At 42.4% G+C, this 144,179-nt stretch overlaps 6 protein-coding genes, 1 long non-coding RNA gene and 1 pseudogene across 10 annotated transcripts; all 8 read right to left on the reverse strand.

The window, feature by feature from the left end:
* Window positions 1-422: 422 nt before the first annotated feature.
* zc3h10 (zinc finger CCCH-type containing 10) lies at window positions 423-5,281 on the reverse strand. The gene is made up of 3 exons (XM_036531335.1): window positions 5,085-5,281; window positions 2,639-3,938; window positions 423-2,246 (listed from the first exon to the last, which is right to left on the reverse strand). The coding sequence occupies exons 2-3, from the start codon at window positions 3,794-3,796 to the stop codon at window positions 1,734-1,736; spliced, it is 1,671 nt and encodes a 556-aa protein (XP_036387228.1). The 5' UTR covers window positions 3,797-3,938; window positions 5,085-5,281; the 3' UTR covers window positions 423-1,733.
* Window positions 5,282-7,799: 2,518 nt separating this feature from the next.
* On the reverse strand, window positions 7,800-9,100 carry LOC118779703. The gene is made up of 4 exons (XR_005005039.1): window positions 9,053-9,100; window positions 8,922-8,948; window positions 8,051-8,073; window positions 7,800-7,816 (listed from the first exon to the last, which is right to left on the reverse strand). It is a non-coding gene; the product is annotated as an uncharacterized LOC118779703 (long non-coding RNA).
* A 3,923-nt stretch (window positions 9,101-13,023) lies between these two features.
* On the reverse strand, window positions 13,024-18,771 carry LOC118778870 (dual specificity tyrosine-phosphorylation-regulated kinase 4-like). The gene is made up of 11 exons (XM_036530650.1): window positions 18,679-18,771; window positions 18,345-18,465; window positions 17,710-17,885; window positions 17,083-17,219; window positions 16,304-16,444; window positions 15,232-15,370; window positions 14,972-15,053; window positions 14,623-14,795; window positions 14,249-14,309; window positions 13,234-13,348; window positions 13,024-13,102 (listed from the first exon to the last, which is right to left on the reverse strand). The coding sequence occupies exons 1-11, from the start codon at window positions 18,769-18,771 to the stop codon at window positions 13,024-13,026; spliced, it is 1,317 nt and encodes a 438-aa protein (XP_036386543.1).
* A 4,431-nt stretch (window positions 18,772-23,202) lies between these two features.
* Window positions 23,203-35,359, reverse strand: LOC118779294 (proliferation-associated protein 2G4-like). Its single transcript, XM_036531334.1, has 13 exons — window positions 35,197-35,359; window positions 30,933-31,061; window positions 30,717-30,822; window positions 29,509-29,578; window positions 29,272-29,364; window positions 29,063-29,126; window positions 28,729-28,807; window positions 28,564-28,642; window positions 28,330-28,463; window positions 27,289-27,383; window positions 26,732-26,859; window positions 26,230-26,283; window positions 23,203-25,205 (listed from the first exon to the last, which is right to left on the reverse strand). The coding sequence occupies exons 1-13, from the start codon at window positions 35,279-35,281 to the stop codon at window positions 25,143-25,145; spliced, it is 1,179 nt and encodes a 392-aa protein (XP_036387227.1). The 5' UTR covers window positions 35,282-35,359; the 3' UTR covers window positions 23,203-25,142.
* Window positions 35,360-37,605: 2,246 nt separating this feature from the next.
* Window positions 37,606-72,674, reverse strand: LOC118778826 (receptor tyrosine-protein kinase erbB-3-like). Of its 2 annotated transcripts, none has more exons than XM_036530573.1 (29): window positions 72,067-72,674; window positions 64,872-65,029; window positions 64,333-64,519; window positions 63,030-63,155; window positions 62,358-62,420; window positions 62,134-62,252; window positions 61,660-61,801; window positions 59,876-59,989; window positions 59,567-59,684; window positions 56,259-56,332; window positions 56,067-56,157; window positions 55,833-55,850; window positions 53,062-53,276; window positions 52,832-52,964; window positions 52,638-52,731; window positions 49,355-49,509; window positions 48,814-48,867; window positions 48,419-48,560; window positions 47,872-47,991; window positions 47,513-47,611; window positions 46,899-47,084; window positions 45,363-45,518; window positions 45,131-45,206; window positions 43,558-43,704; window positions 42,355-42,452; window positions 41,442-41,609; window positions 40,967-41,038; window positions 40,416-40,665; window positions 37,606-38,999 (listed from the first exon to the last, which is right to left on the reverse strand). In XM_036530573.1, the coding sequence occupies exons 1-29, from the start codon at window positions 72,185-72,187 to the stop codon at window positions 38,038-38,040; spliced, it is 4,458 nt and encodes a 1,485-aa protein (XP_036386466.1). In that variant the 5' UTR covers window positions 72,188-72,674; the 3' UTR covers window positions 37,606-38,037. The 2 variants fall into 2 exon arrangements, with proteins under 2 accessions (XP_036386466.1, XP_036386465.1); XM_036530572.1 differs by having other exon boundaries at window positions 41,442-41,612.
* An 8,265-nt stretch (window positions 72,675-80,939) lies between these two features.
* LOC118778828 (ADP-ribosylation factor 3) lies at window positions 80,940-89,436 on the reverse strand. Of its 3 annotated transcripts, none has more exons than XM_036530576.1 (5): window positions 89,398-89,436; window positions 85,433-85,706; window positions 84,967-85,077; window positions 83,705-83,829; window positions 82,969-83,130 (listed from the first exon to the last, which is right to left on the reverse strand). In XM_036530576.1, the coding sequence occupies exons 2-5, from the start codon at window positions 85,578-85,580 to the stop codon at window positions 82,969-82,971; spliced, it is 546 nt and encodes a 181-aa protein (XP_036386469.1). In that variant the 5' UTR covers window positions 85,581-85,706; window positions 89,398-89,436. The 3 variants fall into 3 exon arrangements, with proteins under 3 accessions (XP_036386471.1, XP_036386469.1, XP_036386470.1); XM_036530577.1 differs by lacking the exon at window positions 89,398-89,436 and adding an exon at window positions 89,181-89,387; XM_036530578.1 differs by lacking the exon at window positions 89,398-89,436 and having other exon boundaries at window positions 80,940-83,130; window positions 85,433-85,580.
* Window positions 89,437-91,406: 1,970 nt separating this feature from the next.
* LOC118778871 lies at window positions 91,407-99,941 on the reverse strand (annotated as a pseudogene).
* A 17,549-nt stretch (window positions 99,942-117,490) lies between these two features.
* On the reverse strand, window positions 117,491-130,344 carry ccdc65 (coiled-coil domain containing 65). Its single transcript, XM_036531398.1, has 9 exons — window positions 130,180-130,344; window positions 129,597-129,828; window positions 128,678-128,845; window positions 125,701-125,870; window positions 125,321-125,459; window positions 124,641-124,838; window positions 124,075-124,293; window positions 122,565-122,717; window positions 117,491-119,390 (listed from the first exon to the last, which is right to left on the reverse strand). The coding sequence occupies exons 2-9, from the start codon at window positions 129,738-129,740 to the stop codon at window positions 119,121-119,123; spliced, it is 1,461 nt and encodes a 486-aa protein (XP_036387291.1). The 5' UTR covers window positions 129,741-129,828; window positions 130,180-130,344; the 3' UTR covers window positions 117,491-119,120.
* Window positions 130,345-144,179: the final 13,835 nt, after the last annotated feature.

The raw sequence follows: 144,179 nt of genomic DNA on the forward strand, positions 1-144,179 counted from the left end.
TGTGAGCAACTGCAGCTATGGGATCTGATAAGGCTACAGTTGATTTTTTGGCCTTTGTCTCAGTCTGTGTTCATGCTCAATCTCTGTTCTCTTCTGTCCTTTCTACTTCACTCCATACAACACTGCCCATTCCACACTGCTCAGCATTAGTGAGCATGTATCAAACAGGGAAACCGGACATGGATTCTATATAATGTCTCATTTGGACAATGTCTGTACATACAGCACAACAGACATCGAAAATGAACCAGCTGCAAATTACAGACAAGAGGAAGGCATTCCCATCACAACAAAAATGGAAATGACCTTGAGTTAAATACTGGTTTCAAAATGCAAGTTCTACCAGGATTCCTCTTGTTTATATAGATGAAGATATGTAGGTCTGATTGTATGAAAATGTTTAATAGACTTTCAATGGGTGGAGTCACTCCAAAAGATCATTAATGCAACCTTTTCTGACCAAAGTAAAAGTGAAGTAAAAACATTTTCTCAGACTAAGTTTCCAGGCTGTGATGCAGACTCCCTCTCAGGTAAGACCTAATGATCATGAGAGGTACATGACTCCCCAACCTGTGGTCTGTTCTGGAACATCTGTAACCTCAATGGTCAAGTTTAGTCCTTTCTGAAGTTAAACCTACACTGAAATAATCATACTCTATTAAGGTTCAGGTCTTATTTAGTGAGTACACCAGACATGAGATCAGTCATTTCAAATGAACAAACAAAAGTGTTTCCTATAGACATCAAATGACTGATTTACTGCTAATTCAATTAATGTGAGTAGAAAACTGACACCTTAAAAGTTTTCCAGTGAAGCTGCAAATGTAAAAATATGACCGCTCTCTGACTCTCATACAGCTTGCTTATGTTCCTAATTTGTTTGTTGCCCTAGATAAAAGCAAGAGAAAAGCAATAAAAACACATCCTTCGGTGTCTTACCTCTAAATTAATGCCCAACATGAGGGGTCTCTCAGATGCAAAAACAATTACATGAATTTAAATTTTTCCAACTGGTTCAATAAATTAGGACAAGAGGTCACAAGCCGGAGTGGTACATGGTTCTTGACCAAGTAAGTTATATGCAGCCAGCAGCATGAACATGCTCAGGCTCCAGTTCATCACAGCTACGGTCAAGCCACGTGTCCCACCTTTCTTCAGACCACGTCATTGTTACTAACTCAATACGGGCCAACATGAGGACCCAAGACCCCTGCTTTTTGAAGATCCATTTTCTGATCTACTAACATCAAGGAATATTCAGTTTGCTTTGTTGTCACTTGGAGTGTGTTTGTGCAAAAGTATAATTACACAGATGGATTCTATAAAAAATATTAATAAAATTCTGAAGTCATGAAATTTCCTGGCAAGCCTCCATTTTTGAGTCCTTCTACATTCTGAGGTTTTAGAGCAGGAGAGTGTTCTGTACAAATATGTATTTCAATCTATTTGGTGCCAGTGGAAAAAGGCGCTTGTAGCATTGAATCCTTCAAATTTACACAGAGTGAAGAGGCTCCTACTCCCACATCACATGGGGTACAGTTTCAACTTCAGCCACTCTGCTCTGGTGTGTGTGTAGGGTCTGTACGTGCGTGCGGGTCTACAAGATTTCCCCTTGTCTTTGCACCAGTCAGTCTCCCAGTCTGTGCATCAGAGTGAGGAGTAAATGAATATGAACAGGATGCGCAGGGCTTTTCAGACTGCTTGCTGTAGGGGACACTGTGGAACCCAGCATGTCAGTGAGGCAGGGTAGTGATCCGCATGCTCTGGCTGGCAATGGGGTAGGATACCATGGGGGTTGTGGCGTGGCTCATGGTGATGCCAGGAAGGGGCTGGGCCATGGACACAGCCACGGGAGCCACGGAGACAGCCACTGGCGCCATGGAGACGGGCGGTGCCATGCCCTGGGCAATGGTCTGGGCCAGCGCTGCGGAGAGGGGGGTGATCTCGGGGTTGAGGTGGGGTGGAGGCGCTGTGGGCGGCGCAGTGTTGGAAGGAGGGGCAGTGGGGGCTCCCGCAGGGGCCACCAAGTCCTGCTGGGTGACGGGGCGGGGCTGCAAGCCGGCGCTGCTCAAAGTGGTGTGAGTCTGGGCAATGCTGTGGTTGTAAGAACTGACGGAGCCGACAGGAGGCGCCAGGCTCTGCTCAGAGGGCGCTGGTGTGGAGGACAGCGTCATCACCTTGGCCTGGCTGCGGAACTGGGCGTTCTGCTCCAGCAGGACCTCGTTGGTGGCAATAAGGTTGGAGACCTTACAGGAGGAGAGGAGGGAGTAAATAAAGAAATGAAGAACACCAAAGAAGAGCATCAGTGTGCACAATTAGAAAGTCAAATCAAAAACAGATCAGTGTTTTTGATCAGAACAGACTAACACCCTGGGAGATCCAGCAGAGCAAATCTGAAAGAGCTGAAATCATAAAAAGCAGAGAGAGGGCCTTGTATCTGGTAATGCACAGCTAGACTACATGCAGTACTCCAGCTCCTGAGAATGAAATAACCTTTTTAATGGAACCTTCTAGCACTTCGCTAAAATAGCATTTTAAAATAGCTGAAATGTACCATCTTCACCGTCACTTATTGCATTTAAGCATCCACCTTCTGTCCACATTTACTTTATGTTCTACCTTCTGTGCATTTACTTGCCTGTTTTTTCAGTTCCTCCACCCTCTTCCTCAGCAGGGTGTTCTCCTCCTCCAGAAACCTGTACTCCAGTGGGCGGGGTGGGAGGGCAGCCTGCACTCCTAGCTCGTAGTGGCCCCCTCCCCCTCCGTCTGCTAGCCGCAGCCCCTCCAGCCGCCGTCTCTTCAGCTGCAGTGCCGCATGGTCCACAGGGGCCTCCAGGGGCCCCGCCTCGAACAGTCCGCTCTCAAATAGAGGGTCGTACACTGAGCAGGGGCCCCTGTCAAAGCGCCTGGGCCCTGGGGGACCCATGGAGAGACAGCCCCCTAGCCCCACACCGCCTCCTCCACCCCCACCTAAAATGCCCTGCTCCCTGCAGCCCCCCAAGCTCGGGCATCCCATCCCCAACATGTTGGGCCCGCCACCTCCCCCAACCAGTCCCGACATGCTCCCCCCCACCCCTCCACAGCCACCTCCTCCTCCCGTCATGCTCACCATCCCACTGACCCCAGCGCCCATGACCCCGCCTCCCCCGACCCGGGCCGGCTCGTATTCATAGTCCTTCTTCACGTGACGGAACTTGCACTTGTTTCCCCGCTGACACTCCCCCTTCAGGAAGTCCCTGCAGATGGGTACCTCACCGCGGCTCAGGGGCAGGTCGGTTGGGGACAGTCCCAGGCCAGCCGCCACTTTGCCTCGGAGCCTGAGGGGCAGCTCGCCCGTCTTTTTGTAGTAATCCTCGTCCTCCTTGGATCCGTGCACAAAACGGCAGTTGGCGCGCACACACTCCTTGTTCTGGTGGTCATGGCAGAAGATGAACTCGTTCTTCTGCACGCCCAGGTCGGGCACCTCATTGAAGTCCGGGTGGCGGAAGCGGCAGCGCTTCCCCCTCTTGCATACGTTGCGCAGGAAGTCCCGGCAGACACCATCCAGGGCCAGCCCTGAGCCCAGCCCCCCACAGCTGCTCCCGTTCCCCAGCGCCCCTCCTCCCCCCATCGCGGCCGACCCAGCGCCACCCCCTCCTCCGCAAGTTCCGCCTCCCGCCGTTCCCCCTCTGCCTTCCCCTGCTCCACCCACTAGCCCTGCACCGGCTCCTCCCTCTTCACCGACGCTGACGCCCACTACAGCCCCACTGCCTCCCCCACTGCCACCTGACAGGTAGGCACTGTCACGATCAGGCATGGCGCTTGGCCCAGCGAAGGGGGCACACAGCGCACATGTGGGTGTTTGTCTGCCTGTCTGTCTGTCTCTACACACTTATGATTGGTTGTTTCAGCTCTTGAATGCTTCAGATCAGTGAAGTCCCCAGCCCCAACACCTGCAGCTGAAACATATCACAGTATATTAATAGATCTTTCCAGTATCAACCAAGGCAAAAGACATACCACTTGCTAACAACACACGTTATGTTACAACACAAGGCTAAGCAGTTAAATGACATCCACTTTACAGTGCCCTATGAGACATTTGCTCAAATTATCTAGATTAGGCTGGTAACTGACTACACTGGCAACAGATGTGACTACTACAGTTTAACTACAATTCTATGTTCTAAGCTCTACAACTCACCCTAGCTAACGGTGTCTGTCAGACAAATCGGCAATAATAAATTAAATTAAATTTGTCTGACCATCTGGAGCAGATATTCAGTGAGTTATTCAGATGTATTACTAGTAGTATATTACTAGCAGATGCATTACTTGTAGTTCTTGACGAGTACAGGCAATAATTACATGTAACGTATCTATTCTTGGATTCTTAAAGGACTCTCTCAACTGCTTTTTACAAGATGTCAATGAATATTACATACAAATAGTCTCGAATTCAGTCTTACTGTGGACTTTTAGTTTGACATTAACCCTGGAAATACCGCTCTGCAAATTGCTATCTGGCAATTGTAATGGTTATGTATACTAAACAGTAGCCGACAGATCGAAGTCTGCTTGTCGTAGTACGTAAACTGCTGCTGTCAGCGTTACTACAGATACTGTCTGATGTAGGACAGTTAGGTATTTATATAAACTGTAAATTAGTAAAAATCGATTTCCCTCCGTATTTTCGCCATGTACCCAGCACGGCCCACAACCCATCTTTTTGTACGGCTAAGGCGTCGTTAGTTCGTTGGTTCACTAGCTAACTAGTTACTTACTAGGGTACATTTTCCTAGTCAGCCAGCGAGCTAAAGAGGTAACCCTGAAAATCACCTTGTTTTGCACTAGCTTAACTTTAGCCAGATAGGATCGTTTATAAGTCCGATCTAAACTAGTTGTAAAACAAACAACAAGCCTCCTAGCGATCATTACCGCCAAGCAACTAGTTAACCATGTAATTTATTTTCATAAACTCAGTAATTATTTCGCTGTTTGCTGAAGACCGTAACATATCAATTCACAACATCTCGGCCTGTACACGTTGTATCCTTTGTAGCTGACTAGCTAATGTAACTAACGTTATCCATGAACCAACTTACCCGCTAGTAACTGAATACTTTAACTAGCCGAAATCCGTAGTCATTTATTTGATATGCAGATGCGGCCGACAGCCACCATTCTTGGCTATGGACTGGTACTGTTATTTTTTCATAAGATTAAAATATTTGTTGAAATATCTGTTATCCAACACATGGCTAGCATGCTAGCTAACCCAGTACAAGGCTATTGACAAAGATAGTTCAGTATGCACGTCAAAGCTCAACGACTCTCGTCACACAGAAAAGAACAACGCCCGAACGCATCAAACGTGCATGTAGCAAGTGATCAGTATATCCCCCTCCTCCGCCAGGCTCCGGTACTTTACCGGAACCAGCCATACCTTCAAACTTCCGGATTATTCATACAGATCTGGATTTGTATACTTTTTACATTCTTGTGTTATTTGGATATTCATGTTTGACAGCCAGTCCTTGAGGCCTTAGGATAAGTTAACACATAGCATAATTATGAGCTCAAGATGACACTGCCAACCTTAAGAAATAATAAACACTGTTGATGAATTATTCTAGGATGTCTGTGGGCTTATATAAGAGATATAAGAGATGATGCAGGATGAACATGTTATATCCTCTGTGTGAACGTCTGTGTTTAAGTAGACAGAGGATATACGGTAACTGAAAGCCCTGTTTCTTCTGAGTGCAGTGCATAGTTACTAAGGTTTGGGTATGAATACTTCTCCACAACCTTGGTTAAATTACAGAATTAATAGTTGTGAACATTTGTGGGGTATTTCATAATTCACAGAATTCATGGAACTTTTTGTTTGATTTTTGACATCTCAAAATCATTTCAAAATGCGCTTGTAATATTGTTAACTCCTTATAATGACTTTTTGCTTGTGTTGTACTCTGCCTCACAAGTTGCTTTTGATAAAAATGTCTGATAAATGAATAAATTTAAATGTAAATGTAAAACCTGATAGTTAATTTAACCAATCAGGTAGAACTGACTATTGGCTAGCCAAACAACATAAAGGAATTACTTTTATGAAGGAATTACTTTTCTTGCACTTCCTGGTTTCAGTGACTAATTGGAGCTTGCAGACTTCTGTTTCTATTTCCATGGGAATTACAAGAGAAAGCAGCTGGCCTGGAGTGGTGAAACTGGAAGGAAAACCAGAACTTACCTTCACCAGGTCGCCTCTTAAGTTCACCGGGCCAGCCCAAGCTGCCACTCCGCCGGTGAAGAGCTCCGCGTCTTTTGTTTTCAAGTTTAGTTTAGTTTATATAGTTTTCTAAAAGCACGGCAGTCGCACACGGACACAAAAACAGCCTGGACGAAGAAATGGAGGTAGGTAAGCTTTTCCTAACAGGCACGCAGGTCCCAGGTGCATTCCAACACACCCTGGTTCCCTCCATTTTGGCTTTTTAAAAAGAAAAACCCTGCACATGACCGACTGGTGCCCAATCAGGAAACAAGGCGTCATCCCAAATTCCCGTACCAGCCACCATTCCTAGAGCACAGCTGCCATGCCACTAAATGAGTGTTAATAAAATATTTAAATATATAAACTAAGAGGCATTAGAAGTTCTTATGCCCCGCTCACTAACACGTGGGCATAATAGTACTGATTCTACATAAGAACATATTATGAGAACATGCCATTCAGCCCAACTAAGCTCACCATTACAATTAAAGAGAATCTAAAACTGCATCAACAGCACATATCTTTGCTTGAACATTTTCATTATACATATTACATTTTCCCATAGCTTCTGCAAATCTTTTAGTCATGGTGGAACTACACATCTTAAAGTACAGAATTTAATTGAGGGTTAAAAGATTTCCCCCAAATCCACTTTCAGAAATACATTGTCAGTTCAATCCCAGAATTTGCAGTTTATTTGATCTTTAAATTAATCCATTTAATACTGATGAACCAAGCCAAAGCCAAGCATCTTTGACATTCACTTCAACTTTGTTTAGCATGACCAACTGATAACCATCCATTGTACTCTCCACTGCTAAATGTTTAAGAGATGAAATTTCAAACTCTCACTAAGGCACAGAGATTGACACAGAGACGACACACCAATGTACTAAAAATTAGTTCACTTTTTGCCTTCAGACCATGCAAATATGCAAGGTGAAAGGTGGTGGGCCAACTCATTTCTCCACCTGAAATACCCACTATAGACTGCATATGGAAAGTTGGTTCTCAACTATTGACACATCCACTTCCTCATTGTGCAGAATGTGAATGTTATCTCCAAATTCCTCAAAGCACCTTATACAAGGATAATACGTTGTCAATTTAGACAAGTTCTTAAGTTCTTGGGTACAAGATTCTCCCTACTTATTCCATGAAACTTCCACTGAACTCAAAACTGCTTGTTTTTTTGTGCATCAGTGTATCTAGAGATTAAAGGCAGAGAAATGCAAGAATGGTTTGTAACCAAAAATATTTATTTGAGATGTTCCATACAAAGCAGCTGTGCTGGTCAGGTGTTTTAAGTCCAGAATGCCAGAGGAACAGGCACCAGATCCTTGATCTTCATCACCAGCCTCAAGCTGCTGGGGACAGCTGGCAAAAGGACGAGGGGCCAGGCTATGGCCTCTCCTCTTGAATGCCGAGGTGGATTGCAGATGACCAGCTCCAGGATGATGACTGGACACAGGCAACCGGGAAAGGAGGCGGGGCAGCACAGCCACAGGGGAGGGCCCAGTTTACTTGGACCTCTGCCTCATCTTTCTTCTCTTCCGTTTAAGCCTGAGAAGGAAAGTGCACTGGGTTATAGACGAGCACAGAGCCCTCCACTGAGGCAATTTTTTCAGCCAAAACATAGGCTGCACATCCCACTCCGCAATCAAATGCTATGGAAGTTAACGTACAGAAGTACAATATCTAACAGTTCATGCCAAATTTGCCACAATGAAGAACCACTGGCATTATCTGAACAGACTGCATGCAAATAGTCAGGAGAAGAGGGGAAAAACTGCTTACCTACGCATGCGCTTCTTTCTCCACTGAAACAGGAAAACAACATTTAAACCACAACTCAACTGGTGAACATGCTCGTACAGTAGTCAGTAGGAACACAGCTCCAAAAAAAAAATAAAAAACACCCTACCAGCACTGATGCCTACATAATCGCTCTGCCCCTTCCTACGAGGGCCGCAAATGCAGCTTTGGCTATTGAATAAACTAGCACTAACACTACGTCACAGAAAATCTCTATGCAGGTGCACAGACACCGGCGCCCATACGTACAGACGGTACGTTTAGGCCATAATGGGTAGGGTAGGCCACAACCGGAACACAAACAATTGAATTAGCCGTGCGAGAAGCAACTCGTCAGCCAGCAAGTGATATTCTCATCATGCAGCAGCAATTCGAGTGTTATAACAATGCTACCGACTTAATACACATTTACATGTTGATATGCTCACAGCTAGCTTTATTAGCTACGGACGGGGCATGTATCGACCTTGCTTTAGACACAAAGTACGTTCCTCCTCCGTAATATGAAAACGGTAGATACATAGCCAAGTACGTGCACTCTGTCACGAAAATGAAAAGAATTGAAGGAGCTGTGATCATTTTAGAGACGTTCAACCATACTTTCAGGGAAAACTACAAAATGGATGCCATCCAGCACTGCTGCCATGGAAGCTAACAACCTTTACAACCCGTGTCAGATAACTGATGTTGTTGACCATCGCCGTTTACATGTGAGCATACACATTTGTAAAATCGATCCATTTTCTGTTTTTATTATACTAGTGAATGTTATTTGGCAGTGTCATATGGCCCGCTGTGAGCGACGCGTGAAAAGCATCGCATCCCATAAGTAAAAGAATCTGTTGGACCTTACCTTTGCCCTCATGTTGTGGAGGTGGGTCTACAAATAAGAACAAACTGCGTTAACAACTATGAAGGATGATTTTTATATGTAGTCGGATTGATTTGGATACGTTTGAGAGCGACGCAGCTGAAATTCATTACCTCTGTAAGATGGCTCCAACTCCAAGAGGACGTGACGACGACAGAGGAGGGCATTTAATAACTCGCATTGCGTCATAAGAAAGAACCCTCACGTCTGTACTGTGGGGATTGTAGTTCTAAGGTTGAGGCGCCATACCAAAGAAAATTGTCCTTCGAGCTTTAAAGACTATGACTTTAAAGACTTTAAAGCTATGTCACGTTTAGAGCAAAGATAAGAGCCTACCATAATGAATACTACTAATTAATTATGCAAGTTGATACATCTATTATCTTATATTCTGGTTAAATTAACACATATGCATCTTTGGCTCATTAACCCAAAAAAGTAGGAGTATGAGATTCATGCACTAAGCACAATTACTCTATCTGATTCTATCTGGAGAATCAAACCTGCAACCTCTGGATTATGTGCAATGTTCCACACTGCTGCATATACAGCTTCACTGCACAAGTGAACATGAAAAAAATGAAAATAAATATATGAAGAAATATATAAACAAATAGTCATAACCATGGAAAATATAAACATTAACAGAAAACAAGACAAGACATTTAAGATCCCTGTATTGGAAATTAAGGTAACAAATATCATCCAAAAAACAAATAATTTCAGGATCACTTTTCCAAAATTGAGAAACAAGCAGATTGTGAGTGAACACTTCTCTGTAGCAAGGAATGAAAAGAGAGCAAAAAAAAAAAAAAAAAACTATCCTCTGACCCCCTGCAAAGAGCAACTGAGATAAACTCCCGGAAATATTTAAGAAAGGATGTTACATATACTGTACCTGTCTTGTGTCAGTGACAGTCCACCATAGAGAGATAAAAGAGACTGCATAGACTCTATTGGTGTTCAGAGAGTCTGAGTGGGTGGTCCAGAGAAAGCCAAAACCAGGAGGTCTAAATTCAGGTCCTTTCACTGGTCATGATCTTTTACCAGGTCTGTCCTTGGTGATCTGCACAGCATCTCTCCATAGGGAGGAACACACTCTCAGCTGGGCATCAGGAGTGCAGATGAGAGGGAAAAGTAAGGAAGCCATCAGAGACATTCACAGTGTCAAGTTTTAAGCACAACTCATCTGTGAATTACAGCTTGAAGTGCAGTGTTTCTTGTAAAGGCAATTTCTCACTATATTTTAAGAGCAGTAAATTAATGGAAAGTGTCTGAAATGTTGTGGTTTCCATATACTCTGGAGGATAAAGGCAAAAAAGGCCTATATTTGAAGAATGCTAGCTTTAGCAGATAAGGTTTGGTGCTCTGTTAGAAATTCAGTTATGCATTTGGGTGCATTACCATTTTGTGCTTTACAAATACATAAAGTAATTTAGCTACAATTCGAAAACACATGCAAAAGACAGGGTGATGTCAGCTTTCATCTTGGTTAATATCAATAGTCTTAGCGCACTATTTTGAACAAGTTAAAATGGTTTTTAATCTCTATGAAATGAATGCATACATTAGTCTTCCATTATCAGACAGAGCTGGTGTTTGCTAAAGTTCCTCAGATGAAGAAAGGTTATGTTTGTTATACTTTTAATATGGGACTGGAAGTTCAAGCTCAGCAATTAGAACCTGTTTTTTTGGTGTAGATGGAGGAAATAACAAGACACCAGTTTTTATATCTGCCAGACATAATACTGAAAGATTGATAACACTATTATCATCAGGTAATACAGATTTAAACACTTGTATGTCATCAATGCAGCCATGGAAGATGACACTGGCCTTGCAAATGATTCTGGCTAATAGAAAAAGATACAGAGAAGAAAAAGGGGCCAAGAACCCTTCATGTAATATCATGTAAAGAAATCCTGATTTCATTCTCCAAAAGTTTTCAAAAATTATACTTCTGCCGAGAAAATCATTAAGCAGTTTAAATGCCACTTTTTCAAGAATTTTATTCCTTAAACCAGACATTTGCTCCAGGTCTAAGACTGCACAAAAACCTTCAAAGTTATTTTTCATCAGCAAATGTTTCACAATGACAATCAAGGAAATTTCCCCGGTGAGAGAACAACAGGTGAAATTAGAGCAGCTGGTTATGGCCATGATGTGAATGGGACCAAATAAGCAGGTAGAAGTACTTAATGTTTGTACATTAATCTGGGAAATTCATGAGAATTCATGACAGACTTACACAGCAGATTCGCATCTATGTTCAAATTTTGGTTCAGTTTGGCATAAATTTATCTTCTTATATCTTGAAAGTATGTTAAAAGCTGTTTGCATTTGGATAAGAAAAAGACTACCAAAATTGCAACTGAAACTGTATTTATCAAGTAGTCAATAAAAAGCACTTTAGAATTTTTTATATTATTATTTTCAATAACACTTAAAAATTAAACATGTCCTGCAGGCTTTCTGGCTCAGCTGTAGTTTTCCAGTTGTTCCTTCAGGAAATCATAATGAATTTATTTGGCCCCCGTTCACAGTTTTGTGACAGTTTTCCTCAGCTTTGTATTTTTTCTAGGTGTACAATATCAAGGGGAGTTGTCATTTTTCAGGCTGATAAATCTATTGGCTACTTCATCTACACTACATTACTATATGTTGTTGGCAAGATGATCTTAAAGACTGCAAGAGTGATCTGAAACAGCAAGATCTTAAATAACATGTTTGACAGCCTAACCCAGTTCTAAAGTATGGCCTTTGTCATGTGTTGACCCCTGACTAAAGTCAAAAGCTTGTGATAGGTTTAAAAAATCCTTGGCCTTATATGAGTATCTGAGTTGTCCGCATGTCAGGTGAAATCATCTACCAAAATAACCTTGTCACAATTAGCTGAACCAACAAAAAACAGCAAATTCACAGAGAAATTCTGAACTTTGTTCAGATGGGCAGTAAATGGTCATGAATACAACAGGCAGATGACAACAGTTTGTTTACTGTTTACAAAAGCATGCTCAGGGAATTTATTCAAGATGGGAACACAGGTAACAGTGGAACAGATAAGAAAGAGAGCTGACATTTTGGTGTCACATGATATCTTCTTCGGAGCTGAAGTGTGTCCCGGCTTTTCAGTCCTGAAAATGAAAGGCAACACGTCAATGCAAGCACCCCTCGCTACTCTCTTGTAAGTCATATTATTCGCATGGAAGCCTTCTTGAACACAATTATGTGAGCACTTCACAGCTGCCCAGGCATGTTGTACGTGGGGGGGGGGGGGTTTGACTGAAAGTACTAGCAACTGTTACACCAGCCCTGTCAGAGCCATACACTGGCTGTTTGATTTGCACACAAAAACTCCAGTAGTAAGGTTAAACACAATACAACACGAGATGCCCTATAGAAGAGACACATACAAGTTTGACAAAAACCTGTAAAGGTGCATCTGGGAAGAATGGCAAGTTTGTAACATGGCCACTGGGTCATTTCTGACCTCACTGCTATATACACTATCCTGTTATAAGCTATATGCTCATGGTCTCAGATGGCCACCAGCTCCTTTGCTGTCCACCAGCCACCAGCTCCTTTGTTGGCTTACTGTACCTGCAGGTGAAAAGGGCAGCATTAGGCTCCTCCTCTCTGACTTGCTGGAAACAATCTCAGTTCTCAGAGGGGCCTAAAGGTGGGCTGTCCTTTGGCTGCTCTGTCAATTATTTCACTTCCTCCTCTGACTGTCACTGCCCAAGTAATGACTAGAGCTTGTTGCAAGGGCTATTAAGCATGTTCACATGGGTGGGACTGTATAAAATGTGTGTAAATAAAGTCAGCATTGGCCTGGAAAAAAAATTTCTTTCACCTGGTGCAGAAAGTGGCTGCTCTCCACCACATTCTCGTAAATGTTTGGCAGGACACCATGCTCTGGAGGTTGGATTTTGGATTGGAGAGTAGGACTGTCGCCTGCCCGGACAGTCTGACTCCTTCCCTGGTGGATCTCCCCGCACAAGCAACTATAACGATGATGGGCCTGGCACTGCAGCTGCTCCTGGGTCAGCATCTACGCCTGCTTCCTAATGTACCCCTCTCGCTATCACAGCGTTCCTAGTGGTTTCTGAATCCATTCATGCTGCATGGCCTCATCTGCAGTCATGCGCACTGCAGGGTCCCACCTGTACAGCACAGATACACAGTGTTTAGGCAGCAGCGGGCCATAGACAGCCACGTTGGTCTGGCAGTGGATTCCAGTGGAATGGCACAGTCTGTCTGCAGTGTGACCAGGGTCAATGGGTGGGACACGTACATGAGACAGCGCCTTACAAAGTCCAGAAACAGCATATCCCCGCTCCTCAGCACGCTGGCCAGGTCCCTGGAGTTGGACTGCCTCCTTGTGTTATTTCTAGGCTGGTCCTCAGTATCTGTCCCAAAATAATTGCCATCCATCAACTGACAAATTAAATTTCAATACTTATCACAAAGTGCCTGCATAACCACTGGTGTAGTGGGGATTTGTTTAGTGGATGAACACTATTTTAATGACGTCATCACATAGAATGCCGTGCGCACACACACACAAAAGTAGAACACGAAAATAAAAATCTATATTTTTCTGGCGACTTGCCATTTTTACCACACTTTCAGGTTAACGAGGAGCAAGGACGAGCTGCAGCAATAGCCTATTGTTGTTAGTTTTTGAATTTTTTTTTTCCCCACATACACGGGCTAGTAGTGTGTCACAGCGTGATGATGACGATCATCCTGTAACATCATTTTTTTGGGGGGGGGGGGGGGGGGGGGCTTTTTTATGTAAGATGACATTATCGGAGAGGTTTGCCATTGGCAATAACGCTGTTTTAATATTAAAATTGCAAAAAAATTTAAAAAATAAAAATTGTAAAAAAACAAAAAATTAAATCAAAATAAAATCATGCTCAAAGAAGTGGGGGAATGGTGTTCCCCCGTGTCCAATGCCCACTACACCCCTGTGCATAACAGTTTGTTGTGATGCATAACAGTGCGTGAAAGCATACATGAAGAGGCTCCATGGTAGGGGTGGTCAGCATGATGCAGATGAGAACGATCTTCCTTATCTAAATATGACACTTGTTACTGATATTTATTATACATTTAAGCCTTTTACTGTATGTCCATAAATGATGATACATATCACATAAAAAATGATCACAAAGGTTAGCTACAAAGTGTGAACCTTAGTGAGGATACTGTATATTTATATAGTGTTTACACTGTATATTAAATCTATCAAAGATGCACAGAAACCAACTGTCTGCTGTCTTTGTGCCTGTGTTTGTGCTTACCAAAAAAAATCTTCTTTCTCGGTGCTGCCTGGACAATCTCTTCCGGGGGCATTCCCAGGACCTTAAAAAGTAGGACACTGTGTAATTCTACAAGGCTAGGGCAACATAGCCCAGTGCTGTGAACAGCAACTTAGATGGGTCTATGACAAAATGAGAGGCAGCAAGTGGAGGCGTCAAACCACTTATGTATTGTTAGGGCCTTTGGCTATGTGTACTTGGTATGTTTAAACAAACACATTTGTTTCGGATTCATTTTCAAATGTTGGCTTTCACTAGAATACTTCAAATTCATTTTGCGCTAGAGTTTGATAACAACCATTGATAACAATTCAATAACGTTTCAATAACAGCCCCTGGTAATCTTTACATGGTACCTCCATGAAGCAAGCCAGCTGGTCTGCCTCACTGGTTCCAGAGAAGAGGGGGATACCGGTGTAGAGCTCAGCCAGGATGCAGCCCAGACTCCACATGTCAACAGCTGTGCCGAAGGGAAGACCCAGAATCACTTCTGGGGCGCGATAGAACCGTGTCTGGACATAAGAGTACCCTGCCAACAAGTACCAAAGTCAGAGAGAGTGAGAGAACAAGCAAGAGAGAAAGGGAGAGAGTGAGAGAGTATGTGACTGTGTGAGAAAAACAAACCTGAGGTTTCACCACTTCTCGTTCAGCCAGGATGGATTGCCCAAACCACGCCCCCTAACAGGAATGAAGGCGCTTACTTACCTTTCTGGTACTCATAGAAGCTGCATCCAAAGTCAGCTACCTTGATGTTCCTGTGTCCTTTCTTGGGCAGGAGGATATTCTCCTTTTAGGAAAAGGAAAATCTCATGTAAGGACATTATTGTATTCAACACTTTTTTAAATACAATGCATAATTAGTAATTTCATGAAGGCAGTGATTAATAAAACATTATGTATGTCTACCTAAAATTCTGTAAACTAAAGAGTTATCACTGCTCCACTCTATTTAACAAACAGTCTACCGGCTTGAGGTCGCAGTGAATGATCTTATGCCTGTGCAGCATCTGTAGAGTGGTGACCAGGGAAGTAGCATAGTGGTGGGTCTGGGACAAGCTGAAACCATGGAAGTTGTTCTTCTTGATGAGCTTGAACAGGTCCATTCTGTATAGAGGAGAAAATTTCTGTCTCGTTCTGGTACCCAACATGATTGACATGTAAGATTATTACACAACTGACAATGTTTCAGCTATCTTGTAGAGGGCAGCATCCACCAAAATGTTTGCCTCTTCATAAAAGCCCCCAGATGGGCTTTTATTGGCTACAAACAGACTGCCTTGAGTCAATGCTTAAAAGCATTTTGATTGTGCCTGACAGAAACTCTCTGTGAAGTTGTAGACTATCAGATACAACGTTCTTTCTGCTGGCACTTTAGAAACAGGCATTCAGGCATCATGCTACCTCCTAAAACTGCAGCAGCCAGGAGTCAATGGGGTAGTATAACCTAACACTGAGTATAACTGTAGCTTTCATCCCATTCCTCAGCATGGCCCTAATCAGTGCATTAATCAATTAATTTGTTTTTCAACCTCTTTGAACGAGATAGTGCCTTGCCTTATAGTTTGAAGACCTCCAGATTTAAAAGTTTTACATCAATTTGGCATAAATTCTATCTAGACCTGAAGAACTTTTAAATTTTCATGGTGTTTCAAAATCTCACAGTAATTTGGCAAATATACTGTGTATACAAAAGCTTCAGGTGTAAGACATGAACCTGATTACAGATGGTTTACTGTTAAAAGCCAAATTTTATCTTACATACAGGAGCCTTCTTTCACTCAAGACTGTGACACGAATGTACTATATGCTCAAAACATCTTTGAAAAGTTTGAAAAGCAGAACAGTGTGTTATGTGGGCTGCAGTTTTGAGGACCCTCTGAAAAAAAAGGCCATCACAAGAGCACTTCATAAAATTATGGACCACAAAGCTGATCTTATGTTGGTCACCGAGCTCTTCAGAGGATTATGGACCAGAGAGCTGATTTTATACTGGTCCAGGAACTTTTCACAGGATTATGGACCAGAGACATCACTCACCCCTGGAGCTCAAAGACAATGCAGATGTGGTTTCGGAAATACATGTGCTCCTTCATATGAATGACATTATATTGGTTCTCTTGGTCTTCCCTCCGGATCACATCCAGGATCTCCAGTTCCTTCAGAGCCATGTGTTTGGCACTGCAGTATCACACAAAAACAACAGGAAGCCTCACCTCACAAACACATCCTAATCAACGGCCTGACAGATCTACTAACAACTGAATAAAACCAGCAGTTCACAGTATTGTCTTTCATAACCATGAACTAATGTACTAGACAGAATCAACAACAGGTGTTACACATATGACTGAGACCAAAACGGGGTTTTTATCAATCTCCAGGCTTGAACCTAACAATTGACTTCATCACAAATTACATTGACAACTCATACATTTTAGGATTATATAACTCTGTTCCGTGACTTGCATGTTCATCTAATGCTTCAAAATCAGTTGAAAATATTTTTGCCACTATACACATAAACACTCTTTCTTGTTTTTGTTTCCCGTTTGTACTCAGCTCCAAGGCCCTTAGTTACTCTAAGCAAACATGGGCAATGCAAGTAGTCCCAGTAGAGTCTTCTACTACTTCCAGGAGAAACATTATAATTTCAGTTTCCTAGGTTCAGTCTTCCTGAGAACCTTGGTTCTTACATTCCACCACACCATACCTTTCTCCCCATTACATTCCTCCAGCCTTCTGACTCACTGTCTCCCTCAAGATTCCCACCTTCTTCTAGCCTGTCTGAGCTAAAGTGGAGAGGACACCCTCATTACCTCTTAATGTTGTGAATGACCTTCACGGCTACCAGCTCCTTGGTCTTGTGATCAAGACATTTGAGGACGAGGCCAAAGGATCCCTGCCCAAGCTTCTCCAGCACCTCATAGCGGTAGGCAATATGATCATGCAGGACCTGGTCAGGGGGAAGGGCATTGGTGCAGCATTATTACAACTATCTGATGATCAGCCCATGAACATGTTTATCCAGTGAAAGCTGATTTTTAACACAAACACACAGAAACATATGAAAGGTGTGCTGCATTTTCATAATACTGACGTCAACATGATGATATCTTCCTGCTTACCGTGGCCAACACCAGGCCATGTGACAATAGAAGCTGGCCAAAGGCAGTGATTAAAGGGTTAATCCATCCATCTTATTTACAGTGTCTCCATTGTATGCTAAGAATTTAAACTGTTTCACTACTGTTTAATGTGTGGGTTCAGTGTCACATCCACTACTTTAACAACAGCATGCGTGGTTTATGTTTATACATTTTACCCATTTACCGTTGTACATAAGATGAATATTTGCTGAAGTGAAACAGGTTAAGTTACAAAACTCAAACAAGTCAAATACAATGTCTGAGAGGAGTGGTTATGCTCCTCTTCATAGACATTACCATGGTGTACACGCCATTCACATCATAGTTGGAGTTGTTGTCCTCAGAGTTCTCAAATATCTCATGGGATCCCTTTATCTTCTCAGCACGCGGGCCCAGGAACCAGATCTCTGGGAAGTTCAGGATCTCTTTCTGCTCAAAGTTCGTCAGGTGGTCCTGGAAGTCCTTCAGAGCCTCTGCAGTGGGAGTGTGTGTGTGTGTGTGTGTGTGTGTGTGTGTGGTGGTGGTGGTGGGGGGGGGGGGCACAGGTAAAACACAATATCAGTGGAATTTCCTCAAATGAACACTCATTTCCATCACACCTGACTTTGACTGTAACCTTCATGTAACTAATGAGGTTTAGTCACAGCTCACACATGGGTCACATTAGAAAGGCACTGTGGTGTTGGACCCCACAGATGTGTACTGACAGTCAGAAAACCAAGTTCCTGTGGATATCTGCTACTCTTACTTCTGTACTTACTGTTCTCTTGTGACATACACACTAACACCCCACAAACAATGGAACTCTTCCTTCACTACACCTGCCCTTGACAAAGGCAGCTTCTTCGCCCACTATACCTGCAGGCGACATAGACAGCCTGTTCCCCCACTATACCTGCAGGCGACATAGACAACCTGTTCCCCCACTATACCTGCGGGTGACATGGGCAGTGTTAGGCTCTTACAGCCCATCTTCTTCATTGACTTGCTAAAGACAGTCTTCACATTGTCCTCTGAGGGCCTTAAGGGTGTGCTGCCCTTCAACTGCTCTTTCTGTCAATGTGGTTAAAGGGTTAAGAGGTAAGCCACCATACTACTTCCTCTGTCCTACTGACACTGTAATCAGAGTAAAGACCAGAGCTTGTTGCTATTGCCATTAGGTAGGTTTAAATGGGAGGTACTGTATAAGATGGGTGTAAACAGATTCACTACTGGCCTGAAACACCGACAGTATTGCAAACTGTGAAGTGAGACATTAACTCTCGCCTGGTTTGTCTGAAAGCTGCTGTCCACCACCTTCTTGACAATGCTGGGCAGTACACTGTACTTTGAGGGGTAGAGCTTTGGATTGCTTAACATGGCCAACACCTGCCTGACTGGTATATGCACATGAGTCATGGTGCCAACATCTTTTTTAGTCTTCTACAGGATGAAGAAGTAGAATCAGAAGAAGAAGAAGAACAAGAACAACAACAACAACAACAACAACAAAAAGGGTATAGAATTGAAGAATATTAGAATATTATTATTAATATTATAGAATATAATTTATCACATATACCCTATAGGACTTTTTTCCTGAATTATACAACCACATGTCCATTATGATGTTGGTACTCTATCTTATCGTACCCCTTCTATCTTACCTAACATACAATATCCCACATAACCTTTGGAATTCAAGCTAAGACAATCGAGTTAGGATCACTTGTTCAGTAATGGCAGATGCCCTAAATGCCTTTGTGAAATAGCAAAGGACTTCAAAGTCTGGATGTTTCTGCACTGTAGCCACAGTTCTCTACTGCAGTGCATCAAGACAGCTATGGAAGGACACCCAATGCAGTATGCAGAATTAACCAGCACACCGAGAGTGAAGCGGGAGGTATGGGCTAAATGGAGGCTTTAACATGCAGTTAAAAGATTAGACCAGCTCCAGCATGTCTCTGCCCTTTGAAAGAGTATTTTATGTAAAGAATCTTTCCTGCTGTCAATGGCTCTTATTAAAAATATATCCAATAGTAACTCAGAATAGACTCAATGGCAACATTGAAAAACTGCCTCTCCCACCTCCTGCTGCTGACTAGGGGGAGTTGCTGTGCAGGCCTATTTTCTAGTAGTCTACCAATAGCAAAAATAGAAATATTGAAAAATGGCAAAATATATATTAAAAAAACTGAACACACTACCATGAATTGATACCTTCAAAAACATTTTTTCAAAAACAAAACATTTTCCCAAATCCTTGAAAATAATCCTGTTATCATGCTTACTGTGAGGTTTCTATGAGCCTGGGTATGTTTAAAGGGCCTATATGACTGATACACTGGTCTTACCTGGTCTGTCTTGTCGCTGCTCTCTAAATCCTTCTTCTCAGTGTCGGGCGGGACAGTGTTCTCCAGAGGGTGGAGCTTAAAATTACCCGGTATTTCTGTTACCTGCCTGATTGACACCTGCATGCTACCCATGCCCGTGTCAAGCTGCTGCAGGGACAGAAGAGGGATAAGATGCAAGATAGATGAAAACACCAGATAGACGACAAGTATGACTATCTAATAGAGTTAGTCTGTCTATATCCTGTTCCCCTAGTTCAGGGCAGGGGAGTGAGGGGTTGTATTCTGTACCCAGATTTAGTAAATTTCAGGTCAGTGGGAGAGTAGTTTCCATCATGTTCCCAGATTCAGTGAACTGATGACAGGAGGCACTGTATCTTATTCCCCAGTTGTGGGGTGGGGGCGGTGTATCCTATTCCTTAGTTAAGTATGGTTCAGTACAGTGAGAAAGGAGTTTGAATCCTTTTTCCCTAGCTCAGTGCAACAGGGGGTCTGCCTCCTGCTTCCTAGTGCAATGTGCTGCAGTGGCTGTGGAGGGACACCAAGAGCAAGCAGGTGGAATTACTCAGCACAGTGCAAGTGGAAAAGGACCCAAACCTCAAGGCTTGGGTCCCATTCCACTTGTAGGCTATAACTCCTGCTATAGAAGATCAGTCCAATTCCAGCATGCCTCTGCCTTTGGAAATGTTTAAAGATTAACGTAAAGATTCACTAAATACTGTCAACCATCAATAACCTCATTTAGAGTACCTTTGTAGAGTCAGGGTCATTCAACTCAGCGGCAGCATTAAATGTGAACTCTCGCCTCTCTCACCTGCAAGTGGGGACTAGGGGCAGACTTAAGGTATGATTCACCTGCTGTAAGGACCAGGTTCAGCTAGCATGATCATACAGTCTGACATACTATGAAGCTTCAATTTTGATCTCACCTGGTGGATCTGGTGCCCACACTCCATCACATGTTTTGTAGTGTTAGGCTGCAGGCCTTGTGCCAGTGGGTGCAGCTTTGCGCAATGCAGCATCGACTTCGTTAGCCTCACCGGCATTCGGGCCTGGGACAGGGCGCTAGCACTCAGGTCACGCTTCTACAGGGAGAGAGGCAAGAGAATGGGGGAGCAGGGAGGAAAATGACAGAGATGGCAGGAGAGATCTTGCAAATGGATTAGAGTTACTGTAACCATCTATTAGCAAAACGGCTAAGGTGGCCAGGGCCAGGACCAGGGCCCGCCTTTTTCAAATTATTTATACCTGCACCATTCTGTGTTGCAGAACGGAGTCACATGGAGAGAGGAATCCATAACAGTATGGTTCAAATGTGAGTTCAAATGTGAGGTGACTGACAACATGGCAAGATAATGATAATAATGTAACTTGTGTGATATTTCAGGTCATATTTGAATGGAAAAACAACAGTGGACTTACCATCCTCTGCCATTTGATAAAGTCTTCTTTGTCCTTAATGATCTTCTTCTCCATTGCTGCTTTTCTGTTGAAATTGAATAAGATATCAGTCATAGAGGCAGTTTTTTTATTTCACCTTCTCTTTTACTTATAGTGTATAAGGCCTTTAATATAGTAGTGTACATGAGGCATGTAATTGTCACCTATTACAATTGTATTGTAAGCTACATTAGATAAGATAATCTGCTAAACAGTCTATTGTAAATGTAAATGAACCTAACATTTATAGTGTATAATGTATAATTTATTATTATTATTTTGGACAGAAAGACAGACAAATCCTGAATGGTATATTCACATGTAGCATTTCTGAAGCAACACATAATTCAAATAATCCATGTGAATGACTATGATAATTACCTGAGCAAATGGTCACCTGGTCTTTGTGGTATTTAGTGGCACATAACATCTGCAGAGGCACTGCTTTTTCAAAAGGAAAACTTTATTGTATATTACATCATTTATGAGATTTACTTCAAATGATGACTGAGCTAACAAGTATAAAAGGCAGAAAAGACGAACTCCTTGCTCCTGGAAAGAAAATCTCAGTTCTGTTTACGTCTGCCAAGGAAGTAGCAACAATAACAGTTACATTACTATATAGCCTCAATAAATATAACACCAAAAGCTACAGGAGTTCAGATTTATTAAACTACAAGTGAAATACATTTATGCTTACCACATCTAACTAAACTAACTCGTGAAATTCATGGTTGCAAAAACTAGTCCGACAGGCAGACGGAGTAAGACTAACAGATGTTCTCTCAATTCGATGCTCCATCACCATATCCAATGACATCAGGTGTGATGTAACAATGGAGCAGAACAGCGCTAAAGATACGACACGACCACATCGAAGGTCTACCTGGGATTGTTGGACGTTGTATCACCGGAAACACTGTAGCTGTCTAACTTTAAAGTACCGTGAATTTGCGAGCCAGATGGTCAGATGCACAAAATTAATGCGGTCTTTATTGAACGGAACATATAGAAGTCGCTGTAGCGTCGTTCAAATGCGCTAGCTTGCAACTCCCTGCCTACGTATATGCACGTTGGTGACGCTGCTTTTTATGCTGGATGTTTAGTGTGAAATCAAATGACAGTGTCACTCAATCACTCAATATAACAATATTAAATTGCATCCCAATCGTCGCTGATCTAAAAAAAACAAAAGAACCACCCGGTTTTCCATAGAAACATGTTGACACCAGGCAATAAAGAACATATAGTATTTTGCCGTTTGCAGCGGTTACGCACTCGCTGTGAAACTAATCATTTTAGAAGCTAGTCACAAGCCCACGGGTCACTGAGGGGCCATGGTGAATGCCACAGAGCTGTAATCAAAGTTTTAACAAGGCGGAGAATTGCCCTATCAGCACTATCAGTGAGTGAAAACACAAAAACGTCGAACATGGTTCATTAAAACCAGATTGCCTCAAAAAAAAAAAAAAAAAGCAATGAAATAATCTTCCATCCCTGTTAGTCAACATTACATTAATTAGCTTACTTCTACTAATCAGAGAGGACTTTCACAGTCTTGATTGCTACTCAACTGGCTATAACGCATCTTTTGTGATCCAGCAAAGTTACACTTTAATTCAGTGAGTGAAACGTTTTATCAAGAATAATTGGGCTTGGCATGCTTGCTAAAGCTGTCATGATTCAGGATTTTCCAGAGATAGACAAGTTATCTGCACATACCTTAAGGCAAGTTGAAATTTATACCAGGCTACCAATTTACATCTTGTGTTGCAAGTAATCTTCAGGGCAAATTTACCTTTGCATACAGCTCAGGCTGCCCTTGTGTAGAACATATTCTACACTTCTAACCATTTTAAGCTTTATTTGGACTAATTATCATCTGCGTTGCTCTACCACTCACAATGTTAAGTAGCCCATAAAGTGAATACTAATGAACACAATGCAAGTTTGTTATTATAAACTTTATTTCATTTTTCTGTTTTCAGCAAAGAACAAAAACTAACAAAACAAAGGGCATACTGTTTTCCTCCTCCAACCTCTGCACAATTTCCAAGCCAAAAATATTCTGCCAAACAATGTGTCTGGGCTAGAAGCTACTGCAAGATAGGAAAACCCCCCTCACAAAAATGTCAATGTTGTTTTGACAGGGACATTAAATAATCTTTTGCCTTACAGGTTACAGTACAAGGAAAATCTAGAGCTTACAACAGCAGCTTTGATACCCACTGAATGCAAGTCCAGGAGTCAATAAAGAAAATCTGTAAACCATAAAGGGTCTTCAAATTGTGTGCTTTACTACTTTTTTATTCCATTTTGTATTTGGAGGGGTGCTCATCAGTGCTCTGACTGAAGCATTAGTTCTCACTCTCAAAAAAGCCAGATTTCTCTTGACATTAAGTGCAGGGTAAAAGCAGGTTTGGTATGTCTGTGTCAGACAACAGAGTGCAAACACAATGCCCAGTGCTCTTCAAAACAGGTTTTTACTCCATTTAATAAAGTACTGATGGAATAAGCCAAAAGTCCAATAATGACACCCTTAGATACAAAATGAAGACACACCACTTCAACCTTCAACTCTTTGGTGTCTCCTTACCTTTGTTTTTATCTGTGTACAGAGAAACAAATTAATTTTCCTCTGCCAATCACAGCATGGCCCCGAATGCAAGTTTGCACCTTAAACAGCTACAGGTTGCAAGCATGCTGCTGCTTTCACGTCCTGGTTGCCAGGTTGCTGACTTGCCACCAGGGTTTTTGACCAGAAATGAAAAAAGTTTGACATTTCAAAAAATTGCAACAAAGTCCATCCGTCTCCTTCCTCAAGGGAGTACTTGGAGTAGTTTTCGAAATCTGTAGTGAGCCCAAGTTTAAGATGGGGGCAAGTGTGTGTAATTCAGTAAGTAAACAAAGAGAGGACGAGTACTGCCCAAACCAACGGGTTCCTATTAAGAATCATACTGCAGAGGGAGATGCACCAGAACAGTGAGGTATCCCTTTACAAAAATGCATTCATGGAGCTCTCCAAATTCAGATAGATTCATAAAAAGAAACATTTCCCCAAGACTGTTAGAAGGTAAAGTCAAACAGATATGACTGCCTTTGACGGAGGCAGGCTGGGATGGCATTTGTGAAACACACCCCTCTGTAGTTCACTGGCTCACCCTTGCAGGGAGGATGTGGCCAAGGGCTACATTCTGCCTCCAGGGGCAGGAAAGGGGTCTGACCTGCACACTGCCTCAAGCTCACCCTCTGCGAGTACCTTTTGGATAAAACCCCTGAACCTCTACCCTCACCTGAGCTTCCGATAAGAGACACTACATTCCTTAGTTTAAAATGGTTCCAACAGGCTACTGCCAGTTTGAAGAATAAATTCTTAGTTATTAATTATTCAGATATGTAGGGATAATCAGTATTTTGCAGGATTATGTGGTCAACTGAATCAATATGAATTTTATTGCACAATATTGTACTGCACAATGTGAAGTACAATACAAAATCTCTGAAAGGTTGCAAGCACGTCTTGGGTTCCAATTTCTCATTCTCTGAGGGTGTAAAGTTTCATCAGGCACATACCACTGCAAAGGACTTCCATGTTGATGCCATTTTGATCAACTGCTTTCATTACATGGGGAAAATCAAGTGCAATCTGTGGGCACATCTCAATTTCATTCAAATTTACAATGAGAAATCTGAAGATTTAGAGAAATTCACATTAGCTGAAAGATCCAGGCGTCACAGATTTCTGTCAGCTACATAAACGGATTGAGATATGTTCCAATTACACCCCTTTCCAGTTAGCGTCCAGTTTCAATTTGGAATGCAAGGTGGACAAGGGGACTGGGAAACAGGCTTTGCAGAGGGGCTGGATTTAATCTTTAAAGTTTCTGTTCTTAGGGGATGTGTGTGTGTGCATGCGTGCGTGCGGGCATGTGTGTGTGTGTTTAAGTGCACTCAGGGCATCTATTCGGTAGCTTCAGTCTCCTCCGCCGGTTGGCCTGTGGCATTCTCCGCATTCTTGGAAGCCTTAGAGAGGAGGGAAGGGACGGAGACAGGAGGTGAATGGGGGGTTTTTAAACATTTAAAACAGCCAGATGTGTCAGCCCTGTCACTTGCCTAAGCAATGTGCCTGGTCCCATCTGTAAATTTGCACAATATAGTTAAAAATCTTTGTGTCTTCCTGGACACTTCTTTGAACTTTAACAAACAAGTCAGTAGTGTTATGAAGGGCAGCTTTTATCAACTTAGAACCATAGCCAAATTAAAGCAGTTTTTATCTCATAAGGACCTGGAAACAGTTATCCATGCTTTTATCACCTCTCAGCTGGATTACTGTAATTCCCTGTATATGGGGATGACCCATTCCACCCTTTATCGACTACAATTGGTTCAAAATGCAACTGCTAGACTTTTAACTAGAACTAAGAAAAGACAACACATCACTCCTGTTGTGGCTGACTTGCATTGGTTACCAGTGAAATACAGAATTGATATTAAAATTTTACTATTTGTTTTTAAAGCCCTCAATGGATTAGTTCCACAATACATTACTGATGTGCTGATTCCATATTCTGCCCTCAAGTGACTTAGGTCATCCTCACAACAACTCCTCTCAGTCCCCCACTCACGCCTCAAAACCAAAGGTGAACGGGCTTTTTCTGTTGCTGCCCCCAGGCTTTGGAATAGTCTCCCATCCCATATTAAGACCCACCTTTTTTCTCTTGCTTTTAGTTCAGTCTGAGCTTGCCCCATGGTTTTTGTTCATGTCCACTCTTCATTTATTTTTATCAAGTTTTTGTTTTCTATCTGTTTTTTTTCCTCTGCTCTTGTGTTTTTTTTTCTTGTGTGTTTTCTCTTAATCCTGCTTTTACTTGTACTCCTTATTCCTTTTATTCATGTATACTTGTATTGGTAATTCATCTGCCTTGACTGGAAAGCACTTTGGGTCAACTCCTGTTGTTTTTAAATGTGCTATATAAATTAAAGTGACTTGACTTGACTCGCGTGTACACATACATGCAGAAATGTCGAGCAACGGCAGACCGCTTACCTTCTTTTTCTTCTTCTTCTGTGTCTTGCGACTGGCAGAGCTCTGTAGCAGGGCCTAAGAGAGAGGGTGTGTCAAACTGCGTCATTAAACATCACATTACATACAATAGTCATTTAGCAGATGTTTTTATGCAGGAGCAATAATGAACATTCCATACTGTTAATAATTTTATCCATTTATACAGCTGGATAGTTACTGAGGCAATTCTGGGTTAAACACTTTTCCCAAGGGTACAACAGCAGTACCCCAGAACAAGTAACCTTTCAGTTACTGGCCCTGCTCCTTACTGCTAAGCCAAGCTGCTCAATCCCAGCCCTCCTTTACAAAAAAGCATGCTACAACTGACAGACTGCTGTTTGAAGGATACTAAAGGTACCCACCAAAGCCACTCTTTTAACCTATCATTCAGGGCAAACTTTTTTTGCATTTCTTACAGGTCTCGCATACGACCTGCTTAGATTCATAAAACATAGCTTGTGGAAACACGGCCCCTGTCTCTCACCTTGAGCTCTGGATCGTGCACCTCGTGTTCGGACTTGTACAGCTCGGGACTGAAAGGCCCGCTGGTGATCCGCAGGGGGCCATTGGCCATCAGCAGCACTGTAAATTTGAACTGGGCAACAAACTCCCCTGAAAAGGCAGCCGGGAGGACAGAGAGCATCAAAAGGCACGCAGCAAGTGGACATACTCAGAGTCAGTGCTGAGAATGGACCATGCGGTTCAAGCAAATATGGTGCAAATCCCACCCAGATAGCGTAAGGCGCCCATGCGCAAAGACACTCCAGTAATAAAAAGCAACAACAATAAAAAAAGGCACCAGGCCTGCATAATCTGCCATGCAGACCACTTGAGAGAGCTGCTTCGGGAACGTGGGGACCGCTTTGGAGAGAAGTGCTCTCATACAGCGCTGTGCTGCATGACTGAGGGTGCCCGGGGGTAAGGGTGGAAGGAGGAGCTCCTGAGGCCACAGCAAACATGGCTTCCTACAGACCTTGCTGCGTGTGGTGAATCAGACACGTCTTGCCCGACAGAGGGGGACAGGGACATGCACAGACTCACCTTCCTTCTCATGAAGCACGTTGAAGGGCTGCAGCAGCTCATGCTTGGCGCACTCCACCACACCTAGACGCGCCTTGCCCTCATCCTCGAAGGCCCTGAGGGACAGTGCCAGGAAGCATGTGCCAATCCACAGCAGATGGAGAGAGAGAGAGGAGACAATGAAAAACATTACCACACATTCAGGTAATGCTTCAAAGACACTCACAGTTTATTCCTCAGCAATGCTGTATCATTTTGTCCAATCAAGCACATGCAAGATGACACCGCACTTGTCACTACAACAGAGTACTGTCTGAACACATGGGGGAGGATATTTGCATGGGGAAGTGTGTGTGACCACACACATGGTGTGCTGGGGTACGTAAAAACACATCCAGCTCTGCCCAGGCCTCTTCAATCACAAATCAGCTGCTTCCACACGGATGTGGTCACCTGCTACCCGCTCACAGTTAACTAGGGGGACTGATGTCACAATGGTGTTAATGCTAAGGTGTTGATGTTGTTAAATTATGGATCTAATATTCATCTCCACAAAAGTTCAAATTTTATTCACTGAGATTGTTACTGCACACCACAGGGGGGTGGAATGGGATTCATAATATTGAAAAATGGAAGGGTGTCAAGGGATCATTTGGACCCCAAGATATCATTTATTCAGTAACAGTTGTTTGACAGAGGGAGAGACATCCATATTCACTGTCTGTTTTCAGTTTGTTCCTAATAAACAACCCCGTCAAGCCTTTGGGAGGGTTTAGAATCTTGGAATGATAATCACTTTTTTTAACTGACAGATTGCTTTGTACTACCTCCTAAGGGATACCCATGTCTTCTGTCAAAAGAGGTTTCTATATTTACACACTAATATCGGATCCTGGAGTGACCAAAACAGAAATTAAGATACATTTCTCACAATACAGGGAACAGTTTAATATTAGGTATACAATATCCTACATCTGTCTAACATGCGTCTTTGTGTTTACATATAGGTGTGTCCAGTCAGTGGGCTGTGTGTACACACCTCATTGCAAAATATGACCATACCTTAGAGTGAAAGGCATGGTGTCAAAACGTCTCTCTACTTCACTGAAAAAGATGCGGGAAGTCTTCATCTTCAGGCCGTACTGCTTGCTTGGGTCCCGCTTATAGATAGTGGTCCTCTGGCCAGCATCCCTTGCCTGGAGGGGCAAGAGAAGGGCTCACATCTCTTTCAGAGAGAAGCAGTACAAAGATGTGAGACCGAAAGGGAGAATGTGGTGTGTGTTTGCAGACGCTTACTTTCCCTTCTCCAGTGCTGATCAGCACGTCCACTGCATACACCTCATGCACCTCAAATTCCGCTGTCTCGTGGTCCTTTCTGTAGACAGACATGCACGTCAGCCAATCACAAAAGTGGACCCCACTCCAAGTCCCATTCCAGCAGTGTCAGTCAGGAGTACGTACTTCTGCTGCTCTGTAGGGTTCTGAATGATGGTCTTCTCTCCATCAATAACATGCTGCTTTAACTGATGAGAAAGCATACCTGAAAAAAAAGAAAGAGCGCTATTAAAGATTAGAAACATGAGGCCCAAGATGAGGCTCTCAGTAATAATGTTTTTTCACCCATTAGCTTTTAGCCGCTTTCTCACTAAGATGGAATGTGTCTATACTGTACTAGCCTTCAGCTGCTTTCTCACTTAGACGCAATGTGTGCTTACTAGCTGAAGTACTGTTACATGTTCATTGTGCAAGCACAAACAGAATATTTCAGAACATGGGGAGCATGGCGGTTACTCACCCTCGATGGGCATGCATTTGAATGACTGGGCAATCGTGTTCCAAGCCTTCGTTACCTGTGTGTTCTGCGGGGAGAGTAGCACACAAACAGAGCACGCAACATGCTTCTATCAGAGCCAAACCTCCCAGCACGATCTGCCCACTGAGGTTGACATATCAATCGCACCCGACTGCCGCACCCTTTCGCCCTCCCTCTCCGCTCCGCTGTACCTGGTTGCCAGGTTTGACAAGCCGCAGGGCAGCCTCCACGCACAGGTGAGCCGCCTTGATGACGTCAGCTTTCCGGCCCGTCATGGGGTTCTCCTGCAGACGCAGGGAGCCCGGGGGGGGGGGGGGGGGGGGTGCAGAAATGGGCAAGAGGCGAAGAACAGGGGAAAACAATAAGCGTGAGCAAAACACTGACCCTTAATAAGCATTTTTTCTGTGAGAGCAGCTGCCACTCCCTACCTTGGTTGCTCCAACAACGAAGCTGTGAGCCACATTGGCAATAAAGCCGTCAACATGAACGCCGAGATCACTGCAGACCAACAGAGGACGAGAGATCAGACCATGAGAGGAGACAGTTTGGACAACACAGCAGCAATGCATCAATGTGCTCAATCCATATATATGCTGAGCTAAGGAGAAACATCCTAAAATGAAAAACAGAGGCTTCCATTTTGGGGTCAGAGGTTGGTTCTTCTACAACAAAGAAATGAAGGAAACAAGACTCTGTGTTAGTTGGTCTTCAAGAAAAACCCATGTGGGTTTCTCAGGATTTTAGTAATCAACTGTACAGAAAAAGACACAATTACCAATTTACATCAGAGCATCAAGGTGAGACAAGTGCAATCTTCTCATATACTTGCTGTAGCGAAGGGCGAGAGCAGTCACCCCACCCAGCCTCGAACCCGGGTCTAAGGGGTACCAAACATGCAACTTTGACCGCGACACCAAAGAGCCAGGCCCGTTGGTATGGCAGCCAGAGCGCATACTCAACTGTAGTGACGGCACTCCGTCACACTTGCGCACAGCCAATGGCAAGTGTTTGCACTTGCAACGCACCACTATGCCAACGTCAACCAGGCGACTTGCAGGCACTTGGCACATCGTGGGGTGCCAGATAGGGGCAAGACAAGGAAATCCTGACAGACCAACCCATAACCACCCCCTGCAGACTGAAATCATTGTTCTGCCACTGTGGGATCTCAAAAATTCTCAAACAGCAAATGACATGTCCTGAATAAACATTTCAAACTCAGGCTGTAGAGCTCAGCATGTGGCCAATGCAAATGTCTTGCTGGCTCGGTCACACACAACCCTTCAGTCTCAGTAAGACAGTATGTGCACATGTCCTCTTGGACAGAAGTCAGTTGCCAGCTAAAGTTAAAATAATCTCTTGCCAGCAGGCATAAAACTCCCCAGCCAGCCAGTCTGGACCCACTTAACTTATTAGCTTACCATAACAGCTTTGAAAAAATACTACTGTGCCACACTCACAAACTCTACCCAGCTGAAATTTCAGACAAAAGGATGTTACCATAAAAAGGAGAGACTGCACATGATTAAATGACACCACAGAGAAACTGACACATTTATCTACTAAGACATCCAAGCAGATCAAGGGGCAGGTAGCACACAGTGACTCAATACAGGCAGAGAGAGAGGCTACATACATTTTGACCAGGTCTCCATCTTTTAGTGTGTAGTCAGGGTCGCTCTTCAGGGGAGAGAAGTGGCACACACAATTATTGACTGAGACGCTGGTGGGGAACGCAATGCCTATAAAAGGAAAAGAAAGCGGTAGGCTTCAAAATCTGTGGGGTATGAGACTGACAGGAACGCCCCTCCCCATGTCCACAGCACCATCCTTCCATTGTCCTGCCCCTCACCTTTCTTCATCTCTTTCTCCTTCTTGAAGATCTTGCCAGTCTCTGCCATGATGAGGGAGTCTCCCTGCTCACACAGAGACAGCACTGATACGCCAGGCTTGGCCGCCTCCACCACAGCCCGCAACGCCTCTGAGCACAGCAGACACAGTCAGAAAGAAACCAGAACATTTCATGAATGTGGGGAGAGGTGAAACAGTGAGAGAAGAAGAAAGGGTCAAAATGCACAATGATGCTATCATTGTTGTAAGGAACCCAAACAAACCAGAAAGGTCAATACATTACCTGATTTCAGCATAACAGCACAAAGGACACAATGATATGCAAAATATAGGCATTTATATATAATGAGAATTTGCACATACATCAGCTATGCAATTGTTATACCTAAAATATCCCTAACATTAGCTATAATATTTTATTTTTTACACCGTGGCCTCTCTACTACTTCAAGTAAAAACAAGTCGATGTTACACTGAACCTACGAATTTTGATTCAACTGAACAACCCTGAGGTCACGGTCTGCTAGAAATGGTGTGATACCTAATTACAATGCCTAGGGCACAGGTGTCAAACTCAGGCCCGCGGGCCAGATGTAATTATATTTGGCCCGCGAGATCATATCAAATGTGTATTAGAGCTGGCCCGCCAGTATATAGCGCATACACCACTAATACTACAAATCCCAGAATGTTTTGTTAGTGCGTTGGCGCGTCAGTTGAGACCGCCAAGCGCCCCCTCCTTTTCTGTTGACAATCATTAGCATCCATGCTACCAGTCACCTCGGACAAACTTAATCCACCCCTCCCCAAAAATGGCCAAACGAAAGATGGAAAACAGGAGCTTTCAAGACAGGTGGGAGGCTGATTATCTGTTCACGAATGTAAAGGACAGACCTGTTTGTCTTGTGTGCAGAGCCACCATGGCTGTAACGAAAGAATATAACATAATAAGACACTATGAAACGAAACACCACGACAAGTACAAGGGCCTGGACGTAAAGCACAAGCTCCAGAAGGTAGGGGAGATGAAAAAAAGTCTGGCTTCATGGCAGACTATGTTCACAAAAGCAAAATCACAAAGTGAGGCTGCTGTAAAGGCTAGTTTTACTGTGGTAGCAGAGATAGCAAAATCAGCCCGGCCCTTTAATGAGGGAGAGTTTGTCAAAAAGTGCATGGTCAAAGTTTGCGACATAGTGTGCCCAGATAAAAAGCAAGCATTTTTAAATGTGAGCCTGAGCAGAAACACCATGGCTGAGCGTACATGTGAGCTCGCCACCCATCTACACGAACAGCTGATGGAAAAGGGAAAAGATTTTATCGCATACTCCCTTGCTGTGGATGAGAGCAGCGACACATCTGATACTGCCCAGCTGTCAATCTTCATCCGTGGAGTGGACTCGAGTCTGTGCGTTACAGAGGAACTTTTGGGATTAAAATCAATGCATGGCACAACCACAGGAAAAGAAATCTTTGAAGAGGTATCCAAATGTGTAAATGAAATGAGGCTGCCTTGGGATGAACTTGTGGGACTGACGACAGATGGTGCACCCGCGATGTGCAGTCAAAAGAGTGGACTGGTGGGCAGGATTCGGGAGAAGATGCGGGAGAACCATGCAGGTGAGCTTACAGTTCATCACTGCATCATACACCAGGAAGCGTTGTGTGGCAAAGCCCTGAAAATGGAACATGTTATGAGCACCATAACACGAGTAGTTAAATTCATAAGAGCCAAAGGTTTGAATCACCGCCAGTTCAAGTCTTTTCTAGAGGAGTTTGGTTCGGAATACACTGACGTGCCCTATCACACAGATGTGAGATGGCTAAGCCGAGGAAAAGTACTGGACAGATGTTTTGAGCTGCGTGAGGAAATCTGTCAGTTTGTGGAAAGCAAAGGGAAAGACAACAGAGCTCAGGGATAAAAGGTTTGTGTGAGCTGGCATTTCTGTGTGACATCCTGAGCCATCTCGATGTGCTCAACCTGCAGCTTCAGGGGCGGGGCCACGTCATCACAGACATGTACGCTGAGGTGAGGGCTTTTAAAACCAAGTTGTGCCTGTGGGAGACTCAGATGCTGCAAGGAAACTTGGGTCATTTTCTGTGCTGCCAAACCATGAGAGCAGATCTCTCCTGCCGTGTTGCCTAGTGCACAGTTTGCTGAAAAACTCTGCGTACTCAGCGCCGAGTTTACCCGGCGATTTGCCGACTTTGAAGCCCAGAAATGCAGATTTGAACTGCTCAGTAATCCGTTTGCGGTTGACGTGGAAAGCGCACCAACCAACCTCCAAATGGAGCTGATTGAACTCCAGTGTAGTGACACGCTCAAGTCAAAGTATGACTCTGTGGGTGCTGCACAGTTTCCATGTTTCCTCCCCGACACACTGCCCCAACTCCGTGCCCAAGCTGCTCAAATGCTCTCTATGTTCGGCAGCACATATCTATGTGAGCAACTGTTCTCTTTGATGAAGAACAAAACACCACTCAGGAGTTGTCTCACTGATGAACACTTTCACTCAATCCTGAGGATTTCCTCAGCTCAGAGCCTAACCCCAGACATTGATGCACTTGCATCTAAGAAGAGATGCCAGGTATCTGGCTTGAACCAATGTGCATCAGAGTAAATCAGAGTGTAGCAAACTGAGCTTGAATGAATGTTGTCTTTATGCACTTTTTCTACTCCAAGGCATGGACTGTTAATAGTTGAAAGATTGCATTTTCATTGAAGGAAATTATTATTTTTTGGTTGTTTTCTTGTTGGCCTGTGAAAAAAGATTTACATCGAAAGGCTACAGATAGAGAGAGACATAATAAGAAACGAATACCACTGATGTGTGTTTTATTTCAAATTTAATTTCTCGTGTTTATAATATTAAGCTTTGCCTGTTCCAGATTCAATGTTTACGCAAAACTAAAGTTTGTTTCCATATGAAAAGGTTCAACATTACATATCTCGAGAGAAGGGAAAACATGCACAATTGCAGTCAATTTTTCAATAAATATTGAGTTTGGCCCGCGACTTCGTCCCAATTTTTCATTTTGGCCCACTGTGAATTTGAGTTTGACACCCCTGGCCTAAGGCGTCATGAACGACTTCGGGAGCCCTGTAAGCGTTCTAGGAAAGGTTCACTGGCTAGCCAGCGGAAAACTAAAACCAGTTATTAACTAGAAAACATAATGAACATAATAGCGACTTTGAGAGGCCATTGTTGAACAAGCTATTGAATAGCTAGCAACAGCCAGCAAGTGGCTAGCGGAACAGATCAGAATTGAACAAGCCGCGTAGCTACTTAGGCTAAGTTAACTAATGTAGAAGAGGCAGAAACGCAGTAGTTTTAATAAAAAAATAAATTTAAAAAAAAAAAAAAAAAAACTTTGTCATTTGAGGCCGGTACTTGTTAAGCAGCCACCTAACGTTTAAACGAGCTAATATAAAGTATTATCTTTACATTTGGCTACCCAGCTTTTTAAAACTGAGAACCATTTTCTTTACTCCGCGCTTAGAAACATCGAATGTTTAGCCAGCTAGCTAAATCTAGGAACCTTCATCCATTAACCTGGCTAGCTACCCAAACTGTAACATGCTTATGTGAAACGTGTGCATCTCTTACTAATCAAACTCACCTACAACCTAGGAAGCTACTTTATCGTCGAGTTTCCAGCTTCCAAATTAACGGGACATCTTCCCCAAGACGTAAGATTCACTAGACTCAACCCGCAAAAGCAAGCTTACTAGCTCATTTGCGAATTTAGCTATAGCATGTACACACGGTTCACGATATTTGCCTGTTTGTGCAATCAAGTTGGCAACGTACCACACGGTAGCGTATCGTGGTAGCTTTCGAAGTCACCATGAAGTTTCAATGAGGCAACCAACTGCATACTATGTGTTAAGATAGCTACGGCTACCACAGCTAACTTACTAGCTAAACGTACAGTGGTAAGATAGCTGGTTAGTTGATGGCTTCTTCACCATCCGATCACAACTGTTTATTAGCTACCTGTTATTTTTTAAAGACAGGTCCTCGGCTAAATAGCTGCCTTGTCTACTTTAATGTGACATCCAGTAAGTTACCACAGGCAGAGACACACGTGGGACTAGCCACTAGGCCCCGCATGTTCTCCCTACATGTTCAGCTACGCGCTCTCTTTGCTTGCAGTGGCACATGGCCACGGCTGCACAAGCTGGTAGCAGGTGCGGCGGTGCATAGCGGCAACATTACCCTCCTCCCAAATACACCATCCCGAATGAAATCAACCAGTCCGCTTACGGTTGGCGATGTCACCCCCCATCTTGTACTTGGTAACCACCAAGTCCTCGGCGATCGTCTGCTCTTGCTGCTCGTCGTCAGACATCTTGCCCAGCAGCTCTTTCTACCAACTTTCCGCCGATGTGTCACTGCAGCGAAGTCCGTCACCCCCAAGCAGGTTGCTCGAATCCGCTGCTCCAGCCCGGTCTCCTCCCGCCCCTCGAAGGTCCTCCCATCGCGTAACATACGCAAGGACGTTCGCACAACCCCCCAAACAGCCGCCAAAAGTTTGCGGGGGGTCATGAGCTTCATTGTCGTTTTTTTATCTTACTGACAGCAAGCTACTATGTGGTTACGAACGTCCGTCGGTCAGTAGTCCACTACCACATCAGTGTCGTGCATGAAACCATTTCAGTGCTTTTGTTGTAAGGACTGTTGTACGACCAGTATCTCAAGCTGTTTATTTATGATTTGCGATATAATGCGTTTTTTATATTGGTCGAGTTATATTTTCGCCCAGCTGTAAGAGGCAAAGAAAGTAGAAAATAATATGGCATTTATATAATTTAGTTGTGGCGATCGCTTTAAAATATATGTCGAATTTTTGGACATTTGTGCTCCAGCAGGTGGTGCTGGACTGTTTATGCTGTCATATGAATAGATTATAATAGATAGATCCGATTACGATACATAATTACTTCCATATATTTTTGACAACAGTTGTAGTTATCTAGTTAAGTAATTACAGATTTCAATCTGAACATGAAGAGTTATGGCTTCCCATTCATACGACTGCTTTCTGAAAAAATGTGACATTTTTGTGAGCAGGCTATGTTAAAATGCAGTTCTTCACTCTACGTTTCATCAGAGGGTGGTGTAGTCTACAGACTCCATAGAGACTAGAAAACGAAATCCACGTAACTCATTGCCGAATGCAAGTCACGTTTAATTCAGGCTGTATGTAGGGAGATTGACAAAGAGGTTATTTCTGGTTGTCTTGCGCGTAGTTAAAGGTTAAAGTTAAAGGGCTATGGTAATGCGATTTTCTCATGGTTAAAACCCTGGAGCATCACGCGTTCGAATTTGGGCTGTCATTGTCAGAACAGTACAGTGCATTAAAAACCGGTGCAGAAAGATTAAGCAATTAATTAAAAAAAAAGAAAAAAGAAAAGAGCAAAGACAGAACAAGTATTCAATACGTCTGACGTAAAACTAAGCGACACAATACTGTGAAGACCCCTGTGTGAAGTTCACAGGTGCAGAAGGACACAAAGGACACAAAGGACACCTGCGTTGTTCATTCATAATGTAGTATTGGTATGTAGGCAATAAAAATAATAGAATTTGCAACAAAAAAAAGTATCTTTGGTGATGTGAAATGACTGTTTGACCGTTGCACCAAGTCAGATTTACCACTGTGGTGGATGTCACATTAGTGCTTTAGTATCAACTGTGGTCTTCACTTGGTCAACCTGCCAAATCCAGTTTATTGGCCAGTGTAATAATCTCTGATGCTAATGATGGCGTGTAAGAGCATAATTTAAGGTCTAACTAAAAAAGCTGTGGGTCAGAAGTTCATGTGTTGCAGTAAGTTGCAGTAAGTGGCAAAGACATTGCACTCTGTTTCATGGGAGTTTCAGTGCCTACTGAGTCAGGACTCAGTCAGGGTTTAGCACATCATCTGGAAGACTCCTGCACGTCCTTTCCTTCCCATGTCCTGAGAGGACACTGTACAATACTTTTAGTTTCACTTGAGCATGTGGTTGATTGTATTTTTATTACATTTAATTGCCAAGTTGACTGATCTATATTATCATCTCTACATTTAATCTACTATAAATTCTGTTTAAAAGAAATATACTGTCGGAGGCGTGCTTGTACTAATATTAATGTGCAAGTTGTGTAACAGCTTTATTAATATCCGTCCTTGAGCAGGTTTGCGTTCAAACCAAATGAATACAAATAATGAAGTCTTTGCTTGCATGCCTTTACGAAAACAAACACAATTTCAACAACCCATACAGTATGTGTGACAAAGCACTAAGCAGCAGACACTGCAAATGCTTGTACAACTAAATCAAATCTTACTGAGGATTCAGATGGCAGAAAACCCTCTATAAACACAACTGCTCTGATTTACCTCAGAGGCATCCCATGCCTCACAGCTATCCCATTCCTCACTTTGATCCCAGTCCCCACAGCCATCCCATTCCCCACAGCTATCCCATTCCTCATCTATCCCATTCTCTACAGCTATCCCATTCCTCACAGCTATGCCATTCCCAGAGGCACCCCATTATTGTACAGCATTATAGTATAGTGCAGTGGTAGTTTGTCCAGATGCAGCAATGTTTAAAATGAACAAAACAAATGAGAATATTCAAAAAAATTTATTCAATACAATACAGAAATTGTACATGTCACTGCAATGATACATAAAAATACCCCAAAAACTCAATTACAAAACATAGCATAATTTGTTCTCTTAAGAAAGTGTTTAATCCTTATCCACTGGCCATTTTAATTGCACCTTATTTGCATTTTGTTGGTACACCCAACTTTTCTTCCTTCCTTGCCAATACACTTCATGAAGGCACTCAGAAATCCCACACACTGTGCAAATGAAACCCTGTAAATTGTGTAAACATGAAACACACTTAAGAATGAATGGCAACTGCACCACTAAAATCTGGCAACAGCGATGTGCTCCTTCATTCATTCCAATGGCAGCGCTGACACAACTGCAGATGCCTAAAGCCTATCCAGAGCATAGACTAGTGAGACAACTGATTAATGGAGTGAATAACCTGCTTGCCCACACAGGGAAAGCCTGATTGCTTGGCACCGTGCCTCTCTCTGTCCTTACGTGCACACAGCATCTGATTTGAGGAACATCCTGCTGTGCCAGTAGTCCGGGTTGTCAAAAGACCTGTCCGCTGCCTTGCCCACCCCAGAATGCACTTTCACACACCCACTCACCCCCCGGCGTTGGCCCTCTCCTGCCCGGGGCATCGTCCCCCTGTCCTCCCCCTCCAGGTTCTGGTACTCAATGCGTTCTCCTAGCCCGGGGTCCACCATGGCCAGTGAGTCCATCTCCTCGTACTCGTACGCATCCCCCTTCCCTCCCCCTTCGCCTGAGGTCCGCGGTGCAGGCCCCACCCTACCTCGCAGCATCTGCCTCAGCCTGGGCTGCTTGTTCATGTACTGGTACTCTTCCTCGGCTCTCAGCCTGTCTCGCCCCTCCCCCTCTTCCTCCTCTCTGTCCTGTGGGGTGTTGCCCTTGGAGCCAGAGCTTGCACTCCTGCTGGAGCTGCTGCAGAAGTCCATATACTCGTACTCCACACCCCCCTGCTTCTGGCTGCAACCAAGCTCTTCCTCACTCTCTGCTTGACCACCACTAGGGGGTGCCACTTCCACCGGCTTCTCCTTTCTGCTTTCCTCATCCGTTGCCAGTGACAGACTCTCAGCATCGCTGTCTGCTGTGCCCTGCTGCTCTCCCGACACACTCACTTTAGGCAGCTCAGTGGCATCGCAGTCACTGGGGAGCTGCACCCTGTGGTCCTCCTCCGTGGCTTCCTCTGCTTGGCAGAGTGTCGCGGTGTATTTTGGGGAGGGTAGAGGAGAGGCCTTCTTGCTGGTGGTCCTTGGTCTCCGAGCCCTGACCTCAGACAGATCAGAGAGGTGTCTGGGCAAATGTAGTGGGAGACATGTCTGTTTGTTCATATACTCATATTCTTCAGAAGAATGATCCTCATCTCCCAACTGTTCTGCCAGTGTGGGTGGGAAGAGGAAGTTTTGTGGGGCTAGGAGCAACACAGGACCCTCTGAGATTAAGGAGAAGAAAAAAGAAGGAAGCAATCTAGGTGAGATTTCAAATGTCTTAAATATGATATTTCCAGTTTTACCTGAAATAATCATGCATGGTATGATAAATGGTACAATTATGCATGGTATCTGGTATTGTGAATGCTCAGTCTGATTCTGCACATAACATAATTTAATTAAAGGTCCAATAAAGGTACCCCTCGGATCAAAACCTCATCTCTAAAAGAATTTGATTTCAGGGGTAAGCAGGGTACAAATTAGGGCTGTATCGAATGCCATTTTTAGCCATTCGAATTTTAGCCAACCTTTTTCGAACAAAGCTTTGAATGTCTGTGATGTGACGTCATCGTTTTGGCCTCTTGTTTTGGCATTTCATAAGTGGCCAAATGAATGTAACAAACAGTTCTGTCTACAAAAGTTCAAACAGCATTTGCTTTAGTGTACGGAATTATTCCTGTGCGATTTCATGACACATAATTCATTCTGTAAACTGCTGACTCACAGAATGTATTGGACCAAAGCCCTTTCATGCACATACCTTCAGTAATATAGCCTATGTACATTTTTGTACTTAAGCAAAACACTGATGTCTACGAAAGTTCAAGCAGCCTTTGCTTTTGTGGACGGAATGCCTTCTGTAACTGCGGAGTCACAGAATATATTGTGCTAAATCCCTTTCGTGCACATCATACTTTCAGTAATACAGCATACAGTTAAGTGGACAAAATGAATATTCGATGGCACGGAATGATGATAGTATAGCGCATTCTGCATTTCGTGCCACAAAAGCATAAATGCTGGCCTAGGACATCTATTACGTGGACAGAATTACTTTTGTCTATAAAATATTTCGTGGACACAATGCTAACACGTTTTTGTGGAAAAAACGTGTTACAGTGTTACATGGTTTAGTAATGAATTTATGTGTTTCATAGCACAGAAGGCATTCTGTCTACGAAAGAAGGTCTGTTACACTTGGCGCCCCACAATTTATTGGCAAAATTGTTTATGTTAAGTGATAATAAAAAGTAGGCCACTTTAACATTTAAATTTCTTGTATTATAGTAGCAATAACCTTAAAACTGCAACTGAGCACCCATCCTATTAATCGAATGCTTAATTTCAAAATCGAATGTCAATTCAATGAACGAAGCTTCGAATTTTTCAGTACAGCCCTAGTACAAATATTTGTTTTTTTCTTATATAAAAAGTGAAAAGTTTATACCATATGTTTTGGAATGTATTATACATAGTAATTATACTTTAAATAAAGTATTCAATTATAAGTATTCAATCCTCTATTGATTGACACTTGTCAAATAACCTCATCGGGCCCCTGACTCAGGCAAACAAACCCACTCTGGCCGATAGCATTACTCTCTCTTTCACACACATGCAGCCTGCGCTGTGGTCACCTCTGTCTCCGGGCAGCACATATTCGCTGCAGTCCCCTTGTCCCTCGCCGAGGGGGGGGGCTGCCTCCGGGGGACTGGACAGGCTGACGCGCTGGGAGAGGTAAGCACTGTCCTCTCGGCCCCTCCTCCTGTGCAGGCTGCCTGCCAATGAGAGGTCCTCGCTCATCTCCTGCTCCAGCACTGTGCCCCGGCCCTCCGAGCTTTCCGACAATGTCCGCGCTGAGTTGAGCCGGGAACGGGGCAACCGAAGCTGTGGGTTGGGGGCATACCATCAGCACACATGCAAATAATTTCTGTACTCATCAGGCAACCAAACACATGTACTTACTTCTGAGTATCGCTGCCCTGTCAGTCCCTAGAACCGAAGTTAGATTTGATTAGACTAACACGGGGGTGTGATGTTCTAGTCTGGGGGTATTTAAGTGTCATTTCTTCAGTTGGCAGCATGCTGTCAGTCACAGCAGGGAACGCATTCCTCCGTTTTTCATGTCAAATTACATCTGTGCTTTTAAACCGAGGCTGTGTGCGTGGTGGGTCAGGCTGGTACTGACCTGGCGGGATTGGTCTCCTTGGCCTGGGGTCATCGGGAGGTAACCAGCCAGACCACACTGACTTGACACACTCTGAGAAACACAGGAGACAGCATTGGCACCACTCACAACCTAGCACAGAGGGACAACCAAGCAAAACAGCCTGTCTGCTCATAGGCGTTCTAGAGAGATTTACAGTCTTGACTGGCATGCAGTCAGACAGCTTCAGACAGATCGCATCTTGCAGTTCATGCAGTATTGCACAACAGTAATTTAAAAAATCAGGGACGTGAAAATGGCTTAAATAAAAGTAATTCAATTTATCACTAAATCCATCAATGTTATGTATGCATACATTATAGAATACAATCATATAGTTAATTTCTGTAATGTCTGGTGAAATCCAGAAATACAACTTCACATATTTTAAATCACATGTTATGAGTAAGTTATATACAATACTCTAACATGTACTATTTCCTGAGAGAAACTGTACCCTGTGAGAATCTAGGCGTATTCGAGCTTGACTCCTGGATGGAGACAGGTCCATGTCACTGTCCAGCTCCTCTTGCTCTTGGTCCTCTAGCCCTACCCCCAAATCAGCCAGCTCCTCCCCCCGCTGATGAGGCTCATCTGGGTTAACCTCTAGCTGGCTGCTGTCATCCTGCTGAAGGAGGATGTGAGCCAATCAGGGTTTTGCTCAGATATTGCATGTATTGACTTCTTTGCCTCTGAGGTTAATGACTAGAATATTAATGAGCACTAGATTAACAGATTGGATCGTTACATACACAACATATCTTTTTGGGAGAAAATTTTATCAGATCTGACTACTTTGGACAATGTGTGTCAACTGCTTTCATAAATGTCACATAATTGTTTATAATTCACATCCTCCTCATTAATGTTATGTACGGAACATAATACAGCCTGACAAAAATCTACTGCAGGTTTAAATACTACATTACGCGATGGTCATTTTGCAGGTGTTCTTATCCAGATGGACCTACACAGTGCATTTAATAAAATGACATAAAGAATTGCTGTAGACACCACTAACCAGATGGACCTACACAGTGCATTAAATAAAACGACATAAAGAATTGCTGTAAACACCACTAACCACATATGAACAACCATCAGTGCCAAACAGAGTGCTGAGATCACAACTGTAGGACTATATAATTCCAAATATAATGCTAACACCACACACTCTGAAATATAACATAAGATAATGCATATATACAGTGCAATTTAGATTGTGATCACTCTGTCCAGTAAAGTAAATGTAGATGAGCAGTACCAACACATTTTCCATAGGCACCTATTGCTATGGGCACACTTTGATCAGCACTGACCTCTCAGAACAGCTTTTCGCAAACTGAAACAAGATCATCAGCCACCCTCACCTTTATAACAAGATACCGGGCTGGGTCTCTTGCCATCCGAGTGAACTCATTGGCCAATTCCTTGAAGGTGGGCCGAACATTTTCATCAATCATCCAGCCTGCCAATCAATAATACCACTTCAGATGTCATACAACAGTTTCCAGCCCAAAGTGTGGAACACAGTATTACAGACAGTGATAAAAAAGGATAGAATCAAGAAGAAATCACTGGCCTTGGATGGCAAGCACTGAATACACTGGATATATACCACACTGACATGCAGATGTATATGACTGTGTGTGCAGAGTGCTGTCCACACAGAGTGACTGACACACACTCAACCATTACCGTATTTGTGTGTAGAGGGTGTGAAGCTTATGACCACGGCCGTGTGTGTGCAGAGTGTCTGAAGCTCGTGACTATGACTGTGTGCTGTAGCAGAGTGTCTGAGGTTGGGAGTAATAGTTGACCCAAGCTTAACAGGGTCTAGGCAGTGTGGTGTAGCAGTATAAAAGGCCAACAGGATGCTGGGATATATAGCCAAAATTAAATTGTACAATGCTTTAGTCAGACCTCACTTGGAATATTGCATGCAGTTCTGGGCACTGCACTATAAGAAAGATATTGAGGCTCTTGAAAAAGTTCAAAGAAGGGCAAGTAAATTAGTTCCTGGCATGATATATAAAAGCTACGAGGAAAGACTCAAGTTACTTAACCTATTTAGACTTAGCGAGAGGAGACTTCAGGGTGATCTAATAGAGATTTTTAAATTTATAAAATGACTCAGTAAGGATAACTACAATACATTTTTTAGGGTGAGTTCAGTCTGTAGCACAAGGGGACATAAATGGAAACTAGTTAAGAGTAAGTTCCGCACTGAAGTATTATTTTACACAAAGAGTTATCAATACATTGAATAGGTTGCCAGCTCATGTAGTTGACGCAGAGACCCTTGCTGTGTTCAAGTCCAGACTTGATGCAGTTTTGGATTCTCTTTAATTGTAATGGGGAGCTTAGTTGGGTCGAATGGCCCGTTCTCGTCGTAATATGTTCTTATGTTCATGACCATGACCGTGTGTGTGCAGAGCGTATGAGGTTTGTGACCATGACTGTGTGTGTGCAGTGTCTGAGACTCGCGACCATGACCGTGTGTGTGCAGAGTACTCTATAGACTCCTATATGTCTATATCTAGCACTCCTATAGTCTCCTATGTGAGACTCACACTTAACCATGACCATGTAGACATCGATGGTGCAGATTTGTGGCTGGGACAGGCGCTCCCCTTTCTCCAGCAGGTCAGGAACCTCCTGGGGACGCATTGTTGCATAGGGCTCTGCTCCAAATGACATCATCTCCCACACTGTCACTCCTGTACAATGAGAACACACACAACATCAGCAGGTGGGCAGGGCTGTGGGAAGAGGCTTTAAGTTGGGGGTGCTGTAGTGGGAGGTGCATTTTTTGTGTGTCCAGCCGGGGGTGGGGGTGAGCTGGAAACAGGGGTAGCCCAAACAGTACCTTTAAATCTATCATTACTTTCAACCTGTTCCCCTATATCCTACTTGATTAACAATAAAACAAGTAATTAAAAGGATAATTGACACCAATTACGTAAATAGAATAAATGATTATGCTCGCGAAACACCGCAGATTGTCTATTGTTTGTGTGCTTGTGAAAGCTACAACGTGAGATTGTTTAATTAACAAGCTCACCTGCCGCCACTGACATTCGCGATGAATAGGCTATAGGCTACTTCATACACAATTTTTATTTCACGTCTGAGTGAAAGCTTTTTTGGTGAAAATTCCATTATTAACGTCACATTCTAATATAACATACGCTACTATAATATGAATCAAACGTATGCCAGTCTTGCAACTACCAGACCCCATTGCACACAGCAGACAAGAACATACAAATATTGTTAAACAGGTCCAAAAGGCTGTTGCGCACAGAGGACAAGAACATATCCACATATGCACAATATTTTAACAGCACAAATACATTACATTACATTACATTATTTAAACCTCTGGCTCTATGACAGGGTGCAGACATCGGGCGCACACACACACATCAGACAAGAACATACAAATAGTCTACGCATAGTTAAACAGATCCATAAGCCCATTGTGTACAGCGGACAAGAACATATCCAAATACGCACAATATTTTAACCGGTCCAAAAGCCCAATTTGCACAGCACACAATAACATAGCCAAATTTGGATATGTTGTTGTGTGCTGTGCAAATTGGGCTTTTGGAAAAGTATCTTTGCCAGTTTCTGTGCCATTGTGCTAGCTAGCTATCTTGAATGATGCAACATTACTAGCTACTAGATGACTAGTCCGTTGACCAGAATGCTTGGCATTATTTTAATATTTAATAACTATTCACTATTGCTAATTATTTCTCAAAACTTCCTCAAGCATTAAATTCTTAGGTAAATAACAACAGGAGAATTATTTAAAATAATAATTATTTTTTTGCATCTGGCAGAGAGTGCTGTGATATCTGCCTTTTCCGACGGGGGGGCTGCAGTACCCGCAGCACCCCTACTTCCCACGGCCCTGCAGGTGGGTACAAATGTTTGGTGATTATTGGCACACTAACAAATGCATTGGGCATTGAACCAATGGGTGCTCTGCTAAGCAAAGAGAAGTGCATACTCCTGTGTGAACCTAAACATGTATGAAACAATGCTCACCCATACACACACACACACACAAACACACACATACACACACCCACAGTCACCCCCCCCCAACACATACACACATATACACTCACTCACCATAGCTCCACACATCACTCTGATGGGTGTATCTGCGAAACAAAATACTCTCCAAGGCCATCCATTTGATTGGAGTCTGTAGGGAAAGAGGATGAGCATGGACATTAGGAACGCTGGTGAGGGTGAACACCATCATTTATTGCAGTTATTGGACACAGAGACAGGGAAGTCTGTGCTATGACCTCTTGTGGGTGTGGCACATCTGACAGACAGATGGGAGAACACGCCGTACCTTGACCTCACTATAGAAGTACTTTTTGTCATCAGGGTACAACAGGTCTGGGATGCCATAGTCAGCGACCTGGACTATGTAGTCACTCTTCAGCATCACATTGCGTGCCGCCAGGTTCCTGTGGATCATGCGGTGCTCCTCCAGATAGAACATGCCCTGGAGGGGAGGGCATCATCAGCACCACTCACTCACTCACTGGTACCTACTCTCTCACAGAAGGGAGAGACACCAGCATCACTGGTGCCTACTCTCACTCACTCTATCTCTCCCACTCACTCATACACTCATTCATTCTCTCACTCACAGTGGAGAGATAAATGTCACTCATCCACTTAATCTTTCTCCTACTCACTCACTCAATATCTCACACACTCATTCTCACATGCACACATTTACTGTCTCATGGGCTCTCACTTAGTCACTCACTGTGTCACACACACTAGCTCGCATATTTACTCATTCATTCATTTACAAAGTCCTGTGCATGATTGCATGCACACTGTACATTAGGGCTGTGACGGTAATGATTTTTTCTTCCCGTGGTAATAAAGCAATAAATTACCGCAATTTAGCGGTTTACCGCGGCTGATTACAACTTAGAAAGTGATTGCAAACTTACAAATAATTTATATTTTAATTCACATAATTCTGTAGACTATACAATAATGGCGTCTGATGCATCATGAACAGGTAGGCTATATGTAGCCGCATTAAAACAGTTTTAATTATTTTTCAAATCAAATGACAAATAAGAAGTTGGTAAGGGAACATTAGGCTGATGGTTTTTAAATATACAACATAATTGAACATTCATGATGTCGGTAGGCTATCTACTACAATCACTGCTTGTATAAAGTGCTGCAAAAAATCGAAATGTACTAATTCTTTATTTTACGGTCTTTTTATTTTACGTGGCAAACGCAGATGTGCTGAACGGCAAATTTCGTTTTAACCCTTTCGCGTGTACGGTCACACCGGTGTGATTAGCCGTTTAGCGCGTATGCTAAAAGTGGTGCGATTAGAACACTAGGTTGGAGAAATTCTAGCTAATGTTATCTTTGAGGAAACAGCGATTTAACTCTAAAATAGCAAATGCTAACTGAAATCTATAAGAAACTTAATAATGCAAATGAAAACATAACGAACCATATAAGGTAACACACGCGCTACATACCATAACAAATAAGTTACATGCGAAACGGTTAAAGCAAAATTTTCCGTTCAGCACATCCGCGTTTGCCACACCTTTCAGTAATTCAGCCAGGTAAATATCCGCGCTGGAATTACGGAAGGAAGTTGCATCAAACTTGATAATATGATTAATTTGAAAAGTTTCCAGATTAATCGCGAATTCCCCCGGAATCCTGGCAAATACATGCTGTTACATGAACGCATGCACTGTGCTGGAATTTACACAAGTCACACAACGTGTACTAGTTTATGTGCACTATCTGCAGATTTCTGCAGTGTTCTAGTGCACACAGTGGCACACAACCTTGCTGTACCCTAGTGAACACTACCTCTGTGGAGTCTCACCTTGGCAATCTGCACACACCAGTTGAGCAGGCGCTGGGGATCCAGGCTGTCCCGTCGCTGCCTGATGTGTTCCAGCAAGGACCCCTGTACGCTAAGCTGAGTGACTAGCTGCAGAGAGGCACCTGGACAGATGCCTAACAGCCGCATGATGTAGGGGTTATCCAGACTGCCCATTGCCAGCATGTGCTGTGGGCAGTGACCAAGTCAACATTTTAGAGCCCAATTTAACAGCTCAAGATAGAAATGAAATGTTATTAAGATATGTCTGAGTCAGGCTATGTGTGCCAGAAAATGAAGTACATCAATAAGAATGTGCTGGAACCAGCATTTGTAGGTTAAGGTGTGTTAAGGTGTGTTAAGGTGTGTGGGTGTGTGTGCGTGTGAGTGGCAGTGTATGAGTATACAGTAACAGTGTGTGTATGTGTGTATGTATACAGTGGCAGTGTGTGATTATATATACAGTCACATTGTGTGTGTGTATGTGTGAGTATACAGTAGCAGTGTGTGTGAATATGTATACAGTGTGTATGTATACAGTACCAGTGTGAGTGTATACAGTAACAGTGTGTCAGTGTGTGTGGGTATGTATATGGCAGTGTGTGTGACCGTCTCACATCGGTAATCTCAGTGAAGGTCTGACGGCCAGTGTGGTCTTGGATGGTCTTAATGGCCACAGGGATCTTCACTGTGTCTCCTTCAGGAATCCACACACCCTGAGAGAAGTGTGTAACAGTATGTTCAGGATCAAAGAGCTTTTTCTCTCACTGTGTTTAACAACAGCAACGTGTCTTGCCTGTAGAATCTGATGTGTGAAACACAAATCCTCCTGACCTCCACAGCATATATCTCTTGGTTACTGTCACTAACTGGTGACAAATCAGATAAGAAGAAGGTGGCTGTTGTATAATGGAGGCATAAATTCTATACGCTCTCTATATATGAAGGAGTTTGGAAGAAATGGAAGTCTATACACCTTATGCACAGTGCCAAAAACACCTGAGCCCAGGACTTTGATTTTACGCAGCTCTGCTACTTTCAGGATTCGGGCGTGAACTTTCGATCCCTTTTCCCCAGGATCCAGTGGCTCAAAGCTCTACAAGCCAGAGAGAAACACACATACACACATATTCACACACATGTGCACACACACACACACACACACACACAGATTTAGCATTTAGCATTAAAGACAATGAATTAACCATAGGTTGAGAAGTAAAATACATACAAAAACATATAATGCAAAGAATCACATTCTATTCACTTTTAAGATGTGAAGTTGGTGAGAAAACATTTTTTGGTAGTCTGAAAAAACTAAACAGACTGTCCAAAAAAGGCCTGATGAATCAGGAACACCATACATATTAATCTGGTCTTGACATTCCTTTTTGAATCTCCCCCTCCCACTACAAACCTTTTTCCTCTTCTATCATGCCTACCTGTTTATACCCAGCATACACACATACACATATACACGTGGACAAACACACGCACACCCAAACACTGCAGAGCTGACACACCTCCCCGCTCTCCAGGTATCTGCGCATGGCTCTCTTGCGGCGTATGGCGAGGCTGCGGCGGTATAGCATGGTGAGGACAAAGAGGGCGAAGCACACAACCACACCTGCCAGCACTCCCAGCACAATCCCCGTTACTGGCAGACTGCGAGGGAGAAAGGGTACCCACAGCAATGAGTTAAAGGTACATGTCACACTATGTATAACTTCCTCACACAGAATGATGAATGCTGCCAAGAAGAAAAACTGCCAAGAGTTATAGTGGAGTCACCTACTCTTGTATCCTTCAACAATAAACTTGTATGTTACACTGCAGGCAAAAGCTGAGCTAAGCCATTATACTTGCATTTTTTCTCAAAAGTATAGCAACCCATCTTGTCAAACACAGAAACACTGACCTGGAGACAGCTCTGGGTGTTTCTAGACAGTCTTTAAGCCCTGGGCCTAAGCAGCTGCAACACACAACAGCAATGTGTTAGTTTCATGTATCATACTGCACAAACATACAAGGATTGAAAGACTTAAGTTGAACGTTGAAGTTGTGTTTGTAACAGACTTCATTCATTCATTAGGAAAAAATGTCCTTGGCATTTTCAGTTGTGTCCTGTTCAGGTCAGTACAGGCAAATACATACATAACACATACATAATTGTCATTCAGCAGATTCTCTGCTCCAGAGCAACTTACATAGGTTACAATTTTACCTACTTACACAGCTGGATATTTAGTGAGGCAGCTGTGCACCTTGATCAAGGGTACAACAGCAGTACCAACAGGAGGGATTCTTTTGGCTGCTAACCCTGCTCATTGCCACCACACGACACTGCTTTCAGGTGAACCCAAGCTAATTGTGAGGAATCTAAAGTGTTGCAGAAAGGTTAACTGCACAAAGTTTTCTGCAGCACAGATCAAACAGACACCCTCCACGCCATGGCTCACCCCTGTGTGCAGTTGACATGGCACGGCTCGCAGCGCTTCTTGGTGTTAGGGTATTTAAAGATGAGCCCCTTTTCCCCCATCACACCTTCTGGGCATGAGGACACACAGTGGGGTCCATCCTGCAGGCTGGCACAGGCCACACACGCATCCGCTCCCTACGACATGAATGGAGAACAACATGGAGATTGAGCCCTAGAGAGGCTACTGGGTTAAAACATGCCTTTGGAGACCATTCCAGTGGAACTCTGGGTAAAATATGAAGTTGGAGACTGTTCCAGGGGAACTCTGGGTAAAATGTGGCATTGCAGACTATTACCAGGGAGCTCTAGGTATAATATGTGCTTGAAGACAAACTACTGTTGTAAAACTGAATGAGACATTGAGAAACTGAAATGGTGAGTAAGAGAGTAAGAGAAGACACATGGAGTGAAGGAGTCTGTGATAATACTACACTTCCACATTTCAGTGGCTCTTTTGATAAATGTACCTCACTTCAAATACATTATTAGTAAAATTATTCTCTTGGTGTGAAGCACTTAATTTTAATTTTTAAAATTCAGTTTATTGTTTTCATATTTAATTTTGGCATCCTCTTTGGCAGCACTGCTTTGTTTGGAACAAAAGAACTGTAAAGAAGGAAAGAATGGAACAGTATTCCTACATGAGTCCATACATGACTGTACATACAGTCAGGTCCAATATTGTTTGCACCCTTGATAAACATGCACCAAAATACTGTAAACTAAAAAATAATACCATTATTGTCATAATCTTTATTTTCTAACATGTGTAAAATAGTGTGCTTTATTAATGATTCACTGGAATCAACCAAAGTCTTACATTTGTCAAATAACAAATTTATTTCCCCAAAAAACATGTTTCACAATTATTGGCACCCCTGGTTTAATATTTTCTGCAACCACCCCTGGCAAAGATTACAGCCTTGAGTCTTTTCCTATAACTTGTGATAAGGTAGAGGACACATTTGAAGGGATTCTTGACCATTCCTCCATGCATAACTTTTCAAGATCATTGGTATACTTGGGTTTGGCTTATGGACTGCTGTCTTCAATTCAGACCACAGGTTTTTGATGGGATTTAAGTCCAGAGACTGAGATGGCCATTGCAGAACATACATTTTGGTTTCACTCAACCGTTTCTATATGGATTTTGATGTATGTTTGGGGTTACTGTCCTGCTCAAAAATCCACCTATGACCAAGTCTCAGCCTCCTAGCAGAGACAACCAGATTTTCTGACAAAATTTCCTGGTACTTGGTGGAATTCAATGTGCCACTGATCTTCACTACTGCCCCTGGACTGCTGACAGCAAAACATCCCCAAAACATCAATGACCCACCCCCATAATTGACAGTAGGTATGACGTGTTTCTTCTTGTATCCATTCCTCATTTGCTGCCAAACAAGCCAATGGTGTGTATGGCCAAAAAGTTTAATTTTGGCCTCATCTGATCATAGCACTCTCTTCCAGTCATAATTCTTGACTTTTGGCAAACTCCAGACACTTGGTTTTATTTCTTGTGCTCAGTAAGGGCTTTCTTTCTGCAACCCTTCCAAAGAGCTTGTTGGTATGGAGGTGGCATCTTATGGTTATTTTTGAGACATGGTCACTCCAGGGTCTGCAATTCTTGAACCATGATCATTTGGTTCTTTATTGCCTCCCTTACCATCTTCCTCACCGTCCGTGGGGGAAACATGCACTTGCATCTTCTTCCTGGCAAGTTTGCAACCATTCCATATGTTTTAAATTTTATGATTATTGCCCTTACAGTGTTAAGTGGTATGTTTAATCGTTTATGTATTTTTTGTAGCCATTGCCAGACTTGTGAAGGTCAATTACCATCTGTCTCTTTTGAATTGACTGTTCTTTGGCTTTTCGCATGGTAATAGATGACAAAGGGATTTTGCATGTGTGTCACCTCACTTTTATACCATATCGAAACAGGAAGTGACATGCAGATTTCAAGAAAAGGGAAAGGAAGATTACCTAATAAAAACAATGAAACATGAGATTAAATGTACTGAAATAAAAGTATATAGCTTTCACATATGTTTGAGCCTGTTTTCTTCATTTTTATCAAGGGTGCCAATAATTCTGGACATGACTGTATGTCAATGTTTGTCTATCATCTTCTTTGAAATAAAGATTAAAAAAACAGAGCCGTTTAATGTATTTTAAATGGTAAAGATTAACAATTAGCTGTAAAATTAATAACTAACACATAACTTTAAAAGTTAGACCACCTACGATCATGAATGTAGGCTAAAAAAATGGCTAAATACTACCATGTGATGTAGAATCCACCCTATGCACACAGGTTCCACTAGGTGGCACTAACTACCTACAGAACTTCAATCTGGAAACGCAACAAACCATGAAAACAAAGTCATAAGGCCAAGTCTTTGAGTTATAACACCAGTTCCAGTTTGATGCTGAAAGTGAAAAGTTTCCTCTCTTTCTGATATCTTAAAACAATGTTAAAAAGGACAGCACAGCAATGGCCATACTCCTGGTTGTTCTCTCAATTATCCAGCAAGGGCAGGCTAATGATTAATCCTTCGAATAACAGCCAGTAAAACATTAAATGCTCTATACCAGGAAGTTACAAGGATGGCCTGTCCTTCAAAAAAAGACTTCCTCATTAAGGAGCAAATTGGTCACAAATCATTATAGATGCTGTCTCGGTAAGAGCATTGCTATCAGATGCATATACAACACAGACCCAAGCTACATATTGGAAATCACACAGGAGGAAGTTCAAAGACTACATCAAGGTCATTGATTAGTGTGCAGTTTTCCCAGTATTAGTTATTGTGTAACCTGAATTCAATATACAGTATTTTTAAGGTTTATATTAAAGACCATTCATAATGGTTTAATAAGTAAACAAGTTAAAATGTTTTCTTGTTTTTGTTTAAATCAGTATGTTATCAAGCCATACAAAAAGCAAATAAATTAAAATGAAAATAAAAAGTTTTTCCCTAAACAGATAACCACAACACCAGCTTTTTCCCCTATGTACCTGCTAACAGAAGGGATTATGTAGAGTAAGACAGGGGGAAGGAGTTTTACAAAGAGCAGTACCTACTGTTTGGGGAAAGTATCTTACTGAGGGTCTTACTTTGACAGCTGAGAACAACACTTGAGACCAACAGACAGATCTGCCGTGGAAAGGTTGACATGAAGGGACAGGCTGCCTGGGGGGCGTCCAGAGAGAAAAAGAGGAAGGCAAAAGCAAATGAGGACAAGGAGGGTAGGTGTACCGGTCCCGTGCAGCTGTGCTGCCCCTCCTGTATCTGACACTCAGGGTGACAGGCCATACACTCTCTGTTGGGCCCGGCAAACTCCCGTGGCTCCCTGGGGGGGACAGGAGAGAGAAGAGGGGTTACACGTTTGTGCCACACAGGCCCACGCTGCATTCATTCCCCTTTGGACAGCCACAGGCAAGTGGACTGACCCTGAGTCAAAGTTGCACCGGGCGACGCAGCTCCCCCCTCGGCTGTAGTTCTGGCAGGACAGACACTGATCCGGACCAGGGCCCCAGCACCCAGAGGCAGAGCACAGGGGGTCACACACATGGCCCTCCGAAACTGCGCACACACAGCATTCACAGCACATCACACGTGGCATGTTTGGCACAGTTTGATGCAGACTAACAGTAACCCCTCCGCCCCTGCCGGCACTCACCACAGTCACTCTCAGGCCGGTTCTTCTTGATGTCCCGGGCATCCTGGCGTCGGTGGGTGCGCGCGCCGGTGAACAGCTGGGTCCAGTTGACCGTGTGGTGGTAGCATAGCCTCCTGTTTCCACTGATGTAGACACTGCCATCGCTGATCTCCCGCAGAGAGCGCAGCCCCAGGGAGGTGAGGAATGGCAGCTTCATCACCAGCAGGGAGAAGCCCCTGAGAGAGGCCCAGGAGAAGTGGACCAGGGGAAAGGGTGGAGTCAGACATTTGGGATGAAAAGCCAATAACATCCAGGGAAGTGAGAGTAAATAGCAGGAAAGGAGTTGAGGGCCAACAGAGGAAAACAAACAGGAAGTTGGGGAAAAGTTAAAAAGTGCAGTGGAGAAATACAACAAAATAAAAATACAAATGGGTCAACAAATTTTACAGCAGATAAATATCATGAGATATCATCATACAAGGTGATCGGAGGGACAAAAAACCACCACCTCTGATCCCATACCCAAATTTCATTACACCCATTTACCACAGAGTGCCACACCTAATTCACCCAATTCGTTAATCCTTTATAAAGAAAAGGGCACAAACAAACTGTAATTCTCATGAATCGGGAGATCCCTGTAATGTATGGATACTTGTGTTGTAATAACAGCAGAGGATCAATCACTTGTACTGGTGATACAAACAGGTATCTAGGCTACAAAAAGTCAACTCTAGTAACCTGCAACAATTTTTAGTTGCCTAGAGGGTTTTTGCAGCATAATGTTGAAGAGCAGAAAGAAGGAGCAGATTTGGCAGGGTAACATCCGTGCTATGCCATGCTAGGTGGCTGTATTGCACATTGCTGCACACTGCATCACATCCTGTGCAAGTGCATCACACCGCATAACACTACAGCGCACAGTGTTAAACTGTATCACACACTGGGCTCCCGACTGTCTCAAGCAGTATATAAGGTTGAGCACTACGGCCTGGGCTCAATCCTAGGTGTGTCATCATCCAATGATGACCAGAAGAAATAGAAATAGAAATAGAAATAGAATAGAAATAGAACCAACTTCCCTCTGTTTTGTAGAAAAAGGATTATTGAAGCAGTATTCATGTCAGTTTTAGATTATGGGGATGTGATTTATGGGCTTGCAGCTTCTTCTATCCTTAAACCTCTGAACTCAGTTTATCATTCTGCCCTCTGCTTTATTACTGGTGATGTTTATGGCACACATCATTGCATTCTGTATGAGCAGGTTGGTTGGTCCTCTCTTTCGGAGAGACGAGATAAGTACTGGTATTTATTTATTTACAAAGCCCTTATTGGCAAGATTTTAAACCTTCCCAAAACAGAATGCAATTGTTTTTAAACAGTTTTTAAATTATTTTAATCGATGAGGTTTATGTCCTCATTTTCACTAGATAAAGAAGTTAAGAACCGGACATTATAGGATAGATTTTATAATTACTCTGTTGTTAATTACTGCTGTCTATCAAACTCAAATGTCTTAAAGTACATTGTACAACTTTAAGCCTCTCTCTAATCGTATCTGCCCAGTGCTGGCCAGAAGCAGATGGGCTTCCCCTCTGAGCCAGGTTCTGCTCAAGGTTTCTTCCTGTTAATTAGGGAGTTTTTCCTTGCCACTGTTGCCTTAGGCTTGCTCACAGGAGGTCTCAGGCCTGGGAACAATGTAAAGCTGCTTTGTGACAACTTGTCTTGTAAAAAGCGCTATACAGATAATATTGAATTGTATTGAATAGATAAATGACTGGTGCTTTTAATTTGGCATTTTATGTGTTTTAAATTAAATTTATGTGTCGTTTTATCACAATATTGCATTTTTCTATTTTGTTTTATTTTTTCTATTTGTTAACTAATTCATACTGTGAATTTCTTTCGAGATTATTTGTCCATGAATGTTTTTATTTTGTTTTTATTTTTATGTACATCAGGTCTCTCTTGAAAATGAGATCTCTATCTCAATGGGATTCACCTGAATAAATAAAGGTTAATAAATCATATAAGTACACAACCAAACTGATCTGGGACAAATCAATAAACCCCACTGAAAAATAAGACAACCCCCCAGCCTAAGACGAAATTATTCAGGACAAATGTGATTCTTAAAAGAACAACAGTATATCATGGCTGTCTTCTAAGTTACATGCCTGCATACTACATACATCTGTAGTAGGTACTTCTAAGTATACTACTGAGTGTGTGCCACCAATCCAAGTACAGTGCAGTATACACAAAAACAGCTAGGTCTGCAATGTAGTTCTTCTGTAGACAGGCTGTCACTTTATCTAGATAGATATATTGCAAAAAAAGACACTTGTTGACAGCTAAGCCTTGCATAGGTATTTATTTCCGTCTGCTTTATGTGAATGTAGGCAGGCAGTTTTTAATCACTAGGCCATCTTGGAATAACACGTAAGGGTACCACATGCTTCTGTGCATGTTTCCAGCAAAGCCCTTAATACTCTGACCATGATCTTCTACACTATTGTGCATTCATGCTAATATGCAAATATGCTACTTGGAACACAGCCCATATATCTCATTGATTACATGTCCTGTGATGAAACCCATGACAACCTGCCTCAGTACAGCATTATTTTATGGTCCTTGTCCATTCATGCTACTGGCCTAACTCTGCATGCTCACGCAAGTAAACATGTGCTCAGAACAGGAGTTGGCACTTTGGGTGAGCAGTGAGTGCCTTGCACAGTTGAAACAGTTAGGTTTCAGGAAGGTGTTTATGGAAACACACAGCATCCTACCTTTTAGAGCTGAATCCTCTGGGGATGCAAACAGAGGGGGAGGGGTGGTGGGGGGAGGAGAAACAAAATGGGTGGTGAACAGCATGCAAGTTTATTTTATAACACAATTAAACCGCAAGACAGGGTGGTAAAAGCCACAGCAGACATGGACAGGCATACAAACACATGGGTTGTAAGTGGCATATACAGAGCTGTAGACAGGTAGACCATAGCACAGTTGAGACTTAGCCTTACTTGTACAGGGTTCTGCCTTGTATGGTTGTGAGGTTGGAGAACACTGACAGATCAGGCAGCTCTTTAGGCCATGACTGGATACTCAAGATATCTAAGACAGAGACAGGGAGGTCAGTAACACTCAAAAGTCACATGCACAGATAAATAAACACACACGCACACACACATACAAGAGTGTGGGCACACATATACCTGTAATCTCCTGGACCGTGCGGAAAACGTTCAGTTTCTCTGGGTCCAGTGCAGAGATATTGTGATAGGGGTCACTGTGGAGAGAGGGAAGAAAGAGCAAAAGACCTCAGACAAAGGCAGACTCTTCTGTGATCTAGAGAGAGACTGAAACAGCTGATACAGTATATCTATGCCCTAAACTCAAATACAGTGTCATATATACCTGTATCTGTCTGCAGAATCTCCACTGCTATATGTATGCATTTTATAATTTGTCAACATATTCACTGATTCTGTTTTTATCTCTGTGCAGTAAATTTGCTCTCAAATTTAAAACCAGCTTGCACAGGTTTACAGGGCTCATATTGAGACCCCACTGACACAGTAGCAAGGGCACACAGCTGCTCCTCTCACTGGTCCAGGGGACCTGGACTCTACAAGCCTTACCACCAATAGTCATAAGTCTGTCATTAGCTTTGGTGTAATGCTTGACAGCCAACTGTCCTTCTCCTCTCAGGTGGCAGAAGTGAGTTGGGTGTGCAGATTCTTCTTGTACAACAGCCAAAGGATCACCTCTATCACACTACATATTCAACACAGCTCCTAGTTCAGGCCTAGTACTCTCACACCTGGACTACTGTAACTCCCTCTTGGCTTGTCTTCCTGCCTGTGCAATCAAACCTCTGTAACTAATCCAGAATGCAGCTGCATGACTTGTCTACAATCCCCCTAAATGTAGTCATTACTCCTCTCCTCACCTCACTTCACTGGCTTCCTGTTATCACTTGTATCAAGTTCAAAACCTTGGTGCTGGCATACAGGACAGTGAATGGGACAGCGCCCTCATACCTAAGACCCCTCTTCAAACAATAGGTTCCGTCAAGATTGCTGCGCTCTGCATCCACAGGGCAACTGACTGTCCCAACCTGACAGGGGCGCTCTGTCTGTACTGGTCCCTCAGTGGTGGCCCCATGGAGGTTAGGAAGGCAAAATTGCTGGCCACCTTCCAGCACAGACTAGGCATGTCACGATACCAGAAATTTAGTAGTAGATACCAATCAGTGGTGGCGGGTAAGCTGGAAACAGAGGAAGCCCGAACATTACCTTTAAATCTATCATTGCTTTCAACCTGTTCCCCTTTATCCTTCTTGATTAACAATAAAACAAATAATTCATAGAATAATTGACTGCAATCGCGTGAATAGAGTAAATGATTATGCTCATGAAACAGCGCAGATTGTCTGTAGTTTGTGTGTTTGCGAAAGATATGTGAGATTTAATTAACCAAATTTCTCTCAGACATTTCTTGTCAGAAACACTTCCTTCTGTCAAAAAATCTAAACCAAAATCCTAGGATTATGGTCATGATCTCACTTCAAGCATTTTCCTCTCCATTGATGCCCATTATAAGGAAAAAGCTTAATGTGACTTAATGTCCCAAAACAGCAATCAATGGTCACCAAATTTGTCTGACATCTCACATGTCATAAACACTATCTCCTATCAAAAAAGCAAAACTGAAATCCAATGAAAGGAGTAATTATCTTGCGTTAAGCCGTTTCTTCTCCATTGACCCCCATTATAAAGAAAAAGCTTAACATAGCATTATGGACCAAAACAGCGATGTATCAGAACTACACTTCTCTAACACATTTCTGATCATGAACATATTCAAGAATCAATACCACAACCCCATGGGTTTAACATAAACACTGCCGTTTTCATTTAAGTTTTCCCCATAGGAACCCATTATAAATACACTGATTGCGGCTGGCCTACAGTTGGCCTATTGGAAATAACTTAACGCAAATATTCATGCATAACCTCTCATGACATCACTTGAGCTACAGCCTACACTGGGTTGGTGATCAGCAATGTGTACGACCAGCAATGTGTAGGCCTACTGTTTCAATAAGGAACATTAAGGCTTTTCTGCCATTATAAGGAAAAATCTTAACGTGGCTTAATGTACCTAAACATCAATCAAAGAAGACCAAATTTCTCTCACACATCTCTTGTCATAAGCACTTTCACATATCAAAAAATCAAAACCAAGGATATGGTCGTTATCTTACGTTAAGCCTTTTCCTTATAATGGGCGTCAATGGAGAGGAAAAAGCTTAATGTAAGATAACGTACATACTCATAGGATTTCGGTTTTGATTTTTTGACAGGTGGAAATGTTTATGACAAGATATGTCCGAAAGAAATTTGGTGATCACTGATCACTGTTTTGGAACATTAAGCCACGTTAAGCCTTTTCACGTTAAGCGTTTTTAGAATGTCCCTTCTTCTATAACCAGTGCGCTTTGGTTTTAGAAAAGTAATTCATATATGTATTCACAATACTAGCAAACCAGCAAACACCCTTTGATATTAAATTACATTATGAAACATTTTCATTGCAGTGAATAATGTAAGAAACTTTGGAGACATACTATCTTACTTAGCCTATTCTTGCTTAGCCTATTTAATTCTACCATACTGGCAAGATGCCACACAAATACGGTCAACTTCAAAATGTTCTAATCTAGTGTTTCTGCTTTTTCCAACGATAAACAGAATTTAACAAAAGATCAGCTGCAGCACAGTTAAGGGTATTTAATTTCAGTGATGAACGGAGTCTAGCTTGCTAGTCAACTAGGTTTTCATTTAAAGATACAACATGCAGTATTTCATAGTGACAGGCATAACGAGATTTGTTCAAACAGACCTTTAAATGATGCGTAAACTTACATTTGCAAACGGAAATGATGTACATGTTTATTTGCGTATAGAGCGGGGAAGTGAGATCCAATCACAAGTGGTCACTCAAGACACATGCGGAGATGCATTTTAATGCTAGGCGTGAACAGATGTACTTAGAGCTGTCCACTTGTGATCGGATCACCCAAGATGCATTTTAATGCCAGATGTGAACAGGGCCTTAGTCCCACTTCAATCCCCAACCTCTAACACCTGCTACCTCTGGTATTTGATGTTTATTTTACAGGTAGTATTGTTATGTATTTTGATTCTGTGTTCTAGGGAATGTTGAATCGTACTATACTTGGCTCCTCTCAGATTGCACAGGTTAACTTGTGGTAGGGCTTGAATTGTGTTATGGTCACACTCACTGGTCTGGGAGTGTTGTGAGCATGGTCTGGCACTGTTGCTTGTTTAAATTGAATGGGTACAATTATGTTCTATTGTGCTGGAAATTGCTCTGGATAAGATCATCTGCTAAATGCATGTAATGTTTTGTAATGTTTACAGGACTCATCTCGACATGCCACTGACACAGTAGCGAGGGCACACAGCCGCTCCTCTCACTGGCTTACAGGACTCACCCTGAGATCCCCGTGGTGAGGAAGTGCAGACTGCCCTGGATCTTGGTGCAGTTGATGAAGCTTTCAATGTTTGTGGAGTCAACTGTCTGCCTCTGAGGAGTGCCAGTTCCTATGCAAGCTGGAGAGAGAGGGAGAGAGAGAAAGAGGAGAAAAGCAGAAAAGAGAAGATAGAGTTAGTGAGAAAACAAGAGATAAGTGAGGGCATAGGGACGGGGGAGAGAGGGCAGAAGTCAATGAAAGAGCAGGTGTGCCACAGACTGAGTTGTATGAGGGAGGGGGGATTTAGGGTGTGCCAGGGGTTCCTCATACCTTTGGGACACAGGCCCCCGCAAGGCTCGCACTGCTTTAAGCCATTCTTGTCCACCTCCTTCTTGTCTGAGGGGCACCCACTTACGCATGAACTACCATCCACCACAAAGTTGGCTGAGGGAAAGACAGAGAATGGTCATTCTGAGAGAAGGAGCACACACATTAAGGTTGGTACACACATTATCATTTTAACTAGTTTATGAGCTTTCTATGCATTTGTATGGTTGTGTTTAAATCATGTTTTGGCCTACATACTTACAGTCTTTGAGCTATTAGTAAAGATCCAGTGGGCTAGAAATTTTGCCCAAATCCTGTCAATATTCACAAACCATGAGGGACTACTAACAATTAAATATAACCATTTCATACTAAACTATTCTAACAACCCCTGCAACCTGCTATTTCCATACTACTTCCATGCTATTTCAACATAACATACAAACAGGAGTCAGCTGGTTCCTTTAAAAATACAGCAAAAAACAAGAGAGCTGTGGAAAAAGAAAGACACGATAGCAAAAGCCCCCAGCACCAAGGTAAAAACACAGTCTGGACAGACATGGAAGGTGTGGCATTTATTGAGATGCGACAAGAGTGTGAGTGTTTATTTTATCCATCCGCAAACATCGTACCATCACACAGCAGAAATAGACAGCCAGATGGGTAGAAACAGCTGATGATTTTGCATGTCCTAAAATTATACTCATAGCTTTATAGCCTTCTAATAAGGCAGCACCACACACCAGCATGGCTGTATGGCTCAGATATATTTGCAGATCCTTAAGATCTTCTGCCCTTTGTCAACCCCAACTCCACCAACTCCACGACAGCCAGGGTAGAAAGTATGTCAGGTTCACTCACAGTGCACACACTTGTGATTTTCTAGAATCTTAATACACTATATGGACAAAAGTATTTGGCCACACCTGTTTTTCAGGGTTTGGGCTAGACCCCTTATCTCCAGTGAAGGGCAATCTTAATTCTTTAGCATACCAAGACATTTTGGACAATACTGGAAGGCCCTTTTCTATTCCAACATGACTGTGCCCCAATGCACAAAGCAAGGACTATAAAGACATGGTTTGATGAGTTTGGTGTGGAAGAACTTGACTGGCCCACACAGAGCCCTGACCTCAACCCCATTGAGCACCTTTGGGATGAACTGGAACGGAGATTGCAAGCCAGGCCTTCTCGTCTAACATCAGCGCCTGACCTCATAAATGCTCTACAGAATGAATGGGCACAAATCGCCACAGAAACTATTCAAAATCTTGTGGAAAGCCTTCCAAGAACAGTGGAAGTTGTTATAGCTGCAAAAGGGGGACCAACTCCATATTAAAGTATATGTATTTGAATACAATGTCATTACAGTCCCTGTTGGTGTAATGGTCAGGCGAATACTTTTGTCCATATAGTGTATGGGCACTGGGCTGTGACACAGTTGCAGAGCAAGATAGGAAGATGATTCTGACTCCAGTTTTGTAAACAGTGGATTTCTATGGGTAGTGTCTGGACACTCATACTGGTTGTGGGACCTGGGATAGTCTAAGTACTCAAAGCGGTGCAATGAGGCAGACTGAGCACTCACTGAGAGGCAAAGACACAAGTTGAGTACTCGCTGAGATGCAATGAGACAGGCTCAATACTCATTGAGAGGCAATGAGACAGTCTGAGTACTTATGGAGATGCAATGAGACAGGCTGAGTACTCACTGGGATACAATGAGACAGTTTGAGTGAAGACTGAGACACAGATGAAGCATGCATAGAAACAGATGCAGGACTCACTGGGACACTGGGACACACAGATGGATCCATACTGGTACTTCGCACTGGGGTTGGGCTCCAGCTGGAAGGTGTGCTTGTTGTAGATGAGGGTCTGAGGACACTGTGGCACACAGGCCCCTGAATCATTGAAGTGACTGCACGCCTGTAAACACACATGCATAAAGCACACACACACACACACAAGCAGAAACACACACACACATTGAGTTAACAGTGCACCCTTTCAATATTAACCTAACATTAACCTGATACCTAATTTGCCAGCTCTATCATGCTAATAACTGTAATATAAGCTTCACACACAATGTAACACAAATTATTACACATATATCATCATAAGAGTGTTTTACCTTTTACTTGTACTTGTACTACTTACTGATGCAATATTCATATGGAACAAACTTTCAGTGCTAGTGTCTGTGAGAGAGAGCATGTATCTGCGTGCGTGCGTGTGTGTATACGTGTGTGACTCACAAAGCAGTCTGTGTCCTGGGCTCCAGTGCAGCCCCCTGCACATTCACTATGGCAACAGTCGCTGGGGCTTGTCCCAAAGCAGCGCCCATTGCACTGCGGAGCGCACACCGTCTTTGTCACTACAGAAACAGAGAAGGGGTGGGATCAAGACGGGAGGAGAGAGAGAGACAGTGACGGGGCATGACAAGGGGGGAGACCTGAGGAGCGGAGCAGGAGGGACTCACAGATCTGGCAGTCATCTTTCCTTGGCCCCCAGCAGTGGCCCCCACAGTCTGCGTGACACTCCCCTGAAAGGCAGGAAGCGGATCGTCAGAAGACAGGAAGTGCTTCAGTGTCAGCGGCCTGCCACAGTAAGTCGTGGTGCCATTCCCAAACTGGATTCCAAATTGCTTCCTTGTGCCGCCTTAGTGCGGGGTGGGAGTGAAGGGAGCCTCCAAAAAAACCTAGCTTCAGGCCTTAGGGCATGAGCTGAGGTCATATTGATGTGTATTTCAGGTTAATGGGTGACAAGGTGTACTTTCAAGAAGCAGTGTCTTTATATTAGACCCATGAATCACAGCTCCAGAAAACAGTTTTCTTAAAATCTTTCTATCCCCAGCGGAATGAAGCCAATGTGTTCTGCCTGTGAGCTCCTGGTCACTATCAGCTAGTGACACGGTCGGGTTCGAGCCCAGGTCGTAGTGTTCAGCCTTCACTCAGAACGAGTGCTTTTACCTACTGAGCCACCTGGAAGCCCCAGTTTTCTTAAACTCTTAAACACACAAGGTGATTACTTGCTCAGGGAATGGGTGAGGTGAACGGTTTGCTTGACCCATATTGGCTATCCCTCTTTCCCAAACTCTCCATCCCTGATCATCCACCCCCCCCCCCCCCTCACCAGGTCGATATGGACGCACCTGTCTGCCCATTGTCCTCAATCTTGATCTCGGCAGTGCTGTCCCTCACAATGTCGGCCCAGTTCACCAGGGATGTGTATTGGAGAAACTTATTACTTAAAATCTGGACACCCCCTTCCAGAATTTCTGTTGTGAGAGACACATTATTAACAAATGCCTATGACACAGACATGCGCGCACACACACATACACATGCACACAGACAGAGCCATAAACACAAAGACAGACATCCTCACAGATGCACACATGCACACAAAGGCACACGTGCACACAGACACAGACTTGCACGCAGAACAGTCACATGCAGACACAGTCACAGCCACGCACACAAATGTAGACACATACATGCACACAGACACGCACACCCACAGAGACACACACATGCACATAAACACAGCCACGCATACAGACACACACATGCACACAAAGACAGTCTGTGTTGCAGACAATAGTCATAACAAGCCAGGACATGTTTTCACAAATGAACAGAAGCCAAACATGGTACTACAGTTACACACACACAGAAAGTTCTCTGTATTAAAACCTCATACCATGTCAGATATACAGTCAGTTCTGCTTTCCCATGAAAGCCAGTTCCAGGGATTTCCCATGAAAGCCAGCTCCAGGGATCCCCCCAGTGGCCCCCCTCCCACTGCACACCTGTCGGCAGGTACACCGACAGTGTGGGTGTGGCAATGTAGACTGGCACCTTCATCCTTCAGCCTGCCAGACACCATGTGAGTTGCTGGCAGACATGTCCATTTCTTACCACAACAGTATTTTTTAAACCCATGGATAGATGAAGATCATTAAGGCGGGAAAGGATTCCATAAGTATGTTTGTTTTTGACGCTTAAAGAAACAACTCTTTTTTTAGTCATTTTTTTCCTAAATGTCATATGATCACATTGAGGTGGACCTGACTTCCTGTCAAAGGCAGAACAGAAAACCCTCATTGGATTCATTCAACCTATTCAGCTTTCATTCACCAAAAAAGTGGGTTATTTTTACACAGTAACCCTCATTTAACACCAGTATGGAAATCCATCAATCACCCCACACCCCACCTTAGACCCAATCCACTTTCTGTGGGTTATTGCCTTTTTTCAAGCTCTACACATCACATACCTCAGACCCAATCTGCTTGATGTGTGTCCTTTTTCCCCACCCTTTCGCCCTCTGTATCGCCTTCTGTCTTGCCCTCCAACCTCACCTTTTCCCTCCCTCTTGTCCCCCCCCCCCATTCTCCCTTTTGCCCCTCCCAACCCCTTGCCCTTGCTTATCCTTTCTCCCATTTCACTCACCAGTCAGGTGGGTGAGGCCCAGCTCCCTCAGCCCATACTGCCCATCCTTCTGGTAGTTGACAACCACAACCAGGGCGTAGCGGTCCTCGTAGAGGGTGGTGCCTCTGATCACACGCAGCTGGTCCAGTGGCAGGCGGGAGAACTGGTTAATGGCGATGAGGATGTAGCCTGTCACTTCTCGGATAGACTGCAACCAAGAAGTTTGAAGAGATAGGACAGTGCATTACAGCGCAGCCCCTGCAGGGTCTGTATGCTGCCACAGCAACACCAAGCCAAGCAGAGTGTGCTATTGGAGTTTCAACTTCCAGTGCACTGAGGTTTGGCCAGTCCTTCACTCCAGTAACTTTACTGACAGTGTGGTAACATCAGCTCCTGAGTTTTATCAAGCTAATACAGTTGCACTCATTGTGTGCATAAGGTCACAACATCACCTTGCCAGAGGCTTTGTTTAGAGGCTCCCACTGCACTCTCAGATGTGTATTGCAACTGCTACGGTAGCCCATTAGCGCATTGGGTGTGACCACCAACCCCCCCAATACCTGCAGGAAGGAGAAGTTTCGACTGTGCTCCATATGAGTGATCTCCAGGTTGCCCATGACGATCTCGCACCCATTGTACATGTCCTTCATGATGTTGTACTGCACCTCCGAGCTGCCCGTCACACTCAGGGAATTCTGGGTACCAGAACATATGGCCACTGGGGAAAGAGAGAGGGTTATTTCAAAGCTGCTGCATCTGACCAAAGTACTCCACACTGAGGACAGTGCTGTGGCAGTACAGCTCCTCTAGGCAGACAAGATTGGGAACAGTCAGACAGCATTTATAATAAATCTGGTGCTAGTGGCTTTGAGAAAAGAGGGATATTAGTTTGGCTCAGGTGTATGTAATGTGCTGTGCACTGAAAGAGAGAGTTAGGATCTACCATCTGAATTGTATTATATTACTGTCATTCAGCAGTCAGGGGTGACTAAAACGGTTACAACTGTATTCATTTATGTAGTGAGATATTTACTTAGACAATTATGGGTTAAATACCTTGCCCAAGGGTACCAGCAACCTTTCAGTTACTAGCGCTGCTCCTTACCACTAAGCTACACTGCTGCCGCTGCAAATGGGCAAATGGGCATTTTTCTCCACACAATCAGTGTCCACAGACGAATGGATTATAGTATCTTTAGGCTTTCTTCTGTATTGGATCTCACTTGTGAGTCGCTTTGGATAAAAGCGTCTGCCAAATGAATAAATATAAATGTAAATCTTCAATCCTTTAATGTGGAGCTTTGATTGCAAGCAGAAATCTAGAGCATTCTCTAACAATGAATCAGACCTTTGGAATCAGAGCATCATGCCTAAAGTCTCTAAACAAACTAGGCAGACAAGCACACACATGCATATTCACAAACACCTACAAACATACACATACACAGGCATTCATAATGTAACCACGCTGGTGTTGCTGTGAATCCTAGATCAGTGTTTCTCAACCCTCTCCTGGAGTACCCCCTGCCCTGCATGTTTTAGATCTCTCCCTGCTCCAACATAGCTGATTCAAATGATCAACTCGTTATGAACTCCTGAAGCTGCTTAATAACAAACTGATCATTTGAATCAGCTGTGTTGGAGCAGGGAGAGATCTAAAACATGCAGGGCAGGGGGTACTCCAGGAGAGGGTTGAGAAACACTGTCCTAGATGATTTACAAATTCATTAAAATGTTCAAAAAAATTGCTCAACATTCCCCAAATTTATTTTGTAACTTATATTACTTCCCACTTATTTACTTGTAATATCACTATGTATTATGGATATTGTGATCTTTTTTAACTTTATTTATTCAGGTAATCCCATTGAGATAGAGATCTCATTTTCAAGACAGACCTGATATACATAAAATAAAACTGAAACAAAATAAAAACATTAATGAACAAATAATCTAAAAAGAAACTAGTGACAGTATGATAAATGGTAGTGTATGCACATGACTTCCCATAGTTTTTTAGGCTGTCTAGTTCCTGATTATCCTGATTAAGTTAACTTCAGTTAGGTAGTGGTAGTGCTTAAATGGTGCTGGGCTCACTGGTCTGGGAGTGATGTTAGCCTGGTCTGACACTGTTGCTCATTTCACTTGGATGGATACATTACTGTTCCCTTATGCTGGAATTCATTCTGAATAAGATTGTCTGCTAAATGAAAGTAATATATTGTAATGTAATGAAATTGCAAACCAAACCAAAGAGGGTATTTCCATACTGATCTGAGTAGTTCATCTACAGCTGCAGTAACAAATTTCACCTCTGCTTCTATTATTTGTGGTTTGGGTTCCTGCTGCCATATCCTTTGCACAGGACTGTTTGAGCTTTCCCTGGTTTAGTATGGCTGGTATGAGGTGAAACACACCTGACCAGAAATTCCCCACTACATTCCTTCCCTTTCTCTCTCTCTCTCATCCCCTATTTCTCTCCTCCTCTCTCTGTCTCTCCTCCTACCTGAGCAACAATACAATGCCTAGACCACTGCTGCACCATCCACTATCAGAAGTAGGGTCCCCACTGATAACCTGCCTGTCCACCTCACTGGTTATAGAATCAAACTATTTTGAGGAACTTTCTAGATGAACTGATGCCTTAAGTGTTATACCAATATTACTGTTTCTATTATTATTTTCCAGGAGTCTCTCATCTGCCTTTTCTCTGGGGTCAGAGAATAATTTTACAGTTTTTTTCCCAAATTAGCCTTGATTTTCTGGTCCCCTCTGGAAAATGCCCTGTGTACAGTGTTTTGTGAGTTTATCAGAAAAATGAGCCATTACTAATACAACTTGATTGACTAATTTGAAATGAAATGTGTATGAAAAATACCGACACTTATATACTGTATAAGGTCTGGCCCACAATCACAGGCAGGAGAGAGAATAAGCAGACACACAGAGCAAACAGTCATAGTAGTGCTCAGAGTGTCAGGGACTCTGCAAAAAAGCAAGCAGGCTATCAGTCCTGTGACCTGCTCTCAGGAAGGAACGATAAGTGTGAGATAGGAGAGGTTTATGGCACTTTTACTGTGCTGTTGTGAAGCCAAGGACCAAGTAATGAACCTTACACAGCAAGGGGTGAACAAACATGCAACGGCAATCTGTGCCATTCAGATTAAAGTCCAGTATGTATATATACCTTAGGTATCAAGGTGCAAGAGTCAGGTCTTCTAATCACACTGGAACACACATTTTAGCAATCAGAAAAACAGGAATAACAGGTCAAGTGACAAGAGGATGGTTAACAATATGTGTGATGTGTGTGTATCTGTGTGTTTTCATATATGTGTGTATGTGTGCGTGCGTGCGTGCATGTGTATATATGTATATATATGCATATATGTGTACATGCTTACATGTGAGTGTATAAGTTTGCGTGTGTGTGTGTGTTCTCCTAACCTCTCTCTTTCCCCTTTTTTCTCTCTTTCTCTCTCCCTCACTCTCTCTTTTTCTCTTCTCTTTCTCTCTCTCTTTGTCCCCCTCTTTTCTCCCCCTTTCTTTCCCTCTCTCTGAAATGTTACCTTTATTCTCATCCCTAGCTATAGCAGAGAGAAGAGGGCTAACACATGAAGTGGTAATTTGACACCTGCACTCATTGTTTGTGTGCGCCTGTGTCAGTCATAATTCATTCAGCTGTTTCCAGGGTGTTCTAATTCAACAGACAAAAGACAGGAGAGGGAGGAAAACAAACCCAAGCAACAGAAACTGTGAGGCGAGTAAACAGAAACTTGGCCCAAGACACCAAGAGATTACCGCATACCTCTGACACATTCTCACACTCACACACACCCCGCTACACATGATATCAACCACAGTGGTACACACACACACACACACACACACACACACACGCATAAATACATGGCTCGTACAGCTCACAGACTACCCACAAGGAAAAAATAAACTAAAATGTTTTCTGACAGGCGAACTAGAAAGGCAAGGTGCCTGATTTCTTTCTTATTTTGTGTTCCTCTGAGTGTAGCTTGAGGAGCAGAGTTGACAGACGGTCTTTGTTTCTGAAGTGCTCCTGAGCTCAGGGGCAGTGTAAATCAGGTGAGGTGCAATCTCCCTATTCCACATGGTATTGTTATATAACATGCTGCTCACATCTGCTGCTGAGCTTCTATTAACCAAATACCTGACTGTGTGTGACCCGCACTGTTGGTGAACACCAAACCAAATGGAATACCAAGGCTTCTATGTTCAGTTTGAGTCAGACCCCATGTTTGTAAGGAGAATTTTTCTCCACAGGAAGCCACAGGAACACCACCACACTAAAATGACAACACAGCTGGGGTTCTTTCTTGTACAGTTAGGGGGAATCCCCCCCCCCCCCCCTTGGGGTGTGTGACAACAGGCCCCTGGGGAGCGGCAACACCACTGTTAAGCTAAATACCTCTTTCCCCTCTGGAATGCAACCACACAGAAGCATTCACTGGTTGCGAAAAATGCAAGACACCCCCTGTGGGTGCTCACATGTGGCAAATGTGGTGATTCCTCCACCTGCTGCAGTTCACTTCATTGCCTCCTAATACAGGTCACTCTACATTGCTCACAGAATTGTCATAGCAGGTGGTTAGGAGAGGTTTCCTGTGAATGTCTGCATTTCCTTCCCTTTTTCAGACCCTGCGGATGAGTGACCGCAACCCCTGACCCCGTGTGGACGCTGGAGCATGCAGCTACATTTTAGGAGGAGCTGAATCACATGCAGACTCCTTAGTGTGACATTGGTCATAAGGAATGAGATGTGTCCATTATTAACATTTAAGTAATGCGATCAGTGTGCATTCTATCGGGAAAAAAAACATTTTCCTGTAAATACAATGAGTGAAACCCATTGCACTGCAGTCAGGTGAGAATAAGCCTTCTAAAACCGTCCCGGTTTATTTACCGAGAACATGGAATTACATGGAGTCACTACATATAAGGAGGAGAAATGGTGCTAAATTTATGTGATGATGGCGCCCACCCATTAGCAAGACCAGCTAGCTGCTGTCATGCTATCCCCATAAGCGCTCAACCCTAGGCTTTTTGGACAGAAGCAGCAGTCACACAGCACTACATAACATTACATTATTGTCATTGAGTAGTCACACAGCACTACATAACATTACATTATTGTCATTTAGCAGATGCTGTTATCCAGAGAGACTTACATAGGTTACCTTTTTTACATGTTATCAATTTATATAGCTGGATACTTACTGAGACAACTATGGGTTAAGTACCTTGCCCAAGGGTACAATAGCAGTGCCCCACAAGAGGCTGTTTTTGTCTGTCTGTATATTCAAAACAAGGCTGTCCTGCGTACCTGGTGAGACCAGACGAATCACAGCGCAGGATTTGTGTGGATCCCGGCCAGCAGCATTATGGGAGGGCCATAATTAGCCAGGCAGGTGTACATTCATGCCACTGAGTCAACACTGATATACTGATAAAATCATGGCGATAACATCAAATGCCAGATTTGACCCCTTATCTCTGTAATGTCTGAAGCTCCAGATTAAAGTCTCTCTGTCTGTCTGTCTATCTAGTTTGTTTAGAGACTTTAGGTACAATGTGCTGATTCCAAACACCTGATTGGTTAGATGGTTAGATCAAGCTCTAGATTTCTGCTTGCAATGAGAGCTCTCATATCCACATTAAGACACTGCAGATATTACAATGCATTTCTCTATGGGCACTGACTGTGTGAAGAAATGCCCATTAATTTCTCCACACAATCAGCAGCTGGGACAGTGGTGTGGTGTAGTGGTAAGGTGCAGGGCTTGTAATCAAAAGGTTACTGGATTGGTTCCATGCTGGGCCACTGCGGTTGTACCCTTTGGCAAAGTATTTAAACTAGAATTACTTCAGTAGATATCCAGATGTATAAAATTGTAGGTAAAATTGTAACATATGTAAGTCCCTCTGAATAAGAGTATCTTCTAAATGACAGTAATTGGCCCAGTCTCACCAAAGGAGAATGACAGTTTATCTTTAAAAAAATGCTCATAAATTTCACAAAACATTAAAATTTTCCACATTCTGTTTAGTTTTGTACAGTACTGCCATCATTTGAAATCATAGATCTTAAAAGTGATGTGTTGTGACCAGGCTATGCACCAGGAGAACATACAGAGGGGTGCAGTTGCAGTCGGGCACAAAACATCATATCTTAAAAAACATAATAAATAAATACTACGTAGACATCGGGACTGGGATATAAGGAGACAATTGAGGGTGCACTGAGGACAGTTCCGGAGTGCAATGCACCCCTAAGCACCGCCACAGTGCCAGTCCTGGTTGTGAGTGCACTTTAATAACTTCGTAGCATACGGGTGTGGCGATATATCATACATTTATGATTGAAAATGTGCCTTTCAGGTCAAAATCACAAAAGTAAAAGGTCTAACATATATAGATATGAGGATATAACACTGGTTGCCTCCTAGCAAGCAAACACTCTGCAGAACTATGATGTTTGACTAGTGGGTGGGCCTTTTGGTTTCTCTGTAGCCTATGTCCAACACAAAGAATGCACGTAAAAAGCTTGTTCTAGCACAACATTCAAAATCTTAACGCCAATGTTTTGATGGTCGTGCAGCTTCCTCTGCCGTTCAGCCTTCCGTCAGTCCACTTCCTAATGGACTGCACTCAGGAATAGCCTATTCACTGAGCAGCCACGATCAAACCTGTTTTTCATTTCTTTTTCAGACTATGTATAGCTCAAAGTCTGCCAACCGCCTCGGCGAGGGCTATTCAGTGTGTGGTCAATACGGCTTGCCTCCAAGAATACCGACTCCTATTTAGTGCAGCCTATTTCACAAATTGCTCAACACGACAGGTGTTTTCTGCCGCTGGCCTGACACACCTCTCTCGGGACCGAAAAAGGAAAAGGAATGACAAAACGGAGAAGTCGTCCGTCAGCCAGGAGGAGGAGCTGCCAAGAAAAGCAGCTTTCATGCTTCATAACAAAACACACAAAGGTCTTACGAGAGAGGCTTAGGCGACGAACAGGTTCTGCACAATCAACTGGTTTTGCCACTCAGAAGCACTGATGAAGTCAAGCACGTTCTGTCCCGAGACCGCACGACTGCGCGCGCACGAAGGTGTACTTATTTCGATGCGTTTGAGACTGCTTCCTAAAACACAGGACCACTACAGCGATTCCAGATATGCACATCTCTACTCAGATCGGACCGTATATTGATCAGGGGTTACAGAGTTGTCAACAAGAGCGGTGGTTGAAATCTACAGGCGTCACTGAATGTTGGTCTGGCCACCCCCTGTAATCCTACAGACTGATATGGGCATACTTTGACCACGGTTACATAATGTAGTATCACATCCATATTACCATCAATGTCAATAAAACTGAAACTTTACACGAAAAAAGTGATTTATTTCTTTCTCTCAAATGGAACAATAGGAATAACAAATGGAATAAAATACATTTCTCATATGATATATTAAGCATAAATGGGTACACATTGAAAACCGCCCGATTTGCGGGCTGCACAGACAAGACAATCAGAACACATGTAAATTGCTATGCATGGCACCATCCCACCAGCATATCTCTGCATGGGCGAGGTTACTCTGCTGGATATCTGTTTTCACGTGTTATTTTCTAAACTAGTTTATAACCTTCAAATATTATTGGAGTGTACAAAAATAAATTGAATAGCCTACAAACACCAACATTTTCAGAACTAGCCAACATACCTTCTTGAGTCTGACCATCGGCGGGCTGTAGAGACCACAGCAACAAGATGCACACCGCGAGAACCTGCTGACATGCACCCATCCTGAATCCGATATAGAACGTGAGATCGCGTCGAATCATGGCACCATGACGAGCTGTAACAAATACGATTCCTGACTTATTATGTGTATCCCTCTTTGCAAAATGTATACGTAATTTCTGTCACGCATGTGTTTGTAATCCCACGCGAAATTGATCGTTTTATTTTCTGAACTTCAAGTCGTTTCTGAACGTATAAGTCTTTTTGATTTTATTATGGTTTCCAAGACGAGCATGTCCGTTTAAAATTGGTCACACCGTATCAACAAACTCTTATTGCTAGGATTGACGCGTGATGTTTCCTCATGAGAATGGTACAGATCCAAAAGCTTTATCGCGGTCCTGTCCTTCCACCTGATCCGGTTGTTTTCACATAATGATGACACGTCCTTGTGCTCGGACAACACACTTGCATATACATACACAGTCTTAAAATTCAATAATAATCAAATAGATAATGAAAGTTACATTTAACTCGCTGTGAGACGAGTTCACAGGCAATGAAACTATAGGAAAAGTTGTAAGTGACCGGGTGATTCCTACCTCACACCATTGCACTCTAATAGGGGCAGGCTGCTCATTGGTCTACAGTCGACTCTTTGCACCAATCATATGGAAGGCTTTAAGAGCGCTTAAACATTCAACTACTGCGGGCGATGGTTAGTTTTGTTTTTCTTTGAAAACAGACATTGTGATTTACAGAGATTATTATACACCTGTATATTTGTACAATAATAATGTAACGCTGACTGCATTTAGTAGACAGACGGCGCGCTTTAATGTCTGACAATTCGTGAAGAAATGCGTTTGTTTAACATGGAGAAATAAACGTAGAAGACAATTGCATTGTCAAGACTGAATGAGACAATTGCTCTGTCGTTAGCTTAGCTGCGGTTTAGAGTTTAACACGGTTTTAAACGCGCATGTCGCGCAAGCCCCATTGCTGTATCATCGGCACCTGTGGTTTAACCTGCTGCTGAGGTTTAGCGTCATCTCAGTTGCTGTGTCTTCAAGAAATTTCATATCAGCCACTAGAGTCACTTTTTGTGCGTATTTGCTTAAACTTGACACAGAGGTGGTTTAAGGAGAGACTAACCATCTCATTTGCAGAATGAGACCTACATCACATTCTACTTACAAACCGTAGTAATATTTTTGTTAATGTCTGCCCCCATGTAGGCCTATGTCGTCACTTACTTTGACTGTGTGAAATAAAAGCTATATAGGCATACATCTTTATATAGTCCTATAATTAAGGTTTGCGGAGACAACTTTCTACATCTTCCTCGAAAAACTGTAGGCTGTTTTTTTGTAATCACAAAGACAGACAAAACGCTCTTAGTCTAATTAGTGCATTCTTTATTCATCACCAGGATGTTTGCGCTGTATATACACACACACACACAAACATACAATTTAGCGATCGAACACATTTATTTCACAGCCACTCTTATCTAAAACAAATGTCTATCCACGTCCCTGAGTAATGATAATTATTCAAACACTATCCAGACCAAAATGCTTATAAATATAGGGTTACAGTAAAGTCGTAACTTTAGTTCCCTTTCAGACACTTCAATGACGACAGGTTCCAGGAAGGGTCTTATTTATTTATTGCCGGGAAATAAGCTTTATTTTTGGCGGATGTGAAGTCAATAATATAAGAAATATATAAGCCTAATAACGATTACAATAGCCTATAATATTTATATTACATCGAGGATCCAACTCGCAAAGAATCCTAAATTATGTCATTAAGTGGCATTCTTGTTAACTCTATGTTCTTGCAGAGAATATCTGTATAGATGGCCTCTGGCTCGGGGTGGATCTCCCACTTCCGGTTTCCCGACAGTATAACTGCGAATCAGCTGAACCGGTGCATGTTAGCTTCACACACAGCTGCGCGTTAAACTCGTGATCCTTCCGTTTTTAGTAGTACAGTCTTAAAGCGCAGCTAAGCTAGCTGACAGAGCAATTGTCTCAATATCTTTATAAAGTAAAAACGGAAGAACAAGAAAATATTAAAGAGCTATGACAGTTATGAGACTGGAAATGCCTTTCAGCATTTAGCTTTATTATAAGAGTAGAATCTCTAGTCACAAATAGATCACCGCAGTCTATGTACGTTTGAGTGCTGATTTCCTTGAGGCAGTCCTTTTCTGATATCTGTATTTATACCAGTGATAGTAGTTGGCCATTGAGAACACGAGACCAGAGGTTGTTTGCTCTGAAGGGAAGTATTGTGTCTCAGCACCATCAACTGGTTAATCACTCAGTCTGTGATGCTGAAGCACCAAGAGATCACAATGAGCGCATTGTCCATGCAGGGGCTGACTTCTGATTGCAAACAACAACTCTCCACAGTAAGAAAGCACTCCGCATTCTCACCTGTGTGTCACATAATAAGTGACTTCCAATAAGCCAAGTATTAATAAATGGCTGCCTTTTCTGTGACTTCCCACATCTTCCTTTCAGTTTCTACAACCAACAGAGTGTATACAGCTCACAAACAGAAGAAGCTGTAAACTGGAGAGATTCATTGAGAATAAGTGACGATAAGCCCATGTTCCCTGGACAATAGTACATTCACACTTACGTGACAGGGCTGCCACCATTACAGCCTTTGTGTCGGTTGGTTACCAATGCCAAATGAAAATAGAATTTTCAGCAGGCCACTCCTGTCTTGTGCACCTCTTGAGCTATGTCAGTATGAATGTGGAAGTGGCAGTGTTGTCTTAGTCTAGAATGGAATCATTGAAGCCAAGGAAGATGTGCTTTTCTGCCATTAAACATTTAATCAGGGACGCATACAGTATATGTAGCAGAGTAAACACTGGAAAAAAGAACCCCAGTGTGCAAACATGCGGTCTCGTAATGCACTCTCTAGGATGAACAAAACCATAACAATGAGTAGCCATAATCAAAAATACAACAGAATGAATACATGTACACATTTATGAACTGTGTGTTTGTGTCTTTCACCCAGATACACACATTTTCATACACTTACACACAATACACCTACATACAAACAATACAGAGAAACACCTTCACACCTAAATAAACACAAAAATACACAAATACACACAAATGCTCTAACACACATATCCACACACATACACACAACACATTTGCATAAACACAACACTCACATACTTGAGGACAAATAATGCACAAAAGCAGTCACACACATATTGTGCTGAAGTAGAAATTCAAGTTTGACAAAACAAAGAGCAAAATAATCTCTGCTTGTTGACTGGGTACCTGAACCATACGCAAACATAACCCTTTTGATTGATTACAGACCTGGTTCTGTGGAACCAGTTAGTCTGGCGAGTCAGGTCAACATTTGGCAGTGATTGATGAGACAAACACTGAACTACTCAGACATTATACCTTGGTATTTGGAAAAAGGTAAATGACCTGTTGAAGAGAATGTGATTGTGATCACAACAGGAAGTAAATGGCAGATGGAATTTTGTTTTTTTGAGAAATAGTCACAGCAAAACATGTCAACAACATTTTTAGTGTCCATCTTTCACGAGAGCACAAGAGTGTCATGTTAAAAAAATATATAAAAATTAAAAAGTTCATTTAATAGTTTGAGTAGTAATCAAAATAGTAAATTATCTGAGAAATCATTTTTACTTCAATAATGAAAAAACCATCTATTTATTAGTTAGAAGGACACAGAGAATACTAGTGATCACTAGTGGGATTTTTTTTATCCAGAAAATTCTGGTTTGAACCACAACAAACTGTCTGTATGTTTTATAGCTAAATTATAAAGACATAAAGACAAAGATTAACTTGAGGATTTGAAAATATGACCAATAACCTGCCAGTCAGTCTGAAAACAAGGCTTAAGATGAAGCTTTGAGGCTGAAGTGGTTTTTGTGGGTGTGTGCAGCATACAGATTTTCCTTGGGTACAAGAAGCATGGTTTTGCGTAAGCTGTTGACAAACCTTTGAGAAAAGAATTAGAAGAATGGCAATATACTCTAAAATATAACACCTCCCTGATCTGGGCTCTTTTTCAAGGAGTAAGAAAAGATGTATAGATTCAGAGTTACTGTTATATGTTTAGTACACTGAAAAGTATGTCACAGAGACAGCACAGAGACTTTAATGATCATTAATGTAGAGTATTGTAGGGAAAAAGGACAGAACTCTGATCTTCATAGCATTTTTCCAACAGATAGCTGAAGTGGAGTATGACTGAGAACAAAGCATTCTCTGTGGATTCTGCTCATTCCAATGACCATGCTACAAACCAGCACCTTTACTACTCTTTCATCTCATTTGTTTTCTCTTTGTTCAAGAATGCCAATATTCAATATTTTTGTTTGCTTTTTTTGCAAGCCAGTATTCAATCCATAACTCTATCGGTCTTTGAGCTCTTTTATCACTGTTAACATTTATCTTCAAATCTAATTACTTTAGATGCATTCAGGTGCATTGTCTAGTTTCAGGTTACCATAAGTTAACTTGCGGTAGGGCTTGAATTGTGCTATGCTCACACTCACTGGTCTGAGAGTGTTGTTAGCTTGGTCTGACTCTGTTGCTCATTTAAAGTGGATGGATACACTTCTGTTCTCTTGTGCTGGAAGTCGGTATAAGAGCATCTGCTAAATGAATGTAATGTAATGTAAAGTTCCTCACATCTTACACAACCAACATTATTGCAGTCACAATAACATCATGCAAGTACTGTGTGGGTGTAATTCCCTTGTGAACGGACCTTTATCGAAACTTTTGTGGATATTATGAAACGTAAAAAAAAAAAAAAATTAACATGACTTTTATGTACATGACGTAAAAAGTCATGTACATAAAAGTAATATACACAAATATCCTATATATCTTATTTAGTTCCATTTACAGTATTCAATTCCAGGCAAGGACAAATCAGCTAAAAGTCAAAAGTGTTACTGATCAAATGGTAAAGGGAGACCTCTTCTGGCCAAATAGAGAACTGCCACTATATTCCAAGTGAGAAAGGTTCGGCTGAGATTGAACTCTAGGCGTCAGTGACCTCCTTATTCGTTCAGCGGGTGCTGTGAGCTTGACCACACCCTGGATGGCACACCAGTCCATCACAGGACAAAGAGTGTCAACTTTGGTGCATAACCATTTCACCAAATTTTTTCGAAACTGCAAGGGAAAAGTTAAATGGAAAAAACATGGCTACCATGCAACTGTCTTGTTCTTTCCTCCACGTACAACTAATTACTCAAATACACTGCTGGTGACAGATGTACTTCTTCTGACTTGTACACAAAATGATTTTGTTGCTTAGTCACTTAGCTTTCAACCTCTACCCACTCTGCTCCTGCAACCAAGTATGCATGTCAGAACACTCGCTAGATCAAATCTTATACTATATACTCTAAAAATGAGCCTGTCACTGTGTCTCAAGAGTCTCTCTATACAAAGAGAGACTGCTTCCTCCTCTTAAGGTCTTCAAACAAGGTTTCAATAACCCAGTGACATCACATGCTGTGAGAAAAAGATGTTACACAGGTATAGCATTGGTCTTACTAATCAGATATGATTTTATGTCCTTCCCATATCTACTCTGACCAGAGTAGGGGGTCAACACTGGCCATTCTGTAAACCTAGTCTTTACGTCCGTCCTAAATCCATCAGTAGGACACACTACTCCCTCAAACTCAGCTTTCATTAATAATAACAGTAGCAAGGGTGTAGGCCCAGCCACTTAACCGAGCACAGATCACTCACTCCTTTTTGTGATATTTTCACTCATTAATATCATTCAGAAACATGTACACACACACACACACACTTTGATTGATTAATACCCTCCTCTTCACTTTTGCACAAATCCCTGATGTATCACTTCAGGAGTACTTCACTGCTGCAGACTCAGTGCTGCCAGGTCTGTCACTGTCCGGTGTGTATTTGCTCATTCTGTTGCTTGCACTTGGCTGGTGTGATTATCTGAGTCAATGTGTGGGATATTCCCCAACCTGAAATGGCTGAAGCAGTGCAACTGGCAGAGTGCACACCTCACACCAGGCCCAGGCTTGGTGCTGCTGTGATGCATACAGGGGATCTAAGTTGCCCCCCAACAGAAGCCAGATGGAGCCAGGGGACAGGTCATACAGAAAACAGGTTTATTTTTCAAACACAGCCACAGAGTCAAGCTGTGACTCCAGAAACTAAACGCTTTGCCACTGTTACTACAGCATTGTCACATTACTGAGTGACTCATTATCAGTGACTTACATCTTGATGATTGTTATATTTTTCACAGACAGTCTATGCATCAAAATTTGACCTGGAACACCAAATCTACAACCAAATATTCAAGCACACTCTTAAAATACAGGAGCCAATGGGAAAGAAAGTGAAACCTTGCACATTGACCTTGCACTAAGGAACAAACACAAACTTATAAAACAGGAAAACAATTGAATAAATAAACAAATAAAACAATAATGCATTCTGGAACAACAAATGCCCCCATAAAAATGCTAAATAATGACTTGCATCTTCCCATCCTCCAATATTCAGCCTGCAAACAATTAATGATAAAAGAAACCTAATTTTACAACACTATCAGTAAGGCCACAAAATGAAACTGCTAAACAAACTAGCTCCACTATAGATGCCATGTTTTCAGCACATGATCGGACAGTAGGTTTGATAAATTGATTTATTGTTTATAGACCCAGAAGAATGGATATCCTGAAAACAAATAAGCTAATTTTTGGGTACTGGATGTGGGATACCACACACTTGCATTTATGTGTTATGTCAGTTCATCCTTACTGGTTTGCATGTGTTTGGCAGAAATGCAATCAAAGTAAACACGTACAATGTACATAAAATGTTTTTTTTTTTTTAATTTCAGGGTCCTACCGCAGAGGGAATGTCATCTTTATCTATTCATACCTGTGAGTCACCCGCTTGGCCCCCCATTGCTCCTCTTCCTGTACCTGTACCCTTTTGAGTTTAGGTGTTCTGCATGCCAAACAAATCAGGCTTTTAATTCCTGTGATGTACAGTTTCAGCAGCACCAGTCACAGCCCACAAATGGACGATGCATCATGTTAAACACATCAAACCCGCAGAACAACAGTACAGCTGTACAGTATTTCCTTCTGGTCCTTATGTAATAAATAAATACATACATACATACAGTGCAAATGCAATAAATTACATCATTAACTAATTAATATATAACTCCTAATTCATTTTCAGCTGGGTATTGGGCTAGTTCCCTGAAGCATCATCAGTCCAACTAAACATTTTAGCATGTTACAAAATGCACCTAGGGTGGTTTTCCAAACCCTGTCTGTCAATCACTCAATCACATGTATTTGTTCTAGTTTTTACAGCTGTATTCTCACAAAGCCCTGAACGGAGTCTGTTTTCCTGAGGGAACAGAAATAGATCTTAGAATTTAATGAGTCAATCCAATTAGAACTTAAAATTTACATAGAATCTGGTGTAAAATGACAATTTTGAAACCTTGAGGGTTTGAGGGAATTTCAAGTGGGATGCACCACATACACACCACATAGACTATAGCCTATGTAGACGGTGTCTGATGTGTGGGGTGCAAGATCACCCACCCTCTCTGCACTCTTCTCTCCTGAGAAGTACTCTTGCTGTCCTTTAATGCACAAGGACAGAGGAAGGGCAGGTGGAATATGGTACAGTTTGCCTCTCGGGAAGACCAGACAGACTGAGAGACAGAGCGAAAGAGAGACAGACAGAGATACAGACAGACTGGCAGCCAGGCAGAGAGACAGACAGAGTGGCAGGCAGATAGAGCGGCAGTCACTGGTTTGAACTTGAAGGGGTTACCACATGTTCCTCCACATTCCCTTCTCTGGGAATCACGACAAAACCATGGCATGCTGCAGGTCATGCCTGGCATCACAGACGAAAGCAGTGACAGCATGCACTACAACCTCACGTACACTACCCACAGCAAGTACACAGCATGCAGCACAAACCCTACACGTCCACCGTGTGTGCAGCCAGATCTAAACCAATCTGCCTGGACACAGCTAGGTCACACAATGCCCACCAACTGGCAGAGAACGCTCAGCACTATGAGTGTGTTCAGCCACGAGGAGTCATTCCATATCAAATCACCCAGAGGGTCCCAGGTCACCCTCTCAGATTCCCCTGAAAAAATTCACAGGTGCTCCTATACCAAACTTATGGAAGCTCAGCAACAACACCAAATTTTTGTCAGATCATCTTCAGATATATAAGAATACATGGTGAAAATATGAAAATGATGGTTAACTGCCCACATGGTCAAATGAGGACATGAAAACAAGCAATTTTGAGGAAATTTGAAAGTCAAGCACATTTCAAAAAATTATCCTGACACTCCTATAACAGTAATAAATATGGTTACTGCATACACAAGGCCTAATATGTCATAAATGTCAGGAAAAAAAACTCTGAGTGCTTTATCTAGCATACTGTTTGAGTGAGAAGCTCTCACAGGGGGTGTTGTTTTGTTATGTTTTGAATTTCAGCCATTTTCAGAGCCTTGTAGGAGGAAAAGTACATAAGATATACCAGATCTGATTACATTTTTGAATTCTAAAGTTTCAATGCTGTACATGCCATATCAATGGAGCTATGAATGTCGGATGTTGAAGCGAAAGGCTCGTTTGGCAAAATGCATAAAATTAGTTAAAATTTCAAAGGGCTGCAGTTTCAAACTATTAGAGATACAGACCTAAAATTTGAGATTTCTACATACGTTTAGTATAGGAGCACCTGTGAATTTTTTCAGGGGAATCTGAGAGGGTGACCTGGGACCCTCTGGGTGATTTGATATGGAATGACCCTGAGGCAAACAAGCAGAACCTGAGTAACAAGACAAGGGGCAGAGAGAGCAGCTATACAAGCATGAGTGTGGTTCACCAGGGAAGTTTCCATGGTGAAATACCTTTTCTTCTGCCCACCAAGTGTATAAATCCTGCTGAACCCAGACACAAACTGCATCAGTACAACTCAGGAACAAAAAACAATCCGCACATTTCAATCCAATACATCCCCCAATCTCCTGCACTGTTTTTGTTGTTGGGACACAATCCTTTGTCAAGGGGAAGGGGCAAGAGATACTTTTATTTTGATACAAAATCTGAAGATTAGGTTTCCTATTTCATTTTGGTAGGTAACACTTACACAACACACCTTGTTGGATTAGAAAATACAGGGGCATAGCAGGGGCAAAACTATGAAACAGTATTCTGCACAGACATAACTGACCACAACTGTGCAAAAACCATAAAAGGAAAAGTCAGTAAAACAGAAAAAGAATGTAGTCTGTGACCCTCAATTATGACATCATAATACAATCTCAGTGAAAACATCTCTAGTCCAGCTGTTGTGAACAGATTAGTGTAGCACAAAAAGCACTACAAAGTTTATGGATACATTTTTCTTCTGAGTTTGTTGAGTCTTGTGTTTCATCCTGGCTTGACTGAGCTGAGATTTTGGTTCAGGAATGAAAAATGATTACCTTGAGTCACAGGTCGGAATGACTTTACTGCAGGTGTTTTAGTGGTCTTCCACCAGAAAAACTAATATCACTACTATTCCTGCCTGTACATACTATATTTGGAAGCTTTTTTTTTTTTACCATGTGTGACCTTTGAACTTTTGCAGGTCTGCATGAAGCAGTTTGCATTAAATCCAGAGATATGTAGAGAGGTTTGTATTTACACAGTTCTGTTTCAGCTGACACAAACAAAGCGGGGGTGGGGTTATGGGGGTGTCAGTTAACACATAAACTGCTTTCTTACTGAACTCCAAAACATGACTGGCAGCAAAACAACAGCTGACTGAAATGCTCGAGTTGCCCTGCACCAGGGTTTTCCTGGCCTTGTACCAGGGTCTTTGCTGCAGTGTCTTTATGCTCTGTTAATAATGACTGAGATCATCACATGTCTGAACTCATCTCTGCATGTAGTGAAAGTTTCAGATATGCCTCAAGGTGCCAATACAAAACAAAAAAAGGTGCCTGTAGACTTGTATTCTGATCTTCCTTTCTGGACTGTAGTGCTGGAAACTCACCCTGACTTCATGGTCACAAAGGAAATAGGCATGGACGTCCCATACTGCTTAAGATGAACCATCCCAGGACTCTGCATACACTCACAGCTACATTGTCACTTACCCTGGCTGATTCTAAAACCAAGGCAACAGCCAAGGTTTCACACTAGCATCTGTTGCAAACAGACAAAATAGGCATTTCATCAAGAAAATCATGAGTACTTTTTTAATTACCCCTGGTAAATGTCAACCTGGTGTCAATTAAGAGACAGTAGGCTGTTGTAGGCCCCAGTTTGGGAAACCCCAACCTCCCCCTCTGTTCAGTGCCTTCTAGTTTTGAGGTATGTGGTATGAATAAATGAATGATTTTCCTGTTTTGCCTTTTATGTTACACCATGGGATACCAAATTATGCAGCAATTAGTGAGAACGCAAACAAACAGCAAGACATCTAGGCGAGTCACAAAGCTTTTCTGCCTCAGCACTGTTTGACAGCAGGTTCCCCACACAGAAAAGCCCATGGGTTTCCTCTGGAGGCACCTGTTTCCTTCTGAAACTATATAGAAGCAAACCTATCTTAGCAGAAGAGGAGTGGAGAGAGATGTTGAGCTGTGTGTGTGTGTGTGAGAGAGTGTGTTGGTGGAAATTCACACTGATCTCCTGAGCCCCCAATCCTCCCTCCCATACCCTTGAAAATACAACAAATTGACGCCACCCACCCCACCCCCAAATCCCCAGTGTCCCGCCCCTGCCCCCTGCAGTGGGGCCGCCTCACTTCTTGTTCTTGAGCTGGTTGGCCAGCCAGTCCAGGCCCTCGTAGAGGCCATCCCCGCTGGTGGCGCAGGTGGCCTGGATGTACCAGTTCCGGTGGCGCAGGGAGTGCAGGCCCAGCTTGTCTGTGATCTCAGCAGCATTCATGGCATTGGGCAGGTCCTAGAGGGGGAGAGAGAGACAGCAGACAGACATGAGCCATGTTTGCCACACAAATCAAGTTTACTAACTTCCTATTGGTCATTCAGAAAGATGTACAGTATTGTGCACAGTACTTTTGCTTTGAATGCATGTGCAACTTTACTGGAACATAACGACTCTGCAAACATTTATTCAGTGGGTCTGAACTTTAATACAGTAAAAGACATTCCAGATGCTAAGGGCACAGGGGTACAGATCTTTGGTTTAGAGTCCATGGGAAAGGGTTGCACCTTGCCAGGGGCAGAGGTTGACCCCCCCTTTGGACATCATAAAAGGGAATAGATATAAGGGGGGATGGGGTGGAAGAGGGAAGCCGTGAACAGCTGATACAAGAAGGAAGTGGTAAGTGGGTTTTTTACACCTGAGGATGGGACAGATTCGATGATTGCGTGAGGACAGTCTAAACATTCTCCCCCTGAATCTACATTTGGAACTGCAATAAACATTGGAAAGGGCAAGCACAGGGAGAGGTGAAGTGATGGTAGGAAGGGACGGAGCAGTTGAGGGAGGGGCGGTAGGGGAGGGGCTCTCCTGCCTGCTTGTTGGCGAAGACGAGAAGCACAGCGTCCCGCAGCTCATCCTCAGCCAGCATCCTCATGAGCTCCTCCCGTGCCTCGTTCACCCTCTCTCGGTCATTGCTGTCCACCACGAAGATCAGGCCTGGGGACAGAGAAGACGTCGGGAGCCAGTACTCACTCAGCCTGATGCTGAAGTAAAAGGCTCTGTTACCTTTCAGTTCCATTGTATGCAGTTCCCGCTACAAAATAACCCAGCACAAATGCACAAAACTAGACTTTATTTTGGGAAACAATGATCAAATGCATCTGCTTACATTAGATACCCATTAGCTCCACTGTTGGTGGACCACAGCTGGTAAGCCCTGTTAAATGTAATCCTTAAAACAACTTCCTTTCAGCATATTTCAAGAGACTAATTATTGAGTAAAACCACTGTACTTGACTGCCAACATCATCTGACAGTCACAGGACATTCACATGCTGTGGACTGCCTGATCCCACCAAATATAACTTTACTATGCCTTCAGTATAACTTCAATTTGTTTGAATTAATGTCATACACACTAATTTTGTATATACCTTCTGGGTATTCACCATAGTAATTCTTGTTCACATTTTTAATTTCATACTTTAACTTCCAGCAAAATGTAAACACGTGAAATATTTTTTAACTAAATATTTTTTTATTATTTTTTATGGCGCTGTTATTTCTTTCTTGGTTGTTCTTTTTAATGGTGTAACCGAGCTAAACCGTCTCGCACACAGGTGCATACCAATGCTCCATACATCCATTCACCCTCACTAGAGCCAAACGGATCAGACTTTCATTCATTCACCCTAACTAGAGATGAATGGATCAGACTCTCATCCACTCACCCTCATTAACAGCTGTATGAATCAGACTCTCATCCATTCACCCTCATTAACAGCTAAACGAATCAGACTCTAATCCATTCACCCTCATTAACAGCTAAATGAATCAGACTCTAATCCATTCACCCTCATTAACAGCTGTATGAATCAGACTCTCATCAATTCAACCTCATTAACAGCTGAATGAATCGGACTCTCATCCATTCACCGTCATTAACAGCTAAATGAAACGGACTCTCATCCATTCACCCTCATTAACAGCTGAACGGATCAGAATCTCATCCATCCACCCTCACTACCAGCTAAATGAATCAAACTGTCATATGTGTAACCTTATTAACAGCTGAATGGATCAGAAGCTTTCCAGTGAGAGGTGCACACCGAGGATTTCGAGAGCCTGACTCACCCTGTGTGTTCTGGAAGTAGTGCCTCCAGAGGGGCCGGATCTTGTCCTGGCCGCCCACGTCCCACACGGTGAAGCTGATGTTCTTGTACTCCACTGTCTCCACGTTGAACCCTGAGCCAGGGAAGAAGCACAGCACTCAAATTCAACGACACAGAAAAAGACACTGGAAAGGGTACACGGAGTTGCTCCCCAACAACTTCGCATTCAAAAAAGTTACACAACAATAGGAAGGGAGATGCTAAGTCCAATCCAGGGAAAAGTGCCCCTGAATTGGGTGCCCTAAGGTTGTAACTCCTGTGACAGCAGATTATCTTGTTTGAATGACTTAAGATCTGAAACAGACTTACAAATGAACCCCATCTTGGTAGAAATCCTCAAAGTTCAAGTGCTATGTTCATCACAATTCACCTTTCATGCTGCTTGCTACCATCAGATGCTTGTACATGGATGTGTTTTTATGGCGTACCAATAGTAGGGATGGTGGTGACGATCTCCCCCAGCTTCAGCTTGTACAGGATGGTGGTCTTCCCTGCTGCGTCCAGCCCCACCATCAGGATCCGCATCTCCTTCTTCCCAATCAGGCTCTTTAGGAGGTTCCCGAATATGTTCCCCATGATGGCCACTGTGCCTTTCCTGCAATGCTTGGATTCAGGATCGACAGCAGCTCCCAGCAAAAACCACTGGTTCTTAGCAGGCCCTTGCTCGTCAAACAAACTTGAGATTTGGATGCAGGCTGAGGGCTGCAGTAGAGACAAGCAAAGTTACAATAATTATGGCTGGTGGTGACACTCCTTTCACCCAGCTAATTGGCTCTGTTTCAGAGCCTTGTGCCATGGTGTCAGTCCTATTTCTTGCATAGTGTGAAATTAACAACTGCCAGGCTACAAATGTGGGCAGATTTTTTTGTTGTGGGTTAAAGTTGCAGGGTCGCTAGCCACTGTGTCATTTTCTAGTTGTGAAATCTTGTAAACCAGGTTCCGAACAGTACATTGCATTGGAAAAAGGGGAACCTCTCTCTGATTTTGAATGGCTGTGTGAGTAAGTTGGATTCTGACTTCATTGATTCTTTAGGTATATAATGTCTGTCTGGCTAGCTAGTAGTAGTGGCTATACCTATCTAGTAGTAGCAGTAAACACTACTGAGGTATAGCTGTCAGTTGTAAGGTTTTCTTGCTCGCTAGATATTTTACCTAATCATATACAATCCTGCCACCATACAGGTGTGTGCCTTGCAGGACCTAGTTAAAATGTTGATTCTAGCTTGATCTGCAGTACATTACTTTGGCTGGTGAAAAATCTGACTGATTAATTTTTTCACTTACCAGCCACCCTGCCTAGTGGACCAAAAGGTTACTTTCGGACCCTGTTCCTGTTTGTTTTAGAATATGACATCTTGAAGCAGGAAGAGTGGTTCAAAGATAAACATAGAGAGGAGCAAGTGGGCAATGAAGCACCTCAAACATTGCTGAAAAGACATAAGGGTATATGACTATCAAGCACAAACTATGGCTTAAGGTGAACAGTGGTGATTTACAAACCTTTGACGCACTGTGGTCAGAAAAAATGGTGGCTTGATTAATTCATGATGTACATGAAAACCAAAGATTCCTACTTGCAATTTTTTTCTAACATATAATGTGAATGTAATCTTGAGACATCTATTCTAATGTACAAACTAGTAAATAATATTAGATCATCTAGAAAATTAGCTAGAGAAAGACAACTTCAGTAGTGAGAATAAAGCTATTACAAAGCAGGTTACCAACTTGCTGACTGCACGGTAGCATGAAAGGTGATACAATAACCACTGATGTATATATTTTGTTTTTATAGAAACATTTATAGAAACACGATACATCAACAAATAGATACATTCCTAGTCCAACCAATCTTACAACAGTGTGCATACTGACTGAGTGTGCAGTCTGACTGTGAACCTCAGAATGGACAATGGCCACAGTCTCTGCCACTTCTGAACAGCTAATCACAATGCACAAATCTCTCTGCATGACCCCATACTTTCAGTCTTTCAGGCTGATAAAGGTCCACATCAATATGCCATGTTTTTCTCCATCACAGACCTTTTTCCACACACATACACATAGACTTTCACAAGGCAACAGTTTGACGCCTGCATGCATCACTGATGAGCGAACTCAGGAACATTTCTCTCACTCTCTCTCTCTCTCTCACACACACACACAGAACTCTGATTCTGCCAGAGCTCCAAGCTGAATCACAATCTGTTCGATCTTCCCCTTCACATCCCACCCAAGAACGCACACATGAAATGACATGCGTGCACTCACTCACATATAAACACATTTCAGAATTACTCTGTTACACACCAGTTCACACAACTAGTAGCCATGCACTTACGCAGTCAGGCCATCTCAGTGTGATCTGTCTGATTAAACAGCTTCTTTATCTAGGTTTATGCAACATTTACCCTAGCTGCAGTACAAATGAACACCTCCTCTGAATCTTCAAAACATGGTAGGTACATTCAATTTCTCATACACCAAAAACATTAAACCACTCCATCTAACTATACACTAACATTAATTCACTTCTATTAGCCATATGCAGTGTGACAGCCAAGGACAACAGTGACTAAAGACACAGGAATACGCTCAAAAATTAGACTACTTGGAAGGGTGGTTTCAGCTTTACAAAATCTTTGTTATCTTAAAGCTTGAGTAACATGTTATTCTAATATTCGACAGAGCCAGAAAACCAATTCATCTTTAGCATATGAAGGCACTCTTTGCCAAGTCACACATTTGCAAGAATATAAAAAAAAAAAACTTTCAAATCTCAAACAGTAAGAACTGTGAAGTATATATGCATTAAAGAGAACATTACCAGGTCTGGCTGTCAGTCCACTCTTTCTCTCCCTTTTCTCTGTCTCTCTTTCCTTTCCTTTCTGTCAGCCCATCAATAAGTATAACAAGTGCAACTGCGACCCTGCGCCGAGCCAACCACGGAACTGCATCACTGAACAGGCCATATTTGGATGTGAAGCTCCTGGCATTACTTCCCAAACATCCAGGGTGACTGACTGATTAAAGCTTCGTGTGGCCGGCTATGGAATTCCGTAATTCAAACTGAGTGATGCTTCTGACTCAGCCTCAAAGACCGCGAATTTTCTACACAAGATAGAACAGAAAGTATTTCCAAATATTTCACTAATTCACTAGAGTTCACTAATAGACGTGAAACTCGCAGGACTGTGCTGAATACCCACCACCAATTCCGCAGGTGCGTGAACGAGCAAGGGCCTTACTGTTCAAATCTGACCAGGCTCTTCAACTTATATGCATCACATGGCGTTATAAACACCATTAATTTAGTTAACCGAATAAAAAAGAGATTCTTCATTACATGTCACATTCAAGTAATATTAAATTTGCTTTAATAATGGAGCGACGTTAGAATTACATTTGATACTGGAATGCTGTCTGTCTTTCACCTGCCACAGTATTGATGTAGTATTAATATTTAGCACAATCAATTTTTACAATGTGACTGATAATTACGTTTGTATACACTGTCCACGGAGTGCAAACAAGCTAATTCATGATTTCGTCACTTAGATCACATAACGTTAGCTTTAGTTTGCTGTGTCAGATTTCAAGAAGAACTGTTAGCTAACCTTAACCTGATGCGAAACAGGGGACAATTACGGGATAGTCGTGCGTATACGAAGCGGTCAATTCTCAGATGAGTGACTCATACACATCTCGTGTCCATCGTCCGTGAATTTTATTTTTCTCCACCTTTTATCTGCGAATCGAACTAACTGTGTCGGTATATACATAACGTTACTGTTATTTCAGTATCGCTAAAGCTACCCATCTTATGTAATTATGTTACCCATCCTATCTGAGTATCACATTCCAGTAGGATGTTTTTCAGGCTAGCGTGCTGGCTGATTATCCAGCTAAACAGACAGTAAGCTAAGACATTAGGTAGTCCGCAAGTAAAAAGCACCATAGTTTGGTAGCTAGCCTTCGATATATTGCTGTTTAACGGAAACTAATTATCTAGGTGATCATCGATTCGTTTTCGCACATAGCAACCTTTTAACGTTACATGCTAATCTAGCAGACTAGATCTTTTTCAAATGTTATCGATTTCACCACTCACATAACGCAGCGCGCTAGCCATACAGCTAGGTAGTTTGAAATCCGGTTTACAAGGTAGCTACCTACCGCAGACACCACTGTCTTCACACTAATCCACCCCCTTTTTCATCCGTTCCGACGCCACACACAACAGCAACTAGCTAGCCAGCTACTTATCACCTCCTTCCAAACCCGCCAATACAGAATGCAGCTCAATCTGTATATTCAGAAGTTCAACATGTTTACATATAGCACAGTATTTATAAATTATTTTAATGTTCATCAACGCCCCATCTTCACTCACCTCGCAACGACAGCTCTAGCTAGCTAGCCGAATTAGAGCGCACAAGGAGGGTCTCGCGATATTTCCAACAGGGTACTGCATTGACAGACAGAAAATTGTATCATCTCGCGATAATAATCCTCATGAATATGGAACCGTAGGGACTAATCAGCAGCAAACGTCGCCACATCGACAAATAGATGTGATTCATTTCATCCCAAATTTCTAAAGTGGACATGTCTGCTGGCGCGTTTCGCATTTGTTCTTGTCGGATAGCTATATGTTACCAACATCAAATAGCAAATAATGAAAGGGGGTAAGTTAACAGTAAGTAATAGCTCAAGAAATGCTAACCAGGGTAAAGAAACTGGGAACAACCTGAGCGCTAAAGATTGACTGGATAAAAAGACTGGATAATCACAACTGTACGTAAGTTAAAATGAAAGTGTATTTGCAGTGTAGGGGGTACTTTAAAATTGGCCTATATCTATATCACCCCACAGAAATTGATTAAAATTGGTCCCTTCACAAATGCCAGTTTAATATTTTTAAAATGATCAGACAGACAAGACAGATTAACTGTCCCAGCAAGACTGACAGTGTGTGAGTTAGCTAGTCCCACATCAGAGGTTAAAATGATGATGGACTAGGACAGATGGATTGGCTGATGTTTATCAGATGTTTATTTTGTACAGATCACATTGCAGTTGATGTTCGTTTTCCCCACTCCTTGTCACTGTCTCCCCTTTTCCCCTTCTCTCTCTATCTCTTTCACATATGTGCAGACAGACACAGATGATTGTGGTTGAGATGTCCCACCCTGTGCAAAGTGCTCTTGTATATACACTAGTGTCCAAAGTTATTGGGACACCTGGGCATTTTGTGGTTAAGTGTGGATGTGTCCATGTAGCTATTAGTTTTATCACTCGAACCTAATTTATGGTGTGGCGAAAACAGTTACATGTTTTGGCAACTATAAACATTTTCAGAACATCTCTTTATGTGGTTGGCACATGATTGCCCGATGACTACCCTTAATTCCAACATTTTAATAATTGTATGATGTTAATTCTGCCAAACAAACTGACAATTCCATGACATTAACTTAATTTTAAAAGGTACCTACATACTTATTGAGTGCAGACAAGTGAACAAAAATGACCATCACTTCAATTAGGCCTGATTGAACGTTGCCCTGCCCCCTAATTGAACACTCATACTGAAGCCTATATAAACCTAACAAGGTTGGAACATGGTCACAGAAGATGAAGCTGAAATTGACATTGACATAAATATGACTTTCCCAATGTCTGATGGAATATGCAGCAAAAATATTGTGGGTTTTCAGAAAAAATTTTTGGACCCCAGTGTAGGTGCTCGTTATATTAATGCTAATGGAATGTTTGTCTTTCTCTGATAGTGACAGCACCTTGATACATATTTCCATATTTACATTTACATTTACCTTTATTTATTTAGCAGACACTTTTATCCAAAGCGACTTATAAAAGTGCATACAGCAAGTATAGCGACAGTACGGGGACAGGATGTGTCAGTTCCAGTTCCACAATGAGGCAGTTCTCAGCTGAGAGCAAGGTCTGTTTGAAGACACAGTACTATCAGATTTGTACATTCTATTATATCTACATTATATTCTATTATATCTACATTCTATATATTTATATTTCTAACAATTTCTTTCTTTGCATCCATTTGTCTATCATGACACATCATGGCACGAATCCTTCCCTCCGCTTGTCGACTTACTCACAGGATGGCTCCTGTTGTGCTGGTAGTAGTGTGTCACCAGATGTCAGGGGAAGCAGTGTGATGTATGAGGACAGGGATAGAGAAAGATGATCAGAAAAGGTTGGTAAGAGAAGGAGGGAGAGATCTTTGGCTTTGCTATCTCTGTGTGTCAAACATGAAGAAGATGACAGCAGGTAACTTCCTTTCACAGCTGCTCCAGAGCACAACAGAGAGAAATAAAAAAGAAATTGGGAGATTCAAATCAAAACAGGAACAGCCTCTCACTCTGACACCCTCTTTTCTTGCTGCTTCTTTTTCTCCACCCCACCCTTTGTGCAAGAGAAGATGATAACATAAATAAGAAAAAGTGGGCTGTTACCCTTGGATGAAGGCTTCAGTTCTTCTGCTGTCAAATGTTTGTTTCTCCAAAGCAGAACACTGTGATTGGTTCACATCACCTGGCCACTGAATGAATATGATAGCTCTGCCCATTATTGGGTGTACAAGCCTCACTCTGTCATCGTAACATGTACTGAAACATCTTCCAGTCTTTACCTCCTTCAGCCTGTCAGCGATGGAAATGCGTCATACTCTGCTTAGGACTGTAAGCTTCTCATAAAATCAACCATTGACTTGAAAGCCAGACCAGAGCCCTAGCAATTCATGTGAGTTCAGTAAGTAGTTCAATTAAACTGAGATGTTGAACCTGATGTGCTTTTTGGCCCATTGTAACAGTATGAATTCTAATAAACCATGCACCACACCATGTTTTTAGTCTCATCATGACAGTGTGAACTCTAATAAACCATGCACCACAAGTGTGAACTCTCAAGACTGATGAATCCTGAGCCTCAGTGAGCATTTTTCAGAATAACCCCAAATTATCCTGAGACGTGGCTGTGCACTGAAGGGGCAGCTCTCTCATCATCCATCTAAACACAAAACGTCAAGTTTAAAACCCAGATAGGCAAATAGGAAAGGACACTGCACAACATACTTTTGCCCTTCAAAGATTCACATTACATTAAAAGTGAAAAACAAACATCTGACCCAATCACAAAGCTGCGCTCAACATCAGAACACTTCACAAGGGTCTTTTTTGGTGTAAGCTCAAGGTGGTAAAATACAGGAATAAGCACCTCTTCACAGAGAGAGAAGTGTGACAACAACTAGAAATGTCTGTGCTAATAAAAGTTTACAAAGATATACACTACAGTGTGTACATGTGTGCATTGTAGTAGCAGCTATTTTTATCAGATTTATTCTTGCTGCTGTCCTTTGTCTTCAGGCTGAAAGTGAATGAGGTTTCGACTCAACGACTTGGCTTTTTTCACTTTTCTGCACCAGCCGGAAAGAGAGAAAGCTCATCTCAGATGAAGGGCTGAATCTGGAGGAAAAGCCTGTAAACAAAGGAGCAGAGGAAAACTGGCTAACACCTGGAGGGGGTGGAGGCCTGACTGCGGTGCTTGTAGACCCTCCTGTGAGCGGGGAAGTAACTTGCAGACACTGAGCCACTCAGTGACGCGGCACTTGTTGCACAGCACATAGCAGTACCAGTGGAAGCGACAGTGGCAGTGCTCGCTGTGCGTGTGCCTCAGCGCATCGTGGCCACGGTCGCAGCGCAGTGAGATGCAGCCATCCGCATGCGGACTCGTTTTGTTGTGGATGCGGCCATGCGTGCCCTGTGAGTCAACCGCTGGCTCCCACTCACAGAAGTCAGGTGACTTCTCGAAGCAAAACAACTCCCAGGAGATGCCACTGCGATGCTGCCCTGTGGGATTCATCCTGACACCCCCCGCAGCCTGGGCCCTAGGGTTTGTAAGATTTTAGTCCAAATCCCTAAGCTCATTCAATGCAGCATAAGAGAGCACAAATCCTCACACTTAAGGTATGCAAAATACCTGTATGCATTTGTCTAGATGGCCTTATTGTAACCACAGTTCTACTCACAGATTTCAATTGTCACAAGAAACCGTTGATGGGTGATTGAGAACTGTTCTTGCTAGGAAAGATAATCTAATTACCAGACCTCCTGTATTTCACCACATGTACGCTAATTATTGTCTATCCTGATCAAAGCTCTGTATCAGTATAAAGAATGCTTTCAAATGAATGTTCGGAGTTCAGATTGACTCTGCTGAACCCAGAGTGCGTTTTCACATATTTCTGATGACTGCTGTTCCCATTAATAAAGAAGACTTTTCCGTGAAGATCGAAATTGCACCTTGTTTTTCCTTACAACTGGCAAGCCAGCCAGGAGGGATTCAAAAGAAAAAACCCCGGGGACTGAGGTAAGAAACGTGATTTTTTTCTTTTATGCTGCTGGTTTTATTTAGGGGACCCCCTTGTTTAAAAAAAAACCTAGAAAGGAGTTTTAAGGACAGGGACAATTCTTGGTTTTCATCTTTATTTAAATATGAGCAGGAGGAGTCGCAGGCTAATTCCTTACGATTCTGTAAAACATTCCAAAGTAATTCTAAAGTCCTGTGGGGACAGAGTTGTTTCGGAATTAAATTTCTAACGTAACTGAAACAAAGTGCCTATAAGATCCTAAAGTAACTGGATCTTGTTAATCTACTGTGGTCGAAGTACTGAGGCAGTGATTATAGTTTAAGGTGTTTGAATGGCCCTAAAGTAACTGGACCATGGTAATTTGCTGGGCCCAAAGCACTGGGGCAGTGATTCCATAGTGTAAGTTTCTAAGTAAGTTTCTTCAGTAAGCAACTGAAACTTAAGTGTTGTTGCAAGCCTGACGCACTGCAGCTCTGTGAAGTTTAAAAGTATTACCCGAAGTAGTGTGGTTTTTGTCCGACATACCGTGGCAGAGTTTTAAACTTGTTAGCATTGTTTTTAGTGTGGAAATTATATTCATTTGCGTCCGAAGCACTGGAGCTGTGAATAATTAGACTTACAGGTATCTTAAAGTTACTAGATAACATAATAGTCATCAGAAGGGCCTGACTGTGACTGGCCTACGAAATTCTTACAACTTCATACATAATGGAAGATTTAATTGTTAAATATATTGCTAAGCACGGTTCATGCGGAATCTTCAATGGGATTGAGAACATCATGGATGAGCCCTATGAGAGGGCTGTGTCCCAGTTCGAAAATTATCCCAAAATGCCTAAAAACAAGAAAGGAAGGGTTGCTAATGCGCTTCATGTGATTTTTGCCTCATACAAACTAACAAAAAAAAGGTTAGAGAATGTGGAGTCAGAGAAAGAAGCACTTGAAACTAAAAACAAAGTGCTTCACTCATGAATTGGTGAAAGTATAATGACTATGAAAAATTACCAGGCAGGTGAAACTATTTTGAAGGAGGAAAGAGTACAGTTGAAACAAGAAATTGCAGAACTTAAAACTGACATTTACATGCTTAAGTCATCTGTTGAAAGACTATCTGTTGACTTACAACAAGCAAAAGCAGCATGTCAGTTTATAATGAAAAATGTGACTGAGAGTTCAGTTGAACAAGACAGTTGTAGCCCAGCAAATTCTGCAATGCCTAGAAACAATATTACAGGGTCATCACTAGATTTTCAGAGCAGAAATAAAAGAAATGATGATTTTTGGGAGAAAACCTCTCAGTTGCAAGACAGTTATGATCATTACTCTGACCACACAGTTAGGTTGCCCATGGAGCCAATCCATTCCACTACTACCGCTCACCCAGGTGAGGAAGATAGCGCCGTCACCACTACCACTGTTAGGGTTCTCACCCCCGCGGAGTTAGAATCATTAGTTAAGAGTATTGGGAAGTTTCATCTATCTCAGTGTGATCCTTTAGAATTTCTAGCCAGTTTGGAACAATATATTGATTTGCATAGCTTAACAGATTCAGATGCTTGTGTGGTCCTGACTATGTGTCTCCCACATGCACTGGCAATGGCCCTCCCAGAAAAGGTGCAGATGAAAACTGCTAATGATAGAGAGAGGAAGGAGGCATTGCTTGAGGTCTTGGGGGCAAGAGTCGTCAACTGGGAGAAAATAACAGAGGTTACAATGAGACAAGGGGAGCACCCTGCAGCATTTTCATCTAGGCTTTTGGATGCTTTCCTATCTTACGGTGGCATACCTGATATCACACAGTAGGATCCAATGTTCAAATCAGCTCTGATAGCACAGTGTGATGTATACATGCGCAACGCCCTCATATTACATATAGACTCCAACATGCTATATGCAGAGATAGTCAGGAAAATGACAAAAGTGTATAACTCTCGTATCTGTAACCCCACAAACAAAAGGCCGGGGCAAAGTAAACCGGGGCACATTAGGAGGCACTGTTGGGCAAAATAGGTCACTTCAGAGGAGATTGTTGGTCTAAAGGAGGTGGACAAGGCAAAAGTTGGACAATCCACAAGGAAATGGTCTCATGCGGACCAGCTGAAACCATACAAGAAATCAGATGACATGATAAAATGTTATGTTAGTTTGTCTGTTTTGTCTAGTTATGTTTGTCAAATGTCATGCCCATGTGGGGACAAGGGGGGGGGGGGGGGTGAATGGAGATTATTTCTTCTTGCATGTGTTTTTCAGATCCCAACAACACAAAACAACAACAACAAAAAAGGAGATGTGGCGCACTGTCCTGATGTTAATTCTACCCATTGCCGTGGTGCTGCAGAAGGTCCAGAGCAACAACTAGCTCCCCGGTCCGGCATGCTGACGAGACCGTATCCCGGGGTCCTGATCAACAACATCCAGTGGGTCCATGTTCCAGTACCGGTGAACCTGACGGCATGGTCTCCAGATGTTGATGAGCAGTGCCAGGGAGAAAGAGTGACAGAAATGTACAAGGACCTCCTGACAACGGCACTCCTGAAATACCATAGTGCAGTAGCCACCAGTTCATCTATGGACCAGTCTGCAGAGGAGCTCCAAACTCCTCATCCAACAGGAGCCCCTTTAAGGTGGAAATTATTGGGGTTCATGGATGGTGTACTTGGAGCAACTGGTTGCAATTCTGTCCTGTTAATTCCACTTCATTTTGTATTGCACCCAGCTCATCTTGGTCAATAGGAAATTACCACTTCCCGTCAATGTCAATGTGTCTCAGCAAACCATGTATGTCAAACCAGAAGAAACCATTCCTGAATTTGATTTTGAATTACCAGTGTGACTTTTATCTCTGATCCAGGAAATAATCTGCTTTTCACTCCTACACCAAATCTGTTGTTTTCCAATAACATTCTTAAGGAGTCTCCTTGGCTGGAGTAGTTCTCTCTCTAGTCTTCTATCCTGGTTAAAAGTAGATAATTGAATAAGGGTGGTCTGTCTGTGGTCGGTCTGTGGTTGTAATAAAGCTTCATCGGGCCCGAGGATGTGGTGCTCAGAGTGTTCCAGTGGAAAGAGGTGTTGGTCCAATGACGGGTAAGATTGTCTGTGCAAAGCATGACAACCTAAGGCAGGACAGCACCGCCACTGGAATACCTGGAATGGTTGATGCTTTATGGCATATAAGCATCAAAGGGGGGGACTGTAAGATTTTGGTCCAAATCCCTAAATCAGCTCACTCAATGCAGCATAAGAGAGCACAAATCCTCACACTTAAGGTATGCAAAATACCTGTATTCATTTGTCTAGATGGCCTTATTGTAACCACAGTTCTGCTCACAGTCTTCAATTGTCACTTTGGCCGCAGCTAGCCATTGCGGCAATTGATACTTCTAAAGAAACCGGTGATGGGTGATTGAGAACTGTTCTTGCTAGGAAAGATAATCTAATTACCAGACCTCCTGTATTTCACCACATGTACGCTAATTATTGTCTATCCTGACCAAAGCTCTGTATGTAGAGTGCGTTTTCACGTATTTCTGACGACTGCCGTTCCCGTAAATAAAGAAGACTTTTCCACGGAGATCAGAATTGCATCCTTTTTTTCCCTACAGGTTGAAGGCACCGCTGTTCTTGTTCTGCAAATCAATGAAGATTACAGACATAAACTTCACCTGCAGGACGGAGCCCACAAGGCAGAACTCGGGAGTCTTGTGCCAGCAGGTCTTGAGCCGACAGCTGCCCAACGCACCATGGCACTCACACTTCCTCCTCATGTTGTCCGTTACCACCTATGATTGGTCAAAACTCTGGCCATTAACACTAACATACAACCTAATTTTGTTCAAAGCCACAATCATGTCAAGTCAGTTTATAATAATCTTAATTCTATCTTTGTCCTTCTGTGCCAATGAAGGGATATTACATAATTGAAAGTGTACCGCCCAAAAATTCACTCTCCTAATGAAACAGATGGTTTAGCACAGCACTTGGCTTATCTGACCACTATGTCATGCCAATTTGAAAGGTCCAGACTTTTGAGTGCATTTGGAGCTTCACTGTTGTACTTCATATCCGGAATGGCATGTATCATCAGGATCCATGTTTCTTTAGTATGTAAGATATGAAAATTTAATTTGACCAAGGAAAGAAAGGATCCCCAGAGGCCTTAGATTTTTATCATTTTGAGGGTTCAGTTTCCAAACTATGTTAAGTTATGAGAACTGTAAAGAAAGCCAAAAGGCCTTAGAGTTCATTGTTTTTCTCAATGGCTGCTGTTCTTTTATGATTGGCTGACAGCTCAAAATTTGATTTTGTCTGCCTCAGGTCAAAACTTCTGGCATCCGTGGAATCCTTAAAGTCTTGCCTTCACTTTTTGTCATTTCCCATTCAATCCGTTGACATGACCAGTTTTTTAAAAACAGGGTGTTTCTGTAGTTTTTTGTACTTGTTAATAAGTTCTGCTCATCTTTCACAATTTTTCAGTTCCCATCTTAGTAATGCCAAGAATGGAACATGTCTCATTCAGTCAGTTTCTGGAATTTCTAGAAAATTCTTTCATACCTTACTGTACTGTAGAGTTAGAGCACATTGCATTGTCAACAATGTTCATAACCTCTGGATTTAAATTTTGCCCACTCAGATAATTCAGATTATTTTTACATTCCATCTATTTTTTTACTTTTCCTCTTGTGTTCAACTTTTTGTAATTGCCAATTACACAGTAAACTTGTCTCATCAAGACAACTTTTGCAGGTTTGTGGAAAATCAAAACATGGCAAATGCAATCATCTGATGCACAAACAGGCCAACCACAACTATTTTCAGACTACAAGTCCCATAGTGCACCAGGAAGCAGATGGCAAATGGGTACATGTCCTCAATGTCATCTGAGCACTCCTGGGCAAGTTGCAGGGTGTAGATGGTGGCGTGATGCTGGAGCCCTGGCCGACATTCACTCCGAATGAATTTGTGTAGGCTCCCAGTCATTGACAGCAGATGACATGGCAGGGTTTGAACCTGGGTTGAGGGGTCAGTCTGCACTTGGAACAAGAGCTTTAAATGACTGAACTACTACTACATATGATGTGATTCCTATAAGTAGCATAGTAATGCAGAATATCAAAGTGCTCAAAACTACTACAGCAATAGAGGTTGTAAATAGAAACTGAATGATGATTTATTGGTGTGAGGTACACAGCTTCTTGGCATCAGCAGTGACTACCTGGGCACATAAAAAACATAAAAATCACATAGCTAATTTCCATGTGTATAGTTGTGTTTTTTTCCCAGTTTTGAGTACAAAGATAAAATCTTCCAAGTAAGCACAGCTGATACCTAAACTCCAAAAGCTTCACACTAATAAGTCATTAACAGTTTTGGCTATTTATGTGTGCATCTTTATAGTTTATTTCCACGTAGCATTTGATCAAAGTTGACATATGAGTGGCCAATAATAGTATTTACCATAGTACATGCTGTTTCCTTAACATCGTTATTACTCACAGGCCAGAGGTACAGGTGTGAGCTCTCACCTGTCAGCCCACACGGTTGTTGTGAATCCATATCCCCGGGGGTCCAGCCAGTCCTGGGAGAAGCGTTCATCGAAACGGTCATCATGGCTGCAGCCCCCCCCCCCCCCCCCCACTCCAAGGTGCACTGCAGAGAGGGGGCACCTGCCAAGAGGGGGACAAGGAGGGCGGAGGGGTGGCTGAAGTGCGTATCCAAAGGCAGCCCAGCACAGTGATGGGGGATGATTTCAGCTTGGTGTCCCTGTCCCACTTGAGCCCTGCCGCCCTTCTGCAAAGTCTGGAGCTGCAGCTGCCTGAGCTTGAGGCGGATCTTCTCGTCATCCAGGCGATGCTTTGCCTGACACCCGCAGCCATGCAGCTTCCCCAGGCTGCAGGCCAACGCAACAAGAGTGGGTCACGCCCAGTGCCAGCAGTAACAGCGAGAACGCACTTTACTGAAATCCTGATAGACATATGGACCCTTCAGTTAGGGCACAGCATGCTCCAATCAAAAAACTTGTCCTGTCACATCTCTTACAACTCCTGCTATGCTTCTATGACATCCTCCTGCCATGACTGTAAACCCCAAACAGCCATGCACTCACACCTCTCAACTACTGGTGGCACATGGGTGCTGCTACACTTGCTGCTGCCCTTATTGGTTAAAGAGCTACATTTCCAATGGCCAAACCCCTCCAGACTATTTCCAACAGACTGCAGCTGCTGTTGGCAATATCAATACTGTCCCCTGTCCCACTCACCATGGTTGAGTATGGCACTGTGAAGTGGCAGCTTGCCATGGCTCTCCAGCGAGGAGCAGTTCCAGCGCTGGTCACGGAGCTGGTGCTGGCACTCATGGAGGTCCACCTGGATGCCCTGCACGGCAGAGGCTGTCACGTTAGGACTGCACAAGCACAGCCGCATCTGCCTCTTGCTCAGACCAGCCAGCTGTAAGCACACTGTGTAGGATGTCAGCACCAGCTCACCCATCACTTTCAGGCCTAGGATGTCACTGCAAAGCACCATGGCGAATAGGGTGGGAACAGGGACAGATAACATAGGCATTCAGTGGAGTGCAGATCAGTCAATGCTTTAGTCGTTCCAAAGTGGTCAAAGAAGACTATGAGGACATCTGATTGCCATTAATGACATGAATACAGTTAATGTACTGTGTAGAGGTTTCAGAAATGAACAAGGCTACAGATAGAATCCCACCTATGGCAATTTTGGTATGCTTCAGCAAATTACCTGAATACCTAAAGTGAATGTCAAACTCTATAAACACATAAAATGTGTAACTGTTATCATTATTTGTTTCCAAGATTTACCTAATTTGTTTACCAATTAAGAATTTATCTAAATTGCGTTCGTCATTTATTTTGTTTAATACAAGTGATACTTTTATTTTGAAAGCTCAGTTGCGCGCAAAGCCTGTTGGGCTGCTTTCGCGAGTAAGATTTTAGAAGAGAATCGTCGGCAATCAGCAAGAAGGGCTATTGCAGATTCACGGAGAAGGTTATGCTGTTTTCAACAGATTTCTCAAATATGTAAATAGATTTAAAGAAGACTTAAGTTTATTCCCTTTCTAGCATGCAGCCAGCGAGGTACGTTGTTTGTTTGTATTTTATTTTGATAAAATGTTATTCCACATGCTGTGCATGTTGTTTTGTGTTGAGCTAATATGGTTTATTTATTTTCGTCAATACTGTGTTTAGTTTTCACGGTGGATTTGGAGAAGGCTTCAAATAAACCAGTAGCAAGAAAGCCACTTGTGTCTGCCTGTGCTTGGAGGGAATTACAAAATGATACATGAAAAATAAGTAAGACAGGTAAAATGTTAAACATAATGAAACTCTAGGATGAAAATGTATGCAAAGCAAATGAAAATGCATTGTAGTTAGAGGCCTCAAACAGTAGATCCACACTAAATAGTATATCGCTATTACAGCAGTTCACGACATGTGTGTCCACCACCATGTTGTCATAATTATATGCAAATATGCTATGGCTATGTGGAAATGTGTGGAGTGATGTAAACCGAATCCATCTCCCTTATTATCACTTTATTATAACATTAGAAAATTTGTTATATTTCCACAAATTAAAATACATAGTTGCTATGTGACACCAGCCCTTCTTAACAAACATTTATTCAATGTGAACTGGACTCACATATCCTTGTGAGGTCCTGGCTACGGTTTTTGTAATTTATGCACGATAGTGCAATACAGGGAATGTGCTTTAATCTGACACGTGAATGGTGGTTTAGTCCCTATTCACGGGGTGTAGGCAAGATACGGGATAATTTAAATGATTGCATTTATCATTATAATTGGTTTCACAGTATCTTGAGGATATTATCTACTATAGAAATATACTGTGCAGCAAAGAATGATACATCTGTTGCATTTGCAACACTTTTATTCCATACGAATATTACTATCGCTATCATTAGCTCAAAAAGCCCAGAAATAGGTCACTGCCCAGACGCTCACCAGAATGTGACCAGTCATAGTTTTACATTCATGGGACCTGTAAAAGTTGCTGTGGATATAAGCGTCTGCTAAATGACTACATGTAAATACAATATGTAAAATACAATAGTCCTAACACATTTTATGTAATGTTCCCTGATTCCACGCTGTGTCCTTCTGTAGAAAAGGGCCACATTCCCTAGTCTTTGTTTGTGCGCACTACCCCCACCTCTCACAGGCTCTTGTTTGCAACTCAGTTGAAACATGCCCAAACCAGTGCTGCTGCTCCCCTTATCAGCAGGACCCCTGCAGGTAACCCGAGGGACAGGCACACCCCCAAGTATGGCCCCCAGGTCACCATTTGCTCTCTGACCTGTCCGTATCCTTTGGCCACCAATAAGAATCCCAACAGGGCCAAGGATACGGAACAATATAAAAGTAGTGGTGACCTCCCCCACCTTAGTACTGCACCAATACCTGTGGGGTGAATCACTAAGGAGATCAAGCCTTGGACACCGAGTATTGTGTTGTTGTGTGCGTCTGTGCCAAAGAAACCACACACACACCCTGCCACACACACCCAACAAATCCTCAATAAAATTCTGAACGCAGAACCTGACTGCTGTGTCCTGACCGACACCCCACCGTGACAGCAACATTAGCCTGAGTCTAGTTTACTGGTGAAATTGCCCCCTCAGTTTCACCCTCTCCTCTAATTCCCAACCTGGGACTCTCAGGCCCTGTTCACACCTGGTATTAACATGCGTCTTGGGTGATCTGATCACAAGTGAACAGCGCTAAATACAGGTGTGAACGCACCAAAGACGCATTTAGAACGCATTGAGATCCGGTCTCTCAGACCACATTCGGAGGTGGACTGGGCCGCATATGGCCGCATTCTTTTAGCAGTGTGAATGCAAATGCATCCTGGGCCACATTGAAGGACCACCTACTCAACTAACGTTCTCTGCTTAAGCGGAAGTACGTACGTACACGATTAGCTGTTTAGCGCATAAGATAAAACCGGTGCGTTTAGAACACGAGATTGGAAAAAATCTAGCTTATTTTAGCTTTGAGGTAACAGCGATTTAACGTTAAAAAATGTAGCAAACGCTAACTGAAAACTATGAGAAGCTAAATAGCGCTAATGACAACATAACATGGCGGCAGTGTAGGCCCCTTGGGCAAGGTACTTAACCCACAGTTGCCTCAGTAAATATCCAGCTGTATAAATGGATAACATTGTAAAGAACTGTAACCTATGTAAGTCGCTTTGGATAAAAGCGTCTGCCAAATGAATAAATGTAAATGTAAAATGTAAATAACGAACCATGTGCGCTATATAGTGTGATGAACTGTGAACAAGCCGACTGATTGTGGGCGTGGTATGTGACTTTGCGGTGGTTTTGCTGTGTTGTGCCTATTTATTAAGTGTGGTAGCTTTTTTCAGACACTGAGTGGGGTATTCCGTCCCTGTTATTTGGTCCTGTACTCTGTATCTTGCAAACGGAGGGTCTGTCTTATGAACTATCAATAAAGTATATATTTTAAGTAATCCATGCCATCTGGTTCCAGGTGTATGTGTGTGCAACCTCTGGTTTAACTGAAAGCGGGGGCAGCTGAAATTCCAATCGGCGGTAGCCTCGTGCGGGTTCATTATAACGGCATGAAAGAAAAGTTGCATGCGAAAGGGTTTTAAAGTTCGATAACGGGCAACAACAACTAGAGTTCGCAAGCTACCTTAGATGCTTCCAAGCCCCAAAGGTGTAATGCAATGTATTACATGAAAAATGGTATTATGAATAATACGTGGAGTGTTGTAGTTCTACAAATATGTTAGACTATTGTGGGAGTCAAGATTTACGATATCATGAATATCAAGGGGACATTCTAAAACGCTTAACGTGGCTTAATGTTCCAAAACTGCGATCAATGATCACCACATTTCTCTCGGACATCTCTTGTCAGAAACGCTTCCTCCTGTCAAAAAATCAAAACCGAAATCCTAGGAGTATGGTCGTGCTGTCGACCATACTCCTAGGATTTCGTTATCTATGCGGCAGTGTAGCATAGTGATTAAGGAGCAGGACTCGTAACCGAAAGGTTGCCGGTTCGATCCCCGCTGGGACACTGCTGTTGTACCCTTGGGCAAGGTATTTAACCCACAATTGCCTTAGTAAATATCCAGCTGTATAAATGGATGACATTGTAAAGAACTGTAACCTATGTAAGTCGCTTTTGATAAAAGCGTCTGCCAAATGAATAAATGTAAATGTTATCTCGCTACATTTCCCTCTACATTGATGCCCATCAAAAAGCTTAACGTGGCTTAATGTCCCATAAACGCTATCTCCTATCAAAAAGTGTCCATTCTCATAGGATTTCGGTTTTGATTTAGGATTAAATTAATAAACTATATAATATAAACTAATATTTGGGATTTCTCCATAAGTTTGGTATAGGAGCACCAGTGAATTTTTTCAGGGAGATCTGAGAGGGTGATCTTGGACCCTCTGGGTGACTTGATATGGAATGACCCTTCTTGATAAAGGCATGAAATGATAACGCCAGTAATACTGGAACACTACCCTCAAGAATGCCATGTAAAACATCTGGAGGGTAACCAGTTGTTTCATCAAAATGATGCAGTTTTTCAGACAGTGCACACTTATTTTTCACACCATAGCAAGGAGTGTGAGTAGGACTTGACAAAGCTGTCTGAACATGCAAGGTTTGCCGCTCTTTGTATCTCTGCTGAAAAAGTCCAGATCTTACCTCTGTAGTTTTCAACAAATCCTGCCACAGAATGAGCCCCCAAATTATCAGGCACCACACTTGCCACAGTGCCTTTGATGCCTTTCCCTAAACTCGGAATAAAAGGACCACCTTTCTCCAAGCTTTCAAGATCTGTTAACAGTGGCTCTAAAACCTTCTGAAACCCAAATTGCTTTGTGTCATCTGCTTTACAGAGAACGGCTAACAACTTTCCTTAACTTTATTGGATGAGACTATTACCAAAACATCAGCAGTGTGGTTTAGCAGTAAGGAGCAGGGCTTGCAATTGAAAGGTTACTGGTTTGACTCCCTACTGGGGCAGTGACGTTGTATGCTTGGGCAATGTACTTAACCCAAAGTTGCCTCAGTAAATATCCAGCTGTATAAATGGATAAAATTGTATCCTACACTATATGGACAAAAGTATTCGGACGCCTGACCATTACACCAGGAGTCTGTTCATTCTAGATTGTATGATGAACGAGACAAAGCAGAATATAAACCAGACAGGATATGTTTCATGTGTAATGCTGAACTATTGTAAAGTTAGCAATTCTCATGTAAGAACGGTGTTGTATGTTCATGCAAAATACTGGGGTTAGCTACGTTAACCACGTAGCTATCGGTGAGCTGGATAAGCTAGTAAAGTATCCGAAGACATTTAAACAATACATGTACCTTTTAATGCATACAGTTGTTTTATATTCTTATACTGATGTAATGACACGGAAGGTGAGTCGTTTAACCGCATTAGCGGATTCAGTGTGTAGTTTAGGAACCTTGCTTTGCTAATGGCTTTGTTTTTTTTCTGTTTTTTTTTTCCCCTGAGTGCTACACACCACATTGTGGAATCGAAGTTCTATCATCGCCGCCGCCATATAGCCACCGTTTTCATACACGGACTGACAAGGGAGCGGTAGGACTGAACATTGTCATCTGTCAATTTCTTGGTTGGAGTGAAAGGAACTTTTTTTTTTATACCACACACACTTTTAGACATTTTTCCACACTTTTACACGTTTTTACACTTCTCACACTATTTTTGCAGAGATCTCAAAATCTTCAAGACTCATGTTTTCTTTGGGGATTGTTGGATCCAACATAAGTTGAATTGAATCATTTGTATTGATATGTCATTTTATGCACTGGATTTTGTGTGTGATTAGATAAGACTGATCTGTATTGATAATTCATATTATACACTACCAGATCTACACAGTTTAACTGACCTTTTGATCTGTATTGATATTTAATATTATACATTGGGTTTTTTCTTTCCTACCTGTTTAAATTGAACCTAATGATTGCATTGACATTTCATGTCACACACTGGTTTTTTTAATGTAAATTCTGATTGAATGGAGTGATCTGTATTGATGACCCATATTACATATCACTTTCCCTACACGCTTTCATTCGGAATGTATACTGATCTACATTAACATTTAACAATACACATTACATTTCTCCATCTAAATTGATTTGTGTGCAAGTGTTATTGTAGGTTGGGATGGTGTAAAATAGTAAGTACTATTCACTACTGCAGTCCTCCTGTACGAACCTTAGAAGAAGATACTCCAGAGTCGGGCTGTCACTTTAATAAAAAATCCTGTTCGATATTTTAAAGAGAAATGAAGACGAGTTCGAATTAATATTAGAATTTCCGTGTTAAAATGTTTTAAATTCAAAGGCTAAATATAGGCCAAATCCAGTGGAAACTAACTAGTAATTGGAACGTGTATGCAGAAGAGGGCGTGAGAGCGAAGTAAACAGACAACAATCCATATGAGGATTTATTACCGAAAAGTGCCGTGCACAAAAACACTGCAGGCCTAGCCCACTGTATCAATCAAAATCAGTTAGCAGAGATTGGGCTGCCATAACATTAGGCTAATAATAACAAGCACAAACATTAAACTGTGCATCCTTGAAGGCTAACGTAGCCACATTTACGATTTTAATACAACTGCAACAGATTACCAGCAATTGTCCAAAAAAAAAAAAAAAAAATCAAACTTAAAATGCCCTGTGATCTGAGAACAACTGAGGCTAACGGGTACATTAAATATGTTCAAATAAGTCTAATGCAAATTATTTCTCAGGAACACAAGCCTATCAACATGATCGCAGTCCAGAACAGAACGTTTTTTATTAACGATATTCCCAACAGTGGAGAAGACGCGCTCCGAACCCACGGACGTCCCGGGAACGCTAAGATACCTCGCTGCCATGTGCGAGGTGGGGATATTTTGTTGTTCCCGTCATCTTCCACCACAGCGGTGGATCGCTGTCGGCTGGCTCGCAATTCTTTCAACAATTTTAGCATTCTTCCATGTTTGGTTCATGATCTATTTTTATCTCTATTTTTAAAATTGGCAAATAAAATTTAAATACATGATAATAATGTTAATATCGAATTTCTCCGTTCATTTTCGAAACACGTGTTAATTGACAAATTCAAATTTAATTTCGATATTCGAATTTAAGGTGACAGCCCTACTCCAGAGTGAACCCATTGGAGAATATTTCAGGGTTTATTTGATAATAGAGTCTACCTAGGGTCTTTTCTGGGAGACAGTTACGCAACACTGCAAGAGGAACTTGGGGAATGGGTGGTCAGCAATGGAATTACCCAAAATGCCACCACTGCTCTTCTATGTAAATGTATCCCTGGATAATACAGAGGGGCAATAACAATATTTTGTTTTTAAACTTCTGCCTTCTTTTTTGACATTTCCCTGATTCTGTGTATCCATTACAATCTAATGATAAAAATTGTGTTTGTCATCTTCATTGTTATTCCTAGGCCCAGCAAACAATACCATGAAATGGAGCCTGGCCTGATTTCCAAAAGAAAACATGTTCCAATTCAGCAGTCTCTCCCAAAACCTCCAGGCCCATTTCTTTTTCTAACTATAAAAACAAGAAAGGTCCAATGCAACATCCAAACCCTGCAGCCCCACCCCCTGTTCGTCACCCTCTCCACCACTTTCACCAGTGGCCTCCCTGCCTGAGATACAGCAGAGAGCAGAGCAAATAACAGGTACACTATATGGACAAAAGTATTTGGCCACACCTGTTTTTCAGGGCTTGGGCTAGGCCCCTTATCTCCAGTGAAGGGCAATCTTAGTGCTTCAGCATGCCAAGACATTTTGGACAATGCTATGCTTCCAACTTTGTGGCAACAGTTTGGGGAAGGCCCTTTTCTATTCCAACATGACTGTGCCCCAGTGCACAAAGCAAGGACTATAAAGACATGGTTTGATGAGTTCGGTGTGGAAGAACTTGACTGGCCCGCACAGAGCCCTGACCTCAACCCCATCGAGCACCTTTGGGATGAACTGGAACGGAGATTGCAAGCCAGGCCTTCTCGTCCAACATCAGTGTCTGACCTCATAAATGTGCTACAGAATGAATGGGCACAAATTGCCACAGAAACGCTCCAAAATCTTGTGGAAAGCCTTCCAAGAAGAGTGGAAGCTGTTATAGCTGCAAAAGGGGGACCAACTCCATATTAAAGTATATGTGTTTGAATACAATGTCATTGCAATGTAATGGTCAGGCGTCCAAATACTTTTATCCATATAGTGTATGTCTACTGGGAATTTAAAGAGATCCTCATGAAATTGTACATCAATGGAACCTCCTCTCTTCTTCCTCACCCTCTCCACTGCTTTCACCAGTGGACTCCCTGCCTGAGATACAGCAGAGAGCAGAGCAGATAACAGGTATGTCTACTGGGAATTTAAAGAGAAGGCTGCACTCCTATTGTCTTTTGTTCTGATCCTCATGAAATTGTACATTGATGGAACCTCCTCTCTTCCTGTCCTTCACTTTCACAGTGGACTCTCTTACTGAGACATTGAGCCAGCCCACCAAGCCATTGATCAATCGTCATCTGCAACAGAGCAAATAACTGGTAAATCTATTAGGGATTTAAATAGAAGGCTCCATGGTCATATTTGAATAAGGGCTGAATGGGGATTTTGAGCCATTCATAAACATTGTATATTATGTATGCTTCTTTGAAGACCTGCCTCATTACCTCCTGTATATAATATTTGAAACTACTGTTAATTTCTTTTAAAAAATCATTTTCTTATTTTCATTTTTATTCAGTTTTGTTTTCCTTTCCCTGTCCACAACAATTTATCAATTATTTATTCTCAGCACAGGACCGGTATGTTGTTTCTTCCCTGGAGGAGATAAAGCAGGAGTTGGCGATTATTAAGAAAATGTCCATGAACTCCAAAGCCAACAATACCGAGATGAGTCTGCCAGAGGGCATCACTCTGCCGCTGAGAACCCTAGAGGACATCAGCAGTTTGGAGACACGACTTGAGGACAAGAAGTGCAGACAGGAACTGGTGGGTAAAAAACTATTGAACTCAAAAGTATCATATAAATTAATAGACCGGCAAAACATCCTTAATATCAAAACAAGGGGGAAAGGAATGTATGAATGAGGTCCAAACAGTTGTTTAGGGATCCAAACAGTGAAGCTGCCATCAACCTATAGTTTTTTTTTGCTCTGCTAGGCCTATTTGTTATTGTTAAAAACAGTAAAGCTACTTAAACCTTTTTTTTAGGTGTATTTTTTAGGGGTACACCATAGGTGCTATAGCACTATTTGGATTCATTCTTTTTTATTTCTGAAATAAGGAATAAGGATGTAGTTTATATCATTGCCCCTCACTGCTCCTTATACCTGCATGGGCCACCAAATCTGTGTTCAATCACTGAAATGCATTTTTTCAATGAGGTATTTTTACTCAGACATTATATTTATCCATTATAGGTTCTCTACCTAGGAACAATTGGTGGCATAGACGTTCAGACCAGTACAAGGCGGGTGATGGCTGCAATCTTCACCAATGAGCTAGCCATCAAACTCAACTGGGTGGGACATGGTGGAAAGAATGCATTTCAGAGCCTCAGACTCTCCTGGGTCCTGTGTGGTAAGTTATTTTGTACTTCAACAAGATGTTCTTTTACCTAAGAACCATACATTTCCCAAGATATCTGTTCTAGGCAGGGCGAAGGTGCGTGCATGTGTCATGATGTATTATTTTCACGGATGCTGTAAGAAGAGGGGGAATTAACCCGGTGCCACAGGACTCAGTAATACAAAACCTGGCAAAACTCTGGCTCTGCAACACCCGAGACAGATGCGGTGGATGCAAAGAAAGACTTGCTCATTCCTTAAGGCAAAACCAGCCACAAAACCAGTTTTAGTTTTAGTGTTTTAATAGTTAAAGAGTACCATTTTAATTGGACATTTTTTGTTTGATTTGTATAAAGTTTATTGTCAATTAAAACATAACATAAATATAAATATGAACATTTAACATAAATTAAAACATAACATAAATATAAAACATAAATATTGGAATGAACAAATACTCACACACACTCATTCACAGTTCTTACATCACAATATCATAACAATTATCTTGTACTTAATTTAATGTGTAAGAATTTCAATAAATAAAACATTCAATAAATCTTTAGTCTTAAAATAAATATGGTTTAGTTTGTTTTACCTAAGAGATGTCACTGTTAGTAGGATTTATTTAGCATAATGGATTATTTAATTAACATTTTGCACATTTTCAACTACAGTAGCTTGCTTATAGCACTGGCCTTGTGTATCTATATTATTGGGGGAAACACTGCATAAGTATGCCTACAGACATGAATTAGTGCCCACACAGTTTGTTTAGAAAAGAATATTGACATGAAAATATGTACTGCTGTTTTTAATGGTAATATAGTTTAGATATACTGGACATTTTTCTATTTCAAAAGAACTAGTTACACAGTAAAATTATGACAATTATATTTTTTTCACAGATTGTGTATTTGGTTAATTATGATATTTTAATTATGATTATAATTATGATATAATAAAAAGGAAACAAAAAAAACAAAAAGAAAAAATAAAGTAATATATTGGTATTTGGTTGGCTGCCCACATTGGGCCATAACTATAAGCTCTGTTGGGCCCAATAGGGGCCCAGTAAGGGCAGCCGATCAAAACATGGGCTTCTTGCGGGTTCAGTAAGGGCTGCCCACAACTGTTGCTGGCTGCCAACGGTCTGCCCACATTGGGCCAATGCCTTGGGGCCGATATCACGCCAATGTGCAAATCCCAATTGGCCCAATGTGGACAGCCCACGTTGGGCCAATGCAGTGGTGTTTGCGTGCATGTATAAGAAGATTTTTATAGAGGCAGATGACGTTCAGGGAGGAATTTGGAGTTGCTTTACTCGCAGACTACAATTCACGTTCATCAATAAGGTGAGAACCAGACCCATTATTAACCCAAATATTCTCGAATGAATTGAAAAGTGTACTATCCAAGCAGTAATAGAAGATACTTGTTGTTGTAATGATGACAGTAGGGCACACACAAGTAGGAGCCCTAACTGGTTAACATTAGCTAACATTATTGTGATTAGGCTGCTGTAATCTGACACCAAATATTGGTCTGTCCCTTAGCATAATGACTGAAACGTCAGCTGCCTCCGTAAAAATCTTCTTATATGTGCAGCATGATTAAATGATAATCGATAAACCTATAAGGCATGTGAGAGGCCCGTGTGTCACTCCAAATAAGCCACAAAGTAAGTACAATCATGAACTCCATTGTGCACATGCAGACAGGTGCACGCTCACATGCACACACACACACAGGTTTGTATATTTGTTTCTGACGCATCCATAAACTGACAAATTATGGTAGTCTAATAGATCAGTGCATATAGATATACACTATATGGACAAAAGTATTCGGACGCCTGACCATTACACCAACGGACTGTGATGACATTGTATTCAAATACATATACTTTAATATGGAGTTGGTCCCCCTTTTGCAGCTATAACAGCTTCCACTCTTCTTGGAAGGCTTTCCACAAGATTATGGAGTGTTTCTGTGGGAATTTGTGCCCATTCATTCTGTAGCGCATTTATGAGGTCAGGCACTGATGTTGGATGAGAAGGCCTGGCTTGCAATCTCAGTTCCAGTTCATCCCAAAGGTGCTCGATGGGGTTGAGGTCAGGGCTCTGTGCGGGCCAGTCAAGTTCTTCCACACCGAACTCATCAAACTATGTCTTTATAGTCCTTGCTTTGTGCACTGGGGCACAGTCATGTTGGAATAGGAAAGGGCCCTCCCCAAACTGTTGCCACAAAGTTGGAAGCATAGTATTGTCCAAAATGTCTTGGTATGCTAAAGCATTAAGATTGCCCTTCACTGGAGATAAGGGGTCTAGCCCAAGCCCTGAAAAACAGCCCCATACCATTCCCACATCCCTCCTCCACCAAACTTCATAGTTGGCACAATGCAGTCAGGCAGGTAACGTTCTCCTGGCATCCGCCAAACCCAGACTTGCCCATCTGACTGCCAAACAGAGATTCATCACTCCACAGAACACGTTTCCACTGCTCCACAGTCCAGTGGCGGTGTGCTTTACACCACTCCATCCGACGCTTGGCATTGGACTTGGTGATGTGAGGCTTGCATGCAGCTGCTTGGCCATGGAAACCCATTCCATGAAGCTCCTGCCGCACAGTTTTTGTGCTTACATTAATGCCAGTGGAAGTTCGGAACTCTTCAGCTATGGAATCAGCAGAGCATTGGCAATTTTTACGCACCATGCGCCTTAGCAGTCATTAACCCTGCTCTGTGATTTTACGTGGTCTTCCGCTTTGTGGCTGAGTTGCTGTTGTTCCTAACTGCCTCCACTTTCTAATAATATCACTTACAGTTGACCGTGGAATATCCAGCATGAAATTTCACGAACCGTCTTATTGCAAAGGTGGCATCCTATCACAGTACCACGCTAGAAGTCACAGAGCTCTTCAGAACGACCCATTTTGTATCACCAATGTTTGCAAATGGAGACTGCATGGCTAGGTGCTTGATTTTATACACTTGTGGCAATGGGCCTAATTGAAACCTGAATTCAATAATTAACAGGTGTGGCCAAATACTTTTGTCCATATAGTGTATGATTGATTACGATAAGGGACTGGTGAAGTGATAAAACAATTAAAACTTGACTGGCACAAAAATGGCCAACTAGTAAATCTTGTATTGATTGCCATTTTTCCACATGAGGGACTTCTATATGTGGCATTTGCTGGGCGCATTTTTCTGTAGTCCCGTGTCTCCCTTTAGCTCCTTACCAGTTATTTTCTCTACCCTGGCTCTCTTCATGTGTCAATCACACTCTGAATCTTTGTTCACTGTGTAGCCTTCCTCAGGGTAGAATTCCTGCTCTGTTTCATCTTTCCAAGCAGAGATCTCCCACTCTTCACTGCCACACACACTCTCTCTCTCTCAAACACACACACACACACACACACACAAACCCAAACACACACTCCCTTCCCATTCTACAATCACACACACTCACATCTCATGCATGCATGCACAGAACAGCATAATTGCTATTTGTTACATGAGAAAAGGATGTCTGATACTTGCATCAGTCACAATGCACAGAGGGTTGTAGAAGCTACTGGTCAAGGTCAAGGGTGTGGTCAATAACCAAGATGAACTATGATCCCAAAGAAATAAAAATGACAATCATTGATCCTGTCATGCAGTAAACTAAGGACAGAAGAATTTGAGCTGTTGTGTGTTGTCACAGTCTTTATAAAAATGTATCAAAAAATTTGAGAAATCCTGTATTGTAGAAGCAAACAGAAGTGTTAGTCAACTCCCGGAGGAGCGAAATAAGTTATATTCTGACAAAGAGGCAGATCTGATGTTCGTAGCAAAAGACAGGAAGGTTTATTTGCACAGCCGGCCGTGGGAACATCAGCATGGAGCAGAAGTTCAACAAGTATAGCATTTTGTTCTTTTTTATACAGTTACATTTACATGTGAGTTATAATGACCAGCAGGGGTGCTGTTTCTGATTGGTTTTGTGGAGATGTGCATAGCTAAACAGCTCCCTCTTTAATTGGGTCTTTCCTGAGCCTTGTAACCTAATTGGCTCCGTAGGGTTAAAACTCAAACTTCAGACGGAAGTGAGATCCATATATGGTCATAGAGAACCCCGTCTTCCGCAGACTGTTATCGTCAAGAGGCGCCGTTTGGCTCCGGTTGGATGTAACGGCTTCGCTTTGTACTCTACACCTCGCATCTCGTACTAATACACATCGCTTGTCTCCAGCATTTGTATTCTAAAACACATCATGTGTCTCCGGATCAAACGCCATGCCGTTCCACAAAACTGTCTCCTAACAGAGTTATCTGAAGGAAAGAACAAGTGACCTGAACAGCTAAACAGTTTATACTGCAGGTGAAATATGTTGTTTTGAAGTGCCTCCTGAATTGGTGAGCAGATTCTGGGTTCTGACTTAAATGAGGGTTACGATGAGGTGCAAACAGTCATGGTTACCATTTATCACTGACATCATCATACAGAGCAATTACACAACTCACTGATTGGGTTTCATGAATGTATATATTTATTTTCATAGTCATGTCAGTCAAAAGGGAAGACTATATCCCCAGGGCTGGCACACTGCAGGCTTCTGGTAGTGAATCACTGACCACCATGGATGGATCAGATGGAATAAGGCATGTTCAGGGGCCAGCTGAAGGTCAGGTCTTTCATCTCCTTCTGGGGGAGCTGTAGCCATAGCAGGACATTGGTGGGGGGGAAGAACCCCATTGGTAGGAGGGAGTCTCACACCAAAGCTGGCGTTTGTGCCAGTGGGTAATGGTTTTGGTAACACACGGAGACTCCGTCCACTCTCTTCACCTCTTTGGATTATCTGGGGAAAGCAGGCACCCCTTTGTCAGGCCTGGAAGAGTAGCCTGCACAGTGAAACAGCCTGAGCCTCCAGCCCAGGCACATCCATGGCCACACCTGGGGCCTCATTTATTAAAAAAAGTTGCATAGAAATGATCCTAAATTTGATCGAATTTCTGAAATGTGCATGTGTGATTCAGAGAAAATGAACGTACGCACAAAAAACGTATGCCACTCTCCCAGGTGTGAAATCTATAAATCACAAATTATCTTGAAATTGTGCGTAGCTGAATGGCTTTAGATCTCTGCCTTGTAAACACCCCCTAATTAATTTCATTAGCATATAAAGGAGCTCGAATCAAAACTCAAATCCTTTACTTGATAATGGCGAGTTGCAAGAAAAAAAATTAGCGAGGCCGAAATCAAGGTCCTGTTGGCGGAGGTGCAGATGCATGCAAGGACGCTGTTTGGGTGCCTTCTCAGTGACGTTACCACTAAAACGAAGGACGTGCCATCTAGGCACAAAGCTGTAATAGCGTAGCTCTTGGCAAACGGTATCTGCTTATCAGCCAGTCGTCATCATGCGCAAAGGCGTCTGCCCGATCTGTAAAAACTCGTTCCCTTCTTATTGTGCGGTTGTCGATATCTTCGAGAAGTGCCAATGCTGCCAGTCCTCCTTTTGCAAATCACTGCATTATTGGACATTTTATAGCCTATAGAAATGACCGAAATGTTTTACACGTGTGGAACCACAATATGTATATTAAATAACTTTCCTTTAAGGATGTGTCAATTATGCTAATAGGGGCAGTGGCGGTTGGTGAGCTGGAAACAGGGGAGGCTGAAACATTACCTTTAAATCTGTCATTACTTTCAACCTGTTCCCCTTTATCCTCCTTGATTAACAATAAAACAAATAATTCACAGAATAATTGACACCAATGCGTAAATAGAGTTAATGATTATGCTCGCGAAACAGCGCAGATTGTCTGTAGTTTGTGCACTATTGCGAAAGCTACAGCATGAGGTTGTTTAATTAACAAGGATGGCAATTTGAACAATTAAGTGGCGAGTAATCCCAAAGCTTTCTCTAAAATGTTTCACATTATAGCTTTCTTGTGTTACAAAATTCAAATTACAAAATGGAGCTAAATTTAGTTAAATCAATTTAAATTACTGAGAATAAACTTTTAGGTTAGGTTGTGCAATGAACAATAACGTTTAGAACACAGACCTCACAAAAGATGTGATGTGTCATGAGCATTTATTGTAATTTAAATCGATAAATGCCATCCTTGTTAATTAAACAATCTCATGTTGTAGCTTTCGCAAGCAGCTCTTGTTTATAGCAAAAATTTACCTTGAAGTTTGGCCTGTTGGTGGCGCAACAGAGTTGAATGGATTGACCCCAAATTTGATGCCTGGATACTTTGGACTGTCCCCTATCAATGTGCCAAATTTCATTAAAATCTCCTTGAGGAGAAAGTATAATAATAATAGTGAAAAATTCTAACAATTACAATAGGTGCTTGGCCCCTAATAATAATGAGGAAACAATTAGGCAGCAGACGACATGTTGGCACCAGGGTTTCCGTTAGCCTGTAATTACCGGTTTTTGCCTGGTAAAATTTATTAAAAAAAAAAAAAAAAACGATAAATTAAAAACTTGCCGGTCAAAATGTCCGGTAATAATGCTCTTACAAAACGTATCCTACATTTTAGCGGCTAATGTTTAGGTTTTGCTCAATCGTTACTGTTCATTAGATAGTCAAACTGATTTAAGGTCGTTGTCATTCTTTCATCAGCTCAGGTGTACATTATATTTGCGTTTGTAACATAGACTATTATTGAAACGTGACCGGTAAGTTTCAAATTTGTCTAGTAAAATAAATTATTTCCTGACACCGGGCCGGCAAGAAAAAATCCTAGCGGAAACCCTGGTTGGCGCTCTTAGATTTCCGAATACCTGCAGTACTCCAACATTGCCACAAGGAAAAGTGCGTACGCCAACGCCAAGTTGGAACCTGACGTGGAGCTAAGTACTTTTCCACGTCAAAGACCGTTTTTATAAATTTGAACTTTGGCGTGGATTTGAGCGTACGCACATTCTAAGATCAAATCTGTGTGTAAGAACGTTTTATAAATGAGGCCCTTGGGGGCGACCCTGGCCCAAAGCCAAGGGAGCAGGCACTGTGGAGTGCAGCGGAGCCTCCCAGGGCCCGTCAAGCAATGACCAAGGACATAATGTAGGACAGCTGTAGGTCTTCAGGGGGCACAGACTTACTGCAAAATCACAGCTGTTAGACATTTCAGCCGTACTTGCTAACAGGATGTTAATTTTCAACAGCAGCACTCAGGGCCGTGGGAAGTAGGGGTGCTGCAGCACCCCCTGTTGGAAAAGGCAGACATCACAGGCACAGCACTCTGCCAGATAAACGTATTAAAACATTTAAATTAATTCTTCTGTTGTTATTTACCTAAGAATGTGAGATGTCAGATAAATTTGGTGGTTATTGATCGCTGTTTGGGACATTGGGACATTTTTTGACTGGAGGAAGTGTTTCTGACAAGAGATGTCCGAGAGAAATTTGGTGATCATTGATCGCAGTTTTGGAACATTAACTCACGTAAGCGTTTTAGAATGTCCCTAGTCATCTAGTAGTTAGTAATGTTGCATCATTCAAGGTAGCCATCACAATGGCACAAAAAACGAATTTTGGATTTCTTTGGTACACCACCAGCTTCTAAAAAGATCACAACGGAAGATCAGCGGATCCAGGAAAGCATCTCGACACCGACGTGTGTTGTTGTGCTGTTAAAATATTGTGCGTATGTGGATATGTTCTTGTCCTCTGTGCGCGACAGCCTTTTGGACTTGTTTAACGATGTCTTGGCTATTTGTATATTCTTGTCTACTGTGTGCAACGGGGTCTGGTAGTTGCAAGACTGACAAACGTTTGATTCACATTGTAGTAGCGTGTGTTATATTAGAATGTGACATTAAGAAAAGAATTTTCACCAAAAAAGCTAATTTATGTGTATGAAGTAGCCTATAGCCTATTCATCGCAAATGGTAATTTTAACAGGGTAGTTGCTGGTCTGGGTGTATTAGGGGACTGCATTCGGGGCACCTCAGCACCCTGTATGCGTGCAGAGGTTATATGGTGAGATGAGCCTAATGCACAACTGGCAATTCCAAAATTCCTCCTCTTTAATGCTAAAAGTGTTTATACCAGAAATCAAAAAAATTAATTAGCTACACATGCTAGCACATCCACACATCTGATATTTACACATTTTATAGGTACAAACAGTCAAACTCAGAGTCAAAAAGGTGGAATCTGAAATTAAGTATGCAGTCATTATCCTTTTTATCTTCAATTCATCTTTATTTAACTGAATGTTTCTAACCATTCCCAGGAACAAATAAGCAATGTGTATTGCCATCTACCATTTTATGAAAGAGCTCATAAAAATTTTACATCTTTATTCAACATGTGTACATGTCTGTCTTAATCCAATAAAATGTTTCAGTTACAGTGTTTAGGTGTTTTTAATACAAGTTTAATATGCATAATTTATGAGACTATTCTCAGTTCTGTTACTGTTTTGTCTTCTTCATGTGAGTGATAACACATGAGCAAGCCTTCATGGAGCTTTGTTACTCTGTGTCCTTTTGATGACACTGGGAAAGCTGCTGGAATCAGTATGAGGGCTGCTGAAAGCTCAGTGCTGCTTTCAGTCTGCAGAGCGTGACTGTTTCTGTGCATTACTGTTCACATCATCTCATTGCAGAGGATGGTACTGTAGATCCTATGACATGCCAAAAAATGTTGTACTCCGCAACAGATTACATCTGCAGATGGAGAAATCTCTGCTTTGGAAATTTGAATCATGACATGATTGTACTTGATATAAAAACCCCAGTTGTTACTCCACAAAAAGACCATGATGTTGAATAGTCATTTTTTTAGTGGACGACGGTAATCCTGCGTCAAAGATGTCTGTACCCTAATTTAGTAAATTGCTCTGGATAAGCATGATAAAATGTCTTGTAAATGTAAAGGAGAATGGATCTGTTTGTTTTTGTCCAATAGAATGACAAAATTGGGGAAGGAAACGCTAGAGAGTGTCCAGCCATTGAATGAAAACCTGGTTGAGGAAGTGCACAAGGTGATGTCAGCAAATGAATGCGCCAATGAGCCATCAACAACAGAACCAGTTAAGAAAAGAGAAAAACCCAGACAGCTCATCTGCAGGGGTTAGTGTGACTCTTGATGGACACTCCCCTTCAACACAAGGAGAGTTAATGCATCCATTTTCACCCCTTGTGAGGTTGTGTATTCTATGCATGAGGGTTGTGTATTCTATTTGTGAAGAAAGGGTCTTCAAAAAGGATCTTCAGGTTGGTGTCTGAAATAGCATTCCACATTTTGAAGATGACTGAATCTGTGCAGAGCAGTTTAGAAAAAAAGTCCCTTATGCCACGTTATACAGTCATGTTTCACTAGTTATAGGTCCTGATTCAAAGAATGGATGCATTCTCTTCTGTTCAACAGAACAAGAGAGAATGCTACACAACAAGGAGAATGGTACAGTGTGTCTAGCTGTTGAACGAACCACAGGAGGGGCTGAACACCCCAGTTAAAGAAGTGCACTGGACAGACAAAGTGATGTCAGCGAACGGATGTGATAGCCACACACCACCTTTCACAAAACTCTCCCAGGATGCCACCTGGTATGTCTGAGAGACAGGTGCTCCCTCTCCTTCAGCCAGTCTCTGCTTGGTACACTCCAGTGCTGCAGAGGGAAATCACTTCAGAGATAGGAGGGTTTAAAAAAAAAAAAAACAGGATGTGTAGATCCCCTGATGCTTGTACTCTTGCGTCTGTGTGAAGCACTTGAAAAAAGTTGAAATCCCTGCTGTGATAGCAGATGAAGGATACATCCCTTCCTGTACAGGATGGATGCTGGAGCAGGGGTGGTAAAAGCAAAAAAAGAAATTTGGACCTCTGTGTACCAGCCCCACCTGGGGACCCTGCGCTTCTGCAGGTAATGACTGAGTTGAATGAGTTTTGCTGCTTTGCTTTAGTGTGATGTGACCCTGAATGAAAAATCCAAAAGGTGAAAGAAGAATGTGGGTGGGGGGACAGGGATGAGCTGAGCGTACCCTCTGAGCATACCCCTAACGTGTATGCTGCACCACGTGTGTGCGGGCGCGCTGTGGCGACGCACGCTCTTGGCGGGCGGGGCGGGACACTATGAGCAGGGGGTTGCGGCGGCGCAAGACCTCGTCGCTGACAGAGAGGCCGTCCATATACTGGCGCAGCAGGGCCCGCAGCTGTGCGTTCTCCTCGCTCAGGGCCTCCTGCTCCCGCTGCAGGCACAGCCGATCCAGCTCCACCTGGTTGTAGCGCTGCCACACCCCCTCCAGGTTCCAGTAGTCGTGCATGGCCTGGGCAGGAGAGAGAGGGCAAAGGCAAGGCGAGGACAAGGGGGGGTCAGAGTGAGTCAAGGGAACAGGGGAAAAACAAAAAAGGTCCCTTTGCATAAGTGTTTACATGTTTGACTCCCCGCTGGGGTACTGCTGCTTTACCCTTTGCCTCATTAATTATCCAGCTGCATAAATGCATAAAATGGTAACTTATGTAAGTTGCTCTGGATAAGAGCATCCTCTAAATGCATAAAATGGCTGACTGATTCCCTCCATTCATACAGGACTGCGCTGCGAGCTGCTGAGAGGAAGTGGAGGAAATACAGATCATCTGTGGACCTGGCTACCTATCACTCTCTGCTAACAGCATTTACAACCGCAACAACATCAGCTAAGTCCTCATTCTTCCAATGCAAAATTAATGCTAACATAACTAACCCACAAAAACTTTTCTCCACCTTCTCCACCCTCCTCTCCCCTCCTCCTCCTCCTCCATCCCCCTCTCTCCTCTCTGCCAATGATTTCAAGGTTTACTTTGAGGAAAAGGTGACCAGCATCTGGGACTCCCTCACTCCCTCAACAACACCCTTGACCACCACGACTAACTGCATCAATCACCTGTCCTCTTTCATGCCGTTCAACGACTTGGAAGTGCTTCAACTCATCTCAGACCACCATGCCACAACCTGCCTTCTGGACCCAATCCCCTCTGCTCTGCTCCAATCTACACTATATGGACAAAAGTATTCGGACACCTGACCATTACATTGTAATGACATTGTATTCAAATACATATACTTTAATATGGAGTTGGTCCCCCTTTTGCAGCTATAACAGCTTCCACTCTTCTTGGAAGGCTTTCCACAAAATTTTGGAGTGTTTCTGTGGGAATTTGTGCCCATTCATTCTGTAGAGCATTTATGAGGTCAGGTACTGATGTTGGAAGAGAAGGCCTGGCTCGCATTCTCCATTCCAGTTCATCCCAAAGGTGCTCGATGGGGTTGAGGTCAGGGCTCTGTGCGGGCCAGTCAAGTTCTTCCACACCGAACTCATCAAACCATGTCTTTATAGTCCTTGCTTTGTGCACTGGGGCACAGTTATGTTGGAATAGAAAAGGGCCTTCCCCAAACTGTAACAACAAAGTTGGAAGCATAGCATTGTCCAAAATGTCTTGGTATGCTGAAGCATTCAGATTGCCCTTCACTGGAGATAAGGGGCCTAGCCCAAACCCTGAAAAACAGGTGTGGCCAAAGACTTTTGTCCATATATTGTATATCCGATGAGATCGCCCCATTTCTTATCTCAATTATCAGCGCCTCACTAATCTCTGGTATTGTCCCCACAGACCTCAAGAAAGCTCTGGTTACTCCACTCCTGAAGAAACCATCCACTGACCTATCAGATGTTATGAACTACTGACCGGTATCTCTCCTCTCATTTCTATCCAAAACCCTGGAACATGCAGTACTTAACCAACTGTCCCCTTTTCTTCTCAGGAACAACCTCATGGACGCCCACCAGTCAGGTTTCAGAGCTGGCCACTCAACAGAAACCACACTCCTGGCAGTGACAGAGGCTCTCCACACCACTAGAGCCTCCGACCTGTCATCCGTCCTCATCCTCCTTGATCTCTCCACTGCTTTTGACACCAAACACTAATCTCAAAGCTGTCAGAGATGGGCATCTCTGGGACTGCCCTCTCTTGGTTCAAGTCCTACCTGACTAGTGGATCCTCCCAGATCTACTGGAAAGGTTCCACCTCTGCACCCACCCCTCTCACTACAGGAGTCCCACAGGGTTCAGTACTGGGACCCCTACTTTTCTCAATTTACATTAACTCACTTGGCTCAGTTATTAAATCACACGGCTTCTCCTATCGCTGTTACGCTGACGACATCCAACTCGTTTTTTCTTTCTCTCCCTCTACCCCCCAGGTCAATGAAAGAATTTCCACATGCCTGGCTGACATCTCCAAATGGATGACATCCCACCATCTGAAGCTGAACCTCAAGAAAACAGAAGTGCTTTTCATCCCAGCCGGCCCTTCCCCCCTGCAAGACCTCTCCATCACCATTGATGGCACCATAATACCATCCTCTCAATCAGCAAAGAGCTTGGGCGTCATCCTTGACAGCAATCTGGACTTCAAGGAGTACACTGCTTGCATGTCACGGAGCTGCCAATTCCTCCTCCACAACATCAGGAGGATTTGTCCGTTCCTGACAACATACGCCACGCAGCTCCTTGTGCAGGCCACAGTGCTCCCTCGCCTAGACTACTGCAACGCTCTCCTCGCAGGCCTCCCAGACTGCACCACCCAGCCTCTGCAACTCATTCTGAACGCAGCTGCCCGACTAATCTTCAAACTTCAAATTCTCCCATGTTACTCCCCTGCTTAAATCCCTCCATTGGCTTCCTGTTGCTGTCAGATTCAAGACCCTGACCCTCGCCTTCTCTGCAGTCAACAGGACAGCCCTTACCTACCTCCAAGACCTAATCCAGCCCTATACACCTGCCTGGCCCCTGTGCTCAGCAGCAACTGGACGTCTTGCTCCTTGCACAGACAAAATGGGAGGTTCTCTCTCTGCAAGGCAACGACGTTTCTCCTACATCGCTCCCCAGTGGTAAAACGCACTCCCTGTCCCGCTACGGACAGCTCCATCACTCCAATCCTTCAGATGTGGTCTGAAGACACATCTATTCAGACTCTACCTGGACTGACCTATCACACAATCGCCCCACCCCAAACCATGCACTTCGCAACTCCTGTCTGCTGTCATCTTTCAGCTCCCCATCTGGATTAGTGCTGTTATAAATTGCTGTGTGCTTTTTTGTTTTTTGTTTTCTTGTTACTGCCTTTACTCTGGCACTCATTGCGTTGTTTTGAAGTTGGATCTTGTTAGTTGCCCTATACCCTGTAGCTGTATAAATTAGCTAGTATTGTGTCCTCAAACAGACTTTGCTCTCAGCTGAGAACTACTGTCTCATTGTGGAACTGTACACATCCTATCCCCGTACTGTCACTACACTTACTGTATGCACTTTTGTACATCGCTTTGGATAAAAGCATCTGCTAAATAAATAAATGTAAATGTAAACAACAAATAATGTAATGTAATGTAAAGTGTGTCACAAATGTATGTGTGTGTGTATCTGAGTGCTTTACTGAACGTGTGTTTACTGTGAGTGTGTTACCTGGGCCAGCTCATTGGTTGGGGGCTCCATGCACTGCGCTCTGTCCTGGCTTTGCTCCTCAGTGCTCAGGGAGGTGCCGTAGAAGGGCAGGACCTTCTCCCTCTCCGTCTCTAGCTTACGGCACCTGGCTGCTAGCCATATGAGCTTCTCCCCCTGGTGGAGAAAAGAGGGAAATGGACCTCAGCAGGGGCTAAATCAGCAATGTACCTCACCTTTCAATCACCTTAGGTGCTGCACCCCTGCCTCTGGCAGGCTTATGTTTAGTTATTTACTTTCAGTTTAGGGTTGCAGGCCTGCACTGTAATTGCAGCAACTGTTGATATGGGACTCTTTTTCTGTGGTCTGTTTTTATATATTTATATAAATTACTGTGTATGAGAAAATTTAAGCAGTAGCATAGCAGGAAGGAGCAGGGCTTGTAACCTAAAGGTTGCTGCTTCGAATCCCTAATTACCTTGGACAAGGTAATTAACCCAGAATTGCCTCATGGGGGACATTTTAATTATAGCAAAAACTCTGCATTATTGTATCACATTTTAAAGTCCTTGTTATGTAGTTAATATATGTAAAAATCTCATCTTTCTTGTGAAATTCCTCCATGGTAAACTGTCAATACTACATGTTGAACACTCCCTGAATGCATTGTTTTCTGCCAGTAACTTAGACAGATCTCTATGTATTCACAAAGCACTGTCAGGACAGCTATTGCTATGGTCATTGGCCTTCCCCCTATGTTGTAAAAAATTATTTTTACATTCTTTTGTGTCAGCAGCTCCAGGTGGAATTCTATACACTGAAACCACTGCAAGCTTGGTTTGGTTGTGGTGGTACAATGGCTGATTTCTGCTCAAAGTTGAGAAATATTTGCATTCGGAGGTTTCATAAACTCTTGGACAGAACTGTCCATATATGTCATCTGGTGGGTGTACCACATTCCCTGCAACTCATTAGTAAGGTCACCTCAAGCCAGATAAGAATTGAGACAAAAAGTAAGAAATTAAGAAAACAACTAAGGAAAAAAAATAACTAAACAGTTTCAGCTGACCTAATTCTGTACAGAAAACTGCAGAACAAGTCATTAACCCCCAGCCAATGCCAGTGAGCTAAACAGCTCTTGAGCATATTAGTGGCTAATCAGTTTTTTACCAGTCAGCATCTCTGTTGAATCTTTTCACATATGAAATGTACAGGTGGCAGTGGCACTACTTGCTATTAATAATACAACCTTTTTTTTTACTACATCTCCTTATTACTGGATTATGAGGTATGTTATATTGGTAGATTAATTATTTTAGCTATTGCAGTTATTGTGCAGTACAGGAATTTAGCTATTACAGTTATTGTGCAGTACAGGATAACCTTTTTCCTTCATTACAAACTGTATAGGTTAAATCTATTCCGTATACCTATCATCCCATCATCTCCAGTTTTTCTGGTACGCCTCCATAGCATGAGATAATATATTAAGTGGTATGTCCCCTGTTTCCAGGTTATGCAAACCTCTGTGTACCTTATCAATGATGGCCTGCAGCTTCTTGGTGGCGGCACTGCTCTGGATGGTGAGCTGAGAGAGCTGGCTCCTCTGCTTAGCACGGATGTAATTCAGGTGGGCTTTGAGCTGCTGGCCCTGCAGAGCCACCTTCTCCTTGACCACCCGCAGCTCGCGTATGGTCATCTCGCTTTCCCTCTGGCTGGAGCTCAGCCTGGACCGCAGCAGCGTGATTGAGTCCTGGGGAGAGGGGAGAGGGAGGGGGGCATCACTTTCACACACAGCCGTACAGCCAGCGGCCTCACTGCACACATTACATTGCATTACCTTACATAACATTACAGTCATTTAGCAGACAATCGTCATCCAGAGAAACTTACATAGGTTACAATTTTCACGTCATCCATTTATACAGCTGGCAATTCTGGGTTAGGTACCTTGCCTGAGGGTAGAGCAGCAGTGTCCCGGTGGGAGAATCGCACCAGCAACCTTTTGGTTATGAGCCCTGCTCCTTACTGATACATCACATTACCACCCACACACAGAGCAGAAGCCTAGCAAGAACAAGAACCAGTGCCTGCTCTGACCTGCATCCTCTGGAGCTTCTTCATCTGGTTGTCGATCTCCCTGGAGCTGCTCTGGTCGCGTGCCCGCAGTGCCTCGCAGACCATGCGCCGGTCATCCGTGGCCTCGCCATAGCTCTGCTTGGCCTGCTGGAGCTGCCGCCACAGCTCCTCCACTTCCCCTTCCAGCCGGAGGCGCAGTGCATTCTTCTCCTCAATGGTCTGCAGGGTAGGGAGGGTAGGAGAGCCAGAGGGGGACCGGTCACTTGCCGCAATCCTGAAGTCACTCATACTTAGCGAGCCCCTTATTAATATTCTGCATTTTGGCACCTGATTAGTGCAGACCAGTGACTCTTAAAATCTGCTTTGTATCATGTGAACGTGTGCTCCGACCCAGATTTACTGTTTCTGCACACAACTTTCAACTCACAAATCCATTGCAAAAATTATCTATATAGGCTTTCATTTATTTAAATCACATAATATAAAAAAGATGTATTGAATATGATAAAATGAATAAACAAACTACTGAATATAATCTTCCCTGACAACACTTAGGCAAAATATCCTGTGGACATATCACAAGAACCCTAGAGGTACAAGTAGCCTGGTTTGGAAACTGCTGCGAGTGCAGGGAGGTGTCACTGTGTTTGAGGCAATCTGGTGACTCAAGTGCGGTTAAGGTCAGTGTACAGTGTGTGTACCTTGTTTTTGATATCGTCGCAGGTGCTCTGGTAGTCCAGCCGAGCCTCACTCTCTAAATCGTGGTAATGCTGCTCTACAGCAAAGCCCACATCCTCCAGATAAGCACACTCCTGCTGGTGTTGACACATGATCCTCTCCCTACACACACACATATGCACACACATACGCATGCACACAAGCACAGAAATACACACACTGTCCAATTCTGAAATACCAGTTCTGTCATTTTGTGCACCCTCTTAGAGTTGACTCGACTGGGACAATAAAATTCCCCCTCTGTCAGAGAGAGCGATGATGGCGTGTGGCATTCTCAAGCCGAGGCACACCATGCGGCACTCTACCCTTTGACAAGAGTAAATGCGGGCCAATGCCAGCTTACCTCTCAGTGTCAAACTCAGCTTGGAGATTCTCCGCCTGCAACCTCCATTCCTGCTCCAGCAAGGACAGCCTGTCCCTATGGAGCACCTCAAGCCTGTCCACGTTCTCCAAATGAGAGTGCATTGCGTGTTCTGACTGCTGCTTTGCCTCCTTCAGGTCACACACCAGACTCTAAAGCACAGGCAGAGGCGGCTGCTGATTCAACACATACCACACGCCAGCCTTAAACACACACAGGAACACATAATTCACACTGACCTTAAAAGCACACAGGAACACATGCCACATACTGAACCTACACACACATACACACACAGGCAAGGGCGTAGGAGTGAGTTTGATATGGGGGGGGGGGGGGGGGGGGTTATGAATGAATTTTATGTCTGTATATGTAATCCCAGTCCTTAACGGAGCATACATCTTGATTGAAGAATAAAACAGTATCAGGATGGCTTGAATAAGAAGGTATGTGTGTGTAAACACCGCTTAAGTGCTTTCAAAAAGAGCTGCACACCTCTGTTACTACTAAACTCATCTGGACATAGGAGCTGCACATCTGGGGCAGAGTTGGCCCAACATGAAGGTGTGTCACCCAGCATTAGGATGTGTCTCATTAGGCCTATATATAAGAAGAGTTATTTTCCTCATGGAGATGGAAAGTGTATGACACTAATCCACATAACCAAATGCCACACTTTGATGTAATGAATGGTGCATGCCATCCAATCACAGTAGAAGACTGCCAAATATGGACTACACACAGCAGACAGGTTTTCCCTCACTGTATAGCCAGGGAAAACAGGTGCAACACTGATGAAAATCTATAGCCTTGAACAACAGGAAAGCATGGAAGTACAGTAGATACTATGTGTATGTTTTTTGTTTAACTTAATTTAACATTCATAAAAACATTTATTCATCTGCAGTTTCTAAAATGTCGACTGAACACTGTGGTGACGTTTTCTTCACAAAGTTGGTCACATAATTCTCCCACCGGTATTACTGGTACTAAATTTACCTCAGCAATAGGCCTATGTCAGTGACATAACAGCTGACTGGCTAACGTTGTTCATTATCGATCAGCGAAATAAGTAACACACACGCCACATACTGACCCTACACTCTGGTGGCTACATCACACTGGTGTCGGAAGTGAAATTCCCAGGTTCATTTTAGTCATAGACATTTTTTAAAACGCACTTTTAAAGTACTTCTAGTGATTTATGGCTTACCATCGATTTCCGGATTATATATTGTGATCCCAACTTGCGATTTATATTGTTTTTTTTTCGAGCTTACATAATACATAATATTACATAATTAGCAGCAATGGTGTCGCTTAACCATATTCTGCTCTTCTTTAGATGAGACCCTAAGTTTTCAGCGGGGCGAAAACCATTATAAATCACGGCATGTGGAGGAATTCAGTTGTTTTGAGGCCCATATCACCGGTTAGTCAGGGCGAGCATGAGATAGACCTTACAGGGTGTCAGTGAGTGTAGGCCAGTATAACGTTAGGTAATATAGCTAACCAGCTAGCTAGTTAGCAAAGTCAGGTTACCACATCATCACCCGTCGAGCTTGCTAAGTGGACTGATTGTTAGCCCACGATTTTGATTGATGAAAAACGCCTGAAGTCTTTGAGACATATCTACAGAGTCAGAAACACCTTGATGTTTAAGCAAAAAGATAATTCTGCTTACACGTGTAGATTTGGGCACTCGACTGGAGTGAAAATGCACAATCAGTTAGCTACATTTGATAGACGTCTCTCTGATGGTGTGCTAACAGAGATAACCTTCACGATTTCCATAATGTAAAACTATGCCGTGGGGCATTTTGGAAACCTGAAAAATCTGCAGTCCGGGACACTGAACCATTTTATAACGATTACGGTTGTAACGGCACATTCGCTACCGGGCCGCACGGAAAGGATAAATAATTTATTTTTATATTTTGTATCGGTAAAATAAAATAATAGCCTAATAATATTAAAATAATGATAAAATAATAATTATATACAATTATAGGATATTCGTGCAGTAATTACATTGAAATTGGTGCAGTCTGTTGGTCCTTTTCTCGCCACTTTAATATCTCTGTCACGCGCCCACAACAGTTCACAAATTTTTACTTGAGTAACGCACGCGCCGCAAGTTCATCACTTATAGGCTACTACAGTCTCTGTGAGCTGTGTTGCCCGCAAACTTTCTACTAGCTAGCTAGCTGACATTAATAATAATAAAAAAAATTAAAATCAAGTGAGAATATCCAAAAGCACTGGATACCTTGCTTCCTTTTCCACCATCCTATCTCTGCGAAGCGCGGTTTTCCGCAATGACGGCAACAAAAACGAAATTACGGAGTAGACTGGACATAAAGTGTCACTGTCTCCCAGTCTTGTATATGGAAATAAGCTCAGGGCTACTACTTATTCAGCGACATGGTGAGTTATGTTTTTATTATATGGTCATTCGAGAAACATATGCACTTTATGTTTTTATAATATCATCACGGTAGATCTACTTAAACTAAAATGTTATGAAAAAGCGGCTATACTAAACTTATAGGCCTAATCGACAGGTATTTCTGTCGTGTCGTGACACCGAACCCCCGACGGGGGCCGGTGCCGGTCCGGGAAAATATTGTCTATATGAAACCGGTCCGTGGTGCAAAAAAGGTTGGAGACCGCTGCTCTATACTACACACCCTACACACACGGAGGAGGCTGTCACGTGCATGTTCACAAAGCACTCACTGACACACACAAATGTGAGCCCTGCTAATATGCACACTGGCTTACACGCAGCCCAGCAAATTACCCTCCTGCATAAAAAAACCCTCTGTATAATTAAAGAACGGGGACACTCAAACGATAATGTCATCATACTGCCTGCATGCTCATTCCGACGGTGCCCTGCTAAACGCAGACAGAGCTGTAGCGAAGGTATCGTTAAAAGGACCAGGCAGCAGCGCACCTTGATGACGTTGTCCTTGCGATCCACCACCCTCTCAAAGGTCTGACTGAGCACAGCGATATCGTGGCGTAGCTCCTCCGCCCGCGCCTGCCGGAACAGCGTCCGCCACTTGTCCGTCAGTTTGAGCCGGTTCACATGGCTGTTCCGCTCCTCCTTTTGCAGCTTGTCCTGTGGGGAGGACAGTGGTGACAATGCAGGAACGGGAAACAAACGGAGCAGGCATAAAACCGGGGGGACATCACAGAAAAAAGCATGAGACACACAATCCATCTGATCAAATGGTCTCAAACTTTTTACTGGCTCGATTGCCTGCTGGGGCACTGCTGTTGTACCCCTAGGCAATGTACCTAACCAACAATTGCCTCAGTAATTACCCAGCCGTATAAATGGGTACCATATAAAACTGTAATTTATGTAAGTTGCTGTGGATAACAGCACCTGCTAAATGACAATAATGTAATGAATTCTGTATTTTTTATGGTTCTATATTTGTTCTGTGTTTATTATTGTGTTTTGTATTTAATGCATCATACTATATTTGCCTGGCAACTCACTATGGATTAGGGAATCTGCAAAATAAATCATTAAACAGACATATATAACAGTAACATACAAAATTACATACTTTCCACATTCAAATAAAAAATAAAATCAAACTCCACTCCACAAAAGTAATGAAGGGGGCAATGATCTGCAGCTACACTGGGTAGATGCAACATGATCATCTAGTTCAAATCCAAAGTTTTGTGCATAATACACATATTACCATTTAGTAATTTGGCAAACACTTTCAAGGGTGATTTTTTTATATAAAGGAAAGGTACAAAAGTAGTCCCAGGGACAACAATAATCAGTGTTCACACTTCACACAAGAAGAGTCAAACAAGTACACAAGTGGTATGGGGTGCTGACATCTTACCTTGAGGAACTGAGTGAGCATGTCCTCTTTTCTTTTTGCCATCTGCTGCTCTGCCAGGGTTCTCTGCTGTAGGACAAGCAGTCTCTCCTCCTCCGTCATTCCCGCATGCTTCCCTCCTGCTGCTTTCTTGGCTCCCTTTGGCATACTTGCCTCACCTCTCCCCTCTTAATGTGCTGTGTTTGAGCACCACTGTCTCTCTCCACCTGTATCTGCTTTACCTCTCTTCTACCAACTGACAGAGATGGTGGTGACTTTATAACAATACTACTTGTATATTAATTCTGTTATAATCAGTTAAATCAAATCAACATCCTTACTTTTTTCTGCAAAGAGTGTACTTGTTTGGTAACAGCAAAAAAGCGGTTCTTTTTCATGAGCAAGGAAAAATAATTACTGTATGACTCAGGTGGTCTGTACTGATAATGTTACTGTACGGTCTGAAATGTGCAATCCAGGTAGCAAGCTAACGTTCCAAGAGTAACAAGGAACTACAAGTTATAGTAATTTACATAAAATATTTGTAACGGATTTACTTGCGCTCAACTCTATATGTATTCCACACTGGTCATCTGCGTTTTCTTACCTTATCTAACTCGACATGGGTCTCTCGTGCTGCAGCGTTTACATCTCGTCTCTAAAGCAACAGCTTTATAGCAAGGGGTGTAACGATTTCGGGTCAGTAGTGACGCCAGGACGCACAAGGACGTAGGGATCCAAGTGACGTCACAGAATAGAATACGGTTGCTCCGTCCACGGATATTCTATTCCAAGTAAACAAACGAGCCAGTGTCAGGAAAATTGTGTTTTGTGAGGTAAAGAACGAATAATAAAACATGTACATGTACACACAATGATTACTCTAGAAGAAAAAAAGACGGCAGAACAATACTAACGTTTAGAAGTAAACATACGAAAGATAAAGCAACATTTTCAATATCAGTGCGAATATTCTTTTTTTATTCTTAATTCCCCTTCCAGTATTCAAATAATGTTCTATTTTATTTTTTACAAAGGTAAAATCTGGTTTGCTGTTAGCCTGTTACTGAATCTGATATATCACACATATTATTTGTATAGGTTCATATTTGGTTTTATTTTCTTCTGTCTTAAATAAAGCACTGCAGCAAAAACACAAAATTCAACATCGGTATATGTTTATAATGCATATAATTCCAAAACAATTTCACACATGGACACTGGTGAAAGAAACGTGACAAAGATTCAGTTTCTGCACCATATACATGCCACTTATGTCCTTTTAAAATGTTTATATAATAAAATGTTTGATTGGATATATTTCATGAATAATTTGTATTATAATTAATTAATTTTACTGGTTAGTTAATATCCTCAAACAGACCTTGCTCTCAGCTGATAACTGTCTCATAGTGGAACTGTACACATCCTGTCCCCGTACTGTCGCTAATACTTACTGTATGCACTTTTGTACGTCGCTTTGGATAAAAGCGTCTGGTAAATAAATAAATGTAAACGTAAATGTAAATGTGGCGTCTGGGACGCCCGACGACACCCTGAAGAAAAGTCTAGCATGTCAGAATTTTTTGAGAATCTCCTACGACGTGTTCCGAAATTGACCAATAGGATGGCAGTGCTCTCTGCAAGCATGGAAATTAGGAATAGTAACAGTATATTATTGTTAAACGTCGGTAATATTATTTTAATTGTGGTTACACATAAAGTGTTACAGTAACTGTGAGTTGCATGGATTTACAGTAAAAACAGTAATCAGAATTATTGTTATCATATTTGGTAGACTTACAACTACATTTACACTAGTTGTAGAAATCGTGTACTAGAGACAACGAGGCACATTCTGTATCTGCGATTTAGGAGCTGATAGCAAATTCTCTGGTGTAACGTTAATGCATGAACTCGGCGGCAACAACACACAGCACTCTCCAGCAGTTAACGTCGCTATGACAACAATGTCAACGATAGAGAAATAAGCCACATTAAAACCACATTCAACTGGGGACAGGATCGCTGTGAATGATCTCCAGCTACACTGTATATTCAACGTCACTAACAATTTATTGATCAATGGAAAATGTATTTCAAAATAGAAAACGTTACACTTCATAACGTATTATTGTATTCATAACACGAGGTATGGGCTGGGTCGGTCCGGATGCGGATCGAGGTCCGGACTTTGAGAAGCCCTGCCCTAGAGCTATGTGACTTTTGTATGTAAACTGAACGCATAGGCCTATGCGTCACTTCTGGCGGTGGTCAATGAAACCAGCTGGAGCTGTATTTACCGTTTTCTTGATTTCAGTTATAGTGATTGTGAAACCACCTGATATTAAAACATATCTTTGTATCTTCATTTACCAGAGAGAGTATACATTTGCCAAAACCCAATCATTTTTCCTCCGCGAGACCTTCTGTGTACCTACAGCAAACGTGGTAGCTAGCTACATTTATGTAATGTTCTTGACATAACACATTCGTTACCTGTCCTCTTCGTGACTATGGAGGACAAAAAATGACATAAGCATAAATAAATAAATAAATGCAGAAATAAATAAATACATAAATAAATGAAAAATAAATACATGTTGGTCATGAAAAAGGCTAGGCCTATTTCTGTATTTTTACATTTATTTATTTATGCATTTCTACATTTATTTATTTATTTCTCTTTTTCTACATTTATTTATTTCTGTATTTCTGTGTCCATATGTTAATTGAGTGGGTGGTCCTATACCTCAGTCTAAAGCCGGATTGGTTGTAGCGGTGCGATTGGATCTACTGCTACTACCTTGACTAGACTGGGGTTATGCACGTGACGTTACAGTACGCGGAGTCACCACCCACTGAGTGGCAGCGCGAGCGTTCAGCTTGAATGCCGCGAAAACATCTAAAATGGGGAGGAGCTGTTGTGCGATTGACTGTAAAATAGCTCCAATTTGTTGTTGAATCTGTCTTTTTACAGACTGCTAAAGAAAAGAGAATTAAATCGATCGCTGCAATTCGCAGAAACAACTGGAATCCAGGCACCGAAACGTGTAGTTTACAGTTTTCCAAATAAAAATATGTGTACAAACCACATACAACCAGAATATCCATTGGTGTCCTCATCATTTTAATTTCGCCAACAAATCCCGCCTTGAAGTAGGCTAGCCTACGACCAAGCGTCAAGGCTTTTTCGAACATTCTAAAACGGCTTAACGTGGCTTAATGTTCCAAAACAGCGATCAATGATCACCATATTTCTTCTCGGACATCTCTTGTCATAAACACTTCCACCTGTCAAAAAAATCAAACCCGAAATCCTATGAGTATGGACGTTATCTTACATTAAGCGTTTTCCTCTACATTGACGCCCATTTTAAGGAAAATGCTTAACGTGGCTTAATGTTACAAAATAGCGTCCAATGATCACCAAATTTGTCTGACATCTCACATGTCATAAACACCATCTCCCATCAAAAAAAAGCAAAACTAAAATCCAAGGAATATGGTAGTTAGGCCAAAGTTACGTTCAGCCATGTCCTCTCAGTTTTGCTTTTTTGTTAGGCCTAGTTCAGCATTTCTCAAACATCTCCTGGAGTACCACTTGTCCTGCATATTTTAGATCTCTCCCTGCTCCAACACAGCTGATTAAAATGATCAGTTTGTTATTAAGCAGCTTCAGGAGTTCATAACGAGTTGATCATTTGAATCAGATGTGTGGATTATCCGGAACGTTACCTGCTCTATTCACACATGGGCTCATTCCGACATGAACTGGACTTTGTACTAGGGAGCTGGTAGAACAAAGTCCGTCACATGTCTGGTCCGACTGATTCAGACATTTGCATTCTCCCATACAGCCCCTCTGGGTAAGGGCCGGATATGTTGCAGCGTCCAGTGCGTGTGTGAAAGCGGCTATATTGACCTAAAAGTTGGAATACAGAGTATGGTTCTTCCTCAGATTTAGTCCTCGATCCTTGGTGAAATTTGGTGCACATATGCAAGGACTGGCACATGAACCAAACTTTCACCATCAAGCTAAGCAAAACCTGGTCATTAAATATATTCTAAAATTTGACATCAACAATGTTCACTCGAGGGCCACAGAGACCAGATAAATGTATTTAAACATTGTGAATTCGAGAAATTTATTGTGGCTGGCTTGACAAATGTGAAATGGGAAGTGTGCCAACATAAACCAAAATAATGCAGAGAGCAGTATTTAAATAATGACTGTATTAAGTTTCTATTAATAAGTGCATTAGGCTAGGGTCATTTCAGCAAGGCTACCTAAAAACTGACCGCAAACTATTTTCAAGTAGCCTGTATTTACTGATTACTGATGTCCAACAAGATGATGGCAAATTATTTGCGAAGAATCTGAGCCGATCTGTATTGTCAGGTTTGAGAGGAGCACTTTTTGTTCACTGTTTCCAGTGGATGAGAACACGCGCTGTGATCACAGGCACACTAAGAACGTAAATACTGTCTGCCCAGCTGTGCGAGGTGCAGGTATATTGTTCCCCAAAACACTTCCATCAAGTCAGTGGCTTGTGGTGGGCTGACAGTGGTGTCTCTGCTATGTACCTCTTGTGTGAGCTCATCTTTGCCATCGCTTCAAGGTCCTGTGATAGCTTCTGTGAACTCTGGAGTTGTCATTTTGGCCATTTTTTTGTGCTTGTTGCAGCGTGTGTACAACGCGAGGCTCAGTGTCTCTCCCGGTTTTGCAAATTAGCTATTATATATGTAGTATTTTTCTGTTTGGTTATTCGAAACAACCTTGCAAACACTTCATACAGCCGACAATCACTCCTGGATATAAAACGTTGATGCACAGGCATTGTACTGGACACGGTATTCGACTCTCATCAGCTACCACTTGAGATAGCCAGGATACTGCGCCCGAGTGAACATGTCAGTCCTACAGGAAGTGCCTTGCACTGGCGTTGAGACCATAAACAAAGACAAGGTAATCGAGGAGGATTGCGGGCTAGGCTAAAGCTCAACCCTCACCAATCAGTGTTACCTAGCATCTTCCTCACCAATGTACGGTCTCCAGCGAACAAGATTGAGGAACTTTCTGGATAACACAGAAAATGCTTACGGACTGCAATGTTTTGATTTTCACGGAAACTTGGCTCAACATTCCAAACAGCGTGACTGACATTAAGGGACGCAATATCTACAGGGCGGACAGATCAGCTGTGGACTCCGCCATTACCCTCCCCCACCTTGGACAATCTGATTACATGTCTCTGTTTCTGCCTCCCAAGTACACCCCCATCATCAAAAGTGTGAAACCCACAGTGACGACTGTTAAAGTGTGGCAGGAGGGGGCAGACTCCTCATTCCAGCCACGGTTCCAGCACACAGACTGGAATGCGTTTGCCTCTCAGGCCACCATGGACTCATACACAGACATCGAAACCTACACAAACTCCGTCCTGGACTACATTAACAGTTGTTTCAACTCAGTCACCACCCAAAAAACAATCACAATATTCCCCAATCAGAAACTTTGGATGAACAGAGAGGTCCGACTCCTACTCAGAGCGCATGATGCTGCTTTTAGGTCTGGAGACTGGCTACTGAAAATTACCCAATCACGGTGTATTTTGCAAAGTTGATACAGAAACTTAGTCAACATTTTGTTACAACAGCAAAGGGAGAATGTTTGAAAGGTGGCAGCTATCTAGCCTGCTTTCCAAGTAGGAAAGACATACTAGAGAGATATGCACACCACAAAACATGCAGTATGCATGGAAACTATCATGATTTCTGGACTGAAAATAGGGAAATCAGAAAGGCAGCATGTAAGTTATGCCAGCGTGAAGTTTCATCCTATTGCACAAAAAGCAAAATGAGAACACACTTTGACCAAAAGAAGTAGTAATGTTGAGGAATCTTCCAACGCACCAGTAGCTTTATTGAGCAAAGTGTAACCCAGGTTTCAAACTGAGCAATAAATAGCCATAAATACCAAATTAAATAACGCTAAATAAATAAATAAATTCACGGTAATAAATAATCTTTCTTAAAATACATTAAAATGTTGCGCTGTTATTTTAATACAAGTTTTAGCGAGGTTAAATAAGGGCTTGACAATCCCTTTTAATTGAACTTGACCTCTCCTTTAATTTGCCCCCTGGCCTCTCAGCGCAGTCGGTGTAGCTCAGAAAGGAGAGCGAGGCAATCAGCGGAGAAAAACGGCGCGCAGAGCCAGAACATTTTGGCATCTAATTTGGTGTATTAATGGTTTCTTTAAACAAAACCCAGTGTTGTTGATTGTTGAAAACAGTGGGGAGACTAACCAAGACAGTTTGGGTAAGTTTTATTTTGTTTTTGTTGAGTTTTAACGAAGTGTGTTTTACTACGAGCTGACAAAGCATTTAAGTTCGTTTTAGTTCGGGAAACGAGAGAAACTCGATTTAAGGCGGTGTATGGATGTATCTTTCTGTTTAATAAGGAAAATACATGTGAGAATATTTTCTTTCTTGACAGTTTGTGAACTTATTTTGTGTTTATTGAGTAACAGTGAGTACAAAAGAGCCAATGGCGGGAGGAAAAATACTCCGCCGCCGCTTCTTTTAAGTTAACCTTTGTGCAGTAACACAGTGTATTTCTGTTGATGCTTGTGAAGTTTATAAGGACTGCTAATAGAGAGACTTTATTTTCTGTACGGCCTGCTATACAGGCCAGGTTTTTCCCCCCTGGCATAGTTTCTCAGGAGGTTGAACGTGGAGTCGGATTTTCCAGCGGTCTGTGTGTAGCTGCGGGAAACAGCACGAACGCACAAGACACCAGATGGCGAGCCTCACCCAAGGAGTTCTTACCTAGAAGGACTGAAACGACATCCCAGTGACCGGATCACCTGCATACGGTTTGACTTACCAAAAATACTGCTTCGTAACTGTTGCGGTAGGATCTTGTTTTTTTTTCTTTTTCTTATGTTTCCCTACATTCTCAGAGTTGAACTAATTGAATTGAAATACTGTAACATTGCGTTTAAGGAGTTAAATTGCCAATGTTGTATTGCATTGATGTTTGAGTTGGATGGTGAATCTTGATTGTGTTTTCCTGTAAAGGTTAAACTTAAAGGGTCAATTAACCTGGAAAGGGAATTTTAATGGGTACTTACCTGTTCACCTGAAATAAGAAAAGAGTTAACTCAGAAGGGAAAATAGCTAAAATAAATAGGCCTAACCTGTTGAGTTAGGGTTATTAATCTAGGAAGATACAGACCGGTCTTAACTTAATATCTAGTTGACAAAACTAATTTGAAACCTAAAATAACCTAATCAGAATAAGATAAGGGCTAAACACAGAGGGTTTGTGACTTACCTGCCTTCCACCCACTGTAAACATTTTGTGTATATGTACTGTGAGTGTGTGTTCCGTTGTTATCAGTAAACTGCCAGCTTGTTCACTCAAAGGCTCCTGTCTCTGGTCTACTATTTTATTTAACTCAACCACTCCTTTGAACCTAGAACTGGTCCAGTGACTTATAGCTGCCCGTAATAGTGACACGAGTGCTACAAAATCCTCGAATTTGGATCCATGCTTGTGATCTAACAGTGGATTAGATTCAACTTTATTGTCATTATGCAGACTACAGGTACAGAGCCAATGAAATACAGTTAGCATCTAACCAGAAGTGCAAAAACCATAAATAAATAGCAATGGTATATAAAACTGGTATGTCTACAACTCACTCATGTGCAATATTACTGTTTAATGTCTACTAAACTGTGTACCAGTCCCCTTCATCCAGGGCCAACCTGAGAAGGGGAATCTAGGATGCCAAATACAAATACAAACTACAAACAAATACAAACTAAGGATCGAAGACAATTTTAACAACTCTGATCCCCGTCGCATGTGGCAGGGCATCCAGGCCCTCACGGACTACAATCCGACCATCACCTTCAACCTTCAACATGTGATGCCTCCCTTCCAGATGAGCTCAATCTCTTTTATGCTCACTTTGACCGAGGAAACTCAGAACTGCCCACCAGAAGTCAGGTTCCACCTGACAACCTGCCACTCACACTCTCCATCAGTGACATGTGCACCACCCTGAGCAGAGTGAACGCTCGCAAGGCTGCTGGCCCTTATGGCATCCCAGGCCGGGTGCTTAGGGCCTGTGCAGAGCAGCTGGCTGGGATCCTCACAGACATTTTAAATCTGTCCTTGGGTCAAGCAGTTGTTCCCACCCGCTTGAAAACTGCCACCATTGTGCCAGTGCTGAAGCATGCTGCTGTAACAGCCCTCAATGCCAAATGTTTTCAGAGGTTGGTCCTCTCACACCTAAAATCCTGCCTGCCCTCCACTCTTGATCCACATCAGTTCACCTACTGCCCCAACAGAAGTCAACAGAGGACGCCGTCAGTACGGCTCTCCACTCTGCCCTGACCCATCTGGAGAATAGCAACTCCTATGTTAGGATGCTATTCAGTGACTTTAGTTCAGCGTTCAATATTGTCATTCCTAACAAGCTGATCTCCAAGCTCACCAACCTTGGCATCAGCACATCACTCTGCAATTGGACACTGGACGTCCTCACTAATAGACCACAGTCTGTTAAGCTTGACACCCACACCTCCTCCACCCTCATATTGAGCACTGGTGTACCATAGGGCTGCGTGCTGAGCCCTCTCCTCTACTCCCTCTTCACTTTAATGACTTTAATTACATCAAGTTTGCAGATGACACCACAGCAGTTGGCCTGATGAGCAACAGTGATGAGACTGCCTACAGGGATGAGGTCCAGCACCTGGCAAGGTGGTGTGCTGACAACAATCTAGCCCTCAACACCCAGAAGACCAAGGAGCTCATCGTGGACTATGGCAACTGCACAGTCTCTGACCAGAAGGCACTCCGGAGGTTGGTGAAAACCACCAAGCACATCACCGGTGTCCAGCTGCCAACCATTGAGGACATCCAGCGCAAGCGTTGTCTGCGGAGAGTGAGAGGCATCATCAAGGACACCTCTCACCCCAACCACGGACTGTTGACCCCCCCTTACATCAGGGAAGCGCCACAGGAGCCTCCACTGCTGCACCAGCACACTCAGGAACAGCTTCTTTCCTTCAGCTGTTGGCCTGCTGAACTCTGTTCTGGGACGCTAACTCTCCCCCCGACTGCTCCTTGCACATGGAACTTACATTTGTTTTTTTGCACATTGCACAACACCGCACCTTCTCCCCTTGTACATTTCTATTTTGCACAGTAGTGTCACTATACTTGAATCATTGCCTGTTATTGCACTGCAGTTGATCTCTCTGCGTTAAGTTTTTACCACTCCTGCCTCACTCCTATACCTCATATTTTGCACTTTGTACATAAGATAAAATAAGATAATCCTTTATTTGTCCCACAGCGGGGAAATTTGCAGTGTTAAGAGCAGCATAGGGGATAGCGCAACAGTAGAAAAATATAAAAAAAGAAATAATAAGTAATCAAACAAGAATAAATAGTAAATAGTAAGTAAATAAAAACAGACAGTACACAGTTTAGTAGACATTAAACAGTAATATTTCACATGAGTGAGTTGTAGACATACCAGTTTTATATGCCATTGCTATCTATTTATGCTTGCTATTTATATATGGTTTTTGCACTTCTGGTTAGATGCTAACTGTATTTCATTGGCTCTGTACCTGTAGTCTGCACAATGACAAAGTTTAATCTAATCCACTGTTAGATCACAAGCATGATTCCAAATTCAAGGCTTTGCTCAATAAAGTTACCGGTGCTTTGGAAGATTCCTCAACATTACTACTTCTTTTGGTCAAAGTGTGTTCTCATTTTGCTTTTTGTGCTATAGGATGAAACTTCACACTGGCATAACTTACATGCTGCCTTTCTGATTTCCCTATTTTCAGTCCAGAAATCATGATAGTTTCCATGCATACTGCATGTTTTGTGGTGTGCATATCTCTCTAGTATGTCTTTCCTACTTGGAAAGCAGGCTAGATAGCTGCCACCTTTCAAACATTCTCCCTTTGCTGCTGTAACAAAATGTTTCTGTTTCTGTATCAACTTTGCAAAATACACTGTGATTGGGTAATTTCAGTAGCCATTTATAAGATGTAAGCAAAATGGCTGAAAATGACAAAATCCTTCACACTAGCTAGTCTTCCATTACCCCCTAATCAGGGGAGAGACCTGACAATCATGAACTGTGCTTGTAGGAGACTAGCTGCAAGCCGTGAGTCATTATAGTGGTAGCCTGATTTAAGATTGCAAATGTGCTAGCTCTCAATTAATATATTTCCATGGATGTTTCATGAAAATGACAGCCCTAATGTACGCTGAAATCATATAATACCTGATCAAAATCACTGAGTACCTTACAAGTTGAGGGGATATCGAGTGATGGATTTCAGCCAGCTGCTCTGCCCAGATGGATGCATTTATCTAAATAAAATGCATCACAGAAACTAACAGTTCTAGTTTAGAAATTGCACAGTTCGTGACTGTTGTAATTAAAATCACCAGAGAAGCTGGATGTTTTCAGTAAGGTCATACTGCATATCTTTAATTTATTGTTCTTATTGTGTTTATGCCATTTTCAAATGGTTGTTTTGAAACCAGTGTTTTAAACCAGAGAATCCTGATTTGTATCCTGTGATAGGGTGCTATGGATTTTTTTTTCCATTTTCTTACTCTGCAAAGAAAAATGAATTTTACTAGGTTTGAATCTTGTGGATGAAATTGCTATATTCACACCTTGTTTCTCATTCACACTTGAAAGAAACAGTGGCATTTTACTGGAACTGAGTCTTGTATGAATGGGGTTAATGACAGTTCTTGGACAGAATGTATGCTAAGTAAGGCAGTCAAGCAAATGGCTGAGTTTGCACAAAAAGGGGTACCAGTATGCAAATATTACATGAATACCAGTAGTTGAATATTACTTTCCCACATGTTGCCATTTTGTTGTAATGTAATACAGTTGAAATATTTGTTTGGCAGAATCCAAGTGACTTAAAATGTTAAACAGCATTCCATTGAATTCTAGTGGATTTTTGATGGGATTACAAATACTTAATTTTCCTTTTACTGGGTGCCCCAAGAGCTCCTGCAAAGCCCATGTGATGTGGACTTCTTTGAAGATAATGTACACTTGTAGACAAAAATAAAAACAGACCTTGATATAACTGCAAATGTGTATTTGTTGTTGAACACTCTAGTTTCAGTTGAGCTGTTTACAGCTTACTCACCTCTTCTGACCATTAATACCCACTGTTTTAATGTCAGAAAGGGAGCCTACAGCATCTTTAAGGCAAGATGTATTTCCATATAGATACCACTGGCCCAGGTTTATACTCAGGCTGTTGCATGTGGCCAACGGACCTTTTCCAGCTCCAGTTAATCAAGGCTGTTTATTATTAGTGTTTTGTGCTTGTGTGTTAGTTAATCTTGGCTCTCATGTAGTGAAACAGCATCTCTCATGTTTGAACTGCCAATTTGTGTAATTGATGCCATATTCCCCATGTGTGCAATTGGGTAAGGTGTAATCTTGCTAAGTGGGACAGTAGTGTTCATTAGAAACATGTTGATGAGGGCAAGATTAGGGATTCTTAGATTAATATGTACTTGACCTTTTTTAACAGAACTCAATTGTCTGTTACAGTGATAATCTGGTTAGTCCATGTTGGTGTAGAATGTAAAACGTGCAGCCAATCAATGGGGGATGTAACTGGCCCAGACCCTACTCTCTCAGTAAGTGCCATGTCATTTTATGTGAGACCCTTGGTTTAAGATCTCTGCTGAAGAAGGCGGAATGCACCCATCACTGCACTAGAGTGGAGTATCTGATGTGGACAGCATGTCTTATGATAAGGCTGATGCTTGTTCATGTAAAATAAAAGGCTGGTTTTCTTTGGGCTTACATGAATAGCTGTCTCCTTTATTTGCTGTGGGAATTATTGTCATATAAATAGTTCCAACTGAAAGACTGTGATTGTCTACTTCATATAAATTGTTAAATTGTGTTCCACAAATTTTTTCAATAGTGGGTTAATCTTGAGTCTTGGAAAAACGATGTAAAATGTTCCTCAGTTAATAATCCAGTTTTCATAATGAGTCATTAGTGTCTCACATTTATTCTTTTCAATACCCTCTACATTCTAGATTTGCTGGAAGGAATTAAATCATGAAAATTAGGAATTCAGGAAAGCCTGATGCACAAAACACATTCATTCAGCAACCTATTGGTTTTTTTTGAACAATAAAATAACCAATACCTCTCCTGGGGTGCCCGAAGGGGTATTCCAGATGTAAAATACCACAGAAAACTTTACGTTCTTTGTATTTATTTGGAATAGACCTTCTGCCAATACAGTACAAAACTTACAGTAGTTTATGTCCATTACACAAATATATATAATTACAGTATGTTACATATACAAAGGCTCTGCAATAGTAGTCTTTTTTGTTTACTCTGAATTTATTTATTTAAAGCGATCCACACTATTCACAGGAAGGGAAATAAAGAAATGGTTAAAGGATGTGTAACAGGGTAACACAAATACACATAGCAATCCAAAACAGATAAATCTGAGGAAGATTAAAAAGAACACATTCAAACACAAAGAAAACCCACAAAAGTGTAGAGAGGACATATTGCACTTTGGAATTTTTTTACATCAGTAACAAAATAAAAGGGTATCTTTTGTACAGGAGTGGTCTGAAAAGGAGTACAAAGTCTGCTTTGATCTGTTTTGTTTTAAAAGCTACTGTACAAATGCTAAAAAAGAGGGTCCACTGCAGCCTATCCCATGACCACATGCAACACAGCTAATAAAAATTTTCACCCAGTGTCTTATACTGAATGCCACATTACTGTTCCCTACCAGTACCAGTATTCTCCCTTTAGAAGGATCACAGGAAAGACGCTCAAAGGACATTAAGGAAGTCTTGCTGTGAACTCTAAGGATACTTGGTTTGTGACTGTATCAGGGGAGCTTAGAGTTCAGAGTCCTCTTAACATAATATAACAGAAAGCCTCAGAAACTACAGATCGCTATCATATAACATTGAGCTTCATCCTTGACTGGGGTAGTCCTTGCAATGTTATGTAAAAACACCCTAAGACACTTTAGTAATTAACTATGCTGCATCCTCTGAGCTTCTGCAACTCTGTATGGGGTATCATTAAAATCACTGTAAAGCAAGATATTAGTTCAGCTTAATGGAGTTTCCCCAGAATCATTAAACATTAAATAAAATTTCATGTTGTTCATAATACACCTCTGTGTTCCTAAAGTACACAAAAATAAGAGTGCAAGGAAATTACATTGCACTTCAAAGGCTGAAATCACTCTAAGCAGAACCAAGTAACTCGTGGATCCATTCACAACAAACTTTTTCACTGTGCGTCATTTTGGTTGCTGAACTTGGAAGTGACCGTGCATTCACAGGTTAATATTCTTTTACATCTGTAATTCTTAAGTTCACATATATAAATCTAATGAGAGGGTCATGTGTAGTAAGAAATGACAAGCCCTTGGTTTGACCTACAGGAGCAAAACAGCCTAGAATTAACATACTTCTGAATGATACATTATTTTTCTGAGGCAAAAAAGCTTCAAAGTCTTAAAGCTTATTTGATTGTGCAGGTCCATTTTCATTGTTGGTTGTAGTAGATTAACTATCCAACAAACCAACAGTTTGCGAGAGTTTCAGACAACAAGTCAATGCCTCTGTAACCAAAATGCTTGAATTCTTTGGAGGGGTGGAGATTAGCACTCCACTTACTCTCACATCCTTGACTGATCTCTGTCATCCTGTTCACACATGGGCTACACAGAGACCGAAACTTTTACACAAGCTTCTGGTAATGAATGACAATTCAGGTATTTGAATGGCAGGTTCCCATTGAGGTAGAAGCAAGAAACCGTTTAAAGAGCTGGGGGGGGGCTTGAGGTTCTGGTCTTGACATTACACATCTTCCATCCTATGTCACCCTCAACACACCCCCACCCTCCACCCGCAAGGTCAGGCTTTGGCAGTTTGCCGCGTTAACTTTGCACGCCATTTGGTTTTGCCAGGTAAATCGTTTTCTCAGGATGTGCCCTTGTGAGAATTGAGCGTATTCACAGGCAAACTTTCACCACAGAACGGAGTATTTGGAACGCTGAGAAATACCACAGGACACTGACGCATCAAGTAGAGATTCACCAAGCTTTGTCACAGCAACAGACAATATGAGAGGGGTCAGATCAGGACTTCATATCAACACAACTCGGCAGATAAGCAAGAGCCATTCCCATGTTGTTCGTCTGATATTAATGCATTACAGCAACAAAAAAAACTGGAGAGAGACCTTGTTTTAGAATTTTCCATTTTTTATGCCAACCGTATAAGGAGACATGGTGTATCTGTGTGTCCTTAATGTATGTAGAGATTTTAGTTTTCAAAATCAGTTACCTCTCCATCAGTGTATCTGCAACATCACAGAAAAATTCAATTTGAATTAAATGAAGGTTTAATAGCACCGTTATGACTGATCACACAAAATCCTTGAATGTATAAATCTACAGATTGTGTAAAAATTTAGGAGACCCACCTGAAATCAGCCCTTCTTGGGTTCAAAGGAAA

Source organism: Megalops cyprinoides, chromosome 6 (genome assembly GCF_013368585.1).
Source record: "Megalops cyprinoides isolate fMegCyp1 chromosome 6, fMegCyp1.pri, whole genome shotgun sequence".
Lineage (NCBI taxonomy): Eukaryota > Metazoa > Chordata > Actinopteri > Elopiformes > Megalopidae > Megalops > Megalops cyprinoides.

Bases quoted from the DNA above. Each gene is read 5' to 3' on its own strand.
- zc3h10 (XM_036531335.1), bottom strand. From the start codon at position 3,796: ATGCCTGATCGTGACAGTGCCTACCTGTCAGGTGGCAGTGGGGGAGGC. The intron at 2,247-2,638 runs GCAAGTAAATGC...TCCTCCTGTAAG, and splicing joins TGGAGGAACTGAAAAAACAG to GTCTCCAACCTTATTGCCAC.
- LOC118778870 (XM_036530650.1), bottom strand. From the start codon at position 18,771: ATGTTAAGCAATCCAAAGCTCTACCCCTCAAAGTACAGTGTACTGCCC. The intron at 15,054-15,231 runs GTAGACTGTTTG...TTTTCCTAAAAG, and splicing joins TTCACTGCGACCTCAAGCCG to GAGAATATCCTCCTGCCCAA. The intron at 14,796-14,971 runs GTAAGTAAGCGC...ACTTGTTGGCAG, and splicing joins CTTCTATGAGTACCAGAAAG to GGTACTCTTATGTCCAGACA.
- LOC118779294 (XM_036531334.1), bottom strand. From the start codon at position 35,281: ATGTCTGACGACGAGCAGCAAGAGCAGACGATCGCCGAGGACTTGGTG. The intron at 28,643-28,728 runs GTACGTACTCCT...GTCTGTCTACAG, and splicing joins AACCCTACAGAGCAGCAGAA to AAAGGACCACGAGACAGCGG. The intron at 26,284-26,731 runs GTGAGAGACAGG...CCTCTCTCTTAG, and splicing joins TGCACGATCCAGAGCTCAAG to GCCCTGCTACAGAGCTCTGC.
- LOC118778826 (XM_036530572.1), bottom strand. From the start codon at position 72,187: ATGATTCGACGCGATCTCACGTTCTATATCGGATTCAGGATGGGTGCA. The intron at 62,253-62,357 runs GTGAGTCCCTCC...CTGTTTCTGTAG, and splicing joins GAAAGATGACTGCCAGATCT to TGACAAAGACGGTGTGCGCT. The intron at 42,453-43,557 runs GTGAGTCTCACA...ATTGATTGGCAG, and splicing joins CTACATGGTCATGGTTAAGT to GCTGGATGATTGATGAAAAT.
- LOC118778828 (XM_036530578.1), bottom strand. From the start codon at position 85,580: ATGGGGAACATATTCGGGAACCTCCTAAAGAGCCTGATTGGGAAGAAG. The intron at 85,078-85,432 runs GTACGCCATAAA...TCCCTGGCTCAG, and splicing joins CACCACCATCCCTACTATTG to GGTTCAACGTGGAGACAGTG. The intron at 83,830-84,966 runs GTGAGTCAGGCT...CTCTGTCCCCAG, and splicing joins CTACTTCCAGAACACACAGG to GCCTGATCTTCGTGGTGGAC.
- ccdc65 (XM_036531398.1), bottom strand. From the start codon at position 129,740: ATGCCAAAGGGAGCCAAGAAAGCAGCAGGAGGGAAGCATGCGGGAATG. The intron at 122,718-124,074 runs GTACACAGAGGT...TTTCTCCACCAG, and splicing joins TGCAGGCCATCATTGATAAG to GGGGAGAAGCTCATATGGCT. The intron at 119,391-122,564 runs GTAACACACTCA...TCTCCTGCCCAG, and splicing joins CAACCAATGAGCTGGCCCAG to GCCATGCACGACTACTGGAA.